The 142,627-nt window shown below is 46.6% G+C and overlaps 2 protein-coding genes and 1 long non-coding RNA gene across 4 annotated transcripts; 2 read left to right on the forward strand and 1 right to left on the reverse strand.

Annotated features, from left to right (window-relative positions):
• Positions 1–40,100: 40,100 nt before the first annotated feature.
• Positions 40,101–56,113, reverse strand: C12H10orf143 (chromosome 12 C10orf143 homolog). 2 transcript variants are annotated; one of them, XM_075107777.1, is made up of 4 exons: positions 55,874–56,113; positions 44,783–44,923; positions 44,587–44,652; positions 40,101–40,885 (listed from the first exon to the last, which is right to left on the reverse strand). In XM_075107777.1, the coding sequence occupies exons 1-4, from the start codon at positions 55,946–55,948 to the stop codon at positions 40,856–40,858; spliced, it is 312 nt and encodes a 103-aa protein (XP_074963878.1). In that variant the 5' UTR covers positions 55,949–56,113; the 3' UTR covers positions 40,101–40,855. The 2 variants fall into 2 exon arrangements, with proteins under 2 accessions (XP_074963878.1, XP_074963877.1); XM_075107776.1 differs by lacking the exon at positions 40,101–40,885 and adding an exon at positions 42,692–42,857 and having other exon boundaries at positions 55,874–56,025.
• Positions 56,114–65,001: 8,888 nt separating this feature from the next.
• Positions 65,002–89,132, forward strand: GLRX3 (glutaredoxin 3). Its single transcript, XM_075107806.1, has 11 exons — positions 65,002–65,188; positions 70,439–70,547; positions 73,549–73,623; positions 74,247–74,448; positions 81,036–81,208; positions 81,304–81,365; positions 84,068–84,125; positions 85,963–86,015; positions 87,188–87,227; positions 87,310–87,402; positions 88,855–89,132. The coding sequence occupies exons 1-11, from the start codon at positions 65,118–65,120 to the stop codon at positions 88,903–88,905; spliced, it is 987 nt and encodes a 328-aa protein (XP_074963907.1). The 5' UTR covers positions 65,002–65,117; the 3' UTR covers positions 88,906–89,132.
• Positions 89,133–103,173: 14,041 nt separating this feature from the next.
• Positions 103,174–107,544, forward strand: LOC142063727 (uncharacterized). Its single transcript, XR_012662846.1, has 3 exons — positions 103,174–103,542; positions 104,002–104,152; positions 107,409–107,544. It is a non-coding gene; the product is annotated as an uncharacterized LOC142063727 (long non-coding RNA).
• Positions 107,545–142,627: the final 35,083 nt, after the last annotated feature.

Consider the following 142,627-nt stretch of genomic DNA (forward strand, 5'->3'; position numbering starts at 1 on the left):
ACCGCACTCTCTATCAGCAGTTTTCATTCCTCCTTCTTTAATCTTACCTCCAGCCTTCAGTGTGTTCGAATGGCTCCTTTCAGCGCTGAGGCAGTGAAACTCCCGACTCCAGCTCTGCGGCGGGGATGCTACAGAAGCCAGCAGTGACGTTTCCCCACGGTATAAGCATGTTACCTTTGCAATTTCTCTCCTCCATCAGCCTGGGGCATCTTGTCTGCTCCCAAATCAGGGTATTCCTCACGGCAGCGCGCCTTTGCAGCTCTTTTTCAAGTGGACACGCTGCAGCCGTGTCTCTACACATATAAAGTATGCAATTAAATACCTGCAGCTCACTAAACCTGTCTTATAGGTGGGAGGGTGAGCTCGGGCACCAAAGTTCCCCTGCACTACGTCAGCAATAAGGTTCCCAGTGAAGCGACCACGACGGCGAGTGCACGGCCCCGATCCGTGTGCACCCACACCTCAGAGTAAGTCCCGCTTCACTTTTCCTCCGTGCAAGGGCTCGGCGCGCCACCAGCGTTAGGATGCAAAGGCAAGGCCCACCTTGGAGCGACTTTAGGAAAGCGCATTTCGGGTGCGACCCAACGGCCCTTTATACAAGACCCGGCGCATTAGTGAAGGCATCCCTTTAAAGGGGGATTACTTTCAGCTCATGAGTTATTTTTAACAACCTTGAATAAAGACTCTCGGTTTTTAGCAATCACAAAATTTTCCTTACGCGCTGAAATCTCTCCCGGTTATTTTTTTCATGCTGAAAGGGAAGTAAGTAAAGTGCGGTGATAGAAAAGGTCGTACTCTCCAAACCATAAAAAAAAGTAATGTCATCTCCTCTAGCGCTGGAGGTTAAACACGTTAGCGGGAAGTGTCAGGGATGGACGAGGACACTGACTGAAGCGGCGGCCCCTTCCTTAAGCAACTGTCTTTGTGCACCGCCTCGAATCCCCCAGCTCAGAGCCCTCCTGGAAGCGGGGTCGCGGGGTGGGAGGTCACCGATCGCGCAGCCACGAGTTCAAGAGAGAATGTGGCAGCAGCGCTCACCGGGGACCACGCCAACCAAAACCACGGCGACTTCACCAACGGGCAGGGAGGCCTGTCAGGCATGCAGAAAATGCAGCCGCTTCTCGCCATGTATCAGGAATTCAAACAAAAAACAGCAGCGACAGGGAATGTTTGCCTCCAGGCCTGTTTGCCAGCGCAAAAGTGTTGCGACCTGCTGATGGAGGCAGGTGGAATGAGGGAGGAAAACGTGAGCATTATAAAAAAAAAAACAACGGCAAGGAGAATAGTGAATTTAAATATCGCTAGCAGAGAACTCCACCAGCAGACTCTGCTGGAAATTGTCTTAGACACCACGATGCAAAAATGCTCCCTTTTTGAAAGGAAAATGATCTAATCAAGATGTATGTGCATGGCAATGTACTCACAGGGAGAGTAAGCTGGAGTTATCTGCTTCAATTACGTGCACTTACTGTGTTCCTGTCCTACCAAAGGATGCGAATAATAAATATGAAACAGTTATTTCCCGTCCTAGCTGAGTAACTCAGCTCACATTCTGAGCTGGACACGAAGAATGCAAAAAAGAAGTTACGAGGTAAAAATATTGTGAATATTTCTGAGCAATCTTGTATACAAGATGCTGTCCTGCAGCCAGCAGTAGCTTGATATCCAATGGGATGCTGGGATGTGCCCGTGGGGGAGAATCGTTCACGATCTCTTGGTATGAGAAGGGAAACCGGAGGCGGTGTTCGGGACCCCTGAGCAGGCGAGTTTCGATCCTACCTGTGCCCACCAAAAGCTAATCTAGAAATGACGGGGCTGGCAAAAAGCCATGCGTTTCTCCCCCTTGCCCCTAGCCACGCTCTGCGCCCCGCCATGCCGGTGACGGGCTCGTCGGGGCTGGCACCTCCCGAGGCTCAGACCCCTCGCCGCTTCCCCTGCGAGGAGAACGCGCCGCCTTCAAATTGGCGGCAGGTCAGGGATCGCCGTTTGCAGCCAGAAGCCCGCGGCAGAAAGCGCGCCTGGGCGTACCTTACCATTCGGGTGGCTAGTTGTTCCTGGTCAGACGATGTATTTTCCTAGCATAAATTATGAAAATGGCTGGTATTCCTGTCTGAGCAGCTTTACCAAAAATGAACTTTGGTTGAACGCAAATGGCAGATAAAGCAGGAAACGAGTTAAAAAGTGATGCAGGCCTTCATTTCTTTTAAGGTAAAATGACTGGTCCCAGGTCCCGTCACCTCGTAGACCTGCCTAGATAGGTCTTGAACCCACTAAATAATAGATTTGAGTGTGGTTTTATTTGTCTGCTTTGTTTTGGGTGGAATTATATCTACCATCTGCTTACTTCTGCTGTGTTACCAGTAAAAGTTGTGTTTTGCTGATTGAATCTACTTCACAACCGGATGCTCAATGTTTATTAGGCACAAATGTTTAACTGCTCTTTTATTAATTGAAATTAGAGAAGATATAGGCAAGAGCTCATCTATTGTTTATTGCTTTTATTTTACTCTCATAGCTGAGAAATTTAGACCTGAAGTAAGACACACATTTTTCAAAATAACCCCTCACGCCCTGTTCTAGCATGTCAGCACAGGACTGAAGCCGGCCATCACGACGTCACGGATGTGAGAAAGCAAGAATTTGGGGGGTGATTAAATTAATCCGTTAGTGCACTTTGAGTATTAGCAGCGTCAGAAGGTTTTCGCTACCTGCAGTTCTCCATTCCAGCGCTCTGTTAAAAAAGTAACACTGAAAATATGCTTCCCTCGCTTCTTTTCTTTTTTTAAGTGATAGATTTATCTCCTAATTTTGCTTTTGTTTCACAGTCTTTTATAGGACTCTCGGACAGTTTATAGATGCCAGCTGACACCTGTAAAGTTCACCTGAAGCTGTTCAGCGATTTAAACCGCCACGACGCGATTTATCTAGAACTCTTAATGCACAGAAAAGGGAAAAATTGATTAGAGTTGATGATGAACTCTTCTGTTCTGTCTTTATAATGTGGATGTAAACCTGTCAGGTTTTACAACTGCCCTCACGCTGCTTCATTTAAACATATCTTTTGAGGGGAGACCGTGCGTTTCTCTCCCAGCCTGGGGCCCTGCTGCTCCCAGCCGTGGCGGGGGGTCCAGCGCAGGGATGGGGCGCAGGGCGGCCCCGGCACCAGCACCCTTTCCTGAGAAAGCTACAGGCAGCCCACCTGTGGCTATGCGGTGTTTTTAAATTTTAACTTGATAAATTCAAATTAGTGGAAGAATAATAGAAAAGGGAGGGGGAAAAAAAATCTTATTTTATTACTCCGGGAGCCTTTGCCCCTGCCGGGTCGCCTCGTCAGACCGGAGCCCAGCGGTTTGTCCGGCCCAGGTTTGGGTGATCCAGGCAATGGGGCTTTGATGGCCTCCCCTGACACACGGCTCCACAACACACACTTCTCAGGTTAACTGGGGTGGTTTTTTTTTTGCGTCTTAAAACTTTCTTTGACGAGCTCAGATATGCAAAACAAAGGGACAAAAAATACGACTCGCAAGATGTTCTTTATCTGTCCTGCGGTATTCTTCCTTTAATGCTGGCCTTTTCAAACTCACCTAAATATTCAGGATGGCCTAGTAATTATATATTTATTTCAAATGAAAGCCGAGAGGCTTTTGTAATCAGATGGTTGTAGCATCTGTAAATCTGACTAAAGCACTGAATCTCATGCTAATCCTGCTATTCACAATTATGTCAAGTTTGATCATCTGAAAAAAGCCGCCTTCTTGCTTGGTATTTATCATCTTTCAGACAGTAGCAGACAGTGATCTTTTACTCCCTCATGCAACATTCCAGCAAGCGTTATATATTTCAGAGACATTTCCGTGTATGTATATGCTACGAATTGTATGCAATATTCCAGAATGGTTCCACCAGTAGCGTACAGGGAAACATTATAGTATTAACCACCTCTCACCTCGCCCATTACCATGTTTCTTTTCCTAACATACTGCAGTATAAGAAGCATCTGATTTCCTGTTTAAGTGCCATATAATCACTTGTTACACATAACAGCACACTTCCTTTTAATGCTTAAATCCTGGGAGCTGCGATTTCCAGAGGCCTCGCGACTGCTTCAGCGATCCTCTATGAATCGTTGAGCCCATCAGACCTGATCCCTGGAATAAAACAGCCCACAGGGCTTCACCAAAGTCCTCTTTGGATACTGACACAACATATAATATTGATTAAAAAAGAAGGTGGGTAATCAAGAATCCACAACAGCTCTTGGTAAGCTGTTTCCGGCGATTAATCACTCCTACCGATGCGATTTTCTCCTTATTTTCTACACAAATGTACCAAACCGTCACTGTTAGGCCCTGGGCCTTGTGCTCCTGACTGTCCCGGGCAGCGGGATTTGCTGCTCAGCGACTTCGTCGGGGCTTTCGGATCCGAGCACAGACCAGATGGGCAGCCCAGCGCCCGAGCAGCCCCGGCGATGGCCGAGCGCGGCCGAAGCCGGGAGGCAGTGAGGTGGTCGTGACCCACAGCCGCGCCAGCCGATGAACGGGGCCAAATGTGGGGGTTTGGCCTCGGCTCTGCCCGCAGCTCCGCCGTGCGGAGCCTCCCCGCACATCAACTGTCCTGCTTGCTGCGAACCGCGCCGCCGCCGGGCTGAGCTTGGACAGACGAGGTCCCGACTTGTAAGGAACAGCGATCCAATCGGAAAGTTTAAATTACTATAAGTGGTAATATTTATTCATTTAAGATGACGCCTCATGCGCCCCTTCAGTGCCCCGAGCACAAGGCTGGGACCCAGAGCTCCCGACCGCCCATGTCCCCTCTCCCAGGAGCCACCCACCCAGCCAGGCATCCCCAGCACGGAGAGGGCGGCTGCAGTGCCGATGCCCTGCTCGGCCTCCAACGCCCGCAGCAAAACACAGCTCTCGGGTCACCTCTTTCCCACCAGGCTGGAGCTTGCTGTAGGGGGCATGGGGACGGGTCTATGGTCTCCAGCAGCACATTGCAGAGATGTCCTGGGAATCTTTTAGATGAGACATCAATTATGTGGTTGCCTGGGGTTGTGGGCACCCCGACGTGGTGGCTCCAGCGGTTCCTTCCAGTATTGCCCTTCCATATTTTTCTCTGGGGCTTCCCAGATAAAAGCGAGCGTGTCTATAACGGTGGATGACCCGGGTGTGTTTCAGAGGGGCTGTGCAGGCTCGGCCACGTGCATGCACCGTGAGCCCCGGGCACGGTGGCATCACTGCGTGCCTGCGGGGCGCCTGCACCAGCGCGTTCCCAGCAGCACCGGGGTCACTCCAGCGGCGCAGCGTGGGTGTTTGGTGCATGCAGAACGGTCCTTCGTTTGGGATTTTTAGAGACGAGCTGAGAAAGTAATTCCTCCTTTGTCACTGGATGAAATTTTGCTCTGTAGATTCAGGGAACTCCAGTGGTGCGTGGCCAGTCCTGGAGGAGCTCCCCGGCTTCGGCACTGAGCTCCGCACTGAAGCATCGTGCACAGGAAGGGGCGATGTGTCCCCAGCTCTGCAGCACTTGGAGCTCCCCCAAAACTCGGGCGCTGCTCGGGTGTGGAGGGGTAGATTGGGTAGGAAATAACAGGGTCTTTGGTTTCCTTCACTTTCCCCCATGGGGTGGGGCAGAGGCAGCTGGGGCTGTGCCAGGTGCTGCTGATCACTTCATCGGATGAGAAGGGTTTGCTCAGGTGGCTGCGATAACCCTGGGGAGGATTTATTGGGTGGCTCCCCCAGGCCCAAGGCCTTTTGGGACTGCAGGAGCTAAGGGTTGCTCTTGATGGTTGTTTCTCCTTTGCATGCAAGAAGGGGTATGTGTACGTGAATGATCCGGCCCTGGGGGCAAGAAGACTTTTTATGTTCTGGTGGGATGAATGGGGTTCTCTTGTATTCCTCATGGTAAGTAAACTGAAGGAACAGTGGAACATCGACCTTAGCTGTTTTAAGAGTATGGTAATCTCTAAGCCTTGGGATACTGCATGTGTGCAGGGACCTTGATTTTTGGATTTGTTTGGGGGGGGGGGGGGGGGGGGAGGGAGTCATTTGGCAGAACGGCTTAAACGCACCAGCCTTGGGGTGAAGTCCCCTTGCTGAAGCTGGTGACAGCTCAGCCCTTCCCTGACAAAGGGCAGCCTGAAGCTCTGGGTGCTCAGGGGTGAGGGGCACCCTTCTTTTGGGAGTGGTGGGTGCCTTGCTGTGTGGACCACCTGTGGCCTTATGCGGCAGTTAAGGTGGACAGCTTGCTGTGAGTACCTGGGGGTAAGTGTCAGAGCATGAAAAGCCTCTTGTCCAGCACTAATACTGGGCAGTGGGACTGTGTGTAGGTGCATGTTGCCTGCTTTGAGGAAAACAGCCCATGTGCATACAATGATGTACTGTATTTTAATTAATTTGCTCCAAGTTACTACTTTGAGGATAATACAAAGCTGGGAGGGGGTTGCTAGAAAGCCAAGTGAGGATTTCTGGGTGGCTGGTCCTGGAGGGTGCCCACGAGGTGGAGCAGACCTGCTGTGCGCAGCCAGCCCTCCCCAAGGGGCCACGCAGGAAGGGGGGGGGGGGCGGCGTAAAAACCTGCCTGTGCTGTTGCTCTTACCCATTGCTGAAACTTTGATTGCCCAAATGCAGAGGTGAAATGTAGACTAATGCACATGAAAAGAGTAAGTGGAGTAGGGAAATCAGAAAGCAAATTGCTGCTACTTTTTTCCTGTTCAGTGCAAAAAAGTGTGTGTAATTTTTTTAACAAGGCTTGTCTGTAGGAGCCCAGGCCTGGAGCCGTGCTATGGCGAGAGCATCCCAAACACTTTGGAGTTGCCCATCTAATGGCAGAGCTCTTAATGGTTTTCTTCTACTCTGTGTCCACAAATGCAGATCGGTATCTGCTCGTTACAGATGGAATACCTCAGGGATGTAATCTTAGGGCTGTAATTTTATGGAGATGAGGCCAAAGTCAAGAAATATCTTTTCTGGGCATTGTAAGAAAACCAAACTGCCCATTGTGGGTCTCTTCTGGCAGCGCTCAGGAGCGCAGATACCACAAGCCACTTCGATCGACAGCAGCCTGGAACACCGCTGGTGTCACAGCCCCCACCGCCAGCCCTGGCCAGGCTCTCACGAGCAAACCCCTCCTGCAGAACCTTTGCATGTGCTGGGAAATAGAGGAAAGGAGCTGCTTTGACTCTGAAGTTAGCAACAGTGAAGTAAAATAAATCGCCGCACTACGATGAAATGAGCTGATACCAAAAAATCAACCGTATTGACTTAGAAATAGCATTATAAATGCCACCGAATTCAAAATAAGGTTTCCATAAAGCTCTTAAAATAGGGGACATGTAAAAATATGCTGAGTGAAGCCGCCTGTGGAAGGAAGTCCTGTCCTGAAACTTTCATGAGAAATCCTGGATAGAGGCGTCCGTGTGTGTCCTTGGGTCGCTGCTGGTGTGGGATGGGTCCCTCCCTGTCCGCTCCCTTACGCACAGGAGCATCGCCTGGTGCTGCTCAGCACCGGGTTTGCTCCACTGAGAGTGGGGAGCTCTGATTACTCCTCATGTAAACTGAACTTTTTTTAATTCCTGGTATGTTTAAAAATGGTATTTTGTTTTGCGAGCATTATGGTGGGATCCATACTGCACAGTGCAGAACTGTGAAGATGGTGCATGACTGATTTGGGCAACATGCAGGGTTTATCTTGGGAAAAAATAATGAGAGGAAGGAATAGGATATGTATTTTCCGTGGGGGCTGGAAGCAGGCACTGGGTCATGCTTGTGTCTTTACTATCGAACAAACATGTTGATGGCAATAGTCCTAAATTGACTTGGCTGATGCCTAAAATGAGCTGGATATTGCTGTAGAGAAATTATCTGCACTTTATTAGATGCTCTACTTTATTTGGTTTTGAAAAACAGCTTTGACTTGAATGGATCTTCCTGATCTGGGTTGTTTGGTGCACTAATTGTAATCCTGTAGCCATAACTCTTTAAAATATCTCTACAGATGTACTAATAGATCCTGTTAGGGTAGTTAAAGTATAAAAACATTTGTCTTTAAAATATCATTCTGTCTCTTCCTACTGAAGTAAAATGAACTTGTGCGATCTTATCAGGCTTTGCAGGCCTGCCATCTACTGGTTATTTTTTTGTAAGGTGGTTTGTGGGGCCTGATCTCTCCAGCTCTCCAGAGAAAGGTTTTAAACTTCTTTAACAGAGCTGCTGGCTCCAGGGCTGGGAACGCTGCTGGGGAGAGGGCCTCTAGCCTGTGTGTGTGCCAGGCAGGGCTTGCCCCCAGCACCAAGGGTCGCACCAGCAAGCGGTTGCCTTATTTCTGTGCTTTCCGAACCCCGCCCAGCCGAGATGTTGGATGTACAGCGCACACACGAGGGTCACGACTATTCCAGCCGACTGGGAGAGAAGCCTTGCTCTCGCCCTCCTCTCCCCCGCCCCGGCGGTGCAGGGAACAGTTGTTCTCTCGGACTATTTTTAAACCTGTGCGGACAGTGGGCTTAGCGAGCGCTGCCTCAGATCTGCCGGGCACGGCTGCCTCGCGCTCATGACTGGCCCCGTACAAAATGCAGCGGTGACAGATAATACCCACACGCGGTAGGTCGGAGACAGAGCTGTAAAGGTTATGTTTCCAGCTTGCCGTCAGGAGCTTCTCAGCATGCAGTGTGGCTGGTATTCCCCCTTTTCTGACTTTCATTACTATTTTTCCAGTGATTGGGAATGTCAGCCTTTCCCGCGCTGTTCTACAGGTGCAGCCGCACTAGGATGTGCTGAACTCAGTCGATGCTTTGCGAGAGCAAAGATCCCACCAGGTTGTGATGTGGTTTATCGATAAAGAGCTTTAAGGCAGAGGAAACGGCCCTGTGCTCTGGGGTGAGCGTCTGCATGACGTGCCCAGGTGCACCGTCCCCTCCTCGAGCACTTTCTTGAACATACTCTCTGCTTTTTACGTGTTTCTGCTTAGTCCCAAGTGAGGTATTGTGGTGCTTCAAGGAAGAGCCAGCCCAGCGCACTGAAGTCCTTGCTGAAGGAGGAAGCAATAATTCTTTATTTAAAAGAGATTATAGCTTACTGCTGTAAATTACCGTATCTCTTTATCTGATCATGTAGCTAACGGCTCTGTGAAAGCTTAATGACAACTGGAGCCTTCTGCTGCACCGCGGCGGCTGAGTAGGAGGCTGGGAGCTGCTCGGGGCGGTAGAAGCAGCCGCCGGGGCCGAGCAGGACCCGTGCACGGCACGGTGGGCTCATGGTGCGCTCTTACGAGCACTGGTGTGGGTGCAGGGTTGTTACGCAGAAATTAAGATTTGCAGGTAGGAAGAGGAGCTGGAGCTCAGTGCGGCAGCAGGGGGTGGTCTGATCCTGCAGCTGCCCCTGGGCTGCTGAGCCTCTCATCTGACTCGGCTTCCTTTTCACTCTCTTCTGAAGGCTACGTGTTACTGTGTACTTTGCTTTCCTTATTTCTGATTAGGTAATAAATAATCAAGTAATAGCTGCTACAAGTGAACCCATTTTAATAGCTGTCTCTTCCAGCTGTAGGTGGGTGTTAAACTTCTGGGCACTGAGATCTCTGTGCCTTTTTTCCCAGGCGTTGGCTTGTGGGGAAAATTCCTGGGAGGTCAAAGATAGAGTATGCTTAAAAATGAGCGACGCTTCAGTACCTCACCCCTGTAGTCTCGGCGCTGCTGGGCTTCTCAAGGGAAAGCCTTCCCCAGGAGCTGCTGGCTCCTGCAGTGCTCCCTGTTAACCTGGCTCTTACTGGAACAACTATTTACAACTGAGCGAAACCCTGGTCCTACTGAAATCAATGCTATTGACCTCTCAGCGACTGATGTATTAGTCCTGTTGAATAACAGCTCTCAACTTTTACACTGATCTATGCAATGGAAAAAGCTTTTAGTGGCTACCACAAGCTGAACTCCTGCCCGAGCCCGTTCTTGTTTTGTTGTGCCAGATACGTACCCAAAACCGAGTCAGCTGTTGAGCTGTGAATCTGTACGGCGGAGCAGATCCAAACTGTTTAAGAAGATCAAGCCTGTGTTTGTTAAGGCTTAAAAATAACATCTTGCCAAGCACAAGCTGTAATTTCCTGGGCCTTATGGGCGAGGATGCTCAGCCTTGGGAAGGGCGATGGTGCCACCAGAGCTTGGCCTCGTGTTTGACATGGAGCGCTGCCTGCAAACTGCTTTAAATTGTAAAGGCATCAACCCAAAGGCATCCTGCGCCCTGCGAGGGGCTGTTGGCATCAGCTTGAGCTGGGCCCTGCCCTGGCGCTGGGGCTTTGTAGGGGCCTTACAAGGGGGCTTCCCCCTCTGCTGCTCTTGCTCTCTTGGGTATCTCTGCTGGCAGATAGCAGAGCTGGTGTGTAGTCTTTACTGGCAGATGTTTTGTAACCTGGGAAGGATATATCTACCCAATTTGCCTGTTCTGTGCTCTTTCATAAGAAATTGGGGCTGGTAGGAGAGTGAAAAACACTGTTGGTTGGTGCTAAGAGCTTTCCAAGCAAACAAAAAACCCCACACCAAAATAATGAGTGTCAGTTCAGAAACTTTAGTAGCTTCCAACTTCAAATGTTAAATTTTTTTTGGCTTCAGACACTATTTTCTGCAGAGTCCTCTGTGAAAACTCTGTGCAGACTGGAGCGGTGGGAGCTGGGGTGCATGGGTGGGGGGCTGCCCCGGGGCACAGCATCTCCTGCTGCGGTGGGGTGTCAGTGGGCGTCTTCGCTGCCCCGTGGCAGTCTGGTGGTTGCACCCGTATTTTGTGTCGCTTGCTTCTCGCGAATGCAGGTGCCCTCCTCGCTGTGCCTGGCTCTGCGGTGGGTCCAGCAGCCCCTGGGAAGGCTGGGGGCGCGGGGTGGGCTGTGCCCGTGGGAGCTGCCGTCCCGCCGGAGCGTCTGACCTCCCACGGCGACTCCTGTAAACATCTGTCAATATTAGTCACATATTCTAGGTTTTTAATTGATCATGCTGCCTCCTTGTACATGATGTTTTTTCCAGGGTTTTACCATAATAATGACTTCTAATGAAGCTGATTATGTCTCCCATAAGGAACATTAATAGATGAATGCATTGTTCTTAAGGTACATCTCTTTATTGAATGAGCTGTAATGAGCGCGGCGCGGTGCTCCACAGAGCATGGGGTGCGTGGGGCTATATGCACACCGTGTACCTCAGATTTTTTTAATCTTTTCACTTCTAGGCTGGATCCGTGCTGCAGGAGATGGGGAGGGAGTCGGGTGTCCGCAGCAGCAGAGCTGAGCAGCATCGCTGCAGGATGCCAGGTTTAGGGCACGAAACCAGCCTTTGCACGTGCTGAAACGCAGCTATTGCAGAATTTGTGCTCAATATTGAAGATCTTTCTTCCAAAAGAAGCACTGATGTGCTTCACCTACTGCAAGGTACAAACTGAGACATCAAATGAGGCATATGCAACTCAAAACACAGTGGTTATTTCTACTTCTTCTATAGGTCAAAAAAGGCACAGGCATTGCATTCCTCTCCTCGATTTTCTCTCCCTATGTGTATTACCAAATACTTTTCTTTTGGCTCCAAAAGCATATAATCTTTGGCACGATGGCCTGTGCATGTTCAGACTCTAAATCCTAACGAAGTTGGGCTAATTTTCCTGCTTCAATGTAGTGAGTGTTAACAAAGTATTCTGCCTAAATAGTGCTGTGAAATGCAAATCACCACTTCCGTGGCAGTTTGCTTATTACAAACTCATTAAAATGCGTAACCCAAAAACTCTTTACTCTCATTACGGAGCTCTGTGCTACATCACTCCATACTGTAAAGCAGCTGCATGTTGGCTCTTTGATATTGGAAACCCTATTGTCATTAACCTCATTATGACAATACTTCTTTATGATATTTGAAATGCATGCCTTTCAAGAAGGATGCCATAAGGATGATAATATTTTTCTGTTTTGCATAATACAAAGTGAGGGGAAAACGGGCAGCAGGAGATGAGATGTGGATTATTTATTAGCATCCCCAGGAACAACTGTGGTGCTGTAAGTTTAGACACCAGTAAATGCTTCTGCCTTTGACAGTGATGCTCTTGGCAGATGGAAAAAGTGGCTCGTGTATAGTTTTAACCCTTAAATGCTTCTGTTGCTGTGGATAAGTGACCTGGTACTTGTACGAGTCCCGAAGTGTGTGCTGGGGAGTCTGTAGGGGTGCTAGCCCCAAATGGATTTGCTGAACTTGTTCATGCTTGTCATACTCTCCGTCCTGAAGAAACGTCCCCTGAACTTGTTGACTTGCTCTAACCATGAAAGTTCTTTTGTCTTTATAATTGTTTTAAATTTTTTTGGCTTTTTTAATATTGACTTTGAGACTGGAGGGATCTGGAGTTGCAGGCTGTGCTCAATGGGGTGCACCTTGGATCTACGCAATGGCAGAGTTTTATCTTTTTATTTTTACTTTTCTTGTAATCCTCAACTCTGTTTGCTACTGAGCCGAACTCGTCATAGAATTGCAATGATTTTTTGGTAAATGGTAATAGGTCAGAACTCACGGTTATAATATAAAGTTAGGCCTGTCTTCCCCCTCTTTGTGCGTAACTAAACTACCATTTTCACCAGCCAGTCACTCTGATATTGTGGAATAACTGCCTCCAGCTTCGCAGCTTGGCAGGTTGGCATAGGCAGGTCTGCCTGGGACTCCGTTGGCACCTGCCACCCCCTCCATCTATGCTTTTCTGACCAGTTACTCATGTAGGAACCGCCCTCCCCGTTGGCTGAGCTCAGCCCCTGCCCAGCCGCTGGTGCGGGACCTTCCTGAGCGTCTTTCTCATGCGACAAGACTCTGTCGGTTGGGTCATCCCTGCCTGCACGTGCAGTTGTTCCCTCAGAAAACCGTAGGTTCTTTGTGTTACAGCTTCGTTTCTAGGCCTGGATTTTTGTCTCTGCGTCTCTGGTTAGCGTTAAGGGCCACGTACATACGGTGGTGATGGAGAAAGCGGAAGAATCGCAATATTGGTAGACCAACAGAACCGGCTCCCGTTCTCAAAACATGTTTTTGAGTATTTGCTGCTTCCTTGTCATTCTCACAGTTACCTTCTGATCTGCACCCTGTATTTCAGGACTTTTTTCAGTCTGGCCCTTATATTTGGCAGAACAGATGAGCGCAGACCTCTGGTGTTTCTGTTGGTCCATCTCCCTCGCTATTGCTGCTTCTCATGGACGTTGTATGAGCCGCTGTGGCACTTGCTTTTCCGTGCTGCTCCAGCGATGTGGCACAGGTAGAGAAGGTCTCTGGTTGCTGCTGTGTCGTGGAGAGTGTCTTTAGGTTTCTCCTCAGCCCTCCCCAGTGCTGGCTTGTGTGGAGGTGTGCTGGAGGGGAGATGGAAGGTGGCGGCGTGAAGGTCAGGGTGTACAGCGGAGAGCGGAAGGGTAGCGCTGTGGGTAGCATTGCATCCCTTCTGTTCTGCCTTCCTCAATCAAGGTTCATCAGAAGTTAAATATAACAAGTGACAAAAAGGAGCCGGATTCGCAGCCAGGACCTTCCCTGAGATTGCAGCGGGCAGGGTGGCTGCGGCGTTGAGCTTTGCTCCGGGCGAGGGGACGGGCAGCAAACCCCAACCAAACTGTCGACGTGTACCTTCAGCCTGCACGTGTCGCAGGGAGAGCTCGTGCTGAAACTTCGGTAATGTTTTGTTTACGCTGCATAAGTAATGCTTAATCTGCATGTCTGATGGGGAATACCTTTTTTCATCTGAGTGCACTCCATTTTGGCTGGCGCATCTCTGGGGTGAATAACAAAGAGGATGCCAGTTGTCTGGAGGAGAAGCAGTTTTCTGAATCGCAAAAGAGCACACTTTATCGGAAAATCTAATAATGTGCAACACTTTTGTAAACCAAACCCTGTGTGACCAGCTGGAACTTTGAAAATTTTACAAGAAGCCGTGGGGACAATTAATCATAATGGAGTCAACTTTTATGCAATTTTCTGAAATAGCATGCAATTACATAATTTTTACAAGGGAAAACAGGGTTGGGGGATGGTTTAGGAGTTTGTTTTGTGTACGTAGCAGGGGTATGACCGTGTCCAGCAAGCTGCTGCCCAGGACAGGGAAAAGCAGTGTATTTAGTTCCTGTTAGTAACCTCAGCTCAGGGTAAAGAGAGTAGATTTATCCTTCCCATGTCACCAGCCGGGATGCATCTTCCAGAAAAGGTTGGAGCAAATGTGTGGGACTTTCTCGCAGGAGCTGCTCTGCTCAGCAGCAATAGATCAGTGGTATTTTTCAAAAACGTTATAAATATTGGCATTAATTCTAGTCAAAGCAGACTCTCCTAATGACAACCTTGCCAAATAACCAGCTTCCTTATTTTGCTGGATTAGACATCGCGTACTTAACTGTACAGTGCCTCAGGAGCCTGACACGGTGATGCTTCTCAAAAGGCAGCTGTGGAACTCATTAATTTCTTAATTGGGGTGTTGTAGTATGAAAAGCTCTTTCCTGCATGTTTAAATCTGGTGCTGGTGGGCAGGAGGGACCTGAGGGCAGGACCGATGAGGGGCTCAGCCCTTGGGCTGTCCTGTCCCCATCCCTGCTGATCTCCTTGGGAAACGCAAGTTTTTGTTAATTCTGCCGGTGTCTGACACATCCGGCTCTTGCGTGGCTGCGGATTATTGACAGTATTTCATAAAGGAACCGCTGTCCTAACAGGATATCCAAAAGTGTCCCTCTGCTAATTAATCTAATACAAAATCACTTATTTACATAGGCAATGGTGCTTGTCTTAGTCCTGCCTTCTGCAAACGGGTCTCGTGCTCCTGCTCGCGGGGAAGGGAGGGTCGGCTTCTGCCTGGGGTAGGGCTGAATGCATTTTTAAATTTCCTCCATGAAGGTTAAATTCTAGCATTTCAAGTCTCTGTCTTCTCTTTCCTTTTTAGCAAAATCTGCTTAAATTTTGAAATAGGTTCTTGAACAACTCCAAAGTCCGTCCCCGGTGAATTCCCCCACCATTAAGGCTGCTCTTTACTGATGTTTCCCGTTCATTTTGGTGGAATGAAATGGCAGTCTGTCTCTTACATGATGGGTAAAAGCCGCAGTAAACTGAAACTGAAACAGAAGTACAATTCACAAGGGAAGCACTACTACAGGATTAATGTATTCCCATCAGAAATCACAAAAGTCTTTCAGGGTCTTATGTGTTTATCGTTAAACTTCTACAGCACTTGGATGACTGAGGGCACCTGTATATTTTACTTTTTTGCTGTGGCATGTAGATGTTTCATAAGCAGGTGCTGAAACTGCAAGAACCTCTTTGCTTTTACAAGCTCAGAGCTGGAAATGTTGCTGCTGCTGGGGAGCGACTCTGACATGTTCTTAAATATTTTCAGAGGTTTTGGTATTGATTTCTCGTGGCAGGCTGTAACACTGCGCAGCAAGTGTCTGCTTTCCGAGGATGGGAATAATGCTAAAACAATCTGTGCCATGGTACAAGTGGTTATTTCCTCATGCACACTTCATTACACAAAACAATTATTTATTTCAATCCATGTATCACTTAGAATCTCCTTTCCAGTGACTAAACCGTTAGCGTGTAAGCCGTGGTTTCAGCTCGCTCCGTGCGTAGCATTTGTGGGTGTATCAGCAGTACACACTCCCTGAGAATGCTTTCTGCCTTTTCTTTGAAATACAATTAGAAATGGTTATGTTTGTGTATCCGCCGGGACTCCAAGTTCTCAAATTGCTGGGGAGTTTTCCCGTATTTGACTTTTTTCTTCTCTTCAGCCTTAGAGAATATTTATAAAATAACCAAGTGCTTAACTTTGAACTAGCAGGCAGGAAAACAGCAGACTGTGAAAGAGATGAGTTGGTAATTTAGGCTCGGTATTAAAAGAAGAGTAAGAAATGTCAAAATAAGAGGAAACGGGCAGAATGGTGGCCATGGACACTTGATCAGGTGAGCCAGGGAGGAGGCACAGCTGGTTCCTCCAGCAAATATCACGCAGGAGTTAGGGTGCAGGGTTTCACGTCCGGTACCCTCATCTTGGTACCTTTGCCACAGTTTATCTGTTGTCTTGCACTAAGAATTTGTCACAGAGTCTGCAATGGAAATACTTCTGTAATTGCCCGTATTATATGGATCATTGACCTTCAACAGAGGAACTGCTGAAGCAACTGTCCATTTATCTGGAAAATTACCACATGGCAAGATCACATTAGGCTGTTTTACTCTGCCTCCTCCAGCAAGTGCCAGGGTGTTATTAGCCGCTGGAGCGCAGATCTTTGCTGCACCTTCAGTGACTAAATACAGAAGGAAAAGGAGATAAGACTGCCCACTTTCCATCGCAGTATCTTGGTCTGGTTTCATATAATCAGAGCTAGCAAATACTAGTTTTGACCATCAAAGTTCAATATCACCTTGAAAATATACATGTCAAAGTTATAGATCAATGAAACATCATAAGACATGATGAGGAGCATCCAGGAGCCAGCGCTCCTGCTCAAAGGTGTTGCTTAAAATACAGTATTCATCGAAGCACTGGCATGTACTTGTCAGCCTGCAGCCCTCTGAGTGTTGTGGCACACCAAATTCAATCAGTTATATTTTGGATGAAGTTGCTGGTAGTTTTGAGGTGATCAAAATTCACCATTTCCCCCAAATCCTCTCTAGCTCAGGCACATGAGGTTTGATCACCTCGTGGGCTCCATCGGTGAAATTCTTGTGCTGGAAACAAACAAAATTCTGCACATTCGTGGCATTAAAATTCATGCTTCATCGTAGTTTTGCTCAAAAGCCCGTGTGTGCACAGCCCTGCTTCCCACGGTGCGGTGGCTGCTCTCGGACCGTCGCATGCCTCCTCCAACGGCTCCCTGGCACAAAGGAGCACAGGAGCTGTTTTTGGGGGGACAGACCTGCAGAGCCTGCATTAGGGAATGCTGGTAAGACATCAAGGTACGTGCCCTCACAACGCAGACTACAATAAACCCTCTGAACGGGGTGTTCTCATTCTCCAAGGCAGGATGGGTGTAAGGCTGACGGGAGCAGGTCCAGCCCTGGGACTCTGCCGTGTCTCATGGGACTGGCGCAGGACGATGCCCACGGCCTGGTGGGATGCACAAGCGCTGCTGCGTGCTGAGGATGGAGGACAAGCAGCTCCATGTGCGTGTATTCCAGTGACAGAATGAGCACATTTACAATCCCAGTCATCTTCTGAACCGTAAATGGCTCTGAAATGGGATCAACAACCTGCCCAGGAGCTGGGAGCTTGTTGGCTAAGGTCGGGTGTTGATGCAGTAATTTCCATGTTAGATGGAAGGAATCCACTCTCCAGCTTTTCTAGTTTCTTCTCAGATGTGAAGTGTATCCATAAGCAAGAAAGGAAGCAAAAAAGATGAATTTCAGTACAAACTCTAGATTTTTTTTTTTTTCCCCTGCTGCTGTCTGAACAGGGAAGCCTGGAGTCAAAGTTTAAAAATCCTAGATAGGTGATTTGCATTATGTACTTTTTTTATTTCTATAGTAAATGCCACCATTGTGGCTGTTCTGTTTTGAATCTGAGATCTCTCATAGGAGCCTAAGGTGGCCGCAGTGCTAGTACTAAATGGCTTTTAATGAGTAAAGTAAAAGCCATTTATTGTTTTTTCAGAGAAATATATTTAATAGAAACTTATTTATTTAAAGAAATCCAGGTAAAGAGCAGGAATGAAACCAAACTTTTTCAGTGACAGTTTCATAAAGCTGCTGCAAAATTACTGAAAATTAGTACACTCAGTAGTAAATAATTCCGTTATTTCCTTCCCAAGTGTAGCTACAGCTCTCAGCTGTGACTTTGTAAGTTAATGTTTACCAGGCAAAACAGAGGATAAAATTAGATGCTTGTTAACTTCAGCTATGCTTGCCTTATCTTGTAAATCTCTGAGGGTTTAAAAAAAGACAAATGAACAGCCGGCTCACAGGTGACCAGGGCCACATGCTGTAGATCCTGTGGTTCCTGGGACAGCGCATCCTTCTGCCTTCCCTGCCTCTGTCACCGAAGCCGAATGCTTAAGGGAAAAAAGCTTCCTAATATCAGCTATCTTAAAAATGCGGTTTTACCTCCTACCCCAAACACTGACGACGACTTGAGCTTTAGACCATCATATATAAAAAAAATCCACTTAAAAAGCATTCCCTATTTATCGAGGCTCTTGCACAGTCCCGAAGCAGTTCTTGCTGGGGCTGCCCAGCTAGATTGCTCCTTTGCCGCATCCCGTAATTTGCAGTGCTCTCCCAGAAGCACGGACCCTGTAATAACCCCCCCGAATCTCCTGCGATACTTTGCTCCCGTAAATATTTGCATCTTTACCCATATCCCTTGCTGGTGGGGAAGGTACTGGAGGACTGTGGAGGTGGTGGATGAGACACTTGCCTTGCTTCGTTTCTTCCTTCTGGAAACTTTGACTACTTCCAGTTTTTATTTTCCCAGCTGAAATTTTACATAGAAACTCGGCATTTTAGGCCGGAACACTTTGAAGATTACACCATTCTTCCTGGGCAGGTTAAGACATCTCCTGGGTGTCATGCTGTCCCCCGTGACCCGCGCCCAGCAGCCTCGTCCCCCTCCGGCACCCAGGCACAGCACCCATGGGCTCCCTCAGGCCGAGGGGCTGCTCTGGGGGAAGGAGCAGGGACTCGCCGTGTCTGACCCACAAGCTCCCGGGCAGAGCAGCAGTGACTCTTCTCAACATGTCCGTGTGTCTTTTCTTTAATTCCATATTTAAGCTTTGTGCTCTCTTTCCAGCAGAAGTGCAGCTCTACAAAAAAAAAATCAATCTGTTTTAAAATCTGACTAGCGCTTAAGTGTCGTTTATAGTTAATAGCTTTCAATGAGCTTTCAGAGCTTTTACAGAAAGTTTGGAGACTTTGGAATATTGTAATTGGTTGTAATTTAATCTACCCCCTAAGCAAATGCCTCTAAAAAATCTCTTATTCTCATTTCCCACAATTTTTCTCATCCCTGTGATGTGCCAGGATCAGGTGTGGAGCAACCTCTGAGCAGGGCTATTACTTGCAGGCCCCTTTGCAGCACGCAGCTACTTCCATCGTGCTTTACTGCAACTTTTGATACCTCTACAAATCATCGTATTCTTAATTTTAATGTTCTCCTTAGTACTCTCCTACGTCTCCTCCAGCACAGACTCCCTCCGCTGTGCTCTCCAGTTTGTGTTGGATCCCACATCTGAGGCAGGACACGGAGAACCCCAGGAGAGGTGCGATAGTGGGAGGGACAGACCCTGCGGCTGCTCCAGGGGTTCGTGGTGGTGGGGAGCTGGGATGAGCACAGTCAGGGCTCGGGTACTGTGGCTTAGTGGAAGAAAGAGGGTTGTGATACGGTGTTTGTGTGGAATTTCATGCAGGATTTGGAGCAAAAGGAAAATACCTATTCACGGGATAAAATTGTAGGTGAATGTAGCCGAAAATGCATAAGGTGGGTGCAACGAAGGAAGCTCCCGTTTAGCTGAAAATCAGGGCACAGATTGCTCCAAGCGATAGAAGAGATGGGCCAAATAACAAACAGGGGTCGAGTTCGTTTCAGTGGACAGATAAAGGTGGTGACGTATGGGCACATCTGCTATTTTCAGACTTGCATCAGCATGACCAGGCTCTCTCGCAGCCGATGAAGGTGTCCTCGCCATGACCCGGAGCGTGTCTGGTGCAGCCTGGCCAAGGACTGCAGAAACCAGCAGAGACACTTAAAGCTGCCCGACCTCGCCCTGTCTCGACGTTTTATGGTTGTTAGGCCAAGACTGGTATGACTGGGGGAGCTGTGAAAACACTTTTAAATATGCTTGTGTTTGAGAATTGATGGAAAACTGCAATTTGTATATAACGTGCATCTCTAAATATTTGCATTTTATTCTGTAGCTGTACAGAAACTGGTGAGAGCAGGATCAAGCTGCAGACAGTCTTTGTTTTGTTAGCAAGAGGAGTTTTTAACAAGCTTCATTTTCACTACATAAGCCACTCTGTGATCTTTCTTATGCATCTGTTTTCCCTTGATCTTGCTGCATGAGTGACAGCTGCTTTACACTAGCATTATCTGTCAAAATATTATTTAACTGGAATACCTTCTAGAACAAGTTTTTGTTATTATTAGAAATAAAAATGCAGTGATAATTGAATCCCTTTATATTCCCTGTGTAATGCAAGGAGTAAGACGTATTCGCACCTAAGGGGAAAACATCTGGATTTCCTCTTTGCCCCAAGACCGTGTGCTCTCCCTTACACTGTAACGGCTTTGATTCACTATACCTTAGAGGGAGATGAAAATTGCAGTGTATGCATATCATCTAAGGAAAACAATAGCATACATTTTTTGCTATAGGAATCGCATTAAATAAATATATAGCAAGCTGCAATGTCACAACAAGTAGATGTACAATTATGAAGACAAAATACCCCAAGGAAATCAACACAAGGCTTATTAATATCCAGGCCTGCAGAAGACAACTGTCAGACAATTGGTCAACAAGGTACATGGTATCTGTTAGATACTGACTAACCCATTATGATCTTTATGAAGTGTCCTTTTGGGGGTCTAGATCTTCAAATATGAGTTGGAAGACCCTTTTCTTTTATTAGTTGCTAAGCTCTTTATACTTTTACCATATTGCGGCAGGTTAGAAGTCTGAGCTTTATTGTCTTATGTTATTGAAAATCCAGATTCCCGCAGCCTTCTCCCTCAGGTCAAGATTTGTCTGAGAATACATTCTCATTTCTCCATGTACAAAGGCTGTCTGGAGAGAGGCAGAAAAAGATTATGACTGTAATATACTTAAATCCAATTTATTTGCCTGACTAGAAACTTCCACACTTCACAATTGCTTCCTACAGAAGATTTTGTATTTAATTCCTTCATCGCAGTAAGAAGCAGGAATGATTTTAGTCCTCCAACAGGTATATACTCGACACACCTGAGCCAGCTGAAGCACAGCAGAAGAGATGATGAAAGCAGCAGATGGACACCCTTATTTTGCGTGTTCGCAGTTTATTTCTGTTTGGGAATAATGAGTTTGAAAGGGGTCTTTAAATATCCTTTGCGGAGCTGGCATTAGGGGTCACTGCGTGGGTAAGCGGGCGGTTGTGAGCCTCACCTGCAAGCGCTGCTTGATGCAGACATTTTGCACAGTAACTTCATGCTCATGTTCCTCTGGGTTTGAGACAACTAGTTAAGCTGCTGTGGTCACTAACAACGCAATCATCATGTCACTGCTGCTATTTTAAACCTTCATTTGAGAAGGCTTGAAAAAGATGTGAGGATCTTGTGTCAGGTTTCCTGCACCCTTTCCCTCAGCAGCGGTGGCACCAAACGCTTTCTGCTGCGCTTGCAGTGCTGGCAAAGGGAAACGCGGGCAGTGGGTAACACAGGGGGTGGTTGAAGTCCTCAATATGTTTATTTAGGGGGAGAAAAAAAAGAAATGGATTAAAGGACGCCTTGCAAAATGCAGTGCTTGCCTTGGCGTTGCATTTAGGGGACTGCAGCTGAGACCCTCGACCTTCCGTAGCGCGGTCTGGGAAACTTGCAGACGATTGCTAAACTGTCACTAAGAGCTCAGTAAAGATGTAAGGGGAACAGCTGAAGTATTAAACCTGTAGCATCGCTTCCTGCCTGCCTTGGTTTTTGCACGTGAGCGGTGGCAGCTCATCACTTGGGCATGCCAAAAAAGAGAATTTCTTTGCAGTTACCACGGCCGAGTTTTGGAGCGGTCTGTGAAAACGGGGCATGGCGTAATTTAGCGAGAAGGTCAGATTCGCTTTGGGGTCAGCAGAGCCGGGCTGGGAGCCGGGCTGGAGCGATGAGGGTGGTGGGCTGGGGCGGTGCTCAGCGAGGGTCGTGCAGTGCCTGCCGCAGCCCCCCTGCAGCTCCCGGGGAGCGAGGGCTGGCCCACGTCAGGGTGCAGCTGGGGATGGAGAGCAGATCAGAGGGGCTTGAGCAAAGGTGGATTGGCCAGCGCCCACTGGTGCACTGCGGTGGGACAGGGAGAAGCCAAGTGACCTGAGGGCTGGTGGCCGTGGAGGGGGGATGGTCAGAGAGCGGCCCTGACACTGGATGGCCTTTGAGGTGCCAAATGTCCCAACGGTGGAAAAGGGGAGCTGCCTTGTTCTAGGTTTCCCCGCTACTTCAGGGCATTACATCTCTAGTGTCTGTTCAAAGACCAGAAAACAGCCTAAAAAGATTGTAAATCAACCCTGTGGAGCTGTTTATTTATGAAAATGCTACAGGTGGTTTTGTCTTTTCCAACCTCAGTGATTCTATAATTCTGTTTTGGGAGGGGTGGGTAGATGGGGGTTTTTTTTGGGCATCAAAAAGAAATCTCAGCTCAGTCCTTGGTTTGAGAGATCGACCGTAATTGTCCCAGAAAGCGCCGTGGTGCTGACAACTCAGGGCAGCTGGGCCAAACAAAGCAAACACCAAGCCAGAGGAGGTCCTTCTGCACACCACCTGTGAAACTTTAGTTATTTATTCGGTTCCTCCTGAACTTCTGCCACTTGTAAACTTCAAGCGCGTGGATGCACGGCTTGTGCCTCCCACAGGCGTTGTACCTTCAGCCCGTGAGCTGGAATGATTCAATTCTCTTTCCTGGCACCGTCTCTGCGCAGGCGCTGTGCACAGCCGCCGCGCTGGATTTTTTTCATTTTCCTCCCAACCTTCAGAACAAATTCTCCTTTTCAAAGTCTTCACCCCGTGGGGCTCTAAAATCATAACAATTAATGCTGGAAAAGACTCCTGAAGCCACCTAAGCCGTCCCTCCTGCTAGGGCAGGATTGCTCAAGCATGCAAAGAAATTAATGGGGAGGGAAGGCGCGGGAACTAGGCAGGGACCTGCTCTGAAACTAAAGTTGGGTAAAAAAGTTGAAACTACTTGAAACAGCTGTTTTCGGGGAGGCGGCAGGGCTGCTCTGTTACCTCCGTGTTTGATGGTTGCTCTGGAAGCAGTTGTAACCATGAGTTTGTCCCAGCTTTAACTCCTATTTCAACTCTTGCTTTTTTCCCTTATTTTTACTTCTTCCCGAAGCCTGATTTTGTAGCAACAAGGGGTAATGTAAAAGACTTACCATATCCAGTGTTTATCACCTATTTCAGAGACATTAAGCGGCTATAAATGCATATGAAACATCTTTGGTGGATTCCTTGCCTGTTAAGCAATGTGCTCTTCCTACATTCCTAATTGCTGGCGGGAAAAATAGGAGGAATTTGTTTACCGGCTTCCTGCATAATATTCAGACATCTGGAGCTGCTAGGTCTGGATGGAGTTCCTGGGGGAGAGAAGATACATCAAGGACAATTAGACAACTTGGGAACCGCAGCCTAAAGGGAATATGCCCAAGCATGGCAAGCAGCCCTGTGACGGTGGCTCCGGCACCGACCGAGCCCCGGCGCTCGCCCCGCGCACCCAACCGCCCTCGCTTGGCATCTCTGCCCTTCCTTCTCCACCAGGTGCAGGGTCTTTGTTCCCCCTGCTCCCGTTTATCACCTCCTTAATGAAACCTGTTCGCCGCCGGTGCCTGCCGGGGGGCTCGCGGGGCTGCCCCTACGTGCATGGCTCGGCTGAGGGTCGCGGTCGATGGAGCAGCACGTTGAGCGGGGGAGAGGGGCTCTGGCGGGGGATTTCTGACCTGCCGGTTTTCACTGTCCTCGGGAGCATCGGCCCCATCCCTGTCCCTTATTCATGTGCAAATTTTTCCCAAAGCAGGGGCAGTATCCTCAGAATAAATAATTTTTTGGGAAACACATAATTTATGCCTGTGTCACCTGAGGATGCTTTAGGCTCTATTTAGGGAGCGTAAATATATAATATCTATAAATCTATAAATACAATGTGTCCTGGCTGTGTGAGCGCTTGCTACTCCTTCCTCCCGTAACAGACTTGCAGGTGCAAACTCTTGCATTTCTGTGGCTTCCTCTGGGCTTGTGCCACACCTTCAAAATCTAGGGACCACCACATGAAAAATGGGGAAAAGCAGTCCCGCGGGGATGCTTTCTCATCTGTGACACAGATGGGTTATTGGTGATATTCTCTTTTCTTATTTAACTGCTTGAGATCATTGGAGAGAGATGGTGTGGATTGATTTAAATCAGTGAGTCAAGTAACTGCTTTTAATCATGATTTAAATCAAAAAGTGAGAAACCTTGGTTTAAGTAATTGATTTTTTTAATTTGTTTTGCATTTGTACTTTTTCAATTTCCTAAATAAAGGTCTGTCCCCTCTGGCGACATACTCGAACTAAAACTCGCTTTGTAGCAAATAGGGCGATATTTAATTTTTTGCCAAAGACTACACAGGATCTGCTTATGGTCTTTGCGAATGTACTTTTATTTGAATTTTATTTGTACATAAACCCCATTTCTCTGCTTTATTTTTATTCTTTTTTTTTTTGTTGATGTTGCGCGTGTTTTACACTTCATTGCATCGAGCTACCGCCGGAGAGGTGACCGGGACAGAGCGGCGTTTTTTCTTGGGGATGGTGGTTTGTGTTAGATGTGCACCTGAGAAAAGATGCTAAAATCTGTTTGGCACTAGGGCATAAGGCTGAACTAATCACAGTTAGCTCTGGGGAAGCCTTTTGGGGGTGCTCACGTGCACCCAGCGATGGGCATTCGCGCGGGGGCCGGGGGGGCCCGTGCCGCTCTGCAGCTGCAGGACCCACCACGACCGACCCCCTCGCCCTTTGCTTTGCGGAATTAGTAGATATCACCCCCTCGCACATATACACTTTTCTAAGCAAAGGAAAGAAGCGTTATTTTTAAACTCCAATTCTTTTTTTTCTATTTCAGGGGAACTAGCGAAGCTAAAGAAAACCTTTTTGCGCTTCCAGGCTGTCCAAAATCACAAGTAATTAGTGTTGAGGTTTTCCAGCACAGTGGAGCCGAGCATGTAGATTTGAACACAGGTAACTCCCAGTATTTGCTCTGCTGAGAGCCTGGGAAGGATACGGAGCTGCGGAGGCTGCTGTGGCAAGGAGTGATGCTGCTGTGGCCGGGACGGTCCCCCTGGGTCTGCACGGCGCTGCCCTTTAGTTTTGAGCACCTGAGTTTCCCTGGTACGCCGCAGTACTTCTGTTTCTTGATTTGATAGGTTGGTCCAGGTTAATTGGTTTAATATGTTACAGTGACTTTGAGCCTTAGCCCGGGTATTTGTGCTTCCAGGCGATCCTGGCCAGTCTGTGATGCACATAACGTACATTTTCTAAATTTATTCATCAGCTCTGGAGAAGGAATGCAACCTGAATATAGATGGATTACGTGAATAGTGAGAGGACAGTACCCTGTACCGGCTGCGGGTTAGTGCCAGCAGCTGGAAACCCTTTCGTTACCGGGTGGGAGAGCAGCGATGCTCAGCTCCACCTTTGCCACCAGACCCACCGGGAGGGGAATGTGGCAGATTTTATTCCCTCGCATGTTCTGCTGAATATTTATATGCAGCTTGTTGGAAAAAAAAACCCATTGAATCTCTATGGACCTAATTCCTGGCAAGGATAGGTGCGTGCTGCCACTCCTGACTCGTAATCAGCGGGCTGCTGCTGCCTGGCATCAGACTGAGGAAACACAGGTGGAAAGAAAATCCAGGACAGGCAGAGGTTATGCTGCTGGGGAAGCAGGAGAGCTTCCCCACAAAATGCTCTCTCCATTTGTCAACTATCAAACTCGGACCACTTTCTGGTTGTTTTTCTACTTCAAGTGCTCATCTCCCACATAATCGCGTATCCAGGAGGGGTGCAGTGCCACTGGCCTGGGATTTATTCGTTCCTGCTAATGAGGCACTGACATCAAATTTATGTGCGTTTGCTGCCTTCTTACTGGCTTATTGTATTCAGAAATATCGGCTCTTAAAAAAGAAAGGGTATCTAGGGCGGCTGCAGCGGTGTGATGTCCCCAGGATACAGGACCGGGAGCATGTCACACCTCCGGCCGCTTTTCCTGGTGGCACATGCCCTTATGTTCAAAGCTCTGAATTTAGGGGGTCCGGAGGAGCGGAGATGCTGCCTCGGCCCTGGTGTCTGCTCCCCTGCCTGGGAGGAGCGGAGCCCCTTGACTGGTGCCCACCCTTGCTGGGAACCCCCTTAACAACCCATCCACCTCCTCTCTGCAGGGTTTAGGGCCCCAAGGAGGGCAAAATGGGAGACTGTGAGGGACAGGGAGGGGAAGCCCAGGGGAACCCCTTTGTAGCACCCAGAGATTGTTTATGTATCCATCCAAGTGGTTTACTGCTCTGGTTTTCCACCAAGGCACCTGCGCTCCTGACAGGTTCTTCTGCCGCAGCTGGTGCTGCTATGGGTTTGGGTGGGCATCACCGTTTTTGGAGCAACAATAAAAAGGCTGTGTTGGCTCACCTGGCACCTGGCTTTGGCTCTGCCCCGCCGGGGTGGGGGTCCCGGGCGGGGGGGGGTCCTTTGCACAGAGCCCCAGGAGTGCCGGCGAGGGGGGTGCAGACATTTGCCTTTGAATATTTCCTCTGGCGAGGGGGCAGCTGAGTTACTGGCATGGCCAGTTATAGCTAACTCAAGGGGGTCAGAGCTCCTTCAGACCAAACTGGTGCTGCTGCGCCTTCCCCAGCTGGTCCTCTGCTCCCTCTCCGTGGCAGAGGGGTGGTTCCCACCCAAGAGCGGGCTGGTGCTGAGGATGCAGCTGTGCAGCATCTCGCCAGACGTTGAGGGAGGCCGGCGTCAGGAGCCCTCGCTAGTTTTATGAAGGGCTGATCAATATTTGAGCCTATCTTTTGTTGCAGCTGACAGCACCCGGTAAAGGTTACACTTTGCACTTTCCCTCTAGATAAAACAGAGCATAACGTCTTCTTTGTACTCTTTTCAGAATTGCAAATCGCCCACTCCTGGAAGTGAGATACAGTGAGATACTTGTAGGCAGCTTTGCCAGCATCAGGCAGGGCTGGTTTCCAGCAGAAATAAGACTCATGCAAACCCAGGTTCCTCCCCAGCAGTCCTGAGACGCGGCCCCGTAGCATCCCCTTGCTGGAGCGAAGAGAGGACAGAGCTCAGCGGGAACCCACCGGCTTCCTTGAGGACCCTCAGCTACGGGCAGCGTTTGAACCGCAGAGAGCCGGTGCTCGGGAGAAGAATTAAAACAGAGTAGAGAAAATAGAGCTGTACGTGCGCAGGAGAGCCCAGGTAGCAGGGAGCAGAGCGCGACGCTCCACGAGCGGTGCTTGAGCTCCTTCCTGTGGTGGCAAAGATGAGTTACTTGTCATGTACCACGAGCCTCGCGCTGGGGAGATCAGCCTGAGCGGGCACCCGCCGGGTGATCGACCCTCCGTCTTCTCCAGCCAGACCATCGCAAGGAGCACGGCAACCCTGCCGTGCCGTGGCCCTGCAGTAGGTGGGGAGAGGGGCCGCGCGACCCGCCGGTAGCCGTCTGCGCCGGTAGGCTACGGAGGCTCAGAGTTGAGTTGGGTAGTACCAACCGGTTGCATAGTGGAGAAGCGCTTGGCCGGCTCTATGGTCACTCACGGTATAGTCCTTCTATAACACTACTTTATTACTGCGGTTACATGTGTATTTCGAGCAGGAATGGTCAAATAGCTTGTATTGGGTCTGCAAAAATGGAGCAAGGGGAAGACAAAGCGGCATATGTACCACAGGGGTGCCCGAGCTGGGTACAGGCACCGGCGAGGGGCCCTGGCTGCGGGCAGCCCTGCGGAGACCCTGCCCGGCCCGGGAGACCCTGCCCGGCCCGGGCAGCCCCCGGCAGCAGGAGGCAGAGGGCAGAGCCACCGGCCCTGCCTGCGCTTCTCGCCACACGGAAAGCGGCGGTAATTTGCAAGTTGTGCATGCGGATCTTCAAAAGAACAGAATTTGGCCCTTAATGTTCTTTTGATGTATTTTTTTGTATGCAAATAAGGTTTAATTTCTGAACTTTGAACAGTTTGCAGATTAGTTTATTAGAGTGTTGTATTATTAAGTTGTATACTCCTGGGGTCGGAGCGAGGCATTTGGAAACCTCAGTGAACATTATTTATGTTGTTAAACAAAGTCAAGAACTTCAGACATCTGGTATTCACCGCAAAAGCAGACAATCAAAACAAAGACATATTTGTAATCATACTCAGTAGTCTTTTTATGTGAAGTAATTACTAAAATAATCTAAAGACATGGATCAGATTATTAATGAAAATTATAGCCTGCAAACTACTGTAATATACATCTCTACCTTTCATAAAACAGACGGGAAACTGTATAATGTAATGAATAGCCCTGGGGTTGTGCAATGCCAGAATTCATACTTTGAAATCTGTTGTCTCAGCTGATGAGCTCTAAGGGGAGCATTAGCAGCCCTACTGCTGATTGGGCTGTAGATGGTAATTTTGAACTCTACTCTTTCTATCTGATGTACTGATTTTGCTCTTTTTACACTAAAGAAACCGAGTATGAGTTATTAATGAATTCCTTTTAATATGAGCATTTATATGCATATAGCTGGGTAAAATTCAAAATAAGGTGGAAAACATCCAGGGCTAATTTGCCTGTACTACCACGGGAAGGAGAAGGGTAAGCCGAGCCTGCATAGGCTTCCCCGGCGGTCACGGGTCCGGGCTGTCTCCGTGGCACTCGTGGTGCGGGCTGTGGGTTACATCCACCTGTGGGACGTTGCTCCGTGGAGCACAGTCGTACCTAGACCCAACAGCCAAAACGAACGGAAGCCTGTGCACTGATGCCGACACTCGCCAGGCACGAGTCTGGCCTCTGAGCCCCGCGGGGCTGCGCCCGGGGCCGTGCGTCGCGCTGGGAGCAGAGGGGCGACGGCAAAACTGCGTGGAGGTGGGAGCAGCCCCTTCCCGTGCTCCTGCAACAAGGGCACAACAGCCGAGCGGTGGGAATAAAATGCCACCGGTTTTTTTTGCACTAATGAATATCTTCAGTGCGGAAATAGCTCTGTGCCGATACAGAGTCTGGATTTGCAGCCTCTGTTTAAGTTTCTCTTCTTCTAAAAGTGATGGTGAGGCTCAGTCCTGTCATCCACTTCCTCTTACAACCGCCACCGACTTCAAAGGAAATCCTACTGGCAAAATAGCTACAGAATTGTGTCAGTAGTTTATTTGCTCCCAAGATTAGCTAATTAATGAAGATAGAATATTAAAATTACATTTACATAAAGCTAAGGGTAATCTTAAAGTGCTCTATTATTTTGTAAATGACCCGAAGTTTGTAACGCATTTATAATCATGAATCAGGAGACAAGTCCTTTCAAATAAGGAAGTACAATTTATGATCCCCGTTGCTTTCATTATTTATTCATACCGCTCTTGAATCATCTGGTCTTCAAAACCTGTGAAGCCAAAGAGCTTGCTTTACCTGCCGGCGCTCTTCTACGAGAAAGTTAAACTCAGCTCCGCGTTGGAGTCAGTCCAAATTACGCGACGAGGTGAACTCCAAACACATCGTTTTGCTTGGACCCGTTTATTGTGAAATTCTGCAGGACTTCTGCTGTTCGCCTCTCCCTTCACGTTTAGACACGTGGTACACCCGAATTACTGCCGACTCGGCGATGGCAAAACCAGACGTTCACTATTTTCAGCACAAAACCATGGGAAATATTGATTCCTTTCTACGCTAGCGCCGTATTTGTGGTGGCACCCGGCGTGATTGCTATCAATACGAGCTCATTGCTCTCCTCGTTCCAAAATAAGCGTCTCTCACACATCGGCGTTTTATTTAAAGCCCAGCTGCCCGTTCCCAGGCGCAGCCGTGCTCCCACCCCTACGCCGCTGAGGAGGTATTTCCATCTCGCCGGTGTCGTGCACGCGCGTGGTCCTCGGTGGGCAGCAAGGGCCAGGAGGAGCCACCCGGGTAAATCAGGTCTTTAACCCAAAGCTGGTCCAGGAGCACCCCCCGGCAGCTGCGCCCAAAGCAGTGGCAGCAGGAATCCCAAATTCCTTGTCATAACGGCCGGCACTAAAACCGAATCACCTGGCTGCTCTTCAACATAGATAGCAACATTTTTCTCAAGAAATGGGAGAGAGGAAAACTTTTAGCGCCTTTTCTAAAATAACTGTCACAACCTCTGCGCTGGGAAAGTGATTTGCTGCACATAAAAGAAAAACTGAGCAAGCGTTAGTCTAGAAAGAGCAGGATTTTGTGACTGAACTTTTAACAGAATTGGAATGGCTTCAACATGATCGTCAGCAGAATTGTCAAATGCATGTAAACCTGGCACTTAAAAGTAGACAGAAAAAATTTGGAATATCATTTACTAGCTATTCTGAATTATCTAATCTTCAGTGAAATAGCATCTCTTTACTACATAACTCAAAATAGCTGTTTCCCTTTTCTTACAAACCTTTTTTTTTTTTAACTTGCTCTTCTGAATTCTTTTTCTCCTTGGCTTTTGCTCAGAAGTTAAGATTTTGAAAGCCTTATAGGCTTCCCTTTGCGAGCCACTGAATCACAGACTCTAAACGTCTTTCACTTACTGGGCATTTTTCAGACAGAGGTGTGGAGTCCAGAAAACGTTCTGTTATGAAAAGGCGTCTTATTACGCTGATCAAACCCCACCTTTGCCCAAGACTCGAACAGAGCAGTGCTCGGCAGGGTGCTGGAGGCAGCCCTGGGTGCAGCAAGCGCTGAGGGATTCGGGGTGGGTTCCTGACTCCTCTCCTTGCCCGTGTGAAGGTGAGGGTGGTGGGGGTGAAGGCCGATGCTCAGGGATGGGGTCCGAAGCAGAGGGAGCCTTTTGGTGCCAGCTGGGAGGCACACGAAGGATTTTAGCTGAGCTCTGTCTTGCAGAGAGGCTGTTGCTGTCAGTGGTGTAAAACATAATGCAATACCCACATTCCGCTAAACTCGTGTCTTGCTTTATCCTGGGGCGTGGACAAGCCTGGCTTAGGACGCTAGTGAGAAAGGCAGAGCCACCTCTTTATGAATTAAGGCTGATTTCATAACACGGCGTGTTTAACCAAGCAACTCGGTGGATCCAGATCTCATCCTCGGGAATTAACTTGCTGAATCAGGGGGTTAACGATGACGTTTTGGGTGATCTTTTTTTAACGGTTTCAGTTGCGAGGGTTCTGCTCTCTCACCCAGCTGCCATCCTGTCCTTCCTAGATGTGGAAATCTGAAAGGCAGCCCTGCAGCTTTAATTTTTCTGCTTTGAGCGCTCTCTCCCCCAAACTTTCCATCGGTTTCCTTATTTCCTTGGATTTTATTTGCCGCCGCCCAGCAGCGTGGCTCTGAGCGCTGCTATGTTAATTGGGAAATATGGAAGATTACATATTTTCCTCCTCCTTCCCTTCGTTTGTGCCTGGGACCGCACTGTCCGGCATCACTTTGCTTCACTGCTGCAGCAGCAGAGGAGGAAGCAAGGGGATCTCTGGCGAAGTGCAAGGATACAAGAGGAGAGGGACGATTCACCGTGCAAAGTTTTAGTCGCTCCACATGTGGATGCTGATGTTAACGCAATTAAGGGGTAAGTGTTACTAGCATGGGTTCGAGCCAGGCAGGGTCTCCAGCACGGACAGGCGGGCAGAGCTTGACCAATTTGGAAGAAGAACGTACGATGGGAACCGCGTGCCTCTGTTTTAAGGGTCTGAGATAGACGGTTTTGTTGCGACTGCTCTCAACATTTAAGCGCCGCGCCTCCTTGGAACCATTACTGGCCAGCACTAGGTGGCAACACAGCTGGTGGAGAGACATCCCGCGCTGAACACACGCCTCGGGAAACCCCAGGCTGATTTCGCATCAGGAAGAATCTTCTTGCTTCTATAGGTCTGCATTCCACCTGCAGCCTTCCTGACACTTCACAGGCCTCTCACTGGGCAATTACAGGAGGATTTTAGTCCGATTATACATTAAAAGCTCCCCTCTATAAAGAAATTCAAAGATCAGAGACATTTTCTTTTAAGTGTTACACTGAAATTTGAACGCTCCTGCTGCTTATTACAAAACGTTTCTGCAAGGCGCTGCAGAACTCAGACTTTATATTTTCATTGTTAGAATTTTTTTTCTTTTCTCTATTTAAACATTAAATCCTAGCATTTCACTTCCACCCTTTTTTTTTTTTTTTTTAACTGAAATGTATGTTATGGAAGTTTTAATTCTGAACAGACTGCATAGTCACAAGCCATTGTTATGGACAGCACTAACAGGGCTCAGAGAATCAAAACCAACCAAACAACAAAAAAAGACACTTTTGTCCTTCAGATATGTGAAAATATGAATGCAAATTCTATAGCCTTATTTTTTCTGATCCCCACTACTCTCTAATCTTATCAAATATACATTCCCATATTCTGAGTCAGCCTGATAAAGCAGCTTGCTATAAACAAGTTGCATTAGATTTTGTAGAGCATATTTTCCCAGTAAATCCAATTTCACAATCTTTTCCTGGTGACATATTAGCCGTTCCTTAGTATATAAAATGTTCTTCGAATATTCGAACTACTGCGTTCCACAACACCATGGAGCACAAGGCAGCTGTACCGTACGCTCTCTTTCTTGAGACACCGTTCTTTACTGGAGATGCGGCGGCGTTTTACAGTCCGCTCCTTGTTTAGCCTTTCAAGGCAGAGATAAGTGACGCTCCCCAGCAAACACCTCGCCTACCAGGACCTGCCTTGGTGCGGCGTATCTGCACAGTTAGCTTTTGATATCCCTGTTTGTCTGTGAATGGAGGTGCCTCAAGGTTCATAAATCTGTATGCAGTAGTATGGGTTCTCTAACAGCAATTCATTTTAATTATGTGAGACATAAAAAGACCACCTACAGATGAGACAATACAGCTGTAAGATTCTCAAGGTTACTACGGGGAATACTTCATAACTGAAGTATGTTTTCCCAAAGGAATTATACTACCATTTGATTTAATTTTTAATTTTTACATTTTAATCAAAAATAGATCAAATGGTGGTGTTTTCTCCTGGGAAACATACTTCAGATACGAAGCAGTCCATGTTCCTTTTAAATATGTAAAGCTGCCATTTATGTATAACTCATGAATGACACCCTGTGTCGCAAGCAAATATCACGCGGTGATTTCTATATCGTTCCAGTAACAACGCCGTGATCATACACAAATATCACTGCGCGGGACTCTACAAAGCAAACGGCATTAAGCGGTGCGGATTCCAGGCGCTAACGCAATACGTAGCTAGCGCTAAGTGAGAGCCGCCGCGTCGCGCGGGGCAGCCACGCACCGAGCGGGTCGGAGTTTGGGTTTCTGAAAGCCGCTGCGCGAAAAGCCCAGCTCCAGAAGCACAGCTCGGTACCCGGCAGCGAAGAACAACGCGCGACGGGTGCGATGCTGGGTGCCGCCGTTTCCAGACCTTATGCCTGCGCTGCTGGGGGACGGCCAATGGGGTTTTTTAAAGTCGGTGAGGATGTCTTATTTGAGAGAGGATGAGGTTCGCATCTATTAACCCCTGCTTGATCTTCCTAATGTTTTTCTTTTCCTTTTTGTGTGTGTTTAAAAAGAAAACAAGACGGCCAATGTTTTTCTTGCTCTTTGAGAAAGAGTTGGGAACTCAGGAGGACAGAGCAACGGAGGAGTCTTGGTGCCCCTCGACGTGGGACGCTGCCCACCATACCTGTGGATTTTCTTTGTCCGTAACGGTCATTTCAGTGAATATCTGACCCCCGGCCACGGAAGGGCTTTGTGCTGCTCACAGCAGTAGGGACATTGGTGCCTACGCGGTGTTTACACGTGGTTATCCCGAGTGGACATTTCCTGTGTCATAAAATGTCGAGGTGTAACTCTCAATGTTATCGTTACCGCCAATAATCAAGGCAAAAATAACATTACTAATGGGTGACTATTAACCTGCTAATAGAGGATATCACATTATGTTGTCAGGAACCACCGTACGGGGTTCTCAGGAGAGATGCTGAAGTTTTAATATGCATGCGGTTTTCCCAACTAATTTAGGCATAAACACCATTCATTTAAAATATATTATTTTCAGCATACGTGCTTTATAAATTTCTCATCTTCGTGGCTCGCCATACACAGGCTGCCCTTAAAGCCCACGTGCTAAACCCAAAATTTTGGTTTTCCATCTTTTTTTGGCAGTCAGGGTGACAAGTCAATGCGTAATAATCACCAAATGAATAGCAAAGGGAATGCTAGTACCATGTCTAAAGCAACTAAACCTAGTAAAAGATTTTTACATAACATAGATTATATAATTATAATATACTGTATTTATTATTTTCATCAATATTACATTTATCCTACCCCTTTCACATTTGCCCTTGCGCTTCTGCTACTTCAGGCATCAAAACAGGATTAATTCTTGTCTCGTGCTTACCCAAAATGTACCTGCAGTGCTATCCAGCCAAAACCCTCTTCACCTAAAAGTTACTTTACCCTCAGTACACAAAAGAATAGGTGACAAAAGAAGAAAAAAACCTATGCCGTCGTCCTCCCTCCCCTTGGTGTCAATATTGCTGTTCTGGGGACAGTCGTTCCTTTTCCAGGACCGCTAGTCTGTGCTGCCAGGCTAAGGTTAGACTTTTCCAAGGCAGACAGTTAAAACCTATTTTCTCTGGAAAGGAATAAATGCAAGCAAGCAATTAAGCGCACGTGTTCTCATCAAACAAGTTTCATTTTATTTTTTGAAGATTTTTGCACAAATGGCAAGTTAAGGTAAGGGCTTTAAAGGGCAGCGTGTACCCTGTGTGTGGTTTAACGCCCGCGTTGAGACTGGCAGCTCCTCAGGCGGCCTCACGCAGACCATCGCTTCACCATCGCTCCTCACGAAGCCTTGCAACCACAGGCCTCCCGAGCAGAAGGCAGCGGACTCCCCTGGGACGGGACGGGACGGGGCGAACGGCCGCGCTCAGTGTGCCCCGGCAGTGGGAGCCGGCAGGCGAGCAGCCTACGGCCACAGCTCCTCTCAACGCCCCTACAGCATCCGCAGTCGGGAGGTTTTAGGCCGGACTAAAGTTAGTCACTGCGCTGAGCAGAAGCTGTCTGAGGGAGCAGCCCTCGGTTCAGGCTCCTGTGGGGAAGACAGAACCACAGAATCATGGAATCACAGACTGGTGGGGGTTGGAAGGGCCCCCTGGAGCTCATCCCTTCCCACCCCCTGCGTGAGCAGGCACCCCCAGAGCAGGGGCACAGGGCCGCGTCCAGGCGGGGGGTGAATGTCTCCAGGGAAGGGACCCCACAGCCTCTCTGGGCAGCCTGTGCCCCTGCTCTGGCACCCGCACAGGGAAGGGGTTTGTCCTCATGTTCAGGTGGAACTTCCCGTGTTCCAGCTTGTGCCTGTTGCCCCTTGGCCTGGCGTTGGGCACCACTGGAAAGAGCCCGGCCCCGTCCTCCTGACACCCGCCCTTCAGATATTTATAGGTATTGATGAGATCCCCCCTCAGGCTTCTCTTCTCCAGGCTGAACAAGCCCAGGTCTCTCAGCCTTTCCTCACAAGGGAGATGCTCCAGCCCCTGATCCCCTTGGCAGCTCTGCGCTGGACTTGCTCAAGTTCCACATCCTTCTTAAACTGGGGGGCCCAGAACTGGGCACAGCGCTCCAGAGGTGGTCTCAGAGCCATGACGTGCCGCTGGAGCGGAGGTCCCAGCACAGACTCGTCTTGAAAGAAGCCGTTTCACGTGTGCTGAAACGGCGCTACCGACCACAGCCACGCACGGCAAGGGGCAACGGGCGGGGGATTTGCGTCAAAACCACGCTGCTGCGAAGCAAAATGATGATCAAAATCAAGCAGTAGCCGAAGGAGAGCACAGCTGAGAGTCACGAAGGTATCCAGGCACCTGCATTTCTGCTGAAACCCACAGGAACTCGGGTGCTCCAACCAGGCGAGGAAAAACCAAATCTGGAGACGCAGATGGAGGGGGATCGCTTGGAATATATTAACGTTTAACTCTCTGTTAAACCAAACCTGTCGAGGAACTACTTTGCGTCAAAATGTTGATTGTGCACATCGTTCATCCGCCTGGCCTGTGGGGGGGACCCGGTGGGGGCTATTCCGCACAGCCAAAACCGCACCCGACGGCAACTGCAAACCGGTTTTATTGACCCTTATACCTCAGCGCCTGCAGAACGCAATTCCGGTATTAATGGAGTAACAAACGCACTCAGGTCCATCCTGTAGCCAAAGTGGCGTTTAATGCTTCTGCTTTTGTAACAATTTACAAAATACAGAGTTAAAAATACTAATTATATCCTTTTACACTGAATTAAAAACGGACCGTATACCTCTTTCACTATGTACATGTAAATAAAGTATCGCTCCGGTTATTTTGTGTACAAACCACAGGATTAGGAAATATAAAGAGTTTATAATTTTTATCCACAAAACAAAATTTCATAGATATACAAGGTGAGGAAAAGTCTTACAAAAATAACTTTGTGGTTCTATGGCGGATTTGACACAAATCTGCTTTAAAGATATATTCCCCCACCCCGACCTGTGCGGCGTTCATCTGTACCTGGGGCAACAGCTTTATGATTCTGACTGACAAATCCTGAAACAAATCACAAACACGGTACATCTGTTTTTAAAAAAAACACCACGATTATCAACCTTCAATATATTAAACTACAGTTTGTTTTCATAGCGGCGGATTCACACACGCGTTCCGCGCGCCATCAGCAAGCACGGCGTAAGGAGTCACCGAAAGATTCAGTCTGAGGTTTATCCCGAAGCGTACGCGTTCTCATTTGCGGAAAGCTCAGGAGGGGTGGCGTTTCTAAGTGCCTAAACGTGTTTTTAGCCAGCGGAGAGGTCAGTCGACGCTTTAGGACGAGTAGGACCAGCAGCCGTTCTGCGGGGCCGGAGGGAAGCAGCGAACGCCTGGACGTGAACTCCAGCTCACAGAGTCAGCAACACCACTTATTTAACTTTGGGACGCTTTACAGAGGATGTAACCGCAACGTACGCCTCTCCCGAACACCTTATTTATCAGCAGTAGCATTCCCAGAAGTGTTAGGTAAAAATCTGTTCAAGTCTTTGTCGGGACTTACGGCCGCCCGCAACAAGAACATACGACGCTCATCAAAGGGTCCAGCGCCATTCCCCTTCTGCCTCCTGCCTCGAACTGCAACTCCCGAAGGCGTCTTCGTTGTTTAATATTTAAGCCAACTCAAGGAGGAGGGAGCTGCTGTTTTTGCAAACGCTAGGAAGAGCATCCTAACGCTGAGCAGATGGGGTATGAGTATGCACCCACGCCCAAATGCCGGTCGTGCAGGAACTACTTAAATATTGAAGATACCAGTGCTTAATAAAGACAGCAAAGTCAAGTCCTGACATTCTCCTGATAGCCAGTACATTTTTTATATCAACAAACAATAGCAAAGAAGAAAATACCGTTGGAAACTATTGACGTTTTCATCATTTCTGTGATATTTGATGTTCAAGGCTTAGCTCTGAGGCAAGAAAGGATGCCCTCAACAAAACCGATACAAAATACTGGGTTTGTACTTGTGAAAAGCCTTTCTGTTCCGTATGTGTGCTGCTTGTTGGACCCTCCCCGGGCGCCTGCCTGCCGCATCCACCAGAGCACCCCGGTATTGAACCAGGTGCTCCCATTTGACCCCGTCTGGTGCTTTTGCAGAGAAATAACTGGGGAAGATTATCCTGGACGCTGAAATGTTAGGGACGCAAAAACTAAAGCCCTTATCAACTCTGAAGGAATAGAAAGATAGACGGGTTTTCATAGAGATCTTTGCTAAGGAAGAAAGGCATCACATTTCTACATCAAAACCTTTGGTTTTGGCACTGAATCCTTCATTACAAGTTGTGTTATGGTGCAGCAGAGATGGTAACTGCCAAGTGGTTTTAATTCCTTTCCTACTTTAATGGATTTTATTGACAACAGTGTCACTACATGAAAGTGGTAACTGGGATAGGCTGAAAATGGGGGGAGTTAACCTTCCACTGGCTCATCTATTTCTACACCCCTTTTTTGGAGTTTATTCTCACAACAGATTAAATCGGCAGGGGAACAGAGAGGTTTTTTATTTAAATATTATTATAGAATTGATCCTACATATCCTATATTGTGTTCCTGGAGAACGCAGAAGGCTAGAGTTAAAAACGCAACCAAGAAGAACCCTACTTGTGACCATCGTACTCAAGTTTAGTTCCTGTAGCATAGCATTTAGACGTTCAAAACATACATGCGAATAACGTTACTAACGGGTGAGACTTGATAAAAATGTGACGCTGCATTTTACAACAGCGTAAAGAAAGTACATCAGGCCCATATTCATGCTGCAGAGTGGAAAGTAGGATAAGGTTCTCCTATTTTGCGCAGCTGTAGAGATGCAGCCATCTCCAAGGGCAGGCGTGAGAGTCAGGCGGACGGTGTAGTGACACACCTGCACGTGTACAGTAACAATGGGCAGACTGATATGGAAAAATTACATTAAAATCAAACTCTAGTATGACTTCATCGGCCTCTGTAATGCAGCCACGAACTATGACCAGTCCTGTGGTTTATGTACAGTAACGGTTTTACAAAAAACAAGTACTGGTTACTCTAAAAGGAGAGGAATTAAAACGAACACGGCACAAAACCTACGAGGACCATAAGGAAAACCAGTTGGTTCTCGTTTTTACCGTACTTGTACCAGGTTAAAATACAGTTAAGGTTCCAGCAAACAGAAGAAATACCTGCCCTGCTGTCTGAGACTTCTTAACGTGACCAGCTTTGAGTCATTTCAGTGAAAAGCACCCTTTTGGTTTGATAATCCACAGGCATATCCCTGTGTTTTGAACATGATGGCATACGTCTTTGCTCTAGTGCATTCATTCTAGCAGAAAACTGTTCCAGCGCGGAGTCCAAGTCCAATTTTGATATTCTCTTCTCTGGGTACCCTAAATTTTGACCATACACTGTTCTACTAATCATCACTTGTCATACATTTTACTTGATGAAACAACAGGTTTTGAGCAATTTTGCAGTAATTTGCCTTTTACCTTCAAGCCACTATTTCAGCTGTTACAGCACAGGGCCTGATGCTGAGCCATCTTTTTTTTGGCTGCTGTTATTATCAGGTTTGTTAAAAAACAAGGGTTGGAAAATGTAAAAATGAACTGCCCGCAAAACGTGGTCTAGTTACCTTGGTAACAAGTAGGTAATGTCAGTCGTTAGAAAACATTTTGGATTGTTCTGCATTAGGTGATAAACTCTAGTATCAGTATACAGGAATTTGCTCGTCATGCTGTCGTTTCGAGGGAGGACCTGTTCCTTTCTAGCTTGGATAGATACTATTTCCTGCATCAACCTGTACTGGGAGTGGGGGGATTCAAGAGTTTCAGATCTTCAAGGTAATACGGACAATACACTTTCTAAACCCGCTGTGTTTCTTGGAGATTTGATCTTTTAACGGATTGTACTGTTCTTGTGAGTGAAGAAAATCTTCGAAGTGTCTGAAAAATTTCACACTTTGAGATTTATCTTCTATGTAACTACATTTTATACTGGCTTAGAGGAAACTTATTCTTTCCTGACCAGTCTGTATGCCAATTTAGTGCAGCTCTGCTTTACAGATGTAATTCCTCATCTATTCACTAAATTCAGTGTTTAGATGATATTCTTGTATTTAGGAAGAATATCTCCCTAAGAAGGGTCAACTCAGCCACACCTCCACACACAATATGGGAAGCATTCTAGGACTCTGAAAAACCCTTGCCTAAAGATTTTGCATCCTGATAAACCCCACTGGGAAACTAACCTTTAAAAGCCTGTCACTAGACTTTTGCATCTTTGGAGCTACCACCTGAATTCAAACCGGCTGCTCTCGGAAGAGGAGAGGCCAGACGCTGTCGTGCCTGCCGTATCTGGTTTGGGTTGAATTCTGCCCGAAAGCTGAGCGGCAGCCGGGCACAGCTATAGCTCAGCAGTTCTCTAGACGGTGGAGATCACTTTCTTTGTGAGCTTTGGCAGGTCACAGCAATTTCCCTCCAGCGCAGAGGCTTCATGTCCTGCCACGTGGTCCTGAGCCTGCAGAACCCTTCCGCCCAAAGCAGAGCAGCCAGTGAAGTGTCACACCCAAAGAGCACAACTTGGCTCTCTTAGAGCCTAACAAGCTGAATGCATTTAAAAACAAGCGCCCTATTACTGGCAAAACGTAGACGAAATTATTTGTGACAAGCCAATAAAATCACGTTGGGTGACAAGATCAAGACTTTTTAAACCAATTTGTTCTAATCCCACAACAACTGGAACAACAGAGTCAGGGAGTGTCAGATGGTATCTTAAAAACTTTGAGAGCTCCACAGAGCTGAATTACTATTCACATTTGCTCTACCGAGGGTTGTTCAAGTAATACTGCTTTTTTCTATTAGTTATTTACCCGCCACATTCACAAACTCTGCTTGTATAAACAAACTAGAAGTTTAGCCTGTAGGATACTTGAACTGGATGCATATTTTGGATTTAAACATCCTTCAATAGGATTTTTACTGGCTGTCACAGCTGAATAGTTATCTAAAAATGAAGACATTCCTGTCCTCCCATTTCTGCCTGCATATGTAGGGCTCAGCTGCAGGCCCTGTGCCCATGCAAATGCAAGGACCACTTTCCATCAGTATCATAGAAAGTGCTCAAGAGAGACAGGAAAGATCTCTTGTATCAACATGACCTTCGGTCCAGCCCCAGGTGAAGGCTGGGCCAAAGGCCAGATCAACTTAACTAACACATTAAATCAACTTTTTTTTTTTTTTTAAACATATACTGAGCTACATTAAAAGCAGAAGCACTTTTTCAAGTGTATAAACAATGATATCCGTACTTGTGCACTGAAAGAGTAACACATACAGCAAAGCGCTACATGCCGAAATCCACGCCGCGAGTGAAGGGACAGATACCCAGCTGCACAGGCTTCACAGGTGCATCTCGAGAATTTAAAAAGAAAAGCGGTGTTGCTGATCCGCCGTCTCTCGATTTCTAGAAGCCCAAGATGTGATTGAAGTGTCCCTGAAATGACAATGTTTCGTGTCACCAAAAATCACTTCATCAAAACCCGACGTCTTTTCCTCAGTATATGTTTTCAAACTTTATTTTAGAAGAAACAGATGGTTCCACCAACTGCCTCATGAATGTTCCCTTTTTTTCCTGAAGGACTAGGGGACGACTAAAAAGTCTGGACACTGGTTCAGTGTAATCTGTATAAGCAGCACGACTCTGTTATGATACTGGTTTTGCACATGAAGTTAAAATATACCCGTACAGAATATAGACAATTTACCATCATACTTGTATCTCTAACACCAGATACCTTATTCCATGTAAGCATTAAATGTTTAAAGTGATTGAGGACAGAACAGAAACTTACTTTCTGGTTGGCAACTTTTAAAATAAACTCAAGTCTGTGTTCATTTATAGCACATTGTATTTCTTTAAAGAATTTATTGACGGTAATACTTTTCCGACAAAAAGCATTATCTCCAGTTATCAGGTAACACAGAAAAATCTCAAGGATGATGGCGGTGTTCTCCCTGCCCCGAAATCCCACCTAGCTTCCTTCTAGTTAACACCACTTCTTCCTTTTCTTCCAAGTCCCTGCCTAAATAGCCAGTAACCCGTTAGTCTGAAGAAAGCTTACAAAAAATGCAACTGAAGCAGTACTCTCTTCTCAAATTGTGGTTTCATGCACTTCTTATTCCTTCTGAAATATGTGGTAGTCCTTAAATGTGGAAAAAGAGGTCTAAAAATTATGAGAGCAAACCTAATAGCGATAAGGCCTTTAAATACCTATTGAAGTTCACAGCACTTACGGTAGTGCCACAGAAATAGCTGTGCTGAGGAAAGCTGCTGTCAGTGAAGTTCCTCACATGGCTGATTAGTTCCATCAATATTAGGATTTCTCGATGCAAAATACAGTCCTGGTAAGGCTGCCCACAACGTGGGTAGTTGTGAAAAACTGTCCCAGCCCAACATGCTCTGGGTTTGACCTGCTCCAGTTTGGATGTTCTCATTTATTTGAATTTCCCTACTGTCAGCAGAATAAAGCTTTGGGCAGGATTTTAACATTGATTATGAAAAAAATTACAACTTTTTTTTTTATCTTGCTGGCTGTAGGCTCCTCCCTTCCCTTCATTTCAGCTGTTCTGAAGGATGTCCATGGTGCATGTTAATCACTCTGACAGTCCCTGATTTCCCTGAAGGGAAATCTTAACTGTGAAGAAAGTTATCGGAGCTCTTGCCGGCTACTAGACGTTATACTCTAGTATAATAAGTGTAAGTTTTTTATTGTTTTGGGAACGAAAATAGTTAACTAATATAATTCTCACAAAAATTATTGAGATATGACTGTATTATCTGCTTTGTTACTGGCCACAAATAACCACTTAACAAATCTGTAGGATCAGTTCACTGCCCACAGGTAGAGCGGTCACAGGTGAGTCGTGCTGTGAGGACCAGGACACTCACACAAGCCAGTCGGTATCAGGGTGAGCTCAGCTCAGCACGGCATGAATTCAGCTACACCGGAACACAAGCCTGGCTGTGTGTCCTGCTGTTCTGTGGCATTACGTCCACACCAGCAGAGTCTCCTGAGAGGAACTGGGAGCCAAAGAGCATCCCTCCTCTCTGCAAGAGCAAGCTATCGGTGCAAAAGCCCTCATATTATTCTTTTATCCAGATTGTTCCGGCCCCATGACTCAAATAATGGAGAAGTGAATATATACACTAACTTCATCATTCCATGACCAGGCGTTTTAGGTTACTCCTTAACCTCTAATTTATATGTGACATTTTGTAATACACGTGGGTAAATTTCCGCCCCCCCCCACAGGATATATCATGGAAATCAGAATCATAGTTTAAATCACCCTGCTTCAAGTAAAGTGTTTTCCATTTCAACTCAACAATATGAGGTGAATTTAGCAAGAAGTCCAGCGAGCAGCTCTACAAGGGCTCCAGATTTTCATTACACTGCCTTGAGTTTCTGTCAAGTAGAAAAATTGTTTAGTTTTGAGATTCCAGTTCCCACTGAGTAAAGTTAGCAGGTTGTTTTCCTTGTTTCTTACATCTGTAGCTGGAAACCATTTAAAAGTGAGTAGAACAGGTCATCCATTATAACTAAACTTCAAGACAGAAATGTCTGTAGAGGAGGTGAATGTTACCCCCTCAATTTATCTGGTTTTTACCTCAAGTTCATGACTAGGCCATAGGAAAGAACCATGTCAGGCTAATCTGATTTAAAATAGAAATGGTGTTATTTGGAATTACAGTATTTGTGGTCAAGTTACATAAAACCAGTCATAATTTTCCAAAATTAAGTGGTATAGAAGAATTTTACACATTCTAATGTTGTCACCGTCATTCTGGAATACAACAAAACTGACTTCCTAATGCGCCAGTTTGGGTTTTAATCCGAAAATGTTGTTTTCTTTTTTGGGCTTTAATCCCTGAGGTGCCCTCCATGCCCCCAGAGCCGGTAACACATCGGCAAGTTCAAACTTGGTAACCCACATACGTGGTCGCAGTGGTTTCTCCGTCCCTGAAGTCAGCCCTGGACCTGGTTTCTACTGTATTTTTAAAGATGAGCAGAAATGAGGTAACGCGATGAACACCTTTCCAGGCACAGCTCCTGACCTACGACAGCAACCTCAGGCTCACATCACTCAACAGAAACTTTGCCATTAATTCTGTCAAATGAAAGGTTTTGCTACAGACCTTCCGCCTGCCTGGAGGAATGCCTGGCATCCCCTCACGCCCCTCCTCGCTTCGGGCTCTCTAAGGAATGCTGTGCCATGGTTCAAAAAGACGCAGGGGATGCAAACAGAAGTCAAGGGTAGCTCCCGTGCATTTAAGAAACTTGCTAAACTTCGGTTAGACAATTTGCATGGAAAATTGAACTGCGGGAACACCACAACCCCTTCGGCTACTGCCAGCCCATTATCTCCTGAGGGAGCTGGCCTTCTCACAGGGGAAAAAGAGAGACGTTAAGATCACCGTTGGCTGTCAGCAGGAGATTCTAGTGCTACCGCTGCAGCATTACGGCATGCTACGCGGTGCCAAATCATTTATTTAGGTAGGCTGTAGTCACAGCTATAAGAAAAATATACGTGTTTTAACCAGCTTACTTTGGACACCGAGGAGCCTACTGGAATCAGCTCACAAGTCAGCACCGCTCAGCTCTCCAAATACTGGCACTGCTTTTCCAGAAAAGTCAAGTGGTCTGTGCCGAGCTCTGGTTGCTACTGGTTCTTTAGCCAGCTTGTTTAAAACCAGCTCTGGTACCTCTACAGTGCAGTATTTTCAGGCCACATCTACTCTTTTGAAAAGAAGTATCCAATTAGAGGAAAAAACAGGAGCTAGAATGGGACTCCTGAATATTTTATTATGATGCAGTAAATCAAGGAAGATCTAAAGATGGGGTAGAGGAAGCCGTATGTTACTGTTTGCTTCAGTTACTTCCTAAACTCTGCTTTTTGGAGTGAATTTGAAGAATGCGCTCACAGGCTCCATATTTTCCAACTGCTGCTGGAAACATATTAGTTTGTGCTCTGCTGGTGTACCTCAGACATGCTAAATCAATCTGCCTTCTTTTATTTACATGCTTTATTCCTGAGAAATGTAATTGTGGTTTTTATTAACTTTATATTTTATGGATCTAATACTTAAGACCAAGTCTATCTTTTATGTCACAGAAAGAAGGTTAATATACTTACAGATTCTCCAGCAATACATCTTGGGCAAGGCTGGGCAGTACCTCTGTTTCCATGGTTTTCAAAAATCTAATGAACAAAAACATATACAAAGCCATCAAATAAGAAAAGGGGGGGGCCCCAATTATTTGCAATTTTATTATGAAACGTATTTTAAATGTGTTCTTCTAAAAAATAGCCCTTGACAGCGTAAACGTACCACTGAATTCTGCTTTGCCTTTGCAGCCCAGGGACCAACATCAGTAGAGATTTTCTGTTTCGACTCCAGCTCCATTGCACACTCAGTGAGGCGAGCATCGGCCTCATTTGGAACGGCTTCTAACGGCTTGCACGCTCGCTTCTGAAAGAACCAAAAGCAATACTTACATGTCTTTGCAAGGCATAGGCCACCGAACACAGCTTTTCGGGAATTTATTGTTTATGGCTGATCAGGATCTTGCATTCGTCTGGAAGAACAGTAAGGCAGTAACGGACTACCAGACACCAGGCCAAAACACCAGTATTTTGTATTTAACATTGCACCTTGTGCTGCACAAACGGGGTGTGCTGGTTTTGGCTGAGAAGGGGTTAATTCTCCTCACCGTGGGGGGCGGCTGCCTTTTCAGCTTCCCGCGCTCTGCCGCGTGGCGGGGGGGGGGGGCTGGGAGGGGCGGGGCCATGGTGGGGGCGGCTGACCCCGACTGGCCAATGGCAGGTTCATTCCATACCACGTGACTCCATGACCAGTATATTGAGGGGGGGCAGTGGCAGCGCGCAGGCGGCGCGGCGTCGGGTCGGCGGGCGGCGAGCGGCTGCGGCGCGTGCGGTTTGTTTCGGCGGTTCGTTCCCCCTCTCCCCTCCCTTCCCCCCTCCCCCGGGGCTTTGCGCCTCTCGTTGTTCTCCTTTACATTGCATTTCTACTGTTGTTTCTTTTAATTTTAATTATTAAACTGTTCTTATCCCAACCCACGAGCGTTGCCCTTCTGATTCTCTCCCCCATCTACCGGTGGGGGAGTGAGCGAGCGGCTGTGTGGGGCTGAGCTGCCGCTAAACCACGACAGTCTTTTTGGTGCCCAACGTGGGGCCCGAGGGTTGGAGATAACAACAGCTGCTGGTCCCAGCACCATGTTGTCCTTTTTGCAGTTGGTGTTAAAAATCGGTGTTGGTTGTTTGAGTCTGCTGTGTTCTGCTGTGATTAGTAATGTTTTGCCTACAAGATTTGTTATACAAACACTCGTTTTCAGCTTTATCTGGTATTTGGGGTTTTTGCTGAAACCGTTACTGTACTTCGGATACCACCTTGTTGAGGCAATTAGCAATTATACCTCCTCCTCTGAGAGATTTTATATGGAGGAAATACAGAATAGTACCTTTGCAACTTTGTTCTATGATGTCTGTGCCTTTGTTACAACAGCATTTTTGTATCTTGAACATCCTTGGGTGGTTAAGGTGCACTTATTGTTAGTTTTTGGGCATGTTGTTTTGGTTTTGACTAAGCAACTTAAGAATATCACCCAGAAATCTGCCCCGAGGCTTGATAGTTACGAGTGGCAGGGCATGTGGGATAGCATGGGCAAATCCCTAGGGCAGTGGGCACCCCCAGTGTTTTGGAGTTTCACCCCCGAACAAGTGCAGAATCCTAAAAAACTAGTAGAATATTTGGAGAAAGTATGTTGTTACGCTGGGAACTCCAGAGAGACACAGATAACTGCAACATGCTGGGGTCTGGCCCATGCATACCGAGCCCTGCTCAACAGTATTCAGTGCCCCCAGGGGGAAGAGAAGGTCTCTGGACTGAAATGCAAAGTGACTGGCACTGTAGGCAATCCAGCCCTGACAACAGGCACTGCAGCCACTCAAACCCCCACAACAAGTACCGGAGCTAGCTCAGAAAATAAACCCGTACCAGTATCAGTTGCCCCCATACACAAGACGAAATATTGGAAGCGGACATCAACTCGTTTAGAACGGGATGATGAAGAACCAGGGCCATCGCGGGGAGAGGAGGGAGAAGTAATAAATGAAATAGAGACCACCCGATCCCTGTCCTTAAGCGAGTTGCGAGATATGCGAAAAGATTATAGCCGTCGTTCAGGTGAGCACATTGTCACCCGGCTGCTCCGATGCTGGGATAATGGGGCCAGTAGCCTGGAACTAGAGGGAAAAGAAGCCAAACAATTGGGATCCCTTTCTGGGGAAGGGGGCGTTGACAAAGCAATTGGAAAAAAACCACAAGCCCTCAGCCTCTGGAGGCGACTCCTGTCTGGAGTGAAGGAAAGGTATCCCTTTAAAGAAGATGTTACATATCGTCCAGGAAAATGGACAACTATGGAGAAAGGCATCCAGTATCTCAGGGAATTAGCTGTGTTTGAGGTGATTTATGGTGACCTGGACAATCAACGGTCATCCAAAGATCCAGATGAAGCCGAGTGCACACGACCCATGTGGCGGAAGTTTGTACGGAGCGCACCATCTTCGCATGCAAACTCATTGGCAGTGATGTCCTGGAAAGATGACGAGACACCAACGGTGGCAGAGGTGATAGATAGACTCCGGGATTACGACACAAATATCTCTTCCTCGCTTGTCTCTGCTGTGGAGAAACTATCCCAAGAGGTCCAGCAACTCAAAGATCTGTCCTACTCCCCACCTCGACAGAGCAGTGTCTCAGCTGTTAGGAATAAGCGTCCTTTGGCTCAAAGAAGGGGATACACACCACGGGCCACCCTATGGTTCTACCTGCGTGACCACGGAGAGGACATGATGAGGTGGGATGGCAAGCCTACTTCGACCCTACAGGCACGAGTACATGAACTGCAAGGAAGAACAGGCACTCAGGGAGGCTCTTCCAGGAAAGCTGCTGCTCCAGTTTCCAGCGAGCAAGTCCCCAGACAGAGGAGTAGAAGCGCAGATTTTATTTCTAAGTGTAATAGAGGGACTCCTGATTCACATTTACAGGAAGTGAGTTGTGACTGCCATGATCAGGACTAGAGGGGCCCTGCCTCCAGCCGGGTGGAGGAAAGGGATAACCGGGCTTACTGGACTGTGTGGATCCGATGGCCTGGCACATCCGACCCACAGGAGTATAAAGCTTTAGTGGACACCGGCGCACAGTGCACCTTAATGCCATCAAACTATATAGGGGCAGAACCCATCAGCATTGCTGGAGTGACAGGGGGATCCCAAGAGCTAACTGTATTGGAGGCCGAAGTGAGCCTAACCGGCAATGAGTGGCAGAAGCACCCCATTGTGACTGGCCCAGAGGCTCCGTGCATCCTTGGCATAGACTACCTCAGGAGAGGGTATTTCAAGGACCCAAAAGGTTACAAGTGGGCTTTTGGTGTAGCTGCCTTGGAGACGGAGGAAACTGAACAGCTGTCTACCTTGCCCGGTCTCTCAAAGGACCCTTCTGTGGTGGGGTTGCTGAAGGTCAAAGAACAACAGGTGTGAATCACCACCACAACAGTGCACCAGCGGCAATATCGCACCAACAGAGACTCTCTGATCCCCATCCATAAACTCATTCACCAACTGAGGAGCCAAGGAGTCATCAGTAAGACCCACTCACCCTTTAACAGTCCCATATGGCCAGTCCGGAAGTCTAATGGAGAGTGGAGACTAACAGTAGACTATCGTGGCCTGAATGAAGTCACTCCACCGTTGAGTGCTGCTGTGCCAGACATGCTAGAACTTCAATACGAACTGGAGTCAAAGGCGGCCAAGTGGTATGCCACAATTGATATTGCTAATGCATTCTTCTCAATCCCTCTGGCAGCAGAGTGCAGGCCACAGTTTGCTTTCACATGGAGGGGCGTCCAGTACATCTGGAATCAACTGCCCCAGGGGTGGAAACACAGTCCTACCATTTGCCATGGACTGATTCAGACTGTACTGGAACAGGGAGAAGCTCCAGAACACCTTCAATACATTGATGACATCATTGTGTGGGGCAACACAGCGGAAGAAGTTTTTGAGAAAGGTGAGAAAATAGTCTAAATCCTTCTGAAAGCTGGTTTTGCCATAAAACAAAGTAAGGTGAAGGGACCTGCACGAGAAATCCAGTTCTTAGGAATCAAATGGCAAGATGGTCGTCGTCAGATTCCAATGGATGTGATCAACAAAATAGCAGCCATGTCTCCACCAACTAGCAAAAAGGAAACACAAGCTTTCTTGGGCGTTGTGGGTTTTTGGAGAATGCATATTCCAAATTACAGTCTGATCGTGAGCCCTCTCTATCAAGTGACCCGGAAAAAGAATGATTTCAAATGGGGCCCTGAGCAACGACAAGCCTTTGAACAGATTAAATGAGAAACAGTCCATGCAGTAGCTCTTGGGCCAGTCCGGGCAGGACAAGATGTAAAAAATGTGCTCTACACTGCAGCCAGGGAGAATGGCCCTACCTGGAGCCTCTGGCAGAAAGCACATGGGGAGACCCGAGGTCAACCCCTAGGGTTTTGGAGTCGGGGATACAGAGGGTCTGAAGCCCGCTATACTCCAACTGAAAAAGAGATATTGGCAGCATATGAAGGGGTTCGAGCTGCTTCAGAAGTGGTTGGTACTGAGGCACAGCTGCTCCTGGCACCCCAACTGCCAGTGCTGGGCTGGATGTTCAGAGGGAACCTCCCCTCTACACACCATGCAACTGATGCTACGTGGAGTAAATGGGTTGCACTGATCACCCAGCGGGCTCGAGTAGGAAACCCCAGTCGCCCAGGAATCTTGGAAGTGATTATGGACTGGCCAGAAGGCAAAGATTTTGGATTATCACCAGAGGAGGAGGTGACACGTGCTGAAGAAGCCCCACTGTATAACAAACTGCCAGAAGATGAGAAGCAATATGCCCTGTTCACTGATGGGTCCTGTCGCCTTGTGGGAAAGCACCGGAGACGGAAGGCTGCTGTATGGAGTCCTACACGACAAGTAGCAGAAACTGCTGAAGGAGAAGGTGAATCGAGCCAGTTTGCAGAGGTAAAGGCCATCCACCTAGCCTTAGACATCGCTGAACGGGAAAAGTGGCCAGTGCTCTATCTCTATACTGACTCCTGGATGGTGGCAAATGCCCTGTGGGGCTGGCTGCAGCAATGGAAGCAAAGCAACTGGCAGCGCAGAGGCAAACCCATCTGGGCTGCCACATTGTGGCAAGATATTGCTGCCCGGGTAGAGAACCTGGTTGTAAAGGTACGGCATGTGGATGCTCACATCCCCAAGAGTCGGGCCACTGAAGAACATCGAAACAACCAGCAGGTAGATCAGGCTGCCAAGATTGAAGTGGCTGAGGTGGATCTGGACTGGCAGCAAAAGGGTGAACTATTTCTAGCTCGGTGGGCCCATGACACCTCAGGCCATCAAGGGAGAGATGCAACATACAGGTGGGCTCGTGATCGAGGGGTGGACTTGACCATGGATATTATTGCACAGGTTATCCACGAATGTGACACGTGCGCTGCAATCAAGCAAGCGAAGCGGGTAAAGCCTCTGTGGTGTGGGGGACGATGGCTGAAATATAAATATGGGGAGGCCTGGCACATTGACTATATCACACTCCCACAGACCCGCCAAGGCAAGCGCCATGTGCTTACAATGGTAGAAACAATGACTGGCTGGCTGGAAACATCTCCTGTCCCCCACGCCGCTGCCCGGAACACTATCCTGGGTCTTGAGAAACAAGTCCTGTGGCGACATGGCACCCCAGAGAGAATTGAGTCAGACAACGGGACTCATTTCCGAAATAGCCTCATAGACACCTGGGCCAAAGAGCACGGCACTGAGTGGGTGTATCACATCCCCTATCACGCACCAGCCTCTGGGAAAATTGAACGGTACAATGGACTGTTAAAAACTACACTGAGAGCAATGGGGGGTGGAACATTCAACCACTGGGATACATATTTAGCAAAAGCCACGTGGTTAGTCAACACGAGGGGATCTGCCAACCGAGCTGGCCCTGCCCAGTCAGAAATCCTACATACTGTGGAAGGGGATAGAGTCCCTGTAGTGCACACAAAAAGTATGCTGGGCAAAACAGTCTGGGTTCTTCCTGCCTCCGGCAAAGGCAAACCCATTCGTGGGATTGCTTTTGCTCGAGGACCTGGGTGCACTTGGTGGGTGATGCGGGAGGATGGAGAAATCCGATGTGTGCCTCAAGGGGATTTGATTTTGGGTGAAAACAGTCAATGAACTGAGTGGCACAATGTGAACTGCTATATAATACTGTGTGTCACCTCTGTGTTGTATCAATGATATCAGAGTACGAGCCTCCCAACCCATGGAAGATCAACTATGAAACAAGCCGTGCAGCAGTGATGGAACGATGACTGACTCGGTATGCAGCAACCCAACGCCACACACCATCTCTCCCACCCAGAAAGACTGATACAACAGATGGAGCCCAGAGTCATGGACTGGGTGAACTCAATGGACATTTTAATGGACATTTTACAGGGAAGGTCCATGAACTAAGGGAATGATGTCTGTGTATTATGTTAAAGGATGGGAAGGGGAGGGGTGGTGGTTGGTATGGTTGCATTGCATCTTATGGGACCTGGGCATGGTGTAAATGATACGGAATAAGGGGTGGAGAATGTGCTGGTTTTGGCTGAGAAGGGCTTAATTCTCCTCACTGTGGGGGTCAGCTACCTTTCCAGCTTCCCGCGCTCTGCCGCGTGGCGGGGGGGGGCTGGGAGGGGCAGGACCGTGGTGGGGGCGGCTGACCCCGACTGGCCAATGGCAGGTTCATTCCATACCATGTGACACCATGACCAGTATATTGAGGGGGGGCAGTGGCAGCGGGGAGGCGGCGGGTCGGCGGGCGGCGAGCGGCTGCGGCGCGTGCGGTTTGTTCCAGCAGTTCGTTCCCCCTCTCCCCTCCCTTCCCCCCTCCCCCGGGGCTTTGCGCCTCTCGTTGTTCTCCTTTACATTGCATTTCTACTGTTGTTTCTTTTAATTTTAATTATTAAACTGTTTTTATCCCAACCCACGAGCGTTACCCTTCTGATTCTCTCCCCCATCTACCAGTGGGGAGCGAGCGAGCGGCTGTGTGGGGCTGAGCTGCCGCTAAACCACGACACGGGGGAATCTGCAGATCTCACTAAATGCCTCTCTGTCCCCGCTTCGTAAACCGGGGATTAAACGCCACTGGGAAAAGAGCACACTTCACCCTCCAGTAGCGTAGAATTTAGGATAGCGTTTATCAAAGGAGCAGGATCAGGGGAAGTTGAGTGAAATGACTAATTACATGGAGGAAACGGAAGGAAAACCCCGAAGCCAAGTCAGACAGCTACAAAGACATATTTTGTAATGATTTTTATATCAGTCTCTGAATACCGTCACCTTTTCACAGCTTTCCACTGCCAGATAACCAATTACCCTCCCGCTCTCGAAGCTCTGCCCCGAGCTGTTACCGAGCCCCGAACGCCACTTGGATGTCCTGCGAATCGAAGGCGCCCCACCTCCGGAGGAAGGGCCGGGCTACCCAGGGACGTCCTCCTCCTGGCCCTTAGCATCCCGACGCAGGAGCAGGGGGCCCCAGAAATACTGCTTTACTGCCCTGTGAGCACCACATTGGGAACTGGTACGGTTAAGATGCAAGTCTGTGGAAGGCACCGACTGGAAAGCCTAAGAATATCTATCATCCTTGGCCTGCACCCGCTGCCCCATGCAACGGGAGGAACCCCTAAATCCCAGGGGCTCCTTGACATTGTAACAGCAAATTAACGGAACAACGGGAAATTTCAGAACCGACACAGATGTTTCGGGGTCTGGCTCTGAATTCCAGAGACATACACATGCTTTTGAAATGTTTTCCTGACGCCTTTCTGAACAAACTTTGTTTAAGGAATAACAATATTTGATGTCTTTCGCATGTGATTCCGCAGGCAGAAGACGTGTTGCCACAGAACTAACAGACTATTGAAGCACGGAAACTAAATTTAAGATTGAATTTGAATGCAAAAATAAAACGGATCAATACCACAGGAGCCTCAGCGGAAAAAGAGTTGAAACGAGAACACGATCAAGGAATACAGGATATTTGGACGGAAAGTAAATCAAAAAGTGAAATATATATTGTACTAAGAAAGTGAATAATAGAATAACAAAAAAGTCTGAGAAGGTCCTCTAAAGATAGACCACCTTCCACTGGGAAAACATTCTCTTCCCTTTGCTGCTGCAGAACTCGTCCTTTATTAAAAGGTACGGCATAGCGGTACAGCAGCGTAGCTAAGCAAGGTGTGTGAGATGAAGGAGGAAAAGGAAAAAATTATTTACGGCAATACATCAGAAGAAATTTGGCTTATTAAAAATAAATTCAAGGTATTGGGGTTTTTTGTGGGGGGGTGAAGATACTCAGCATCAGTGACAGGAACTCAGCACACAGACTAGGTGGCTGACAAACACAGACACCACGGCAATCTATGGAAGCTTCCAGCGGCGGCCGGGGAAGACGTCACCCTCTGGAGTTCTCTCTTAGGAGCGAGGCAATCCATCGATCTGTCCTGCCTGCGCACAGAACACGCCCAGTGCAGGACTCAAAAGCGCCTGCGGTGACCAGGGATCAGCGAGCTCACTATTCAAACGGCAAGACAGGATTTCATCAAAATGACTACTTTTGGTAGGGAACGATCATGCTACGTTCAGCTTGGAAACTGAGTTTAAGACAAGCCACAGCAAATCACATACTGTCCTACAACAGGCAGAAACAGGTCTCTCTGCAGAGAAGATATTCTGTAGCTTTCCTTTCCGGCTGGGAAGTCCTGGAAAAAACACATGCATTTTCACTGATGCTGAAAGGAGAAAGGCCTCACAGATGCTGCTTTTCATAAACAGTGAAACTAAACTGGTGCAAAGATGAGCTACAGCAAAATAACCACCCTAAATGCAACGGGAAACATTTTTAAACAAGACTACCACTTGCCTCTTTTTTTTTTTTTAATTTAGCTGTAAGATTTTAAAGATCTATAAATTTAGTATGTTTATCCCAAGCAACTTCTGTTTTGTTTACCACATTTTTAAAAGCCAGGCTAGCACCCGTCGTGTGTTCCATAAACAGCTGTCCTATAGGTATAAAACAGGTCTGCATCCAGCCCCGCTTTACCTAGTTCAGCTCCACAGGATACCTTTACGGAAGGGACAGTGATGGCCGTGTGTGGGGCCCAGCTCCCTGCTGAAAGAGGTGAGGTGCAGGTGGCTCCGTTTGGGAAAGCAGAAGGAATATGAGGCCCGTGCAGGTCCTTGTTCCAGGAAACCTTGCTTGCAGTCCAGCCCAAACCAGACCACGCCACACGAATAGTTCTAGCCTCGAAAAAGTGTTACTCTTTACTGGCTTCTAAATCCAAATGCGTTAAAACCAGGAGAACATCAACGAGCTCCATCCTAAAGCAAGTTGCTGAAAGACATGCAAATAGCTACGTCAAGGTGTGAAAGGCAATCACATGTACATATCTGTAACGTACAGCAGGAGCTAGCGGGGAGCAGGACAGGCTGTAGAGAACCTTCCCCAGTCACAGAGCCGCTAGCACAGGACACCGCAGGGTAGCAGCATCAAGTAAGAGGATGGATAAGACTTCAAAACAGGTGTCTCCCCAAACCCAGGGACCAGCCTTCATTTAGCAGAGCCGAGTTCAGAGTTTCCATCCCTGAGCGGCTGATCCGGCGATAACATCTCTGCAAGGTCAGCTACAGCGTTCATAACGACTTCGAGCCCCAGTGCTGGCAGGGGCTTAGAATGAAACATGACAGAAACCCAAAGAGGAGAGTGACAAATGTTTGGATATTCGACCTAAAACACGCAAACCTCTGTAACTCGTACAGCTGTGACGCTGTACAAAGTAAAGCACCTCACCTGCGTCGCCGATTTTGACGCCAAAATCGAAAATAGGGAACAGTCGTCAATTATTTGGCTGACAAGCTCCTGCCCCATGGCGAGCGGGTACTAGAAGACAGCGAGCACCGTTCGATTAGCATCACCTCAGCAGTCAGAGGTTAAGCGTAGGTGTTTCAGCTCGCAGCTGCGATCGAGCATGCGGCTGCAGCAGCTCAACTGTTCGCTTAAACCCACTACTCTGTGATGACTCACGCTAAACCTGGACCCTAACAACTGCTCTTACAGAAAAAACCAACCTCCGACGTCGTCTAGGTGACGCCACGTAGGAAGTGTTCTGAACTGCAGTAAGAAAAGTTTGCTTTTAAAACTACCTGGCAGAGCTTGGCTCGTGTATCCTGCCATCTACAGAGGCAGGGACAGCAGTTCTGAGCTGCTCTTTGTCATAGGAGTTTCAGAAGAATTTTACCTGGTCTCCAGACAAGTGGCTCCTTAAGGCCATCCTCAGTGGACAAACTGCAATTCAGGAGCCAGAAGAAAGCTATTATTTGCCTCTCTAACCTCAAAACCGGGAGAAATTCCTTCTTTCCTGTGCAACTTTGTCAGTCACAGTCAGCAAGTCCACCGAGCAGACGTTCCTCTTGCTCTCCGAGGATGGTATTTCGGCCAGTAAAGGAGGTCAGCCCCTAACCACACAAGTTTTTGCTCAAGTCACACGTGAGCAGGGACGATCAAGCAACAGCGAGGCGGAGTGGGACCAGCAGGCTCGGCTTTTCTTGGAGCTCCGGGTAACTTTTGCAAAGACACCAGCCTGGCTGCTGCGAGGAAGAGAGCTGCTTACGAGGGGGCGGATGAGAGACACCTTGTCGGAATGAATCCACCCGGAGAAACGCACGCGCGCGAGCTTAGCTGAACCCGGGAGCGACTCCAGAGGCGCGACGTATCAACGCTAAACACGCCTTGTGAGGCGCAGCCTGCAGCCAGGGCAGATGGGAACGGATCGCATTAGGGATGCCACCGGGTGCAGACGGTATCAGCCATAAACAACAAAAAAAGAAGGTTGTTTAGTGAAATTCTGCTTAAAATTACTAGAGCGTGCGCGGAGCCCCTGCCTCCCGGCAGGCCAGACGCCGACCGCTCGGTGGCCCTTGCAGAGCATTGACTTCGGACCGCGCCTAAGGGGCGCTGCTGCCTCCCTCCGCACCCCGGCACCGGCCCGGGGGCAGCGGCCGCGCCGGAGGCCCCTCACGGAGGGCTGGCCGCGGGGCCCGCCACGCCGTCCGCTCCTGTGGGGAAGGCCGGGCCGAGCCGAGCCGTCCCGAGGCGAGCCGAGCCGTGCCGGGCCGTGCCGAGCCGAGCCGTGCCGTGCCGTGCCGAGCCGTGCCGAGCCGAGCCGAGCCGGGCCGGGCCGGGCGGAGCCAAGCGGAGCCGGGCCAAGCGGAGCCGAACCGCCGCCACCCCCCCCCCGACCCCCCCGGCGCGGACGGGACTCACGCGCTCCGGTTCCTCCGGCTCGTGCGCGCGCAGCGCCCCCCGCCGCCCCCGCGCGAGCAGCGGCAGCGCGGCCATGTCGGGCCCCGGGCTGGGCCTAGAGCCGGGCCTAGGGCCGGGCCCCGCGGCCTGGGCGGGCTCCGCCGCCTGACCCGCCCCGTGGCCGGGCCGGGGCGGTGCGGGAGGCCGGCTCTCAGCCCCACCGCCCGGCCCCGCGGCCCGGGATCGGCACCCCCGGTTCGCTCCGTCAGCCCGCCCGCCGCAGCTCCCGCGGCGCGGAGGCGCCGCCCGGGCTCGCCCGGGGCGATGGGGCGCCGCGATCGGTTCCACCGGTTTGCGGTTTATGAGGTTCCGCAGTTTCTTAAATCGGTAACAAATGAATTCAAAGCGGGGCAGCAATTGCAAGCGGTTTTCACATGCCGGTAACCCCTGTGCTCCCCTCAAATCCTGCGCGGGGCAGGAACCACCCTCAGTGCAAGACAGGCTTTATTTTCCCTTCTGGATTTCTTCAGGTTTCGGTCGCATTAAGGACAAGAAAATACCACCCGAGACCTTTGTGCTCATGTGTGCGACTGTATGTTATTTACAGTGTAATTTCTGTGCCTACAGGCTGTAGGAACGCTGGAACACCCAGGAACAAAACCCACGTGGAAGGATGAGGCTGCACTGGTGTGTGGGCTGGAAAAAAGTAGAATTTTAAAGTTGACGTGGTAAATAGGGGGGAAAAAATGGTACTTCTCAGGGAGGAGTGAAAAGGCTGGCTCTGCCGGTGTGTCGCCTAGAGCAAGCGCCAGGAAACCCACCGCCGAACCTGGTCACGTCTGTCAAGCGCGTGCCCGTAACCTTGCTAGGACAGGAGTAACAGTTCATCTGTTCAGGTAACAGGCTTTTGTCATTGGTGAGTGGAGCTAATTTTGTAATTAGATCTTTCCCAAAGAACTAAACCTCCTTGAGAGTCACAGGGAAGCCGTGTGGAAATTACAGCTAGAAAATGAGCCGTGCCCAGCACCGTGCACATTACGGAAGCCAGGGAATAAGTTCACTTCTCAAATACGACCCACTGTGCTGAGGAACCAGGACTGAGCACAGAACCGACAAGAACCCCTTGGCTCCTACTTCTTTTGCACAACTTGCCCTTCTCTAAAAGAAACATTTAAGTCTTGTGTGATGGTGCACCAAGGAACTCCGTATTAGGGAGCAGCTGCTAATCTGAGCAGCCCTGAGTGCAATGATTTCGACTTTTAGGCTCGGGGACCTAAAATCAGGTACCTCAGTCTACATACTGAGACATTTTGGTACGTGGAGGAGGCTGAGGGGAGACCTTGCTGCCCTCTGCAACTACCTGAGAGGGGCTGTAGTGGGGGGGGTTGGTCTCTGCTCCCAAGTCACTAGTGATAGAATGAGAGGGAACGGCCTCAAGCTGCGTCAGGGGAGGTTTAGACTGGATATGGGGGAAAATGTCTTCCCTGCCAGAGCGGTCAGGAACTGGCACAGGCTGCCCAGAGAGGTGGGGGAGTCACCGTCCCAGAGGTATTTAAAAGATGTGTAGATGTGGCACTTCAGGGGGTGTTGGGTTGATGGTTGGACTTGATGATCCTAGAGGTCTTTTCCAACCTTAATGATTCTGTGATTCTATGATTAAGGGACACGCACCAACCTGCTGCCCTCCTACCCTGGCTGCTGCACATTGTTCCGTCACCGCCTAGTACAAGTCACCCCTCCTGTTGGGAGGACAGGTGGTGAGCTGCCCATCACTATTTCAGAAAAGTACCCAAGTTTCAATATAGAAATGTCCAATTTCCAAACAGAATCATTCAGAAGCTTCCAAGGATCATTTGCAAATTCCAACCCCCGACAGCAGGAGACCAAAATCATTCACACAGGTGTAGACCCGAGAGCTGGCCGCTCAAACTGCACGGCAATCCACAATGGGCACATCCTTGTTTCAGATTAACTCTGAAGAGATCAACAGGACATTATTTTCTAGAGGACGAGGCCTTTCTTTAATGAAGCCAAAGTGCCTTCTGCATCCTCTGTCTCCTACCAAAAGGGGAAAAACAAAATGCGAGGGTGGAGGTGTGACTGAGCAGACCTCAACAGTGCTTGTCACGCGCCGGCGCTGTATGTTGCAGATAAAATTGGAGTCCTTCATTTTACTTTTGCTGGGTCTTGAGGCCAGCAAGAGATGATCTCCTCAGTCGGGAGGGTGTAATATACTGCTTGTCTTTTCTGCTCTGCTAAATCAAGCTATTTTGCAGGAGAGAACATGTACTGTCAAGCTATCCCTGGCATTCATTCCTTCCAGAGCTTATTCTTCACCACGGATCCAGTTGTACATACAGTATATGCTGTCACATTCTTTGAGCCTGAGGGCGTATCACAAAAAAATAATCCAGAGATTCTTTTTTTTTTTTTTTTTTAATTTAGCATTCGACATGCCTGATAGAAAAATAACCCTAAATCTGGGTAATCCAGTTTGCAGAACATCTGAAGCATAAGTCATTCCGGAGTTTGAACCAAACCCAAATCCATTCACATCACATCAGATTTATTTAATTATTTCAAAGCCAGCTTCCAATTCCACCCCCAGAGCCTATTTATGTGTCTTGCCAGTATAGCTCACGTTGTGGACTGGCTTCCCGTTTATATTCACACATTTAGAACAACAGGATGCACTATAAAACCCACGCATTTTGCGACACATCCATCTAAATGTGTCGACATGTGGCGGGGGATCCTTTCCTGCAGGTGTGAGGTTTGGAAGTGGCAGTTCCACTAGACAAGTCTCATCTGACGTACGAACTGCGGGGTTAGGTGGTACCTGGGTGAACAGACTGGGTATCAGTTCTCTGAATTTGAGATTTTCTGAATGAGAAGAAGCTCAGCTTCGTAAAGAGCGCGGTAAAGAATATGAAAGCTCACTTCAGTGACTTGTGGAGAATAGTCACGCAAATCCAAAAGGGTGATCTTGGGAGGTGATTAATTGCGCTGTGAAGGCTGCCTGGCCTGAAGTAAAAATGCAAATGTTACAATCTCCAGATCTTAAGAGTTCAGTAACAAAGGCAGAGGATGTATAATTTACAAACCTTTTCAAGGCACCTTCGGAACTAAGAGGCTAAAAACAGAAGACATGCTGACATTTACATGAATTCGCCTCCGAATGCAGTGTCTTATCTTTTCAGTTGGGGATACACCTTGTCTTCTGACCAAAACAAACCCAAACCCTCCAGGGAAGGAATGGGGATTTACTTTGGTGATCAGAGCAAGCTCCCCCCCCCCCCCCCCCCCCCACCGTTGCCATCCACAGACCATCAATTCTATTTGCACTTGCTGAATTCATAGACCCCTTTGCCTCTTGGGACTTCTCTGCCTTTTTACCTGAAGTAGTTTGCACTTTTTTTTGCAGAGAAATTACTTTGTATCGCCCCAAAATCCCATTCTTAGACTTGGTGTTCTTGTATCTGGAGAAACTGTGGACTCACAAGTCTTCTCATTCTTCTCTCATTTTTTTCCATTTCCTCCATGAAGCTTATTTGCTGAATGTTTCTCCGCGCTGTGCTGTTAACTCCGTCATTTCATGGAGAACCAGGTAATTTAAAAGGAGAAGAATTTCACAGAATCATTTGGGTTGGAAGGGGCCTCTTGAGGAGATCTAGCCCACCCCCCTGCTCAAGCCCAGCCTGTGCCTCCAGGGACGGGGCCTCCGCAGCCGCTGTGGGCAGCCTGCTCCAGCGTTTGGCCACCCTCACAGTAAAAATCCCGTCGCCCTGTGTTCGTGTTTACCCTTAGCAAACAGACTGAGCCGTCACAGACCTGTCACACCTTCCGCCCTGTTCATCTCACACCTTGCTGCATGCCGTTAGAGAAACACTCGTGACTGTGGGAACTCCGCAGTTACAGACGGGTTTGCTCACGTCCTCGGTCCAAAGCAAACGGGTATCGTTAGGTCTTCAACCGGGACCCTAATTTTACCATTTTCCTAGATGAAAATGTCAGTATTTCCATGTTTGCTGCATTTGATGTCCTGCTAAATTTCCCCTCATTTTGTTTTATTCTGTGTATACAACTCTTACTGACATTTAATCAAGAAAACCAGTGACCTGTCATAGCCTTTTCCCGCTGCTATTATACTACGACCTGACACGTCTTAAAGTGAATTCCTGTCTTGTTTCAGAATATTTGCTCTTTGTTTTGCAGCGTTCGTACTACACAATCTCTTCACCTCCCAAACCTATACGTTCTTCCAGACTAAAGCATTTTTCATTTTATCTTGTGTCATTCATCCAAAAGTCAAAATAGAACACTGGATCACATTTTTGCTTATCACGAAAGGTTCCTTTCAGAAGCCTATTATGCATTCTCACCACTGTCAGCACCCTCCTCCTGGCTCGTACCCTCTAATTATTATGAGTTTTCTATGCTCATCATCTCAATCTGTCATTTTTCACCCTTTATAATCATCTCACACGTGCTTGTCACAGCCGAGCTTTATTCTCCTCTTGCTCAAGGCTCTCCGAACTCCCCAGAATAAAAGGGCACAGTAAAGCCTCCTTCCCTGAACCAACAAGAGCGGTGCGAACCTGTGGTTGCACACATGTACTGATCTTTGGTTCAGTGAAAGCAGATTGTCGCCCTTGGACATCTCTCGCTACACAGCTCACAATCCTGCCGTGACTGACAGCAGTTTTCTAAGGAGGGAGAGAACCTTACGTGTTAATTGTGTCATCCTGTAGTCACAGTCAAGGCCCCTGGGGAAAAACCCACACTCAAAAATAAAAGAATTTTATCACCAAAAGTAATCTGTTTTAATATAAATTTTAATTTGACTTTGAATACAACCATCTCCTCTAACCAGGGCTTTTTTTCTAGGATCAATCTTAACTTGTACAGTCTAGTAAATCTCACCAGTTCATACGCCCAAGAAGCTGGCTTTGCAAGAATGGACAAAAATGCGCTATTCTTAATCACTCTGTATGAACAGGATGCCGAATGAGTGCGTAATAAGAAGTCTTCTGTAGCAAAGGACAGACTAAATTCCCAAAAGTACAGCTGATGATGTATCAGCAGAGAGGAAGGATGTAACCAGATAAGAAAAGGTGTTGCTTAGGCATAAAGGTATTAGCTTCTATTTTACACTGTACATGTACTAATAAATACTATTTTTGTATCAAAACATAGCTTATATATACCCGAAAACTTAGCAGCTTCCAGCTACATTGATTTCTTCAAGCCAGAATTACATACTCTCTCTACGGTTGTGCCTTTGTCTAAGCACGGCTCAGGAAAATAGTGTTAAGCAGCCATAACTTTTCTGCCACACATAAAGTTGTGGGTTCAGGGACTGGCTAGAACAAGAATTATGTTAAAACACATCAATATTTTACGGGGAATTCCCAGCTTGAATATAATGGAATAGAACCCGTGTCTGTAAGGAATATGCATTTCAGTACTTCAGCACTACAATATGGTAATTAGCAAATGTAAACCAAGACACAATTCTTTTGTAAACTGACTTATTCAGGCAGGGCTGGAAAATACGAGCGGCACTCGGGAGTGACCGCCCACACCACTGCAGCGTGCCGCGCCTTCAGGTTTTCTTTCCTCCCGATTTGGATATCGCCTCTGCAATCCAGTTCTTTGCAACTTGAGGTGAGCAGTAGATCAACTGGGCACTATGGGAGGCTTGCCAGATTAATTTGGCCCGCTGCCTGTTGTTCAATCTGGAGTCATTGAAGCCCGAGGTTTCCCTGGGACCGTGCTGCCAAATACTCCATATGGGATGCCCAGAAATATAGCCTAATGTTAGGGAGATTTAGTTCTCCTGTGTCTCCATGGGCCTATACATTTTTAACAGCAATCCTTGTTTTTACCTTCCAAATGAACCTTGAAAAGTTCTTGTGAACCTTATTAAAGAATGAGGTTTTAAATTATGTGACATAGCTGTAGTTGACATCGGCTACAGGGGAAGACGGTTATTTCCAGAAGTTACATCTGTCCTACAGCTGAAGGAGGGCGAGTCACTCCTAAAGCGTGGTCGTGTCATCGCGCTTTGGCCCACAGACTAGGGAGCACTCACGCCCTCCATCCTGCACCGCGCCGGCCGGGGCAGCGTGTAGGCCACGATCGGCGCCGAGTTCCTTCACAGCAAAAAAGCAGCTCCGATTGTTGAGAAAGGGTCAGGCAATGGGACCAACAATACAGACAGCAAATAATAAACCAAGAGTTAATCAGGCTACGACAGCGTGTCTTCTTACTGCAAAAATGACGGTCTTTTCCACAAACGTAAGACTGGCTTTAATCGAATGGGTGGCTTAGATCAAACAGAATGCGCATTTTGTGTGGCGCTAGGGAACTTAAAAAGCAAAAGAATTTACCATCAGAAAATAGATTTGTTTGCGGAATTACGTATTTTAGTCTTACTAAGGGCACAGTGCTGAGTCCTACACCACTCTATGGTCTAACGCTTTTCATTCATCATGAAAGAGCTGCAGGAGCGGGTTATGTGCTATTTGCTCAATGTTCTAGATTATTTACTATGGGCTTTTTGAATGATCTGAAATGTAAAATAAAATCGGGCAATCTGTGGGACTTTTTATCTAACACAAGAATTTGGAATTTAAGCAAAATAATTTTTTTTGAAACAAGTACTTTATGGGAACAAAATGCCTGTAGTTTTTTCCTTGCTTTGTGACTGAAAGGAGCAGTAATTTCTAAAAGCTCTGAAACTCAGCAAAATATGACATAAAATCCCAAATATGCTTTCTCCAAAGATTTTCTGTTCTTACTAATTTCTGATTATGCCACTGGTTTTCTGTCAGGTTAAAATGCCAGAGAAAATATACAGCATTAGACTTTCTTCCCTCCACTCATCCCAAATCATCTGAGAGATGCAGCAATCAGTGAACAGAGCTGAGGTTCTCATACTTCTTTATCATGGCTGTGAAATCTTTTCGATTTGCTGCTTTTATCACAATACCAGCTAAGACGAACCTGTCACTGTTAAGACGAATAAACCATGGTGATCTCACTTCATGACCGATACACTTTGTTTAGAATCTTGTTAAAATACTTCTAATTTGTTCCAAAAGTTTGGTCCTAAACTACTTTTTCTCTCTGGTAAAGCAGTAAATTAATAAGCACTGAACATGTAGACAATGAAGAAGACTTTACCAAAATTTTCAGCTAGATGAAAATTTCCCTACCTGCTTTCCAAAAGTGGTTGAAAAAACAACCGTATTCACAGAATCACAGAATATGAAGATTTAGGGTGGTCTGAGAACAATCTTAAAGCTGAGTCTGTTTTTAGGTGGCCTGTTACTCTACTGTGGTGTCCCAGGCTGCCTTCGGGCCTTTCCCGTGAGCGGCTGTTTGTGCAACGTGGCAGCAATGCACTTCACGTCAACTAGAATTTGTTTCTACAAGGCATGTATTTTTACATCTTTTTTCTTTTTCTTCAGAAGTCCTTATATGCTTCTGTTTTCTTAAAAATATTCTTTGAGAAAAGACAGTAACTCAATGGGGTTATTAATGCTTTATTTTGGGTTATCTTCTGCTGTGCTTTTTCAGATTTCAGAGAAAATATTGCTGATGATTATGTGTCAGAATTTTGCATTGCATTTCTAAGAACGGTAAACATTCTTCAGGATCCTTTATGACTATCTTTTTAACAACACTGAGGTAAGACAGTATTTTGGATTAATTTTTTTTTCCTGTTTCCGCATCAAAAGGACAGAAGTATTATTAGACAAAATAAAATGAAATATTCACTCTTCTTATCCTGTTCCATTTCTTCACAGTGTGATTCCCCATCACCAGTGGTAATCCTGGTTCCAGTGACGTGAGTTGTAACACCTGCATATTTATGGGCAGCGAGCTTGAAGAGTGAAAATCTAATTTCGGGTTGACATTGTATCCGATTCTTTTCAACAGATATCTTGGCAAATATGAAGGAAAATGGTAATATGTCGGTCCTGAACAGCAGCCTGATCTGAATGGTAAGAACGACAACCAACCTGCCCTATCGTACTTTTTTAAGAGTATACTTTAAATGACCTGCTGTTACTTTATGGTGTGAGCATTCCTGTGTCAAGCTCGTTGGAAAATACTGCCTTGATGCTGCTCTTGAAGCAAAAGATTATGTTGCATGAACAGAGCGCGCGGCCTCCCTGCCTTCCCGCTCCAGACGTGGAATCCATCCTGGAGCGGACCGTGGATGCAAGCCTTTGAGTCCTCTTACATCCAGATTAGGCTTTTTTCCAGCTTTATGTTCTAATACATAAAGTCTTAAAAACTTCTGGGTTTCTTTATTATGTTAATTACATTGGTTTGGGATTTTAAGCCTTGTCTTTGCTAGAAACAGGGGCCACATTATTTTGGTAATCTAAGTGTTAATTATTAATGATTTTTGGATGGTGAAGACAAACCTGAAGTCTTAAATTGGTAGATTCTAGAAAACTAGAAAAATTATTAAAGGTATGGACTTTCTAGGACATTAAAACCTTTTATGGGTATTTTCATTCAGAATTAAAGTGGTCTCAGTTTGGTAATCCTATCATGAACAGGGACCTTTTGAGTATTGGAGTTCTCTCTGTTTTTAGGTAGAGCGCTGGCTCACTGGCTTTTAGATTTTACTTAAAAATAAATTTATGACGTGCAATATACGGGGCTCTTTTCCTCTTTTGCAAACAATAAAGCAGTTCCAGGTTTGACTTTCAGCTGAAAATTCAGTTTCCAGAGATCAGTTCAGAAAATCAGTTACCAGAGGTAGATTATGGCCACGTAGAGCCATTAACAACTGCAGCAGGCGCGGGTAAGGAAACACCAGCCTCGTGGACAGAACAAAACGCCTCCACGACTGTGCGTTATCTTTTATGTTCATGAATCCGCACCGTATTTCTCGGCGGCACGGAAGGCTGCCAAGGGACTGGGAAGCGGCACCCACAAACCGCAGCCCGCAAAATAACCTCATTTCAGAGGGGCAGCTATCAGCGAGATGGAGTAAAACCAAGCCGACAGCCACCTGCTGCCGCCCCCGCCGTGACGGGACCGCCCGGCCCAGGGACACCCCGCCACGGGAGGAAGATGGCGGCCGCCTCCCCCGCCCCGCGGTACCCTGCGCCACCACGGCGCCTGCGCGCGGAGGAGGCGGCGCCTGCGCGGAGGGGCGAATCCGCCGCGGCGCATGCGCGGGGCAGCCCCCACATGACCCGGCGCCTCTCCCCTTTCCCGCGGCGGCGGCGGCAGGGCCATGGCGGCGGGGGTGGTGGTGGCGGCGGGCTCCGCCGAGCAGCTCCAGCAGCTGCTGCAGCAGAAGGACAGGTGAGGCGGGCACGGGGAGCGGCGGGGCGCTGAGGGAGCGGGGCGCGGAGGCAGTGGGGCCCGCCGGCGGAGTGGGGCCCGCTGCCGGAGGCACCCCGCGGCGCGGGCCGCCTGGCTGGACGGGGGGGCTACGGCGGGAACAGGCCCGGCGGGAAAAGCGCGCCCTTAGATCCCTTCCGGTCCCCCTTAAAACGCGGCTCCGCGCCTTTGGGCCGGGCTGTGCCGGGGGCCGGTCTGTGCGGCGGGGGGCGGCCCCGGGGCTGCCTCAGGGCCGAGGAAAACCCTCGGCGGGGTTTGCAAAAACAAACCCCAGACGCCCAGATCGAGGAAGGGTTTCGGGTTTGGTTTTTTTTGGACGGGTTATTATTTAAGCCCCCCTTTGTGCAGGCGCGGAGCCGCCTGCGGGCCGGGGTGCGTGGGCAGGCGGGGAGGAGGATCTGCGAAACAGGGCCTGCGTGCAGCCGAAGAATGTTTTTCGCCCTGATCCATAAGATGCCTGCAAAACAGTTTAATTACTGCGTTTTCAATGAAAGCAGCAGCATTACGGTGAGAAAGTGAAATTGTTAGCCTCTCGTGCAACAGGGCTGGTTTCCCATTAACAGGCGGGTTTGGCTCGCAGCTTTGTTGGCTTGTCTTGCTGAATCAAGGGTGGGGTAGCTGTTGTTATGTTTTTAATCCCCTAGCCGAGCGTGTATTTAACTAGGTCTCATAAGGCGGATGGAAACAAGCTGCTGTGTCAGAAACATTTCCGTGCCATTTAACTGCTGCACTAGCAAGTGGCCCTTAAATGGATAAGGAGGAAAAACTGGTTAAATGAGTGTTTTAGAAAGGATGATGAAAGTACCAGCATCGTGTTTTTAAAGACAGCGTAAGGAAACATGGGCGAGTTTTGGTTATGGGAAGATGAAACTAGATCCTTTGAAACTTGCTGCATGACTTTCAGTTTTCTTCCCTGGATTTATTCTCCAGCTGAACTGTTGCGTGAGGGTGTCCCAGAGGAAAGGCACATTCTCACGCTCACTGGGACGTTGGGATGCAAATGGGTTCAGGGACAAATACAGTATTTTGAAGGTATTTTTAACAAAACCCTCAGTAATTCTCACGTTCTCTTTGCCCACAAAACATGATTCAGTTTTCTCTTTAATGGCCTTGATTATTTTACGCGCATATTTTATTTTTGGTCCTAAGCTTAATTGATAGTAGAGAACTTTTTTCCCTCTGCTTGCTTTAAAAATATTTGGCTTTTTGGTAAGAAACCAAACAAACCTGAACTCATAGAGCATAACAACTACTTCAAATCATTGGTATATTTTTTTGATGATCTCCTTGTTTCAGGATGGCGATAGAACTTTAAAAATATACATTGGCTGAGATAGGGTACCTTCTAGGTTTAGATTATCAAGTGGATTTGAAAATTAGTGGTGTAAAAAAGAGTAGTTTTGAACATTCACTTTTCATAAAGTGGGAAAGGAGAAATTTTCCTCAAGGAAGTATTTTTGCTGTTGAAAGATAAAGCTTAAGAAAAAAGTGCTGAATCTTAAAGGCTAGGCCTAATGCTATTTTACTGCCTTTTTTTTAATGGACTTCTGATTTTTCCAAACTAACAGAATTACCGCTAATCAGCTGCAACTGCCAACATTTCATGTTGACACTTAATTTCATAGGAATTCTTATTTCAGAAAATTAATCTTTCTGACATCAAGTGATTAGTAAGCTTTGTGTAATGGAATCAGCATAAATCTCAAGGTTTAATTTTTTTCAAAATGCATCTAGATTTTACGGTTGCAAAAGATGAATTGAGCCAATGTCTTCAAAATTGTTGAACCACTTCTATTCCTGCTCTGTAATCTATTTTTTAGACTATGTTTTAGAAGAATCAGCTTCTGAAACCAAGTGGCTTGGGCTGCCTGTCAGAAAGATTATTAAATTTTACAGAATACTTGTATCTTGGCCCAAAAGGAGGGTAACCTATGGCGTAATTGTTTTCTAGATATCCTTATCAGAGAATGTCTTGCTGGTTTGGTTCTACAGCCAATAGGCTCTTTGTTTTAAAGGTATACTTTGTGAGTCCGCCTCAATTTTTTTCAGTACACTATAGAAACAAGACTTTGGGCTTTTCGTTTTTCCACAGAAAATGTGTGATATGCCCTTCTGGTTTTCCTTCTGCTACTAAAGTTTTAGAAAAGCTATATTAAAGAAAGTTAATTTTTTGGGGGGCCCTCAGCTTTTCCTCCAAAATGTGAAATATAAAATGATAAAGGAAGAGAAACTTTGGGATTTCTAAGATTTTTATTATAATCATCTTTCATAGATAATAGTAGAGTTTTTAGAAACATCTTGGTTGAATGCAAGAAATACTTTATTTGGAATCACTTGTTTCATTTTGCTAACTCTTTGTTTTCCTCCTTTCTTAATGTTTTGAATTACTCTTCCTATTTTTCAAGTTTCAATTGAAGTGCTCAGATACCAAGAGGGCAGTCTAACTGCAAAATGAGACTTGTTCTGTGTATGAATTGGTCAAAGAAACCCACAAAACCCTTGGTGCAAATAACTGAAGTATGTTCTTAATGAAGATAAAAATCAAGTGGATTGCCGCTATATGTTGATAAGGAAAGAGTAGGTTCTGATGGAATGAGGATTAAATAACCATGTGATTATTCCTCCTCTACTTGTCATGAGCTGACATTCATGTGACCAGACGTGTCCTGCTATGCATACTAAATTGAACGGAGCACTTGTGAAATGTTCTTGGGAGCAGGGGAAGAGCATGCGTTCAGCTAACGGAAGGAGAGTCTGTCCAGTTATCTGTTGGTGCTTTGGCCTGGCGCGCAGCCGCTATACCACTTTTATGTTCTCCTTTCTTCCGCTGTTTGTTCTTAGCCAGTGGGAGTATTCTCTTGTCCTACTTGTAGTGTAACAGATGTGAAAAATCATTTTTCTTAAATGGACAGGCATTGTGCAGTTGCAGTGAGAGCATGACCACTTCCTTCTCTGACTGTAGAAGCTGTAGTAGATCTAAGTAGATTAGACTTTTGTCATAAAACTCGATTAAAAAAAAAACCCTGGTTTTGTTCATCCTTCTTCTGTTTTTAACAACTTCTCTGAGCTCTTAAGTGTCAGTAAACGGTGTGTATGTTAAATATTATATTGGGGGAGGTCTTGAAATTGGTATCTCAAATGAAGGATGTGATGAACAAGTACAGGGAAACCAATCCTGGAGCTCTTGATAATTCTCTGCATCAGAGCTTGGTCTGTCTGCTGAAATACTGAGCTGATGCTGCTTTTCTCATTTTAAAATTTTCTGTCTGTTGTGAGTGGGTATTCTCATATATATAAATGACTCCCCCTCCGTCTCTCAAGCTACCTAATTATTTTCACCTCATTACTTTGTGGCAAAAAAGCTGGTTGCAGCATGATGTGAAGTGCTTGTTCCCATTGGCTCAAAACTCTTAATTAAAACTGTGTCTGTGTGAGCTGAGAGCTGTAGCACTGTTCGGAAGACCCCTCCGCCATGAGGCAGACAGAGCTCTGCACAAGCTACCTGTGCTGCAACCTGCCTCTTCGTTTGCTCGGTAGCTGGGCACCACAAAGAGCGTTGCTGTAAAGGTTTATGTGCTGAAGCAGAGCGTTGCAGTGAAGGTTTTACTCTGAGCAGTGACGTGTGGTCTCGGGTATCTCAAGTTGTCCACATCAAATCCCATTTCTAAATAAGGAGTAGATGGCTTAAATGAGCCTTTCCTGGGGCTGGTGTCAATAGTGAGCAGTGAAACCAGTTCGAAGAAGCGTACAGCTATTTTGTTGTAGTTAAAGAGAGACGGTGTGCCTTTGGGTTGTTGCTGTTGGTGACTTGTGTACAAGCGTTGGAAGAATCTATAGAGGTGACAGCCTGAGAAGATGTCTTGAACTGTTCCTGAGCTCAGGTCTGGATTTGCCAGGCTGGCACTTGTGGAAAAATAGAACTGCCTTGTCGTTCCACAAGTTGTTTTTACTGGCCTGCAAACTTTGCTAGTTTTAATTGGATTTCGGAGCAGAACTATGCTCTGATGGCATGATGAAAAAAACCAAAAGAGGCTATCCTATTATATTCCTACCAAAACTTGCTAGAATTGCTTTGGAAAGTCAAGTTTATGGATTTTAAAGTTCTGTGTCTGAATTGAGTTTAGTGCTGTATTCAGAGCACGTGGTCAGATACCACAGCTGAAAACTCTTCCAACATGAATGTCGTGCTGCCCACATAGCTGTTAACATTTGTAGTGAACTTCCATTATTTAGTAATAAAAGACACTAAATGGCTTCTCTGGTATGGTTGACTTGACTTCTCTGTCTCTAAGTAGATTAAAAGGTGTAAGTTATATGTCTTTAGTTCTTTATCCTCTATTATCTAGTGGTCTTGACTTCAGCAAACCTGGAAAACAGAATTGAAGATTAGATGCAAATATCCTGTCCCTGTTGTCATCGAAGTGTGTTTGTTTAAGCTCGTGAGAACTGCCTGTGGTGCCTGGTTTGATGGGATTTCTGTTCACGCATGTGACTTCTCATCTTTAAATGCTGTATATAATCAATTCCAAATATTTGAGGAATTATTGAAGCTGGAAGAAGAATAAGGAGTTGAAGCTAATAAAAACAGAAAATAACATTTCAGCATAAGAATACTGTATTTTTAGGAAAGGACCAGCAGAGTTGAAAAGGTACCACCTTATTCCTGGATAAGTGGTAAAGAGGCAATAGTGGCACTGGGAGGAGAGGAGCAATGGTGCAGCCTCTGGCATGAAGCTGCTGAGCTTTGCAGCTCCCGGAGCCTCTAAAGATAGCAGGGATGCCTGGGAGGAGATGCGGGATGCCTGGGAGGAGATGCGGGATGCCTGGGAGCGATTCTCAGTGTTTGGCCTACAGGTGCTTCAGAATCTGTGTCCTGTAGTGTTTCTGCTTGTTCTTCTTCCTGTCTGATGTTCATATGGAATGATCTTTGACTATCAAAATACAGGATGATGATTTTCTTTGTATTGCATTACATTGACAGTGCTGGTTGGGTTTTGGAATGTCTCCTCAAAAAGCAATGATGTCTGTGCAAGTTGATGGAAAATGATCCTGGTTGCACTTACTTGGTGCTCTTTTTTTGTTCCTCAGGAAGTTGGTGTGGATGGTGGTTTTTTTGTTTGTTTGATATGCCATGACAAAAAAAAAACCCCACAAACTTCTATATTGCACGAGTCCTTCTAAAAAATAAATGTTGTTACTCTTTTTTTATAGGTCCCTTGTAGTTGTCCACTTCTGGGCACCATGGGCTCCTCAGTGTGCTCAAATGAACGAGGTTATGGCAGCGCTAGCAAAGGAACACACACAGGTTACGTTTGTGAAGGTGAGTCAGGCAGCTGAGCTTGTTTTAAACAGGAGAGCACCATTGTTACGAGTAAAGTATTATGAAATATGGGTGAAGTTGTGTTTTGACATTCCTTTATGGCTTCATGTTTAAAGGTGTGAGTTGAACATAGGCAAGAGATGCATCAAAAGTCTGTGGGATGAAAGTTCTAACTTCATCTTTACAAACTTAATATTGCAAACTTCAACAACACCTTCATTTTATTGAGCTATTTAAAGGGTAAAAAAACCCAACCTAAAAATCAGACTACTACGATACGGTGATGGATTTTTTCACTAGCTACTCCATCTAACAAATAGGCTTTTGAATTTCTCTGTGCCTGCAATGTCTCAGTCCTTCAGTTCTGTAGACAGCAGTATTTTTAAAGCATGATTTTATCGCTGGATTTGAGATTAGTTTGGCAACACTGTTCTTTTGTAGTGTGCTGGAGATTTCATTTGTTCCCGTGGTGGTATTGGTTAGCTAAATAGGTCTCAGAACTCATAGAGATTTTCTGTCTGATACTAAAGATGAACAGTAATCTTCACAAAGTTTTTAAAGGAAGATAAATTTAAGTCTGTGCAACACTGTCACTCTAAGATGACAGTTTATACTGCTGGATAAACACAAATGAGATGCTATATTTTTGTGAGATCATCTGCACATCCTACTAAAAGAACCAGGGTGGAGGGAAAAATGAATGCACTTCATCAACATGCCGTTCATTTTAAAACAACTTTCTCTTGTTAATGAGACACTTCTGTGATTAGGAGGGTAGGGTGTAATGGAGCAGCCAGCTGTGTGTGTGTGTTTTAATTTGATTTCTTACAGCCTTTAGGTTTTGTGGGTTTTTGTAATGATTCCTCTCTCAGTTGGTATTTCTTCCTGTAAAACAGAAAGACAGAACTATTTTAATGGTGGTATTTTATTACTTAGAGCTTTAAAAGACTAATTTTCAATGTTTTGAAAACTCAAGATGCTTAAATTTATAGAGTTGCCGTACCTTTTAGTAGGCCCAAGAAAACCCTCAGTTGCCTCTTTGTTATTCATATTCATATGTCGTTTATAAATAACCCTTATTCAGCTGTGGTTTGGTTTTGGTTTTTTTTTTTAAACAAGGCGATTTTACTTTCTTAAAAGCAAGGTTCTAAAGTGGTCAAGTGTTGTAAAACTAAGATAACGGCACCTCCTTCCCCCCAGTATTACTAGTGTACTTGTTTAGAGAAAACAAGCTACTGAAAGACTTGGGTGACTTCTCTTGATACATTTTATGGGGTGAGGGGGAGCTCCTCATGGGGAATATACTTGGAAGTTCTTTGTGGGATTTTGGTCGGTATTCCAGAATAACCAGTCTGCCTTTCCATTGGGAAGAACCTCTTAAATCATCAGATGGTTACAGTTGACTGACCAAGACTAGTGTACTGCCTTGCAAATCACAGTTACGTTCTAGAGTAGAGCAAAGTAATAATGAAATGAGCTTCAAAGCTGTCAATAAATCTTAGTCTTTCTAAACGCAGTTCCTCATTTTAGTTGTTGCATGCTCTAACCCTAAGATCCTTGGCTTGGTTAAAAAATGAAAGTCTGCCTATATCCAGAAATAGAAACACTGTTTTGGAAAGTTGTACCAGTAAGGGCAAGTTCCTGAAATATGAAATTACATCTGTCTGCATGTGTGAACCTCACCAGAGTGGAACATAAGTATCTGAGTAGGAAGAAAATTTACTAGAAAAGAAAATTAATGTTAAAAGTAGAAGTCATTTAATCATTTGCCACTTGAAAGAGAATAGGTAATTGGAGTCTATTTACAGCTCTCAATTTATAGCTTTAGAGTCTCAGTTGATCCTGTTGGAGCATTGATTTACAGAAACAGAGGTGGTGCTTGGGCTCTCAGTTTTGACTTACTGTGCTGACTTGCTTCTCTATTTAGTGAGTTCATTAAGAGCCTGTGTAGTTGGAGCAAATCAAAGCACACTGTGATACTAAAATATTCAGAGCTTCGCTACGTTTTGGTTAGTAGTGAGAACAATCACAGTATTTTCTAACATACATTGGGGTGGACAGAGGCAGGCAGGAGAAACTGTTCAGTAGCTCTCGACGCTTGTTCATACGCTGTGTGGTTTGTGGAATAAGAATTTGAAATGCTTTTTCTTCTGTACACTGGATTGCAGGTTTCTGTTTGAAAGATTTAGATCTATTACCACTTTTTTAACCGTTAACTCTGCAGTTGTTACAGGGCTAGTGTCTTAAACAACCTTGTACTTGATACTTGATCTTCTGTCACTTGAGTAAGCTTTTAGCCTATGAACAGAAAATCACAAGTTTGAGTTAATGAGAGTATATATTTTCTTGGCAAGCTACTATATTATATAATTTCAAGGTGTGCATTTGAATGCTGAATAAAGTTAGAACCAATAATCTCAACAAGCTTGCCACTCCATACTCGGTAGCCTTGCAGGAGTTAAAAACAAAATTTAGTAGACATCAATAGCTTATTGAAGAAACACTCCTTTTTTCTCCATAATTTGCAGAAGGCTGCAAATGTCAGTCATGATGTACTGCCCCTTGAAATTAGTCAATAGAGCAAACAGCAAGAATTGCTGTGGGCAGAAAATAAGCACTGTAATCATGACATAACTGGGGTCAATGATTTATGGATTTCAATATAGTAGTAGCTGCATATGATTGAAAATTTACTAGGTCACTAGTGCACCAAAAATTTTATTCGTGGCCTCTGGGCATCTTTTGAAATGTGCAACAAAATAAAAACCTCTGAACCTGTATTGACACTGTGTAGGCTCAGTGGATGACACACCAACCCGGTGAGTCTCATTTAAATGCAGATGTGTCACAAACTTCGGCATCAAACCCTTCTTAAATGTATAAAATGCCTAGAAGAGCACTCTAGACAGGATTGACAGCTGCAGCCAAACTTTAAAGAGGATTATGAGAATAATCTTTTTCTCTGTGTTTTTGTTTTGGTTTGGGTATTTTTGTTTTTTAGCTGGAAGCTGAAGCTGTGCCTGAAGTATCTGAAAAATATGGAATTAGTTCTGTTCCAACGTTCTTGTTCTTTAAGGTAAGAGAAAATAGATTTAAGATAAAATGTATTCCATGTGGACTGTTAATATGTATGCTTTTTTAATACTACTAGCAGAGGAGCAGAACCTTAAGAACTTCCTCAGTGCGGAAATACATATGCATCTGATTTAAGTCTATCCAGTGGAACCTTAGAAAGTAGGTGAAATGATTCTTACACGTTATCGGCAATATATCAGCGCTTCCCTAATTGCATTGGGATTCTTACATAGTTCTTATTTTAGTTGTCATACCTTGTATTGGGTCAGAAAATTTTCAGTAATGTTTCCTTGTCTAGCTATAGTTCTACAGCATGGCAGAACCCCAAGTAAATAATCTTTTGGTAGAAAGGACAAGTCTGTCTGGGTCACGTTTGCCTGTGATAATAAAATTCAAAGTATTTTCTTTAATAAATTCTTCTAATAGCAAATCCGCTAGCATTAACAGTAGCCTGCCAACAGAATCGTGTGAGTCTTGGAACTGAAGACTGGCTTAAAGATCAATACACTAATCCACCCTGCATCTGAAAATCTATACTTTATATGGTGGTTTTGCTATTGTTTTATTACAGTACAAATTCTGAATTTAATCCTTTAACAGGAGCCTGTATTTTGGTTTCCTTAGAATTCTCAGAAGGTTGACAGATTAGATGGTGCACATGCCCCAGAGCTGACCAAAAAAGTGCAGCGCCACGCATCCAGCAGTTCCGTTTCTGTTGGCTCTAACGACAGTGCAAAAGACGACCTTAATGTGCGTCTAAAGAAACTCATCAATGCTGCCCCTTGCATGCTGTTCATGAAAGGCTCTCCAAAAGAACCTCGCTGTGGTAAGGATTTAAGGATTTTCTGAAGTTTGTGTTCAATGTGACAGCATTTGCTTTGGGCCAGTTGTCAGATTTGCTGTTTTGGGGAGATGCATCCCAACAGTGTCTTATGTACCTAGAAGCATTAATGAAAGCATTCTCACATTGCTTATGTGCAGCTAGAGAATTGCTATTCCATTGGTTAAATTTTGGAAATGGAATCACAGAGATTAGGGGCTTTCCGCAGAATATGTGGTGTGTGATGCTATCCTTGAGCTAGGACACCATTCCTGAGGTAGCTCAAGTGTTTATTCATGACATATTTTGTGCATCAAGTTACACATGTTGAAAATGTAAACTAGGCTGAAGAGAATGTTTCTGTTCAGGGAATAAGAGGAATAGGCTAACACCCAGGATTCCTGTTGCCATTTGGAAAAAAGAAAATAAAACCATCCTAGCCGGTAAAATTGAAAGACCGGTAGCATCTGTTTCTGCTACAGTGGGAATGCCTTTTCTTAAACCTAGCGCTCTTAACACTTGCTCACTGTTTAGAGCATGTGGTTCCTAGCTAACTTGAAGTGTTGATCTGTATGGAAAGCACAGGAACAAATGTTGAAACCCCAGATTTTTCAGGGCTATGAAGCTGCAGTCCTTTTGCTTGTGCAGTCGCAGGAAGTTGCATCGCAGGCCCTACTGATTTTGTAGGGCTTTCTGTGGGGAGCTGCAGGAGGTAAACAGAAGAGTAACGCTGGTGTAGGATGGAGATTGCTTGACCAAACAGCATTCTTGGCAGCTCTTGTTTGGTTATGGTTCCCTCATGTGCCAGTGTCGTTCTGGAATTGGCACCGACGCTTTCCGGGTTGTCTGCTTTGAGTGTAATCCTTGCCTGTCTTTGCTGAAGTTTATCTTCAGTTGTCAGTCTGCTTCTAACCCACCAGTCTTTTTCGACTTCTTGCAAAAGTGAACATTTAGCCTCTAGTTTCTGTGCTGTTATTCTCATACACGTTTGTTACCTAAGGCCCGTATTCCATCCTGAAAAACACAAGGAGCGAAACAGAGTGTGGAAAAACAACCATTCCTCATCTCCAGAGCTTCAGTTGGAATGGGAAAGCTGAAAAGGCCCCATTCTGGGGACAGTGGTGATGAGATATAAAATTCTAAAATTGAAGAGGGGGGAAAGGCAATGGGGAGAAAAGTTGCATTGATTTCTTTTACCTCCTTTCTTCCCCGGTTTGTTCTAGAGATGGAATGTTGCATCTTCTACAGTTACTTAACTGCAGCAGGTGACACCACGATGACTATGGTTGGCTTCCTTTGCTTAATGCACTGCTAATGTTCCAGCCGTGGAAGATCTCATCCTGGTTTTAAGTATTAAATTCAGTTAACAGTTTCAAGCGCAGACATCCCCATGTAGCTACTTCTTGTGCTTTCTGTTGGTGTGTCTCCAGGAAGTTTCCAAAAGAAACTGAGTGGAGAGCTATGGAAAGGGAAATGGATGAAATACTATAAAAGGACCTTAAAGAAAATTATTTTACATGTTCTGTCCATTTATCTTACTCTGGAAGGATTCCAGTTGTTGCATTGCCATGTACTGTTAAAAGGGGGGAAAGGGAAGGATAATGATACGGGATGCATGGACTTGGTGATGTGATAATAGTGCAGGTTTGTGATACATGACCTGCCAAACAGCCTCTGTTTCGCATTGCATCTGTGAAGGCATGCTATTACAGGAGAGCTATTTATGTTGTTCCGTATAGTTCTAGTTATTGAAACTGAGGCTTGGGTCCATAGAGCAAATAAGAGTCTTTTCATTAACTTTGGGTAGTTTTGGGTCAGGACGAGGGCTTGGCAGATGAGGGCTCTGAGCGGAGCGGTGCTGCGGTGCAGCTGCTGGGTGGGCCTGTCTGGGCTGAACTACAAAGAGAAGCTTTGGACTGATACAGTGCGTGTTGGGCCGGAGAGGAGGAGAGTCTGGCTGCCAAGCGCCATTAATTGGAGGGAGTTTAGTGTAGCGCGTGCTGCCCTTTGCGAGAAGGAGGGCTTATACGTAAAAGTCATGAAACAAGATTTGAAGGAGAAGCAGGGATTAAAGCGTATCAAACATTTGTGTCAGCCTGGGCCACGTGTTGTACAGGGTAATCCTGTCCTGGCAGGGTGAGAGGAGTCTTGCAGCTCGCTCCAGGCTGCTTCAGGTTGACAAAGCACTTGCTTATGTCTTGTGTGCAGCTTTTCCTGTTGTCTCTGCCCTCTGTACCCAAGTATACTTTCGGCTGCTTTTAAAATAGTTGCATGCCATCTTACAGTCTGTTTTTTTTTTTCAGGTGTTGCTGTAAAAGGGTTATAGAAATGAGGGGAAATGCAGGGTCCTGTATGTACTGACGCCCAACAGAGCTTGGGACGCCTCGACTGTGTTGATATCCGCGCACACTATTTTTCTTCCTTTTCCCTTTCTAATTTCAAGGTTGCTGCTTCATTTCAATGCACTAATAGGTCCCAGAATCACTTCAGTGGAAATACTTTCAGAAATAATAGCAGATTTCAGAGTGTTGACGTTCGTTGTGCTGTTGTGTATCAGCTTGGGATTCTAGCAGTTTGTGCATAGGCATTTGCTCCTGTGAGGAGCTGATGAAGGCCCATCTGTTTACGCATAGATAATTCTGTGTGTGTGTTATGCAACAGTACAATTATAGGTGTGTGAAAGCTATGTATCGTCATAGGAATTTAAAGATAACTTTGTAGGAATGAAAATCTTGGCTTAGTCTGAAGCAGACTCGTGAAGTCTACCTGTAACGGAGCACTGCTCTGATCTCCTAATACAAGTACATTTGGGGTGTCCACAACTGAGGTTATTCAGATGTATGTGCTTTAAGTTTAGCTGCATTGGACGCCAGTGTGGCACTGCTGTTAGTGACCCTACCGTGCTGGCGCTGTGCGGTGTTTGGCAGGTATGTGGCAAGCTATAAGAGTAGAGCATGGTTCTTGCTGTGTCCGTGGGGAGCTCAAAGGTGTTGTGCAGGCAGTGGTGTCTCCTCTGGATTGCTTGTGTGCCCAGGGTCTCCGGAACGCCAGAGTCAGCCTCTGCCTCGGTGTGATCAGTTGACGGCACAGGCACACCGTTTCTCCTTCGGATTTCTGTGGGTGCTTGGTAGAGGGCTGGCTTTCTAAAGGGTGTCGAGCAGAATGCCGGGACGATTCTAAAGTTAAGTAGAGAAAAGACCCTTTACTGTTTCTCATGTGTTTGAATTTTTGATGGGAGAGAATTGGGAGGCTATTTAAAAAAAAAGAAAAAAGAAAACCCCAAAACACAAACCAAAGAAGAGGTTGAGGATAATTAGGTATTTCATCATCAACTCAATATGGAAAGCAATTTAAGAGTATAACACAGATTCATTTGCATGTCTTAATGTGATAAAGCAGATATTCCTTCAAGCTTTCAGTTCTTACGGTTGATCCCTGCTACCCCATGCAAAGTGCACGGGAGGTACTTGCCTAAATAGAGGTATGTGTTAAAATCAGAAGTACTAAAATGCAGTGCAACACATGAAATCGTCTGAACTTACAGCTCTTAATTTTGCGGTTAAATACGCTGCCCGCTTTAGCCTGCTGTGACGGTTTCTGGCAGTAGTTGGGAGATGTTAGTAAGTTGGGTCCGTTAAAGTTCCTAGAATAGACAAAGCCTTCCTCAAGGTGAGGGTGATTTAACATTTTGTCAAAGATGATATGGATCTGTTACAATGGTAGTAGGAGTGATAAAAATAGAGTTCAGTAAAAGGAGCCATGCTTGTTTAAAGGTGAAGATATTTTTGAATTGCATCTATTTTGATCCAAATGATAGACTTGCAGTCGAGCCTTTAGTGCAGTTGGCGAGTAGAGGGAACCCTATCCAGCAGTGTATTTTGGGATGATCTTGTAGTTGGTAATTTCTTCACTGGAAAAGCCAGCTAAGCATAGTGTAAAGTAAGGTATGTCCCCTCGGCTATGTGTTTACTGGCAGTTGTATGTGGTTGCTGTGTATGTTGTATTATTTCAGCAAATTTGGACTGTGGTAGTGCTTGTTTATTTGCTTCATCAATACCGTAATTTATTTCAGGTGTTTTTATTGGTGTGGAATCTGGAGTGGCATTTGTGATTGTCTAGATAACAGCTTAAAACATTTTGTTAGCAGTTTAATTATTCCTTGTAATGCATGTATGGCGTTTCTTCAGAAATTCAACCTAAATCTTTCGTTATTAAAGTAAAGCTTTTCTGGCGCTTTATCCCTCAGCATAACACCTCCAGACTGCTACCATAACCCTTGAAAACGAAACACAACCAATCAATCTTTCTAGTTTGCATGTAACTGCCTACAGCTAAAATAAAGCGTGTTTTTTTTACCCAGTTCCTTACAGTAGAAATGAGTTAATATATTGGCGATGGAATAACCATCAGCAATCAGCCTTTAGCTGTTTACTAATGAACTCCCAGATGTATGAAAAATTTCAGAATCTGTGTTTTACTTCAGGCTGTACATGAACTTAACACTTCGGTTGTAGAAAGAAAAGCAGCTTGGATGCCATACATATAAATACTGCTACTTCATATCTCAATAAATTGCAGATAGTGAAAACTGCAGAAAGCTGTAGTGAAAATCCATATTTCAAAAGCTAATAGGTGGTCTTGCAAGCTGAAACCAAAGGTTATCCTTCTATGGCACTTTGATTCTTTTTCCCATTTAAAGCTGCTTTATTTTTTTTATTCCTTTATTAAAGCCTTTAAGCATTGTCTCTCCTTTTTTTTTAAAATATTTTTATAGAGGTTTTCATTTGTCTGCACGGCATTTGTTGGAATTCTTTGAGGCAGTTGGTGGGATTGCAAGGGCATTTGAATCCAAAACAGCAAAGATACAAACCACACGTTATTATCACATTGATTTATGGACAAATTCTCATGGATCCTTTTTGCAAACCATATGATAGTGTCGTCTAGGAGGCTTCTACTTCCTTAGAAGGGATGTGCATACAAGCAACGGTGGTAGGTGCTGAAATACTTTAGGATAAAGACCATGTGTTAGAAATGAAGCAAAAATCCAAAATCTTTCAATGTGGTGTGATGTACTTGGTGTTTTTTTTTTTTTCCTGATTAGCATAATTTTCATAGCAGAGCAAGTAGGTTGTGGAGTAGCAAATCAAGGTTTGATCATCAGTCCTACAGATGAAGTTGTTGGCTTCCGTGTGTTGTAAAGTACAGCAGACCTCTTCTCTTTTGTTCTCTTACGGAGTAAATGTCTGCAGTACGCTGTGAAACATCCAGCAGGCTGATGTTTTCTCTGGAGGACGACGGTTTGTGCTTCTGCGTCAGGGTTGGGTGGAACGTCAGTCTTAAGTTTCCTTTCAGGTTACCCCATCAGAACGGACCTGGTGGCTTAAAGGACACAGCCTAGGTGTGGGTGGTGCGCGTGTGTTTTTTAAAGTGATTTTGAAGTGTTTCTGTAGAGACTGATGATGTAAAAACTGATTTGTCTTTTTTAAAAAAATCAATGTCTCATCTTAATGAGAATGGTGAATTTAAAATAGAGTAGAAGGAGAATTGCTTGAAAGTGGAATTTTTTGTGGTTTCCTTCTAGTGTAAGAAGATTTAGGTGATTATAGGCTGTAAATTCTATAATACTAAAGTTTTCATACATAAACTTTTTACAAATAATGCGATGATTCTCTTAGGGAAAAGATGCTTTGTTACAGAAGGGAGAAACTTTTCTTCTCAGGGTGGCCACATATTAAACTGAAAATCTGGATGTTTGCATTGTAACACTCAGTGCTTAATATCCTGCTGGGAGAGCGTTGTCAGAGTAGAATGTAATGAAGATCTGCCATAAAGGAAAACAAAATATGGTATGAAAGTGTCACAAGGGTAGTGAAATAGTAAGTATTTGTGTGAACATAGAGAGTTTGAAAAAATAAAAAGGAATCTGCCTTTTACAATTAAGCAGGAAAGGACATGCTCTTAAAGGAAGAAGGAACTTCTTAAAAAAGAAATGACCACTCAAAAGTGGCAGAATATATTATAAAAGCCAAGTTTCGAAGGTAAACTAGTGACACAGGAGTGGGTTTAAATCCTGGTTCCCACTTTGTGGGTCGGCTTCATCCATATTTGGTGTAGAAGTTCAGTAGTCGTGGCAGGGTAGAGGAAGTGATGTGCAATTAGAGGAATAAAAAGGTGGCTACTGAAGATGCTGTTCTGGTCATTGAGGAGCTTTTATTCTTTGAATGCTCAGCAGAGAAGGGCTGGAACAGACGGAATAAGGGAACGTGTTTAACTTTGCTTTAATTGTATGTTGGAACAACAGATGCTTGTGTGAAGGTTACTTATTACGTGGCCCTCTAAACAGAGAAGCACCAGGTTACCAGGCTGTCCAAATACTTTGGTTTTGTAATCCCAGTAACAAGGTTTTTGCTCCTTTATAATATTTTATGATATTGAGAGAGCAACGAATAACACACTAGCGCTGTTTTGAACTTGCTATGTAGAATTACATTTTTAAATTAATAAGGTTTAGTAAAGACATGGAAGGTTTAGTACAGACATGGGAACGCTTTGCTTAAAATTATATGTAATCCATCTTTTTGTGTTTGCAGGTTTCAGCAAGCAAATGGTGGAGATACTGAACAAACATGGTATTTCATTTAGCAGTTTTGATATTTTTTCTGATGAAGAAGTTCGTCAGGGGCTGAAAACATATTCTAATTGGCCAACTTATCCCCAGTTATATGTAGCTGGAGAGCTTATAGGTGGACTTGATATTGTCAAGGTTAGAAGCTGAGAAATTCTTAATCTTGTTAGTTGTCAGAAGCATGTTTGTTCCTGCATTTTACATCTGATTTTTCTTCTCCCCCATCTCCCTAGGAACTTGAGGCATCTGGAGAACTGGACACAGTCTGTCCGAAGACACAGAAGTTGGAGGACAGGTGTGATGTATTATGTCATTGTTTTAAGGGTGTTTATTTTTGACGGTTCCTGTATGTTTGTTTATATAAAGGGAAATCCCCTGTGTAAATTCCTGTTCTTTGACTTTATCAGAAGTGGGTCAAGATTTTCTTCAGTTACAGAACTCTTGCAGTCGTTTAATATGTTCTGTTTTCTATATAGCAAACATCACTTAATACAAAGCTATATTGTTCTCTATGTGTTAATCTATACTGTTCCAGTAGGCTTTAGTTACTATATTTGTAGTTTGTTAAATTTTAATGATAGCAGGAATATATAGATTCCTTCTTGTCTCTCTTTTAAGAATTTATTCTTTAAAGATAACTGGGAAGATAATCTTTTAAACGTTAGTAGCTGTTGTCAGCTTCATCTGGCACATGCTTCATAACTATGATGTCACTGCAGAAAATATCTTGGCTTGTCTCCTCATTTTTCTCGATTACTCATGTCCTTCAGTTCCTGTTCTCTTTCACCTTGGCAATGTGAATATATGCCGCAGCAGTAGGAAGCGCGTTGCTTCCTGAATCAGATGTAATATCTAGAAACCAATTTGCCCTCCTTTAACCTTCCCATTTGAAGATTCGCTCTTGTTTGAAATTCTGACTTGCCCCAGGCAGTCAAGCTCCAGATATCTGACAAGTCATTCTCTTTGAGAAGTTGCTAGTAGATGTGGCTTTTTTCCCCCCCTTACTTCTTCTGTGAATAGTACCATTAAGACATGCAAAGGGAGGCTGGTTTACTGAGAAGGTGGCCTGTACCTTAAAGGCAAATATGTTAGCATAGATTCCCTCTCGCTGTCTGAGGATGGTAAGGGCAAGTTTTACAGTGCTCAAGATATGACTGGTTGTGGCTCTGTTGCCTTCTCCGCACAGCGGAGAAATAATTTAATGCAGGCCATTTTGATATGAAGATCAAGTGCACTTTTACAGCAGGGTATTTATTAATTCCTTTTTAATTTGTTCTGTGGCTGAGGTTTACCTTTTGTTACACTAGGAGGGTGACTTGGAAATTGTTTCACCAAGGCCACAAAAAACAATCACTGCCTTTTGCAGCTTGAGATTAAATTACAGATAAAGATGAGATTGTCTCAGTATGGCCTTTTAAAAACTTATTTTAGAAAGTTTGCTTTAGTCCCTTCCTTTTTGCAAACTTGCATAAGCTGCAACTTTATTGAATTTATACAGTTTTTTTGCTTTCTGTAATCTTTTGGGGGAAATGTCCTCCGCCTACCTAATGTGTTTCACTTGATTAAAATTGTTGGGACAGCTAAATGTCAATAGTTAAAGGAGCAGCAGCAACATCTTTCAAACAGTTGTGTGAAGTTTTTATCAATTTTATCAAATTTTGATGTCGAAGTGGCCTGAAGGCAAACTGGCCTTTGCCAGCCAAGTGACAAGTAGCTTCTCGTTACCTAGTATGTTCTTCATCTTTCAGTAGGTGTTTGTTTCTTGGCTTAACATGTGGCATTTAGCTGAAGTCTGCCTTCTGTTTTCGGGTGACAACTGGGGAGTTCTACCATGACACAGACTAGTTTTTCTTTGTAGCTATCTCATACTTAACTTCTGAGCCACTGGCATCTCTTTCAAACTATTCACTCTGAGTCACTCGTAAGAAAAACCCTATAAGATAGTTACTCAAACACGCTAAGGCATAATAAAATGAAGGAATATCAGTAGTATAATCTATTTAATACTTAATTATGATACTTTACTCAATGTTTGATCTCTTCTCATCAATTAACTGCGTCGTCTTCTCTTGAAACTACCCTTGAAAATGGACTTTGGAAATTGGCAGCTGGGGAACCAGCTCAGATTACTGTAGCTCACCCTTGCTGTAGCCATTAGTTTTGCTGCTGCTTTTTAACCTAGAGACAACTTGGTTGGAAAAATTCTTTTGAGGTTTACGTGTGCAAAAGGCTGCACGTAGGTTGCCAACGAAACTTCATTTAGTTTTATTTTGTAAAGACCCCAGGGTCTTCAGGTCTAGAATCGTTTCGCATTGTAGGAGTCATGCAAAGCGACCTCTTACAGAAAGTGATCACCTGTTATGCGTTTTTTAGAGTGTAGTTTGCCCTTAGCAGGAAACTGCTGGACTGGAGTCCTTGCTAACGTTTTCTGTTGTCACAGAAAGCCTTTCCTAAAAGGAGAGGGGAAGAAGGCAGGGTGTCAGGGTTGTGTGGGTAGACCAGAGTGGACAGGGCACAATGGGGCGAAACAGACCTATTCCTGAATTTGAGTAGTGCTCACTCCGAAAGTCCACGGGTCCTGTGACTGACGGACAATAGATGTGGCTCTTACTCTGCAAAAGATGTTCTCATGTGGAGAATGAGAAAGGCCAAGTATTCTCTTTGGTATGTGAAAAAGCAATATGTCACTAAATATAGACATTGGATTTAAAATAGCCTAAAATAATGTTTCTCCTTACACTTATTTCTGCTCGATACTTAGAGGTCTATCTGGAAAAGTAAATTGTTCCTCTAAAAGTAACAGGGTGGTTCAGATTCATTCATTAGAGTTACTGTAAGCAATTTAAATGGATAGAGTTGCTTATAATAATGCTTTAATGCATTTGGTAAAGCTGCAAGTTCCTGTCTTTCCACTCTTGCATTTTGTTTTCCTGACAAAACAAAGCTTGGGATAATAACCAAGCTGTTTCATGTCTCTCTTTTTTGTACCTTCTGTAGGCTTAAAATTTTGATAAACAAAGCACCTGTGATGCTTTTTATGAAGGGAAGCAAACAGGTAAGATTAAGTGTTGCAGAATATATTGTATTAAAACAGTTTTTTAACCAGTGACTTACGTTTTTTCCTTGCTTTCCATGAAAATTAATGGTGCTGGGAAGTTAGTTACTTGTTTTTTTTATTTGGGGCTTCTATAAGCCATAGACGAGCAGTCCCCATTTTACCTGATGGATATATAGTGCTAAAACGCTGATAGCTGTGTTACAGTAAAATGGGGGAATTTGATGCCCTGCAGCGACGCGTGTCAAGTGATCCCCAATTCAGGAGTGAATGGAAGAACTGTGCGTGTCCTTCTGGTCTTAGTTATTGATTGTCTTTACAGATAATGGATTTTCTTCCGACGTTCTGAGTGCTTGCCCCTCATGGCTGTCCTACTTGAGGCTCATGCTTTGAGTGTTGCCCAAAACTTTATCTCTGGATGCACGTTTCTTAGTTTCCCTCCTTTTTAACTTCTCTGACTTTATTATGCCTTCACAACTGCATTTAAAAAAAGCTGCTAGATGTTTTAAAGGCTAAAGCATAATGCCACATACCGTAAATGATCCACTCGCTTTTTCCCTCACGTGCATGGAATGGTCTATGCCCGGTGTCTTTAAGCTGCACTTAATTATCTTGCTTACTGAAATAAAGGTAGTGACTGAAGACGGACAACTGCTAACAGTTAAGATTAAAATAATAACAAATGACTAAACCAAAAGGTCAGTCTGTTGCTTTGTGTCGCATACGCAGAGTAACCAGGGGATAAATTATTCCCTTTTGAACAGCAGGGCACTGCAATTCTTCTTGTCAAAATTACTTGAACGGCACCTAACTCAGGCTCTCCGTGGGAGTGGCGTACCCTGAGCAATAATTGTAGTTAGCGGTGCATGGTATGAGAGTCATTTATACAGTATTTTTTCAGAAGGGTACAGAGGTGGGGACTAAGCTCGTTCATGTGACTCGTCTTTCCATTTCATTTTCTCATTTGTTCCCTCGGCCTTCTCGGGATATTAACAACAGATACTTCTGGGACTGTTACAGGCTGTTTTTCTAAGCCATTTCATAGGCACTGGAACCCTGTGGGTTGTGCTGACTCACTGAAGCAGTGGCGATGAGCTAGTTGGGCTTAGGTCTTCCAAACAGATGCTCTTCTATCTCCTTTAAAACCTGTGTCTTGGCTACGGAAAGCAAGAGTTTGGGCAGGTTGCTTGACATGTTTTCATTTTGCTTGAGCTACTGGTGGAGTGAAATCACTAATAAAAAGGGGTAGCCTGGATTCAATGTTCACTGTCTGAAAAATGGTGGGTGTGCTATGTCCTTACACTGTCAGCATGAAGAGTTTGCAGTAGATGCTTTCAATTATTAATTTCAGTTGGGAGTTGCTGTACTGCAACCCATTTATCAGTTGACCCTAGGTTGCCTCTCTGCAGAACGGGAAGTAGAGGGTCTCAAAATAAAACACATGTATTGTACAAATGCATATAAGCTTTTTATACCCAACATACTCATAGCGTTGGCTCTTTGAATGTTCAGAAAATAATCAAGCCTAACTAGTTTTCAAGATAGTGTTGCCAAAGCTGGGAAACAGATTCACCTTGTATTGTTTCACACTGCAACTGGAGGAAGTGTTTGATGTTCTCAGTGTTTTCATTTATTTCAGCAGTGTATGCAGAGAGAGAGACATTCAGTACAGTTCAAAGAATATAAAGAAAGAAGGGGGATTAGCAGTATTGCTCATCCAGTAAGGTCATCACTAGCAGTAAATTGGCGATAGCTTTAGTGTAGCTTGGGGACTCGGAATTTTGTGGATCAGATGTCGCAGATGTATGTTTTAACGTTCATGTGTTTTGCATTCTAGACGGCAAAGTGTGGATTCAGCAAGCAAATTCTAGAAATCCTAAATAATACTGGGTATGTAAATGTGTGTGTCTTATAGAATTTGGGGAGCCAGTTGTGTGTTAAAAACTACACTTTATAAATAATGAGTGTGGAAATTATTAGTGGAAGACTTCCCCAAACGTGATTTTTCTTTCGTTTAAGAGTATTTTAAAGTGTCCTTATGTAAAAGCCCATGGTGTAAATCACTACTATGCTCATCTGATACCAAGTCAAATTGGTGTGTCAGATATTACACTGCTTTAGTGCTTCTACATAGTAATTGTCGTGCTCGGGTTGAGGAGTTTATTGCAACAGTGAATTTTTTTGGATCTCTTTTCTGTGATTGTTGACATGAAAGAAATCCTACTGCTCTGGTAAGCAGCTCATCTTAGAGAGCTCCGTCTTGATCTGTTTCCTTAATTTTGGAGCCTCTCATGCCATCTAGCCTCAGTTTTCCTCTTCAAAGCAGTTCTTTCTGTAGTGAGAGAGATTAGTATCATCCTCCTTTGAATAAACTGTTTCATTCGTGCTGCTAGTTAGAGGTTAAGGAGCTGTCTTGATTGCTGCGTGTTAGAAAGGGCTTTTTGAGATAACAGATAACTATATATCAATCTACAACTCGGAAATAAGTAGCAGTTACTCAGCTCGTTGTTCCTTGTCACTGGCCCTAGTCCACTTGCAGGAATCTACATACTTGCTGGTTATCGAGGAGTGCCAGGTCTTAGAATACCAGGAGTTGTGTACCAAAACTTGTACGTGCATCAACCAGAAATCAAATTTACACCGGCATTTTATTTTTGTGTTTTTACTCAAGTAGTATATGACGATAGTGAAATAGCTGCAGCTGGCTGATTCTGTAATAAAACCCTCCAAAGTATATGGGGGATGTGTGTCTTTTTTTTTAGGTAAAAGCGCACAGAATTACTTCGAGTGTTTTTTTGGCCAATTAGAGCCGAAGCTACGTGGCTTAATTTTTTAGTGCGTTGTACTGTCCTCTGTGCACTATGAGGAGTTTCCCAGGAAACCAGACAGTGTTTACATTATAGTTCTTGGTGCATGAGGCGCTGACTTTTTTCCTCCTGTTACCTGCTAATTCGGGGTGGTTTCAAAGCTAGTTTGTAAATGTACCCATCCTGAATTTTTGAAGGTCTTACGTTGCAAAACTCCACAGTAGATGATTTTGTTTCTTCTTTTTTTTTTCCTAGCATTGATTATGAGACATTTGACATACTGGAAGACGAAGAGGTAACTAAGCTTCTCCATCACTGAGGATTTCATTATTGCTTTTACTGAAGTTGAAGTTTACATGTAAGATTATTTTTCTTAGGTGCGGCAAGGACTAAAAACCTATTCAAACTGGCCAACGTATCCTCAGTTGTACGTGAAAGGTGAACTTGTTGGAGGGCTGGATATTGTTAAGGTAGGAATGGGAGAATCTTGCTTGGGATGTAAATTGAGTGTTTAAAACTGCAGAAGTGTTTTCTGCCCATAACGTACAGAGGCTGGTGTGTAGCAGCCCTAGACCTTGAAACTGAATGACTTGGTTGCTTTTACTGTGACTTCTATTAGCTCAACCTGCAGTTGAAAGGAGCCCTAAATCTCTGGCGTTCTCATATGCCAAGATTTAGCAGTGAAATGTATTTTCTTGACAGCAGTCAGTTACTGTTACTGTAAAGACCATTTTTACCCCGTGGGTGCATTTTTACAGGTTTCTCTTCCTAGTTTTACTTCTGACATTGCTTTTCTCAAATAAGGTGGGCGAGACTTTTTTTTCCCTAGCAAACAGTCTCATTCCTGGAAGAAAGTAAGGTTTATTGTAGTTGTTTGAACAGACCCTGAAGCAACAAAAATAGATCTGCATCTCTTACTGTGGTTTTTTATTTTTGTAACAGAGCAGGCACAGTGTTCTAAACCCCAAATACTCTTGAGCCCATTCTTGTCTGAATGTTTTATAGCCAATTCCTCAGACATTGTAACTCCTGGGAAGGTACAATCAATAAATCTCATTTAGTTCTAAAAATACTGGTATTACTTAAATTATATAGATTACTTTAATTTTATTTATTTAACAAGTGTGTGGGTTATTTCAGTGATCAGTAAGTGCAGTCTCGGGCATTGCAGAGATGCCAGCAAAATACTTTTCGCTGGTATTTACATGTCATTTGTCTGTTTGTGTTGTTGGACTGTAGTCAGTTCACGCAGACTGACTTGTGTGCGTAGATGAATGCTGTCAGTATTTTAAAGTACATTCTGTAATGTAGCATAATATGCGATAAAATTGAGACAGTTGTTTCTCTTGAGATGTAGGAAAAGAATATATACTCCACAAGACGATTTAAAATCTATTTCCTGGTGTTATCTGCCTCGCTACGAAGTTAGCAGCCTTATAATTTGAATTTAAATCATCAAGATACTATGGGCAAGCACCTTTTGGAACTCTTACAGATCTCTTGCTGTCTTGTTTGTTTTAATGTGTGCTAGTAACAAAATCTATTATTGATGGTGGCTTTATTTTTGCGGGAGGCATTTTGGATGTAAAATTTTGTGTATGCCTCAAGTATATCTTGAATTACTCCTAGAACAAGATATACCAGGGGAGTTACCTGGTAAAGGTGGTATCAGCCAGCTCTTCTGAAGGTGTATCTTTTCACTAAACTGGTTTTCTGTCTTACTAAATACACGCAAAATAGAATTTAAACACAGCATGATGAACTTCCGTGCCTCGGCCAAGGGGGACCTCTAGTGGGTCACCTGCTGCACTCCCGCAACAGCCCGGGAATCGACGTCCTTATCCCAGCTGCCCCGTTGGAATCTTGTTGGCACGATCACAAAGCGTACCGAGAGAATAACTGCTGTGTATGTTTCTTTTCAGGAACTAAAGGAAAGTGGTGAGTTGTTGCCTGTCCTTAAGGGAGAGAATTAATGGAAGAGGACATCGATGGGATCAGAAGTACTTTGAACGATTATTCATTTGTAGATTATATTTGAGCAATATACGACTTAGCCTTGTGGAACCCAACAGGAGGAAATAAAGACAGCTTATGTCCTCTGTGTCATTCCCAAGACCATGCCGCATATGAAAATGTGTTTCCACTGAAGACACAAAAATGTCAAGACCTTCAAATTCAATTAAAATATAATGCTAAAGAACTTTGGGTTTGTTACTACACTCTTTCTGTGTATTCATTGCAGTTAGAAGTTTAAGAATTGAGTAATGGCACCGCTATCCATTGCAGTACTATATGGGACTTAAATGGGATCTCTTTTTTGGGGGGGCTCAGCTCTCATTAGGATAATATTAATGGGTGTACCTCTGGTGTGGAGCATAATAATTTTCTGTCCCTGTTAATAATTGTTTTCATGTCTAGTGAGCAAGAAAAATACTATTGAAACCTTAATCCAGAGTGCCGTTAGGAAGTTGTTATTAACGAGTTTCAACTGTGTACTATGCATCTTCATTATCCACGCAGGTACAGTAATTGTTCATTTCAGATGTTCAACCAATTTTAACGTAGCTTTTCGGACATATTTAAATTACGGTGGAAATGAGCCAATAGACACGGTGATTAGGCCAGTCTTTTGGTGTATTGTCACTGCTCCTTCAGTTAGATGGAAAGGCTTACCTTCTGGGCTGTGACTGGCAATTTAAACTATCGTGTTAATATATGAATCCTTCACTTCTGTATTCGGAGAATTTAATTTGGTTTTAATCCTCTTTCAATACCTGTTAATGCTCTGAAATATAATGGGCTCTAATAAGGACCATCAGAGCTGCTACAGCACAGGTGTGCTTGCAAGGGTGTGCAGGAGGGTATTTCTCTTCAAGAGAAACAGTTTTTGCTTTCAGGTCTTTTGAGTTCTTAGCGTCTGTACGGAGACTAATGAGGTTTTGACTTTGGAAGGTGTTTGTGTCAGTGAAATAACTGAAATATTTCCGTGTAATTACTTGCGGACTGCGTGTGTGGCAGCAATATCAGCTGCTGCTGACTTCTAGCTGTGAAATTCTGCTTAAACTGTTCTGAGTGCGCTGGCTGTACGCCGTAAAGAGGACAAGGATGCTCTTGGAGAGGTTTAGAACCTGAAGAAGAGCAAGCTCCCTTTATGAAGCCCAGAAAATGAAGTGCAAGTGAGCAGAAAAATGCCTGAACCTCAGCAGTTAATACATTTGAGCAGAGAGGTATTGCTGAAAGGCTTTTCCTCGCTGGTTTTTGTGCCGGTTGTGCTTGCAGAGGAACGCCTGTGTCTGCTTGAGATTCACAGCCAGACACTCTTCTGAGGAGTCCCTCCCTTGTTAGGAGGGGTCAGGACTGACCTTGTGCTCTTCAAAATGTGCCTGGGAGAAGATGCCCCGTGACTTAGGTGGTGCGAGGTTTTAGACAGCGGCTGAAAAGTAAGGTTTTGGGAGCAAGCCTGGGGCTTTGTTGCTTAAATTCTAAATATACTCTAAATACACTGGAACCTGAAGCGAGGCTGTTATTGGACTTAGTCCCGAACTAGTAAAGGTTGACTGCAGAGAAAAAGGTACCTGTAGATGTTACAGGATTTTTAGTGATTGGTATTTAATTCAGGTATTAATTTTCTAGGAATAATTCTAGTAACGACTATAAAATAACATACGTTGTAACTTTAAAACCAATTGTAATCCCTATAAAAATCTTGTCCCTCTCATGAAAACAAGCCTTAATTAATTCAAAGTGATTTGCAGATGCACCCAGGCAATTGTCAGTAGTAATTGTAACCTACTTCATATTAAAAAAAAAAAAAAAAGCCACCCAAAAATACCGTCCCTGTGGTCAAATTAGGAATTAGAAGCTTTAATTAAAACCGGGTTAAATACAAAATGCTATTTCTTTTGCAATAGTTTTCCTTCAAAGCTCACTGTAGTGGAATTTAACTCCTCGAGGTTTAGAGTCCTGCTAATGTATATATAGAAGTGCAAAAGACCACCGGTGAATAACAGTTGTTATTCTGACAATTTATGTTTTTACATTCCATAAATTCCAGTGCTACGCTTCGTACACCAGTGCGGGATTTATCCTTGAAGTGAAAGTGCTGTGCTGCGGTTCGTGTTCGGTGACTTCTCTTAACGTCTCGTGGTGCTCAACCTGAGGGTCTCCAGCTCCGGTAACAAGCAACATGTGGTACATTACTCGTTCTTGGGTCAGCGTTTGTTGTAAACCCGCTCTGGATTAGTTAAAACGGCACTGTGGTGTTCTTCGGACAAAACCAGCCTCTCTGGAAACAAGTGGTTTGTCTGCAGGTCACTTTTCTGACCCGTTGTGCCTCTGGCTGCACGCGGGGCTGGCATCGGGGTGCTTGGGGGGTGCCCAGCGCTGCCGGGGAGCACGGCGTGGGGAGGCCCCTCCACGCCTGGGTGTTTGATGTGGCCGCTTGGGACATCAACCTCCAGCTGTTTAACGGTGGCAGTGGGCGTCACATGCGAATTCCACAAATTCCACGCTGGTGCTAGTAAAATGCTTTTGGAAGTGGCGTGTTTCTGCCCAGGGCTCGCGCTGCCACGTGGGGTAGGCACAGCCCTGCAGCCGTGTAATCTCAGAATTTGTACGGAGTCTGTATATGGGCTTTACTCTCCCAGAGCTGCAGTTTTGGTTAGGGTGTCCTTGTGTCTGAGGAGCTGCAGAACTGCGAGCTCCGAGCTGCCTCGGCAAAGGGAAGGATGCGTGGGTGGAGGCTGCCTCTCCGTGGCAGGAGAGCGTACATGGCACGAGCGCGGCTGGCCCGCATGCAGTCCCCTCCCGGCACAGCGAGAGAGCGCTGGGAAACCTGCAGCTGCATCAGGTGTGCTTGGAAACAGTTTCAGTCATATGGCCAAATCCTTCCTTCAAGGGACTGCAGGGAGCGTGGTGCGTATGCTGTTGCTGCCTCCCAGGGATAACTCTCACCCTTCCCCAGGAGTACGTGATCCCTCCGCCTCTGGAATAGACCGCTGCTGCTGGGGGGGAGGGGGGGCGGGAAAGTCTGGTTTTACATGGAATGGAAGAGAGGGTGGGTGTGTGGTTTGTCAGCACCCATCATGAGGTGAGGGTGAGGTAGATAAATCCATCAAGGGGTGAAGTAGCCACGGGATGGTGGAAGTCACGGGCTGGATGCCTGTAACCGGTGTAGGCGCCGGTTCGTATGTCAGCTCTCTGCGTGCGCGCTCATGCACACACGGTGCCTTCTACACATGTTTCCCGGTTCTCTTCCCAGAGTCGCTCCTCTGACTGACTGACAGGCAAGTACAGACTGAATCCTTACCTTTTCCTCCAAATCAGAGTGATTTGGGCAGTGCTGCTGGGTGACGTTGCCAGGTCTCTGAAGGCAACGTGAGGAGGCCGGGGGTCGCCGTGCTGGGGGACGGCCAAGGGAAAATGTGGGTTTTGTACCGGAGGGGAGAAAGGCCGTGAAGTGTTGGAGCTACCGTCTGCCAGGTGGAGAGGGAAGGGAGGGCTTGAGCTCATACGGCTGCTGGAGATGGCATGTTGCTTTGTACCCATGGAGAAGTGTTTGACGTTGGTGTTTGGGTGCAGTTAACGTAATGTAACTTATATTCTGCTTAGTTCTCTTTTGCTTTATTTTCCTTGCTTGTCCCAAGATTTCAGTTAGATTCTTTTTTTCCCTGTACTTCAATATTAGGGTATAAGGAGAAAAAAGTTAGCCGTGAGGATGGTCAAGTGGGAACACGTTGCTTCGAGAGGTTGGGGCTCTCCATCCCCGGAGGTGCTCAGGGCTCAACTAAGTTAATCTCGGAGAAACCTGATCTGCTCTGCTTTTAGCAACAGGTTGGACTAGACAACACGCAGCGGTCCCTGCCTGAATTAGTCTCTGCTTTTAACTGACACAGTAGGGAATGTTGGTGGAGAGTGAGAAGTGGTAGCGAACGAGGGCTGAACAGCAGCGGTGGCTCCCTTCGGCCGCAGCGAGAGTCCTGCTGCTGGTGTTCACTGCATTTAATGCCTTTCCCTAACCAGGGAACCGCCAGCCCCTGCCCCCTCTGAGCTTCAGATACTTCAAAAACACTATGAAGTATTCAGGTTTTTTTAAAGCCAAGGGCGGCAGAGCTGAGGTAGGTAATCCAGTATCATTTTTCAAATTAAAAATTAATCTGGCAAGAGGTGAATGTTGGTTACAGGCTTCTGACAGTCTGAGGAGAAATTGGATGCAGTCGACGGCTGTAATTCGGGGAGTCTCTCAGAAAGTCATCAGGAAGAGAGAGTGCCTCATTTCACAATGAGTGCGGGTTTAAAGAGCCTGGTTTTGGCTCACGCCTGACCGTGACTTCCCTCACCTTCCAAAGAGCAGCGTGACTTTCGTCCAGCTTTGCTCGGGGGAAGTCGCTGCCTTCTCTTCTCCTGGCCGCATTTGTCCGCTCTGTGCTGGTGCTGCGGTCGGGTGGCAGCGTCCTCTCCCAGGCTAGGGAAACGCGTGGAGGTGCGCTAATCAAATCCAGGGGAGAGGAGACAGAGTTGTTGGTCCAGTCCTTGCCTCCTTCTTTGTAGCAAAACTTGCATCCCGCTGTTAATTCAGGGTCTGTAAGTCCTTTGGCCGTGTGGTAAGTGTTTACTGTTCTCTGTCACAGTGTAGTTACGATCTGGGGGTGTGAGAACTATTTCTCCTTGTACAGGAGCTATTCATGCCCAGCCACGCCTGGAGCTGTACTGGTAATTCTACTGATGTTATTGCTTGTGTACAGAAATGTTTAAAAACTTGAATAAAGGGATTCCTGGTATGTGCTGGAGAAAAAGACCTTCCTGCATCTGCTGGAGACCTTGGGTGTACCAGGACTGATGCTTTGGTGGGGCACTGAGCTCCAGCTGGGTTTCTAGGATAGGCTGGGAGAGCTGGGTTTGTTCAGCCTTGAGAAAAGGAGGCTCAGAGGGGATCTCATCACCACGTACCAGTAGCTACAAAGAAGATGGAGACTCCCTTCTTACAAGGAGTCCCACGGAGAGGACAAGGGGGAATGGACACAAGTTGCTCTTGGGGAGATTCCGATCGGACACCAGAGGGACATTTTTCACAGTGAGGACAGTCACTCTTGGAATAATCTCCCCAGGGAAGGGGTTGCCTCGACCACATTGGACACCTTCAAGAGTCGGCTGGACAGGGTGCTGGGCCGTCTTGTCTAGGGTGGGCTCTTCCTAGAAAGGTTGGACTGGATGATCCCTGAGGTCCCTTCCCACCTGGGATTCTGTGATTCTAGTTTCCCAAAAGCCTAAGCAGGGAGGGGTGGCATATGAAATGTTGCCTTGGGCTTACATGAAGGGATGGCACGTGAAAATCTGCCTTGGGCTTACGGAAAGAAATTGGCATGGGCACAGGTTGCCCAGAGAGGTGGGGGAGTCACCATCCCTGGAGGCATTTAAAAGACATACAGATGTGGCACTTCAGGGCATGGTTTAGGAGACGTGGTAGTGTTGGGCTGATGGTTAACTTGATGATCCTACAGGTCTTTTCCAACCTTAGTGATTCTATGAAATACTGGCAGTGCCCGGTCATGTTGGGTCCCATTGGACGCTGTCCCTGTGAGAGCCCCGAGCGCCCTGCGCCTCGTGAGCGTGCTGGCCAGCCCGGGTTCGGGCGGACTCCCGGGCCTCGGCACGCGTGGCCGAGGTGCAGGACCAGCTTTGGCTGGTTGCTCCGCTCACAGTAGCCTCAGGCAAGAGCGAGGGGTGCGGGCAATGCTAGTGCCCTTGGTCTGAGATGAGCGGAGGCTGGTGGACCACGGCTCATGTCCATCAGAGCAGATAAGCAGGTTGCTGTGCTTCATAGCCATTTACTCTCAAAATGCTTCCCCTGCTGACCTGTTTCCCATCTGATTTCCTATCTTAAATTGAGATCTGTTTAAGGTCCGGTCTTCCTTGGAAGATGGGGAGGGAGGGGGAAGGATGGATCGCAGATGGTTGCAGCCTTTTCTCTTCAAATCTACAAAGGCATCCTGTAAAAGTGGAAGAGGAAGGTGCAGCCTGAGCTGACATGGTGGAAGGCTGCAGGTTGACCAGTGCTGACCGCTTAGGTTCTCCTGCGTGAGAAAAATGTGTTTGCAAGGGAAGATGCCTGCTCCACATCCTGCACGAACACTGAACGTCAGGTGAGGCAGCGGCGGGTCTGGTTGTGTGGTCAGCCTTCCCCAGCCCCGAGGGTGGGCTACGGATGTGCCCCTGGCGTGCGGTGGCACGAGTGCTAACGCTGACCCCAGCAGGGTGAGCGGAGAGGCTGTGTGCTGGGCCTGGGGCGGGCAGAGCCGTGTGCCCCGCGGCGCCCTGGGGGGCTGCTGGCGCCCTGGGGGGCTGCGGCTCATCACCATCGCCTCTGCACCGCGCTCTTCCCACGTGCTGCTGCGTCCATGGGAAATGCAGTAACTTCTCCAGGCACTAGAGTGTTTCTTGAGACAGGTTCTCAAAAAAGCCACAAACTTTTTTACCTCTTCCAAGTTATTTCATTGAGCAGAGACTGTGGTCGTACAGTGCCTTCCCCTGCCAGCGCTGTGCCTCGTTTAGAATGACTTCACGGTATTATTGTTCTCAATAGTCACGATTTACCTCAAAGACAAAATCTTTAGAAGCAACTGCCGCACGTTGCTGGTTCTGTGACCCGCTGGCGCGTCCGCCTTCAGTCGGCACGTTCGCCAGCAAAACCGTCTGGAGGTGAACAGCCAAAACTAGCACAACGGTGAATATAGATGTGATTCAGACCTTGACGTGCTTCCTTGGTGCTCCAGAAGGAAAGCTGCTTTCTCTGTGTCTGATAAGACCGCTTTAGTGGAGGTGAATCGTTGGCTGAGGCTGGCAGCCTGGCCAGTGCACGGGAGGGCATGCATTTGGGGTAAAAAACAAACAAACAAAACCAAAAAACCCTCAAAAACCAACTAAACCCAAAACAGAAACCCCCAAACCAACCCCAAACGACCCCGTCTGTAGGTGTTCTCCTCCCCGAGTGCCGGCAGCAGTGCCCGCGGCTGCCCGCGGGGTGGCGGTGCGCACTGCGGTGCGGGGGGGACAGCGGAGCGCTCCGGGATGCGGGGCGGGGGGGGACAGCGGAGCGCTCCGGGATGCGGGGCGGGGGGGGACAGCGGAGGGCTCCGGGATGCGGGGCGGGGGGGGACAGCGGAGCGCTCCGGGATGCGGGGCGGGGGAGGATAGCGGAGCGCTCCGGGATGCGGTGCGGTGGGGACAGCGGAGTGCTCCGGGATGCGGTGCGGGGGGGACAGCGGAGTGCTCCGGGATGCGGGGCGGTGCGGGGGGGACAGCGGAGTGCTCCGGGATGCGGGGCGGTGCGGGGGGGACAGCGGAGTGCTCCGGGATGCGGGGCGGTGCGGGGGGGACAGCGGAGTGCTCCGGGATGCGGGGCGGGGCGGGGGGGGACAGCGGAGGGCTCCGGGATGCGGGGCGGTGCGGGGGGGGACAGCGGAGTGCTCCGGGATGCGGGGCGGTGCGGGGGGGACAGCGGAGTGCTCCGGGATGCGGGGCGGTGCGGGGGGGGACAGCGGAGGGCTCCGGGATGCGGGGCGGTGCAGGGGGGACAGCGGAGGGCTCCGGGATGCGGGGCGGGGGGGGGGGACAGCGGAGCGCTCCGGGATGCGGGGCGGGGGGGGACAGCGGAGGGCTCCGGGATGCGGGGCGGGGGGGGACAGCGGAGCGCTCCGGGATGCGGGGCGGGGGGGCGGGTGTTGTGGTTGCAGGGGCTGGCGGGGGGGATGATGGAATGCTCTGTGATGTGGTTGTGGGGGCTGATGGTGCGGGGGGGCGGCAGCTGGCTCAGGACTCTCAGTTCCCCGGGTACCTGGTGCGTCTGCCAGGGTCGCAGCCAGCTCTCCCATGTGCTGCTGTATTGGGGTTTTTCAGGCTTAAAGCTAAACCCAAGGGCAGGCTTGGAGGCTTCAGCTTGTCTTAAGCTGCCGTGCTGGGCTGCAATAACACTAACAGCTGCCCGCGGTTACTGGTAAATCCCCCAAACGGCTGTTCTCGGGGAGCACCGCACAGTGCCCGGTTGTATTGGAAATCAAGATGTAAATGATTAATTAGACAGTCCTTGCGGGGTGGCGGCAGACGTGGCAGCGCTGCGCGGTGGGGTACGGAGAGATGCGAGCTGGAGGAAGGGGGCACCCGCAGGGGAGGCAGGCTGAGCGGGCCAGGGAGCCGACGCGGTGGGGAGCAGGGTGGGGGGGTGAGACTGGGGGCCTCCACTGGGCCTCCCGGGGAGGGCTGTCCTCGACCCCGAGCGTGGCCTGGGTGAGGGGTGGCACCAGCCCCAGCTCATCCAGCGGCTCTGAAAGCCCGGTGGTGTTGCGTGTGCCGCTGCAGGGAGAACAGGCCAGTGAGGTTTTCTTGCAACTTGGAAGATTTGGTTGAAATTAAGAATCCCAGTATTAAGCTGACTGAAGCGGTCGTGAAGACTGGAACTCTTAAATAAGCCAAGGGATGTTCGGGCTCCCAGCAGAATCAGTCTGGCATTTCTGCCCGCTCAGCGCCTGGGATAATCCTTCAGCTGGGCTGGCTTCACCCCAGCCTGTGGTTTTTGGGATGCCAGACTGCCTGCCCAGCACTGTGCTCCGAGAACTTGGGCTTGTACAGAAACCTACTGTATTCAAAGCCACTGCTGGTTACAGTGCAGCGTTCAGTGTAATTAAGCGATGGCACCGGAATTAATGGCATTATGTGCGAGCCAGGATGGAAGGTCTGGCCCTCAGCTGGTTTGGTTTGGGCTGGAGATGCTGTGTGGTGTTTTATCCACCACGTGACTTCCACTTTCAAGGTACAGTATCCACTGCCAGCCATCTCGGGATGGAGACCTGTGATCCTTTACCTCCCCTGCGGCCACTGGGCAAAGGGGGAACTCCTAATATGCCATGATGGAGAGCAGCGGCAGCATGACCGTTGTTCTAAAACCGGGTGAAAATCCAGTTCCTGGCGCCATTCCCACTTGGTGTAAATTCTAGCCCCTTTCATGTTATTATATTATTAAATGCACTTGTTCGTATACGCGTGAGGGGTTTAGGCAGGGGACCGAAGAGCTCTGCATAGTAAAGTCTGCTCCGTGTTCTTGCTTGGTCTCGTTGCTTTTCGGTCTGGACTCAGCCTCCAGGTGGACAGCGAAGCAAGCACGGGAAAGCAGGGGCCAGAAAGTCCAGCTATTTTGCTAGGACAACATAAAAATCTGTAGCAATTGTTATCAACTGGCCTTTTTCCTCCCCTTTTCCCTGGGATTGTACGTGTGAAACACTAGATGGAGCCTTCTGTGCGCTGGAGGAGCAGAGGAGTGTGCCAAGTTCAGAGCAGCTTTGCTTCCAGCAGCGTCTTGTAAAACGTGTTACCGCACGTTCCGCTGGCAAGGAGGATGCCGCTGAACGGGAAAGCCGTGGTGGGAAGTTCTTTCTTACACCTGCAGAGGGCAAAAATCATGTGGCGTTTCCCTTCGCATGAAAAATACATCAGAACTAAGAATTGGAATGGTTATAGCGTTGACGATTATGTACGCGTCGTTTTTTTAAAGTAGTTTTTGAAGTCTGTGTGGAGGAAGGGTTAAGTTGTGGCTTTGAGAGCACATGCCTTCATCTAGATACGCGTAGAATTGATTCTGACCTTCAAACATCTGGCTTTCCCACAACCATTTGCAGTTATCTTTCTCAGGAAAATTATTTAAAACACATTGAGCTTTGACATTTTCTTAATAAGCTGATTTTGATTTTGTGTTGCGGCTTCAGTGGTGGCGCTCCAGCGCGCCGGGGCCGCTGGCCTGGCTTCATGACGCAGCGGCGGCGGTGGTTGCGTTGGGGAGCTCTTTCCCCTGTTGTTGTTTCAGAAGCAGAGCGGCGTCAGCATTCTGTGCACACACACAGCGCAGCCTCTGAAAGCACCCAGGAAAGCAGATTACAGAACACTAGTTTCCAAGAAGACGAAATTGCAACGTCGTTATGAAATGAACAATGTCATCTTAATTATGCTTTGCAAATTTTAGACTGCGTATAAACAACTAGTACATCTTGCTGATGTCCAGAATGACTATAGGATACCGAGAAAATGCAAATATAAACCAAACTGTGGGCTAATTACATATGTTTGTACAGAGAATGATAACTGAAAGAGAAGTTCTTGTAGAAAACTCTCACGGAGGCGCGCACGATGCCACGCAGAGGATAGATCCTCTGAACCAAGAGAGTGCCAACGGTTTTCCAACCTTGCAGAAAGGGATCCTTGGTGGGTTAATGACCTGGTTCAGCAAATACTTATGCATACTGCTTTACTCTTGTGCTCAGCTGAATAGATCCCAAGGAATTGACTAAGAATCACTTCGTTATAGCCTCTTTAGTGGAAAAATGGGAGGATAATTAAACCTTGCCTACTCCTACATGTAAGGATATGCTTTTAAAATTCTTATGTTTAAGCAAATAAGTATATGCTTTTTAGTATTTTAGAAACAGAGGAATTTAGATGTGTTCAGAATTAAAGCTCTTTCCTACCATCATATGCCTTGCTCGCGCACTGCGTAGGGCACTACTTCAGTTGCATGAAGGGACGGAAGAGGGGAGGATGCGTTGCCTTTCCAACCAGTCTATGAAATGGGCTGATAGTCTCTTTTCAGTGAGAAATAATCACCGCCTATAATCCCTCTGCTCACCAACCAACCGAAAAAGGCTTTATAAGGTTTCGGTTGGTGGATTCAATCTAGTGAAGTCACACAGATGAGTTGAAAACAACAAAATAATCATCCGTGGCGTAGTATTTTGTCTTCTAAATTAAAGGTGGTACCAACAGGATGTTAAATTCTCAGTGAACTTCTACAAATATTTCAGAATAATGATATTTTTCCTAAACCACCCGAATTATCCCGCAGCTTTCTCAGTTTGCGTTGCGTGGTATAAGCCATCAGAGACGCAGGCCCCTTTTATTAAGTAGCTTTCCCATAATTTTTAGGTGAACAGGAATTTCTTACACAGCTCAGAGTTTGTCAGTGGCCTTTTAAGATTACCCCAACCCATTGCAAGAGTAATCTGTCAAAGCTGACGTTCATCCTCTCCCCTAAATTGCTATCGCTTTCTAGTTCGGCCGCCGATGGGCGTGCTGTGCGGCAAAGTAGGTGCTAGCGGGGCCAGCTCGCGAAGCTTATCTTTGTATTAAGAACACTGTTGCGGTGATTCTGGTAGCGATATGGGGCATGTTGTTAATAATGGAGCTGTTGCTGTCTCCGTCTTGATAAAGCTCTGATGCGCCGTGCGGGGAGAGCAAGGGAATAGTCGTAGAGCTGATATTTGGCCGTTCTCACCCGGGGTGGCAGCGAGAGCAGTTTCAAGCCATCTACAAGCTGCAGATGGGGTGTTTGTTGAGGCATCTTAATTGGTCATTTTGGGGATATTTGCTTGAAAGCCCTCGTTGTCCGGGGGAGCAGGCTGTCAGCCCAAGGCGGCGCTCAGCCGGCTGCAGGGTAGCCGTCACTTACTGTCGCTGCAGGGCACAGGGATGTGCGGCGGGATGCGGGTAATCCCAGCCAGGGCGCTGGCAAAATGGAGCAGCGCTAAGGGTAAAGCACAGATCTGCCTACCTGACCCCCAGTACCCTGTTCTGGCTTATTCACAACCTGCCCGGACACCGCCATAAAGCACTGAACTGTGAGCTGGGTGGTTTTTAACTCCTGCATGTATTTGGGTATCTGACTCCTTTCTTTAGGCACCTTCTTCCCAACAAAATCCATGGCATGCTCTTATCTGCCATGATCAAGTTTTCTTCCTCCTACGTGTACTGAGGTACTCTGGTAATATTTCAAAGGCGAGTATGCAAGTGTTTTGAAGAGATCAGCCACCCTATGGCTGTTAATAACAATAGTTTGTTGGTCCGGCCGTGTGCGTGCATGCTTTCTTGCAGCGTTTGCTTAGGAATGAAGATATACTGAGGATGAACTGACCTCCTCTGCCCCCAACACCTAAGAGGCTCTTGCTGCAAATTACCTCCTTGGGTGAATACCTATTCTTGCACTAATTGCTACTAGTTTCTTGGGGTATTTTTGTTCCCACCTGGGAGGTGGCTTCTTCCCTTCGTCTAAGGCTTGGTGAGCCACAATGAATCTCAGGTCAAACGACAGTATTTTGTCATCAGATGTTCCTTGCACTTGCTAAGCCTATGAATAATGTTCTGCCTTTGTTTAATCGAAGTGATGCCGCTAGTGCAGATAAAGGTGCAAATGCTATGAGCTCTAAATGCTGGAAATGTTGATTTCCGAGGATGACTTTTGGATACGCTGTAAGACGCTTGTAGGGACCAGAGAGCACCACCCGGGCCAAAAGGTCAGAGAGTCTGTTCTAAATTTTGTGATATTTCAAAATAGTTTTGTTTCTGCTAGCTTTATTTTGCCATCTTAATTTAAAAAATCTTAATGGTAATAGGCTGGGGGAGATGTTTTGTCCAAGATTTTTGTGCCTCCAGAGTTTTTTCTTTACACTCTCCATTTTGATTATTCCTGGGCCTTAGCAGATCATAGAAGCACAGAATCATTAAGGTTGGAAAAGACTTCTTGGATCATCAAGTCCAACAGTCAACCCAACACCCCCAGGCCTCCTAAACCATGCCCTGACGTACCGTGTCTACATGTCTTAATTATCCCCAGGGATGGTGAGTCCCCCACCTCTCTGGGCAGCCTATATGTGGCATTATATCAGATATAGCATTAGGTGACTTCTTACAGGACTGTTGGCTACTCTTCTTGTGTATTTACAGCTACCTGGCCATACCAGGCGCTCTGGCGTCTCCATGCCGTCTTCCTACCGCTGCGTTCGGGGAGCAGAGCCCGGGTTGCTCAGTGTGTGTTCATGCACTGGTGGTGGCTCCTTCCCAGCCTCCCCTCCTTACGACTGACCCGAAACCATTCTGTCAGGCGCTCTTGCTGCCTTGCTGTTCACCACCTCTTGCAGGCTGTTAATGAATATATTGAAAAACACCAGCCCGAAGACTGATCCCTAGGGCACTACGCTATTAACCTTTCTCCACGCTGAGAATTGGCCATTTATTTCAATTCTCTTTCCTACCTCTTAACTTGTTTTAATCCGTGACAAGCCTTTATCGTTCACCCGGTGGTAACCGTGTTTCCTCTACAGCCTCTAGCTAGGTAGGAACTTTATCAAATGCCTTTGCAGTACATGAACAGGTCATACCTCCCAGTCCTCCCTTAGATTGCTTCTCTTTTGCCCTGTGAAAGGCTCCCAACAAGCAAAGGAGACGCAGATCCCCTTCGTTACTGTTTTGGGGGATCATTTGAGAATTCTACATTCTGGGAGTACCAGCAAGGTACTTTTTTTTTTTTTTTAGAGCATTGCCTGGAAATTTGTGTATATGAAGATACCGTGTGATCCTAAAAGTCAGCTTCTCACTTGTTCTCGTTCTGAATGTCCGTATTTAAAAGTATCTCATGGTTTCTGATGGTCTTGATTTTAAGCGGAGGAGACAGAGTAACCCTATGGGAACGAGGAGCTTTCTGTCGCTGGGTCTCATGGCCGTGGTTGTGGGTGGGGGTGCCTGTTGTGGCAAGCACAGGACAAAGGGACCCCGCAGCTCATCTCAGCCTTCGCTGAGCCTGTCTCGGCAAAGCAAGAAACCAAAGTCAAACCAGAGTCAGCCCTTCGTGTTCTACCCGTAAACCAACGTGTTATCAGAGTGGCCAAGACCATGGTCTTTCCTACCTTTTATTCACTAAGAAGGCACCCGTGTGCTCCATGCAGCCTGTCTCCTAGGCTTTCCTTCTTGTGTGAGCTTGGGCTGCAAGGAGGTAAAAGGGATTACAAGCTGGCGGCGATCTTCTTGTGTCTGAAACCTCATCTGTGGTGTCAGCTGCGTTCATGGGATGAAGTCCTGTGTATGGCTTACTTCTGCCTAGGGCGTCGCGTTATACTGTTTTCTTGGCTGGGTTAAGTTAAATGTGTAGAATTTCGGAGAGTGTTCTCCTGCCTTTTAAAAATGTGTTCTTTAATTTCCAGCTTTTCATGTGTTCTACCAGCTTGTGTTGTTTGTCCGGGGTTTCTGCTTAGTGCTGATATCGTATAAAATCATGCTAATTTGTGAAGGATGCAGAGGAACTGAAGAAATCATGTCCATTAATCGGTTTATATCTCTTGTGATTAAAAATACATGGGTTTTCCTGGAATTGCGAGTCGTCTGTGTTGGGGCAACAATGGGTGTGGAGATCCCTTACAAGAAAACCTGTGAAGGGGGAAGTGACTTAGAATAAAGCTGGGAAACGAGGGCTGCTGTTTGCTGTTAAAATGCCTTGGAAGTGGAAACATAGAAAGCCTTTTCGTGCCATGATGGATACAGGGAAAGGAAAAGAGGAGCGAGTGTGTGCGTGTGTCCTGATTTACCTTAGTCGTGATGAGCATGACAAAGCCCTGCTGAAATCACTGAAGATTACAAACTGGTAGATCATTATTTGCTTTCAAATATCCGACATATTTGATAATAAAGTTCCCTCTTATTTTTATAAAATGCCTTATTTTGATTGTTTCAGGACTTTGAAGTACAACAAAAGAAGTTGGCTTGTGGACAGGGAAGGATTACTGTGATGTCTCTTAGTTCCACAGGTGAGTTACTTCCCCATGTGAAAGAAGTCATAAGTGTGGAGTGTGACCAAGGCCCCTTTGGTGCTTAGCAAGGTTGTGAGCGGCAGTGCCTTGGGAAGTCCCGTCCCAAACTCCTGAAACATGGAAGGTGGCTGGCAGAACGGAGTAGAGATTTTGGCAAGGTTCCTGGGTTTGAACCGTGCAGGAATTGTCTAAAACTAACACGTAGCTGTAGCTGGTGTGCCGGCACTGTGCCCACCTACCCGAGGGTGGGCGCACGAACGTGTCATGCATTTTTTTTGGCCTTTGGAGTGGTTCAAAGGTGCCGATACAAACCAAAGCTTTAGCATTGTGTGCAGGGGGTTGTGTTTCCCTTTCTCAGAGGGAACAGCTTGCAATGGTTGATGTGCCATTAGGATAAATATCTGGTACGACAAACATCTACCAGCTTTTTGACATCTTTTTTTTTTTTGTCCTCAGCTTGCTGCGATAACGTAGCTGTTCAGGGAAGATGGTGCGAAGACGGAATTTTGTGAATAAGCTGTTGGTTTCGTTCCAGAGGACAGCCAAATAACGGAGCAGACCTCACTAGTTTCAGATCGAGTGCAACACAATTTCATCCCCTGAAACGGTAATTTTCAAAAAATGTTGTGTCTTAAATAGTGGTTTTTATTTTTTCCCTCGCTTTTATCCGGAATTCATTTCCAGTTACTCTGACAACAAGCGCTAAAATTTCTGTCTGTCAGGAAATGTTTTCGAACTCTTTAGCTAAAAACTATTTGAAAAATCTAATTTGGATCTGTAAACAGGTTCGCCTGCCCCAGATGACTTTTGCCAAATGAAAGTTCTTCACCCGAAAAGTTTTTTCGCAGCTCCGGGGAAGAACCGGGTCCGCGCGTTGAAGCATCCGACGAGCGGCGCGCTGCAGGCTGCGAGCGCGCGCCTGTGAGCTGTGGGACGTGGCTTTCTGAAGTCGAACTGGGGAAGAGAAAACCCACCCCACGGGAGGGGAAAATGTGGTTTCCTGTTAGCGAAACCTTCACCTTAATCTTTAAAACACAAACAAAACACAGTAGGCATTTGGGAGAAGCAAAACGTGAAATAGAATTATCAGGTTTAACCAGAGAATATCACTGTCGTGTTCTTCCGAAGTCTCAGATTAAATCATGGTTTTTCTATTTGTGCATAGAGTATCTCTAATGAGACACTTAGGTGCTAGACACCCTAACGGGCAACGGTAATTTCTGTATTACCTTAGGTTTTTTTAGTGCTTTTAGTTGGAAAACTGGTATTTTATGACCTTGATAACTCAAGTGAAAAAGGCATTGCTCCGTACTGTTTGGTTTTCCTCAAAGGAATAGAGATCCGGATTTCACTCACCCACAGCTGCACTTGCGGATCTGTACAGCGCTGCAGCCATAGCTGGGACTTTCAGACAAAGCACAGGAATCAATTCAGATTTTGAATTATTTGGAACACTTATTAAAAAAAAACAATTTTGATGCACTTTCACCAAACTAATTGTGATCTAATGACAGTGCTGGAGCCCGTGTCGCTGCCCGGCTGACGCATTGGCAGGGAGAGTCTCTGCATTTGGGTAGTGGATATCGGTGCTTTGGCCAACCACAAAACCAAAATAGCAGATGACAACAAAAATCCCCTTCTGCGCTGTGTTCAGAAAGTTCAGGAAATTACTGGCTTAAGGAAATACAATTTCAGTCTTCAGAGCTCTCTTCTGGCAATGCGTATTTCCTGTAAATAGAAAGTTATTTCTGCTAGGGGCAGAATTTTTCTCTTTTTGATGCTAAAAGCTCATTAAAATCTGATGTTAAACAATTAATGTTCCTAAGGACGAATTGTTTCATGTACTAGGACTTTCTCTACCCAGAGGAAAATACGATATCCCAGAAAATTACAGGGCCTGTAATAAACTTCATGCTTGCAAAATGCTCACTGACGTTCACCTCAAGCCCCAGTATTTTTACGGAATCTGTCGGAGTCGTTTGCAGATGGATGGGCGTGGAGAACGGCGTGTCTTCTCGTAGTTGACTCTGATCTTTGGACGAAGAATTAGGAGTTAAGCGCGTTTATCCACAGAAATTGTATTAAAATGTGATATTCGGTAACCTTAACATTTGTTATGGAAATAGGCTCCTTCAAGGTCTGGGGACACGTTGCCCCGCTCTTTGCCCTGGGTGCTGCCCACCACCTTCCCGCCGTGATTTACAGCGTGGAGCGGAGCAGCGTGTCACCGGTGCCAACTGAGGACAGAGCCCAAAGGTGTCTCAGTATCTTCTGGGGTCATCAGAGCCCTTTGAGCTTATACATTAGATATGCCAGGGAAATAAATGAAAAAAGATTGTTCTCCTTGGTGTTCAGCAGGAAACCTATTACAAGAAGTTGGAGATAAGACACTGCGTGTTGCCTCTGCTTGGTGGGGCCCTACAAATCCTGCTTCATTCCTATACAGGAACGCTGGAGGCAACGGGGTTTTTACGTGTAGTCCGTGAGGAAGGACTTTTACTCCTTTCCTCGAGAGCTGGGAGTCGGCTTCACCCTCTCGTGCTGTTCGTTGTGCCAGAACAGACAGGGAAGAAGCAAAGGATGCTTTGCTTGCATTTTTTGAAACCCAGCATTGTTCGTTAAGCAAAGTCAAAGTCTTATTTCCTTGCTAGTTAGAAGACTTTATGAAAATATGTTAACTTAAATATGTTAAGTGTAGAAAGTGAAGCCCAGCTCACGGGCAGTGTGCCCCCTGCATCTCGCGTGAGGGTGGTGTCCGCCGTCTGTCCCTCCACCGCGGCCTTTGCGGTTTCGCTCTTCCCTGAATTCACACCCAGCCAGAACAGAATTGTGTGGCGGCAGCTTTTATCTTTTCATCTGAAAGCAAAATATAGAGATTTCTCTGGAATCCATGAAAGTGTATTTAATGGCTTTAGACAAGACCAAAAAAACGCTCTTTGCTGGCGTCTTGCTGAATTTAGTCCTAAACACTAAAAAGAACTGAACCAGGGAATTTAATGAAAATCCTATTTTAGACTGAATTATATTTTTCTCAGTACATCTTAATAAAAACAATAAGAATAATAAGACAATTACTTGGGCAAAACCCTGTTCCCTAGTTCTTGCATTTGGCATCATCGTTACCTTCAATTTGTGGGTAAGGACATTTTTCATGCGAAACCCCAAGCCTTTTACTACCTCACCTTACGCTCCTAAGGACTGCTCCTCATCTGAAGGCAGTTTACTGCTTTGGGGTTTTATGTGTTTGTTTTTGACACAAACCATTGCTATGAAACTTGCAATGCCACGGGGCAATGAAACTCCTGTTTCACTGAATATTCTGTGCTCTAACAAATATCCCCGGTGATGGGAGCTGACGCGACACGCACCAGAGCAGTTCTCCCTTTTAATTCAATCTCTAAATTTCAGGAGAGACACCGTTGATATTTTTTTCCCTTCAAGTTTTTACGATCTCTGTGCATCAGAATGAAAATATATCACATTTGGTTTCCCTAACTCAGCTAACTTTGTTTCTTTGCGAGGCACGACGAGCTTCTCAGTAGCACAAAGTGGCCTGGCGTTGGAGGCTGGCTTTGGGGGTGGCACAAGTAGCGCTTGGCTCCCGGCAGGGACCTCCTGATGGGTTGCTTCCGCGGGGGCAGGTTTCCTGCAGCGAGAGGAAGGGTTGGGAAGCTCTGGGGAATTTTCAGGCTAAAGAGCCTTAAGTGGCTGGGAGCGGGGAGCAGCTGCTGGGCACGCGGCCGAAAGATTCCTGGTCTCTCAAGTGCGCTACCCTAACTATTTTGGGAAACTGTCTTTTATAAGTACTATGTAAAGGCCTGATTTTTCAATAAATGAATATATATATTTTTTTCACCCCCCAGGTGTTATCTTACCAAGGACGCGTAGAAGGACCAAAACGGGACCGTGAGGCTCTATGTCCCGCCCTGCTGCACCAGACCCCTGGGCCCTTTATCCTTCCCCCAGCAGCAGCCATTGCCAGGTGTTTCAGAGGGAAACGTAAGTAACTTCTGGACTCGTCCTTGCTCGCTTTTTCCAGAATTCATTACATGTTCCGAGAGCAAAAGTTGTTTATTACACCCAACTTTTTATTTACTTACTTTCCTCAGAAGGGCAAACTGTAATTAGGATGTATCCTTATGTTACAAAAGGCTTCTTTTCCCCCCTCTTATGAGCAGTACTTTAAGTTACAGCATCTACCAGCCTTTTTCTTCCCAAGAGCTTTGCAAAATCCTGGTCATTATCTCTGTAATAAGATTTCTGGCCCTTTAGTCATCCACAATGGGATGTGACAAAATCAAGTTGTCAGTCTGGACTGATCTTGGTGGTGTGAAGAAAATATCACTTTTAGACCTGAGGGTTTCTTTATGTCTCTTGTGGTCTACAAAGATAAAGACACTTTATAGGGCTGCGTGAATAAATTGGTAGAGTAACCCCCTCTGTCCTTCTGTGCTGTATTCGACCCCGTTCTTCCTTTTCTTTGGAAAATGCTCAACGGGAAGGAGTTAAATGAGAGAGTATCTCTAATCCTAGGTAGCCAACGTTGCCTCATGTCATGGTTTAACCCCAGCCGGCAGCTCAGCCCCCCCAGCCCCTCGCTCACTGCCCCCGGTGGGATGGGGGAGAGAATCGGGAGGGCAAAAGTGAGAAAACTCGTGGGTTGAGATAAAGACAGTTTAAAAGCAAAAGGAAGAGCGACGCATGCAAACAAAGCAAACCAAGGCATCCATTCGCTCCTTCCCGCGGGCTCCCACCCCCTCCCCGCTCCCTGCGCACCCCCAGCCCACTCGCTGGGGGGGTGGGAGAGGCAGAACTCGGTGTCAGCCCTGCTCAGCAGGAGCGAAAGCATCCCTCTGTTATCGGCACCAGCGCAAACCCAAACCACAGCTCCACGCTAGCTTCTACAATGAAAATTAACTCTTTCCCAGCCAAAACCAGCACAGCTCATCTTCCGTGTCTTTTGAGGTCCCACAGTCCAAGAGGTCTCTTGTGCTGCTTACATTAACGGCAATGCCTTCAGACAGTCCTCGTCTTCTGGGTTTCTACAGGTTTTTAAGTGATAAGTTTATTCGAGATTATAAAGTGTTACTGGGCTGTTCACAGCAGAGTCTACGGGAGGGATTTTTAACGTGCATCTCCTTCAGCGAATTGGTCTGAAACAGCCTGAGCGCAAGCTCAGCTAATGGCTGCCTCACTGAGGCTTTGTCTCCTGAGATGTTTGTCTTGTCTCCTGGAGCTCCTGGTGTCAGCTCGTGCAGGTTTTGTGCCCATGTTGGGCAGGGTGTCTTCATCAGGTGTTGGCACTTACTGGATCTGACTTGCTTCTGCTCTGTGCTCCGAAGAAATAACACGTGGTGGTTCTCATACTTCTCTGGATTTCATTTCACACTTGTTAGTTCTTACAACGCTCCTGAAGCTGATGTTTTTGGGAGCCCTAGACCTCCTCAGTTGAGATCTGTGTTGTGTTTTGACTACGGCTGGATGCGGTGTACTCCTCCAGCATCACTGCCTTGTTGCACAACAGGCACGGCCAGGCTTCCATGCTGGTATGTTCCTCTGAAATGAGGGTTTCTTCCTCAGGGAAGGATTATTTGCTGGTGTTCTCTCCGTTATCTTTCTGATTCGCGTTAATATTTAGGGTTTTTTTCACCCCTCTGCCCGGATGCGAAGATTCGGGCAGCCTGTGGGTGGTCTGGGCTCGGTGTGCTTCAGGATGGGGAAAGGCCCACTTGGAGCATTTAGTGGGTGTTGAGTCCCATCTCAGTTTTGTTTGGCTCGTGTTAGAGAGCTCCTGACAAGTGATGAGACCTAAAGGAAACTCTATACCTGAGTGAGGAACCTGGGTTAAAATGGCATTAACTCTGCAAGGGATGGGCCTAGTCATTTTTTTCACTGATGCAGCCTGGCTTCCCCTCTGTCTCAACTGAAAGGTGATTTTTTTTTTTTCTTTATTCCTAAGCCCCACAAAAAAAAAAAAGAAAAGCAGATGTATAGTAGAGCAGATTGCTTAGGAGGAACAATCACTAGCCAGAGAGGCTTGTGTCACTGGCACCTCAGGCTGGGGGAGCTCTCTCTTTGAGTTTTGGGTTTGGAGTTGTGTCTTGGGGCTTGGAGTTTCTTCACTGAGCATACGGGGAGGTCTGCGTATACATGCATATAGTACACAGCACACTATACAGCCCACAGCATATACACAGAGTGGATATAACGTGAAGCAGACACTAACTTGGACAAAAGCAATTGCCATTGGTTATAATGGCAATTGAGCACGTTATATTAATTATATGTAATTCCAAATTTGGTATTAAAACCATGAGGCTTATTTTTCCTGCTTGGTTTGATAGTAAATGCTGTTAAACTAAAGCAGTTTGGCTTAACACCCTCTTCCCCCACTGCAAAAGGAACAGTAAATAGTGATCCATGATCATCTGTGAATCAGGTCTCTGTCACTTCTGCTTCTCTTTAAGATTGCTGAGGGCCTCCTACACCTGGCTCACCTACAGACAAGCCTTACACTATTATTACTATTTTTAAGCCTATGCAAAAAAGTTGTGACCGCTCTCCTTTTCACAGCAGCCTGCAGGGCAAAACAGCGGTGTAAAGTGTGGGAAACCCATCTCCACCTGTGCTACAGCTTGCTTGCTTATAGCAGCCCGGGGTTTCCTCATCCTGCAGCAGTCCAGGTGTAGCAGAAGTTCCAGAGTGAGCCACCACAGCTAAGTATTTCACTTTTGGTGTTCAGCTATTCAGGTGTTTATGTATTGAAGCCAGTCAGTGCTGAGGCATTGGAGCGCCGCGAGGAGGTGACTGAGACGTGATGCTCGTTAATGATCTAAAGCCGGGATGAAGGGCTAGACCATCAGTTAAAATTGAATCCTACTAAATTCTGGCATAAAATCAATAGTCAACAGAAATAAACAGCGGCGTGGGAAAGGGAGGTTGTGAGGTCGCGTTTGCCAGGACTGCACGTGAGCGCAGCCCTGCTCCCGAGCGTGCCGCGGAGCTGCCCCCGTGCCGGGCGTCTGAGCGAGCCCCCCCCGGCTGCAGCAGTCACCGGCAGCGCGGGGGACCGCTGGCCGCCAGCGCAGCCTCGCTGGGGCTCCCTGGGGCTGGGTGTCACTCGGGCGCCACCGCCCAGCCCCTGCGCTCGGGGTGCTGAGCATGCAGGCAGCGAGAGCGCGTCCCCCGCCGCGCCTGAAGCGGAGCTGAGCAGTTTCAGACGACCGAAAAATGCATAATTGCAGTAATTAGCTCATTATTTGCAAAACTGTTGTAAACACGTTAATAATTAAGCAGTATCTGCATCGTATAGTGTGCCAGTGGTTAACGTGGCGGCGGTTATTAAAATGCATTGATGATTCCGAGAAGGTTCATGTAGACACTACAAAACCTTTTTCCAAGTATAGTGTATTTTTGGTGTGTTCACAGCAACCGCCTGTTTTACAGAAAAGCGTACAAAGCTAATTTAAACATTTTTTTAATGTGTCGCTTACTGTGCATTTTCTTAAAATCATTTTGTGTGGGACTAAAGACGTCTGGTAGCAAAATTATTTGTTATCAGACTCTACGCTATGAAAAGTCTGTTTAGACCTGCAGGTAATAAAATGAAAAATAAAATATTTAAAGCTCACTCTAACAAAATAGTCTGTTTCTGTAAATGATCTTTGTGGGATGTCTACAGTAAAAAAAAAAAAAATAATTGGGAGGACAGTTTAAATATATTTTTACTTTTCCCAGTGGTACGAAGAATAAAATCCAAAAATATATCACTACGTTATGGCTGTGTATGCTAAAATCCTGCAAACAGCTGTGCATATTTTAAGCTATGTTCATCTAAACAAGTGAACATAGTACAAATTTAATTTGGACTTCTCACAAGTATGTCAGAACACTGTGGAAAGATGCATAGGAAGAGGTTTATTCGCTTCAAATAATTTAGGACTTAAGACTGTGACCCTGGAAACTCCTATTCAGACGTGTAAGTTTGTGCTGAGGAATAACCACGCAAATCAACAGAGGTGCTTATTTGACTGAAGGTGCACACGTGCTTCAAAATGGGCATAATTAGATCAAAATTCAGATGAGGGAAGGCGTAAGGCAGGTACAGCCGGGTCTCGGCTGCGGTTCGGCAGCCACGCGTCCTCGAGCGCGCCAGCTGCCCTCTGAGTTCTGCGGGACCGTTGGTGTCCGGGGGCAGTTTATGGCCAGACCTCGGCGGTGGGAAGACGATGCTTTGATCTGTGCCTGAACCTTTTTTCCGTTCCTTTAGGATTTAGTCGCAGTTTATATTTGTTTTCTTCTCGTGTTTATTAATTCCCAGTGCGTGCCACTTTCTGGAGGGCACGGCGTGCTGGTGAACAACGCGGCTAAGCTTCCCCGTTTGCTGTGGATTTGTTTTAGCCCTGGTTATTTATGTGATTTATTTGCCTGAGTGCAAACACTTGTTTATGGATACCGCCCAGCTCTTAGCAAGTCTCGCTTGGTAAGTGATTTGCCCTGGCAGAGACAAACCTGGTTTCTTACCACCTGAGCAAAATAAAGCTGTATTTGCTCCCTTTGCCCCCAGAAGGATAGGGCAGTAGCAGCCGCAGCAGCGTAACCTACAGGCTGCGTTTGTAGTCAGGGAGGTGGCCAGAGTCACCAGATCCTCAGGGTTTTGCTTGTGAACCATCGACATCTTCAGGCATGGGGATTTCACAGGGTGTTGCAAGGGGGGATCTGGTCCAGGGCTTACCGAACCTCGCTGCAGTTTTTTCCCCCTTCTGTCTCTGCCTCGTGGCACCTTGGCGTTGCCACCGCCTGCTCTTTCACTGGGCACCTTTGGATGAGTTTTCTCTTATAGGCAGCTTTAGATCCCTCCTTCACCTCCTTTTGTCCAGGCTGTTTTGAAAGTGCTGATGAAATTGAAGTGAATGACATCCTTGCTTTTCCCTTGCCCATAGATCCAGTCACCTGTCATGGTGTTAGCTGGGGTAGAGTGAATTTCCTGCCCCGCAGCGGGCCCGGTGCCGGGCTCGGGGCCGAGTAGGAACACAACGCCGGTAACACACCGAGGTTTGGCCGCTGCTGGGCAGCGCTTGTACTGGTCAGGGCTTTTCCAGCTCCCCAGGCTCCGCCGGGGGCACGAGGAGCCGGGAGGGGAGGGGGCACGGCCAGGAGAGCGGGTTCACACTGGCCGGAGGGATATTCCATATCATGTCACGCCATGCCCAGTGTGTTACTGGGAGGGGCTGGCGGGGGGAGGGAGGCAGCGATCGCGGCTCGGGGACGGGCAGCGTCGGTCGGCGGGTGGTGAGCGGCTGTGTCGTTTGTGTTTCTGGGTTTTTTTCCCCATTTCCACTTTATTATATTATCATTATTGTTGTTGTTATCATAATAATAATTATAATTATTATTTTAATTGTAATTATTAAACTGTGCTTATCTCAACCCACAAGTTCTTTTGTTCTTCCGAGTCTCTCCCCTGTCCCTCAGCGGTGGGGGCAGTGAGCGAGCGGCTGCAGGGTGTTTAGTTGCTGACTTGGGGGTGAACCACGAGGCATCTCTCCCCAGCAGCTGGTGAGCATCGGGCACACCTTGTACACGGTAAGGTGATCCCAGTTCCCTTCTTGCCTTTCACAGGTGCCATTTCCAGGCACATGGAGCTCTGAAGATCCACGGTCTTCCTAGAGGCCGGGCTGGGGTTTGCCCTCTTTGGGGACCAAGAAGTGTCCGCCTTTTTCCAGCCCCGGGTCTCTCCCCTGGTCTCCGTGAGCCTGGAGACTGCTGAGAGCAGCCTCATGGTGGTACCTCCTGGGGCCATCAGCGTCCTCGAGTCCTCCTGTCCCCCGGTCCCATAGCAGGGATAAGTCCCCCCTGGACAACAGTGAGTGCAGCTGGTGATAAATGAACATACGTGATTTCTACTTGCAAAGGATGATCTTTTGTTGTGTCCTCTCCCCTTCCAGCTCACAGCCTGCTGGTGTGCGCGGCTGGGCTCTGGGCTCCGGCCGGTGCCTTTCCCTCCTGGGCATTCGCCTGTCCCCAAAGCCCGGCGTGTTTCCCACGAGCAGTGCAGACGTGCTGGCACACGGTCCCTTTTGTTTCAGGGGTGGGCTGAGAAGGCGAATGTGTAGTTCTTGCCTTTGTCTTTGACCACGGACACTGTTGGTTGGACTGCTGTTCAGGACAGGAGCCCCAGATGTTTGTTTTCAAGCAGAATCAAAGCGGACACTTGCTCTTCTGGCCTGGATGTGGGAGAGACTGAGGAAGTGGTGTTTTTCTGTCCTCGGGGAATAGGCTGCATGAGGTTTTTTTGCGATACAGAGCAGCCTTATCTGTTAGTATCGGATCCCGACCCATAAACCAGCCTTCCCATCCTTTGGCTTGCTGAAATTTCATAAGGCTTAAACCGTAACCCCCCGATCACTTAATAAGAGGATTATTATGAAGTACACAAGTAGTATAATTAAATATATGTCATAATACCTGATTAGACTATGGATTTAGAGATGGAACAGCATTATGCAAAGATACAATGTAACTGGGTTAATAACAATCAACTGATTAATGTAGTACATCTCATTCGAGCCTAAAGGAGAATAGGCTGAGATGATTAGCGCAGTTGCAAATATGCAGAAGCGCACAAAGCCGAATGTATGCGACATGACTGAATAAACGAAGGGGATTTTTATCAGTGTACCCAAATATAAAGATGTTTAAAAGAGAAACAGCGTTGTTAGGCGACTCACTGAAACCAGCCTGGAGGATGCAGTGAGTCTCGGCATATTTGTGTTACTGCGTATTCGCGGTTGCAGTGAGCTAATATTCATAATGGAAGTAAACAGAAGATATTGTGCTGAGATAATATTGGGCATTCGGGGTTTCTCTTTATCTGCAGAAGGAAACTGAACTGAGTGGGTACCCTGTTCTTAACGCTTGCCGAGGTAAAATTCCTACTGAAAAGCAAAATCCAGCAGAAGCCTTTAAAGGCTGCGAGCGCTTGGCTTGGCGAGTCACGGGTGAGGTGCGCAGGGAGGAGCTGTGAGCCTTCCTAAAGGCCAGCGTTAACCCGTTTTCCATCTGCAGGGCTGGGTGCCTCTCAGATGCACTAGGACCCTAGAAGAAGTTATGGTCTTAAGTTTGAGCGGACTGGGGGGGTTTAGCCTGGAGAAGAGGGGGCTGAGGGGAGCCCTTCTCGCTCTCTGCAGCTGCCTGAGAGGGGCTGGAGTGAGGGGGGGGTTGGTCTCTGCTCCCAAGTCACCAGTGACAGGACGAGAGGGAACGGCCTCAAGCTGCGTCAGGGCAGGTTTAGGTTGGATATTAGGGAAAATGCCTTCCCTGCCAGAGCGGTCAGGCCCTGGCACAGGCTGCCCAGAGAGGTGGGGGAGTCACCGTCCCTGGGGGGGTTCAAAAACCGTGTAGACGTGGCCCTTGGGGATGTGGTTTATGAGGCCTGGGGATGTTGGGTTGGCGGTTGGACTTGATGATCCTACAGGTCTTTTCCGACCTTAATGACTCTAAGTTTCATGCAGCATTCAAGTTATTTTTAAAATGTTTTTACTAAGTTCTAGACGTTCTATTGAAATCAGTGAAGAAGCATTGATGGCAACAGGATCAACAGAAAGCTTTTTTTCAGTTGTCAAGAACTACCTCCAAGATTTAATGTTCTTATTTTGATAAACTCTTCCAAGAAACAAAGCCAGTCGCCTACCATTTGAATAACCAAGACACAAAATCTCCCTACAAATGAGATAGGAGCGATAAGATGCCCCGTGCAAGCTTGCTGTGTGTTTTGTGTTTCGCAGAGATGCATGATTCCCTTCTCCTTTCAGCCCCGAGCAGTGAGGGTCGTGGTGGGATTAGCTGCAGGGCTCTGGATCTGGTAATTGTTGAGATCAGGCCGCAGGGAACTGAGTCTGAATGTACCGAGTATTGAACGTTATTCAGTGAATGAACATATCGAACAGTACTTTTGGAAAAACAGAGATAATTATAAGCAGGTTCCCCCCCTCCCCGAAATGTAGAGGGAGCTGGAGTCAGACGGAACATTTGGGACTATGGAGAGCATTTCTGAGCTTGTTTTACTCTTTTTGGACGACTGCTGTCAAACCCTTAGTTGGGCAGTTCCTACGTAGGTCACCTCCTTGAGAAAGAGCCGTTTTATTTGCGGCTGTTCCAGCTGGCAGGAATTAACTGTCACTGTGTGGGGACTGAAGGTGGGCTACCAAAGGGGGTTTGTGGTGTTCCCGGAAGCAGAATTCTCTTCCGCGGTTCAATGATTTGTTTTACTGGCATGAAAATTGACATATTGCGAGGCCGTGCTCTAGAGATGAGCAATGCATAAACAGCTGGAGTTCTCCCTGATCTTCCTAGTGATAAAACCCTGCATTGATGCAGGGCAAGGATTATGGCATCCGCTATAAACCATTTACCTCCGGGACTCCCCAGCACACCTGCGTCGTGGCATAAAGAAGGATCTGTCGTCTTGTGTGATGCCATTCTGCAAATGGAGCTGGAGTTGCTGTGGGACTTATCCCAAATTCTGGACTTTGATATACAGAAGACTGCCCATCCACGGTCCATTTGTTATGAAAGACATTTGAGGAAGCTCTCCAAAACATGGGGGGGGGGGGGGATGTTATTAGTTACAATGACATAATCATAACTTTAAAAAATAGATAAATATAGGATGTATATGAGAAGGCTTAACTTGCAAAAATAGGTGAACGACAAAGCACAGTCAATGAAAGGAAGGAGATGGTCCAAAGAAGTGTGTAGGTTTTTAAACTATGCTTAAGATGTTAAATGGCCACAGCAAGCATAGCTCCAGTCACCTGCGGGGCACATGTAAAGAAAAGCCAGCGTGTGCCTGGACTTGGGGGCAGAGGGAGGGAAATGATCAGTGTGCAGATGCAGCCCAGTACTGGAAGTGTTATTATAAGGGAAAGGGAAAATACATGGTCACCTGAGATGTAGCAGAAAACTTTACTGTGAAGCTGTTCTTTGGACTAGGTGATCTCCACGGGTCCTTTCCAACCTCATCTGCTCCGTGGTTTGAGCACAGGCAGCCTGATTTCTCATTTCTGCTGTCACTTCCTATCTTTAAAGGCATTATGAAGAAATTGAGGAAGCTATTTTTAGCCAGGCTTGAAAGCCACCTATTTTTTCCCATTCCACACTCTATGTATAACCAGTTCAGGCCAGACTCTTGAGGGGCAGCTTTGATTCTGTTTCCTTTTATTTTTTTGCTCTTAATTGTTGTTCCCTTGAAATGCAGCCTTACTTTGACCAATAACATCCTGCTCATGCCTTCCCCCGTGCAGAGGGACCCTTGCCTCGGCATGGACCCCTGCTGCTATTTGCAGTTTCATGCACAGATGGGATTCAAATGTATTTTTTACCTTGCAGGAGCAGGCTTAGGCAATAGTTTGTTTTCAGCTGCAAGCAGAATGGTGGAACAAAGGACAAGCTATAGCAAAAAAGAAGGAAAAATCTAAAAAGAATCCTAATCACATGATTTCTGGACATAGTACAAATGTTGGAATAGTTACTTAAATGAGTAGTTTTACCTCTGGCTTCTGAAGGGCCATGAGTTCACCACCTTCGGTTGGATTCGTGCTGTGTAGGTGGGTGAATAAAGGCATCTGGGGATGTGAGTGCCAGCCTTGCTCTGTGCTTGTACTGGTACCACTAGTTGAACTGGGTGTGCCTGATGGGGCCCGTGATCTCTTATCACTGAGTGCTTGACCCCAGTGCCTTTGGATTTCATCTCTCTCTCTGTTTTGCATTTCCTTCCCATCTTTTTTTTTCTTAGATGGAGGAACATGTCATCTATATCAAAGACTATTTAGGTATTCCCAATCATTAGAAGACAGGAAAATTAAATTAAATGTATCCTAGCTAGATGTGTCTTCATTTCAAGGCTTAACTTTTTCCTTGCACTTGTATAATTTTATAAATCATGAAGTCCCACTATAATTCTTTTCAACTTAGCGAACCTACTCCACGCGTTCTTTGGTTACATATGGCTCTGTTCATTTCACATCTCCCGGGGCTTTTGTAATAGGATACAAGACACCATTAGGAGTAATCTGTCTTCTTTCTCCAATACGGAGAGAAAGGAGATCTGATTTTAGAGGTAGACTGATGAACAGTTTCTTATTTAGAAGAAAGATGTATTGTGGGAATGAAACAGATTATCTGCGGTAGCTCTGATTCATAAAGCTGACAAATGTATAATTTCTCATTTGGGTTGAAAACATGAGATTAGGCCTCATGGCAGGGTACAGAAGTCTTAGGAATATCGCGAGCTGGACCTAACCAGCCTAACTGCCCGGCTTCCCCTCTCCATTGCTTCAGGTTCGTTCTGAGCAGCGGGGACTTCGCATCGGGCATGCAAGGTGTGCTGCTGCATCTGACAGTACTTGATGAAAGGCCGGAGAAGCTGACAGCAGAGAAAGAAACGTCACTTGTCTAATAGTCTGAGAGATTTAATTTGAGTTGTATTTATTCTTCATTTCTGCTCAGAGGGACTACGCCCTCTAACTTCAAGAAAACACAAAAATATCTCATGCTCTGCTGTCCCTTTAATTGATTTTAATTTTTAGTGCAGGGTTACGTGGCTTCTGTGCTGAGGGAAATGACATGGGGAGCTACTGCGATTCCTGACATCCGTGCATGTTTGTGTTTAATTCCTGATCCAAGACTTGGAATAGATACGTGAAGGAGCTGAGAGTCAGGTGCGAATGATGAAAAAATCATGCAGCGGTGAGTTCAGGGCTCTTTGGTATTCGTCCCCCGCTCCATTTATTACTGCTCCGTGTGTCTCCCTTGGAGACTTCTGAAGATCTCCAGGGGCTTTAGGAATATTTTACTTACCTGGGTGGAGAAGGGCAGGATAACAAGAAACACGGTTGTCCTCACCTGTACGTACGTCCTCATCCCTCTCACCGGGGAGCTCAGAAAGGGCTGTAGGAGGAGAGCTTGTCCGTGGGACCAGGCAGGAGGGTCTGGGGGCTTGTCAGAGGGGTCTGACTCCTCTCCATCTGTTCGGCTCAGAAACACCCAGCAAAGAGCCGATGGGAACGTATGTGCGGGGAAATACCTGCTGGACTGTAAATACTTGGATGAGAGCTGAGTAGCTCTTGGGCAAGAGCGATGTTATGGAGCTGTGTCAGACCCGTAGCGGTTCAACGCCTTGGGACGGCGCCGGCAATGCGGAGGCAATATTCCTCCTGTCAGCTTGAGATGTGGGGCTCTCCAGTGGCCTGTGATGTGCTGCACAGCAGCGGGAAAGGCTCAGGGAAAAAAAGGGAAACGGGAGAGAAATGGAAACAGAAACAGGGGGAGGGTCCTGAGAAACCACCATGAAAAAGTGTTATCAGATCGAGTTAATTGGCAAGGTGCGTGTTAGGATGTAAACAAGGTGGGACTTCGATGAACAGTCGCTAACTGTCCTTCAAGAAGCCAACATTTTGGTGACGTGCGTGCCCTTTTCCCCCCCACAATTAGATTTTATGAGCTTTAGAGGAGTTAAATTATTACTGCTGAAGCAAGAAAACAGGAAAGAGAGCTGAACTGATTTATGTGCATTTCAAAGGGCCGCAGGAAGACACGGTGGGTGTAGTGTAAATCATGCCACATGCACCAATTTCTAGAAAAAAAAAAAATGCTGCATGCGAGGAGGAGGTTCAGTGCTCGTTGGTTATGATGGGTGGAGAGAGAGCTTGCTTTGGAGCAGCGTGTGTAATTAGGTTTCCTACAGAGCACAGAGTGAATTGCTAATGGCATGATTTTTTCTGTAGTCTCTCTGAAGGGTAGGTTGATCAGAAGTGCGGATAGTCTGGTTGATCCTTTATGCAACACTGGTTTTTTTTGTTTTTTTTTTTTTTTCTTCCTAAAACTACCACAAAGGAAATCGGATCAGCCACTTCCTTCTGTTTCTCTCTCATGTGGCCTTCACTCTTCTGTCACCTCTTCTTTTAGCTCTCTAACTGATTTTTCTTTACTTTTTCTGTTGGTGGGGTTTTTTTTGGTGATTTGCTGTTTGTTATTTTGTGCTTTTTGTGTTCTTTTTTTCTTTCAAATACTTACTACATGCTGACCAGAGATTAGAGCATCGAAGGAGAAAGGCAATAGGAAAGCAGGACAAAAAAGTCTTATTATTTTCTGTGGGTTTTTTTTTTTTTTTTTTTCAATTATCTGCAAGTTTTTCAGTGTCGTCCAGAACCCCAATATTGCCCCAAACCGGAGGACCTGCTTTTCCTGCATGTTGTATCTTGGTACTCACGCCGTGTCGTAGCTGACAGTAGACTTACCCTCATCAAAGAGCTTTGCAAGTCATTTCCTGATTTGGCATATGTACCTAATATTAAATTTCCTGCTTTGTTAACATACATAGTAATTTTGGAAAATACCATAATAATAATAAAGCCAGCTTTGACCGTGTTGCTCCCATCAAAATATCCAGCATGTGATATGTTTTTTTTGCCGTAGTGCTGATTAGAAAGTCGTCTGAACAAAACTCGCCTCCTTTAGCACTGTCGTGTCCTAGGAATACTCTGATGTACATTAAAAAAGCTGCAAAGATGAAAAATGAGTCATTTCCTATCAGTTATTTACCTCTCTCAGGGCCTGGAATACACTGCATCATGCAGATGCTGAAGTGCTTGTACAGTAATACAGTCTCCAACAAGATCACTTTATATTGGTAGTTAATATAGTGGAATAATTCCTGAGCACATAATAAATCTAGCTTTGCCTATGTCAGATTCTGTAGTGTGGGAGGCCATGAAGTAATAAACTGAAAGGCATCTGTTTGTTTTCAGAAAAAAGCTAATTATACTTGATTCATAGGTCTACGGAGAGGGTCAGGATGTGTGCAGCACAAAGCCGTGGTAAGTAACACTGCTAGGAAAGGCAGATGAGATTTGGCATCGGTGTTAGTTTATAAATGGGGTTTACATATTTCTTTAAAAACATGTCAAAGGGTTATTTAAAAACAAAAAAAGTGCCCATAGGAAAGCTGATAGAGAGGAGTGTGGTCCTCGCCAGCTGGGGCCTGACAGAGCTTAGGGTCCTCAGATTGAAAGGGGAGTGTGTGAAGCTGCGGCGGTTGGGGTCGGGCGCTTTTCCATGTGCTGTCATTCTAAGGCATCAGGAATATTAACATGACCCACGCCTGCAGGTCTTGCTGCCGCTGAGCCTGCTTGCAGAAAAGAGATGACACTACTACTGAGCAGTGTGGCCCCTCAGTGGGAACAGGGCAAACTCTGCATCTCGCGCTGTTTCACCCCAATCCTTATTTTATGTTACTGAATTCTGCATGGCCGTAGTCTCCTGGTTCTTTTCATGATTATCTGCGCAGGCAGGCGTAAGGCGTAACCATCCTCAGATGTTACACAGAGTACGTGCCTGCTGACAGCCGATCTTTTTTATTGTTCCTACTGTAAAAAAGTTGGGAAAGATGCACCGTTCAGCTGGACAGATTTACTCAAAAAGGAAAGTTTGAACTGAGAAGTGTTTGGTTTGAATTGCCAGTGCTTCTGACCAGCAGCTTCACTTGAATCTCTGGGGTGAAAAAAACTATCTGTCGAGAAAGCAGCAATTAAATACGTTTGCTAAAAAGTAGAGGACTGTGACTGAGGAACCCTTCTCCCAGCAGATGTGGGCAAGGGGCTGAAATCGGGTTGCTAGTGCTGTACTGCTGGGGACGTCTTCAGCCACCACTGCTGCCATGTTGGCCAGCGCTTAACGGTGGCCTTGGTAGGGTTGATTGGGCACTTTGAGGTGTCTGTGGTTCACAATCAGGTTGTCTAGAGTCTCTTTGTAATGGCTTGGTTTTACCTTAGAGAACTGAAAGGCTGTTTATGTGCAGAATAGATCTTGTTGCTCAGCGCACAGGAGGTCAACAGGACAAGTGTAATGGTCAGGAGTAATTGTCAGCAACGTGAGTAAGTCACCGAGAGAATTAAGGATTTTAATGAGGAGTTTGTGCAAAAAGGAGATACATGTGATCCCTTCTGTGGGAAGTTTACACTGTGAAGGGGAGGAACGTGTCAGGCTGTAGGCGGTAACGGCCCGTATTGATATACCAGAACTGTCCCTTGTTGACTCAACGACAGAAGTTTGGAACTTGGTCCTCGCCTAAAAGAAGGCGAGGTGACTTTGGGGAATTTCTTCTGGGCAGTTTTCACCTTTAAAAGGCAAGCAAGAATATTTTTTTTTAAAAATCTACTCTTAGTAGCTGATTCTGCAGTTCTTCCCAAACTGGGTAATACTTAGGCAAGTATCCAGCTTATGATCGTTGTTTCATAATTGCCAAGAAGGTTTACCAAAGGGCTGTCTGAATACTGTAGTACTTAAGTCTTTAACATAGGCTTCTTTAAAACCAAGCCATGCATCACAGGGAGTTGCAATAACGCAGATGGTATGACAAAAAGGAAGAAAAAAGTACAAAAGACGAGGAGGAGGGTAAAAACGCCCCACTGAATGAATAGCCCTAGAAGATGCCGCTTTGGATCATTGTGTGCTCCGTTATTGCAGCAGTAATTAAATGTGTGTTTTCCCTGTCCGCTCCATTTCACATGATGCTCTTTCTTCCTTTGTATCTCCTTAAATGTTTTATAGCTAGTCATTTTGAACATTTTCCTGCATACCATTTCAAAAACATATAATTTCATAAAGGCATTTAAGTGGCACCGTTTCTCGTGTCGTGGCCTTTTATTTTCAGCGGTGCCTCGGCTGCCTCTCGGATGTCTGTCTGTCTTGTTCCCCGCAAAACCAGGTTTTGGAACGTGCTGTTGATTGATGAAAAAAGCTCACTGGTGGCCTTCTGACGTTTTGCTTTTTCTAACGTTGGCCTTCAGCATCGAGTTTCATGGAAGTGCATTGCATCGTGAGCGTTTTAAGGCTGGGAAGGTGCGGGATGAAAAGACCTGCTTCAGGCAGCGATTGGTGGATCATGATGTTGACCTAGCTGTGTCCTCGTAGACTGCAGCAGGAGTGAAAGGGAAAGTAAGTTTTCAGGTAGTGCAGAAAGTTAGCATCTTTGAGGTTATTTCGTTAGTGTTCCGTAACGGAGGTGTGCAAGGGTAGACCTCTGCCCTTCCCCAGAACCAAGGAGATAATACATAATGAGTCTGAGGGGCAGGTCGTCAGGCGTTGCGAGCTGCCAGTGATACGGGTATGAATCCAGAGAACCTCAGAAGAAGTCACAGACTCAGGGCCAGCCAAAGTATTACGAGAAGGCTTGTCCTGCCCATCCTCCTTTAACTCGTGGCACCTTTCTTCACTGCAGCTAACGGTGCCTGGATGACTTGGGTCTCCTTTGTACGGCTCCAGCTTGGACTTTGGGGTTCCGAGAGAGCTTAAGTTATTAAAAATACTGTCAATAGTGGCTCTCTTTGCTTGTAGGCGAAGGTGCTTAGGGAATGCTTAGTTTTGAACAAGTATTTGGAAAGTGGATAAGATGACAGTATTAAGAAACTTGCTTTCAGTCTTCTATTAGTGCTTTTGGAGAAGAGCATTTACTTGAGCCAAGGAAAGCTGTAAGATAGAGAATGCTGGGAGTAAGGAAGCAATGGCCTTGCCACTCATGCCTTGAAATGCAAGGCAATTTGTCGCTTCTCTTGTGCGCTTCTAAGATATTCAGCAAAGAATGTAGTCTTAGTTGTTCCACGTTGTTGATCTGGCCTTTTCAGCTCGCAAGTGCTGCTCTGCCTTTTTGTGGAATCAACCACCACAGCGTAATTGTTCCCAGTGAGTAGCTTCCCTTCTGAGGCCTGGTTTTATTAACATTTACAAGAAAATCAGCTCCACCCTTCACGCTATTTCTCCAAGTGCTTGCCTTTCTCTGAAGTCAGGGGTGATGTGAGCAGGAATTTATTTCAGACTGCTGAGGGGTAGTCTCTCTATCAGCTGGCATTTGTGCTATTTAATTCTGTAAATACCTCCTTCTTTCTTTATATTCTGCGAGGGCTGGAAACGTTCCATCACAAAGGAATTAGTTCTTCCCAGCATAGCCCATGAAAAAGTAACGTTGCCTTTATGTTCCTGTTGGCCTCTTTGGAGAACTGACTTCGTGCAACGCTCTCCGAGTCTGTTTAAAAAATAATGATGCATTGGATATCAAGAAAAAGCTGTGGCTGTTCTCTGACGGAACATGCTAACTATAGTCCGGGTTCAAAAGTTGAAGGCAAATTTAGATCATGTTGCACTGCTAGCATTTATCTTGACTGGTTCTATTAAGCAGCAAGGTGAGAACCAATGCGGGGGAAGGCAATGAAATACAGCGAGAAGGTGACCATGACAGGAGGCCTCTAACGAAGACACGGTGAGCTGAGGGTTGGGGACAGCAGGAGAACGGACAGCGGTTCCCACGATGAAGGCGGCTCTTTGCCTTATGTGACAGGGCTCAAGAAGAGGGACGGCAACTGATAATTTTTCTGTGTTGCAATGCCGTAAGTGTACTCAAGAAATAAGAGTACGGGGCCTTTATTGCCAGTCTGAATTTAAAACAAAAATATTTATAAACTCTTTGATGGTTTAAAAAAAAAAAAAAAGGAAAATGTGAAACACAACATCTTAACATGTCCAGTTCTGAAAAGTGGTAACATGAGGTCACACCAAATTAAAGAGCTTCTAGTCTGGTATGCTGCTTACATTTAAAAAGTGCTGTTGGGTAGCTATGGGCGAAGCAGAGTTGCTCAAAGGGGTCAGCGCAGCTCTGGACTCTCACTGTCCACTTGAAATTCTGTATCTCGTATTTATTCAAGTCAAGCATATAAAAATACCTAATGAAGCACTCTGAGCAGCGAGCGGAGCATTCTGAACAGTCAGCCGCGTCTTTTTCTCTTGGTTGCAAACTTAAATTGCTGTTATTGGTTTTTCTGTTTCTGGTTAACATACTAAAGTACAATTCATTTTTAACCATATATATATTTTATCACAGCGTGCCCTTTGAGAGACTTTTCTACATAATACTGAAATGCTTTCCTTCTGGTCAAGTAGCGTATTTTATATTAACGCCTCTGTTGTTTTCCCCGACTGAGATGCCGGGGTTGCTAGAGAATGAAAATATTAATTTCCAGAGTAGCAGTGATTTTCTCCTTATTGACACTGGAACGATATTGGAGCGCTAAAAATATCTAATTTCATTCTCTCTGTTTTGGAAGGTTTCGATGTAGATTAAGAAAATAAATTACTACTGATATTTCTTCCTCTGATGGCAGCGATAACCGAGAGGTTAGCTCGGAAGGAGCTGCAGCACAGGGTGACCTAACCTCTGTCCTGCCCCGTGGTGAGAGGTGTTACGTGGCAGCGAATGGGGCTATAACGTCTGGGGAGCACCGAAGCAATAAAGGCTAAAATCCCTCCAGTGACTCTCTACCTGGAATTACTCTGTAGATTATTTGACCATTTGATTAGGAAGGTACACAGGTAATAATTATTACTTGGCGTAGAGCGACCTGGGAAAACCAAAACAAATTTGAGAAATACATCAATATTCTAAACAATAGTTTCTTCTAATTTAAAAACAAATTACCAGGGCGTAGGGAATCTCTAGCACCAGTAAGAACAAGTACTGGTTTCTCGCTTTGAGGCTTGAATTATCAGCTGCCAGGGCAAGTTGCCTGTTATCCAAAGCAGCACAATCGCAGCAAATGGGGCTGGAAGGACGGTGTGTGCTGTTTGAAGTCGATCCGGCTTCTGTAGCAACTCTTAGCGAACAGCTGACGCAGTCTCAGCCAGAATACGCTCACTGAAAGGTTTGGCTATACCGCAGGAATTTGGAAACCTTGCTGAAAGCCTGAGATGGAAGGGTCTCATGGACCTCCTCCTGCGACGGAGGAGTCCGGGAGACGCGGGACAGGGAAGACCAGGCTTTTTGGCTTTCTGCCCTCTCCCGTGGGCTTTTCACGTTATTTCTTAGCAGAGGCTGCTCACCTACGGGACAAACTGGCCGAAGAAATTAGTTTGAACCAAAATCAGATTAAATGGGTTTGGCCATTAAATATTTGTGTTTTAAACTATGCACTAGTACCAGCATAGTCCTCGGAGGTCCCCAGCAGGGTGGGTGGGTCCCACGAGGCGGGAACCCCAAACCTGGGGTCTCCTTATCGGCCGCCCAGGATAACCCTGCAGATGACGTGGCCTCCAGATGAGGGTTCGGCTCCCTTGCGTCTGCAAAGATTCCTGGTATATCCTGAGTGCAGATAGTGAGATGTAAAGCTAAATGGTTGTTTTATGTTACTTGATGCTTCCGCTGGCCTGTGCTGTTCTAATGACTCACTTATGAACAAGTATTTTTTCATTAACGGAGCCCTTCCTAGCAGTTTCTCTTTCCGTAGCATACTAATTTTTATGTGCTAAACGTTGCCGTTGTGATGCTGTCTTGGTCCTTTTTATTCATTAAATTTACTGTGTCCAATTAAATGCTGAGACTGATCTGCAATTTCAGTCCCGCCGGTTTGCTTCCATACAGCATATAAATACATTTTGCGCCGTGTAATTGTAGCCTGCAAAAATGTTGACACAAATTATAATTTGCATTCTAACCGTCCTGATGATAGAATAGAAAATTGAGGAAATGCTTTGCCATCGGGGGCGAATTTTGATTATTTTTTTTTTTTTTCCCCGTGTTGAAGGCCAGCGGTTTATGCTTATTACTGCAGCGTACTGTGCCTGGAAAAGCAACTGCGGTGGTGTCCTGGTGTCAGCTGTGATAGACTTAATTTTCTTCGTAGTAGCTAGCAGAGGTGGGATGGGACCCAGCGCCCTGTGATGGGGTTGGCTATGATCAAAGTAACGTTTAGGAGTACCAAATAATTATTTAAAGTGGATAAAAGGTGTCGTTCTCTGCAGGAATTATTTTGAGGAAATTTATTTCATACAGCCAAGGAGCTGGGTCGGACCAGATGACCTCCAGTGATCCCTTCCAACCTGTGGCTCTGCGAAAAGCGATGATCCCTCGTTGCTCACGCTGGCTGCTGCGTTCCCAGGTGGGAACTTGGCCATGTGGATGATGCTTTCCCGGTAAGCCTTGTTAGAGGGAGGAGAGAAACCGACTCCACTGTGGTTGGGCGTTTATAAAGCTGAAAGCTAGTGGCAAGCAATTCCCTCAGCCCAGATTATGTGAAAACCTGAAATCCTAAATCAGAAAAGGGTTTTTCAAGAGGTTTGCCTGTCTCACCTCCGGTTGCAGCTGGAATGAGGTGAGATGGGACTTTCTACCCAGCCTTTTGTTCCCAAAGCTCAGGAAATTAAAACTGGAATGATTGCAACATCTTGAAGAGAAAACAGAACTGAGATATGAACTGGAGAGGAGCTTGCCTGGGGCCGCCCTTCCCAGAGGCACCTTCTCTTCAGGATACAGAGGGAAATGTTTATCATAGGGTTTGATTTATCTTTTCTTTTGATCTGTTGGACAAACTCCTCCATGTTTTCAAGCAGCTTTGCCATGGAGCCGCCCGTCCCGCCACCCCAGCCCGGGAGCTTGCGTGGGTCCCGCAGAGCACTCGTAGAGCAACCACTGAAGCGTCTGAGATGCTTCCAGATTTTGCTCTTTGCAGAGGGACCTGAGAGCTTGCCTCCTTCCTCAAGCCTGGGTGCTGGGAAGGAGGGAGAAATATGGGCTGAACTTGCTGTCAACTCTCGTAAAAGCTTTTTATTGTAGCTAAAATGTGTGATAATGGTACCCAGAACTATCATTACAGTTAATTAAAGGTCTGTTTCTTTTTATAATGTGAAGCTTTTATTTTCTGCAGTTGATAACGTGGCAATAAAACCTTACTTTAGGCAAAACCTTGATATTCAAGGTCACAATTTAGAAGTAATTTTAAAATTGAAGGGACAACCCCAAACCAGGATATGGTTGCCGTTATTTCTGAGTTGTGGAAGTGCAGGAAGAATGATTTAGATTTAAAAGAAATTAAAAAAAAAAAAAGAAAGGAACACCAGCACCTGTGCCCTGATGAAATGTTCAGTATCAGTCACCGAAAGAGGTGCACAGAGGACGGACAGGTTGGGGTGAGCATCTCCCGGCCCGGGGAGCTTGTGAAATCTTGATTTAGTTTGGGTTGAAAATGCAGAGCCCGGTTCCCGGGACACGACGAAGTCCGGATGTAGGCCCAGGAATGGCAGGATTTTGCTGCTATTTCTAAAAATGGAGATCTCCAATCTATAGGAATGGAGCTTAAGGCGCTGCCGATGTGGGAGCGGGACATCCTGGGGCACGACATCCCGCCATTTGCTGTTTAGGCACCGGTGATTTCTTTGAGGATCTTCAGATCTTGAAAGGGGGATGACTGAGAGGCTGCAGCATCTCCATCCCTGGAGATGCTCAAACCCTCCTGGCCGCCGGGTCCCTGAGCGACCGGCTGCGGGGACCTGCCGGGAGCGGGCTGGGACAGAGACCCCCAGCCCCCGCCAGCCCCCGGCGTCTGTGCTTTGATCCACTGCTTTGCTAAAACTCTTGGGGATTCATGTCATAATGCTGACAGGAGAGGGAAAATAAAACTCTAAAATAAAACTCTAAAATATCACTGAAGTGCTATAGTCAGGGTAGCGTTGCTGATCGTGACTGTTTTGTAATCACAATTTGGAAATTGTGATTGCTGTTTTTATAATTCTGCTGAAAATATTTTTTAAATATTACTAAATCGGAAAACTACGATCTCTCAGTAAACAATTAACATAGATTATAGTTTATTTATTATTTATAATTTAAATTATATTTTTTCACCTTCATTATAGGACAATCTGATAAGACAACAGGTGCTACAGTGGTCGGAAAAGACATTTCCCGGGTAAGAGATGTAAAATAAGTGCCAGCATTAAGATATTAAATTGCTGCAAATCTGTTGAGTAAAAGTTGAGCTTTTTGTCATCAGAACTCTGTTGAGTTGGCATGGGGTGCTGTTGGCTTTAAAGAATAAATTAAAAATGGAAGAATATTTAAGTTGTAATGTGTTTGGGCGCTGCCACGCCATCTGCTTTGAAGCACGTACAGTGTATGTGATGGGTACCCCCGTCCCCTGGGAAAAATGCTGTGTGTGGTTGGGAGGGGGGCGTAGTTAGCCAAATATCCTTGTACCCTCCTGCCTCCGTGCATCAGGGTCCAGAGCTTGTAGACGTGGAGGGGGCACCTCTCCCGTGCAGCCTTTCGTCGGCCCGGTGGCCTCCCCGCCCGAGGGACCGGTGGTGGGTGGGGGGCGCGTCCAGGCTTCTCACCAGCCGCTCTCTGGTTTAGGTGCTTCCAGGTTTTAGCAAATTTAGTGGTGAATATGTTAATCAGTGCTTCAGGTGTTCTGTTACTCCTATTTTCCGCTGCTGGTATGGAGCACTAACGTACCTCACCCCAAAATTAGAAGCACTGAAGGAGAAGTAATATTACAGTGAGCTTATTTTACATTAAAGTTGATGTTCTTAAAAACCAGCATGAGATGGGAATTTCCATTTAGCTGACGGGCTGTCTGAAGGGCAGGGGTAGATTTGGGGATGGAGAAGTGAAGAACAAGAGGTGGGAAGAGTTTGTCGTGGTGGCCCACAGCGGTGGAAGGGCTGAGAGCCATGGGCTGGTGCTGCGCTGGTGCAAGGGGCACCCGCGGTGCACCCCGAAATGTGTGATACGGCGCTGCCACTGTGAATGCAATGAGAACCTAATCCTGGAAAAGACCGATGAAAATAAAGAAAAAGCATAGAAATGTGTGGCCTCTGGTGATAGCTTTCTATCTGGGGGTAGAAAAAAAAATGTGATAGCAGTTAATAGTGAATGGTATTAAAATTTCAAATGGCTTTTTGAATTTATAAAGCAAAGGTAAACAAAAATATGCGCAAATCCCCAGGCTATAGTCCTTACATGCAGAGCACTGCACCTGTATGAGATGTTGCTGTTAAGCGTGGACCCTGGGCCAGGACTGAAAAACAAATTCCCCACGTGCCTTCTGCAGAGCGGGGTGCTGTAAAAGCTTCCTCTGCGCCGCTGATGAACCTCTCCAGACCATGTCTGTATGGCTTTGAATGAAAAGCAAAATTGAATTATCTTCAAAGAAAATAGGTGTATATAAATAAGATAATCTTCTGGCATACTGGCTTAGTTACTGGGTTGTTTAGCCTGGAGAAGAGGGGGCTGAGGGGAGCCCTTCTCGCTCTCTGCAGCTGCCTGAGAGGGGCTGGAGTGGGGGGGGGGCTGGTCTCTGCTCCCAAGTCACCAGTGACAGGACGAGAGGGAACGGCCTCAAGCTGCGTCAGGGGAGGTTTAGGTTGGATGTGAGGGAAATGCCTTCCCTGCCAGAGGGGTCAGGCCCTGGCACAGGCTGCCCAGAGAGGTGGGGGAGTCACCGTCCCTGGGGGGGTTCAAAAAATGCGTAGACATGGCATTTCAGGGCTTGGTTTATGAGGCCTGGGGGTGTTGGGTTGGCGGTTGGATGTGATGGTCCTACAGGTCTCTTCCAACCCTAATGATTCTATGATTAGTTGTCTGTCTTTGAGCAGGTGTTGATAAACGCAGATGAATATCCTAGTTCACCGGAGATGTATTGAATGGTAGTGGTAGAGACTTTGCTGCCTCTGAAATCTGGGGCGTTGGGGGCTGCTGGCACCACTTACCATCCCTGGCTGGTCCGTGCAATGCACAGCAGCTCGTCTGGGATGCTGCAGACGCCCTCACCCTGCCCTGTGGCAGCAGGTCCGGGGGCTCTGGGTGGGACCCTGGCACAAACGTCCCCAAGGCCTCTGCTGGGGACGCCCCTTCTGCTCTGCAAACAGCCAGGGCTCTCCGGCAGCTTGGGCGGCTCTAGCAACGGGGGCTTGATGAAAGCAACGCAAGAGTGACCTGGAAAAAGAGAGGGCTTCGTTCTGTGTCTGTGCGCTCTACGCTGACCCCCTCTGCTGTGGGAAGCACGGACTGGCTTTGTCTCTTATCTGCAGTGTTGTGCTCGCAGTGATTCCTAAAGCTGCGCTAATTAATGAGCTAGCGTAGGGCAGAGTCTTGGAAGTACAAGGAAAAGTTCTCCTTGTGGAAATGCAAGTCCTTAGCTATGTATTCCTAATCACTGGCGGCTGCAAAAGTGAGGAAAACCCTTTCAGGGCGATCTTTTCCAAAGAAATGCAGCTGAGTCAAATAAGGATCACAGTGGCTAAAGGAATAATTCTTTTGTTACATGTGTACTGTCTTTTATATTTAAATCTGAGTTATAGGTCAAAAAAAAAAGGACCCCATGTCATGGGGACCACTTGCTCTCTCCCTCCTCTGGCCACCGTGGCACTTGGGGATACTCTGGAATTGCTAATGTCAGGCTTGAAAGATGGGGCAGGATTCACGTTAAAAAATCAAAAGTAACCCTGATATTGCCGTCTGCAGAAAAACCCCACCCCCCTCTCAAAATTTCTATTGCGAGACCTTTCCTGCTAAAATTCCGTGTCTGTCCTGCAGCCATATCAACCCTGAATGGAGCGACCATCGCTGTTTGATATAGAGGTTCATAAGAGTGTAAGATGTACAGGTAATTGTATAAGTTTCTGACCTTCGGGGAGGTTTTAAAATGTAGGAGTTCTAGGACTGTATGGCTGGCTTAATGTGATATTTATCTCCCTTAGAGAAGTTTTTGATAGAAACCTTGAAGTTATAATAGCCTGCGATAATAAGATTGCTCCCCTATCCATGAAAAGATGAAGTACGTATTTTTTTCGCTTACTTTTTCTACAAAGGCATCTGTTTACTAGGGCAGAACGTTCCTAATTTCAGGAAAACTTGTGGAAAAAAGTGATTATCTTTCCAACAACAGCAGTCCAGTTCAAGCCCGTCCTTGCCGTGCCGTCCGGCGCAGTCCCTGCCAGGCCAGCCGCGGTGACGTCCCCCCGTGGCACCCGCACCTGGGGTGTGCCCGCAGTGGCCCTGCTCGGCCGGTGTCCGGGAATTTTGGTGTGAGACCAGAGATTTCCGCAGCCTGATGCAGGGTCTCTGTCTCGAAGCTTGTGTTTAGGTGGAAGGCCCAAGGGAGCTGAAGGGTGCCCAGTGCGGGAGTAGCCATCCCACTGGAGCAGCCTTGTCCTTGGATGTGTTGAAGAGCGGCTGGGTCACACCGTGGACTGTGAGTGTTCAAACTCCTTGAAAAACATAGGGGATTATTTGGTTTTTCTTCTATTTTTACCCCCTCCTGTAATTATTATTTTTCCAACCCAGCAGGCTAATTCATTTTCCTGGTTGTACCTTCTGCTCACGCTGGGTGTCCTCCCAAGGGCAACGGTACAGCCAGAGCAGGGGAGGTTGCAAGGGGTGTACGTGCACTCTCGCGTGTCTCAGCTGCTTCCTTGGGCCAGGCTCAACTCACCCCCCCGGGGCTGACATCAGTGACGTTGTGCTCCCAGCACGGTGCTGTGGCTCCGGAGGGGCAGATTCTAACCCAAACCCTCTGCCAACCGCAGAGGAAGGTTGTCTTGTGGCTGTGTGTCATTGATGCTGATAAAGGTCAGCCGTGGATCTGCAGATGTGGCACAGGACGCCGTTCTTCCACAGAAATTTGCATTTTTTAGAACTTTTTTTTTTTAACGAGAACAAGCCCAACATTTTACTCTGATGTCCCTCGGCTTCGAAGATGTCATTAGAATTGACACTGTTGACAGAAAATTTTGCAATTTGTTTGCATGACGAGATAATAGCATTTATATTCCTCCTCCTCCAGGTGTGAGATTTATTTTTAATAAACTGCCACTCAGCACTTTCACAGCAGTGGCTCTTCCCGCTGTGCCGGCAGAGGAGGGCTGCTGGTTTCTCAGGGCTGACTTACCCAGAATAATGTGCTGTGTAGCAAAATATGTTACAAACCCGCATAATTCTTAGTGTTTGCTGCTTTTTGAGCCACAAACAGAGAATATCCAGAAGAAATCTGGCAGTGCCTTCCCACCGAAGTGCTGCAGCCAGCGGAGCGTCAGTGCTGATGGGCTTGCATGCGGTTGCTTTAGAGGAGGAATTAATCTTGACTTTCTGACAAGCAACGAAACTATGTGAACATCTGCATTAATCTGCCTAGTAAAAACACGGCACAAGTAGCCCGCATTAGGGTCACAACAACACTTTTGGTTTTTTGGAACTGAAAAAAAAACTCTGGGAACTTCAGTAGTGACACTAAAAAAACGTTACGGCAAGGATTTTCTTTCTGTCTTAAGCCCCTCTGCTCTGGAGGGTGCTGTGAGAATGTCAGGCGTTTAAACTGAGTTATCTCTGGTTTACGTAAGGTGAGACAAGTGGTCGTTTAAATTCAGAGATCATTGCATGAAACGCAACTGGTCTTAAACGGGATACAGAGTACGTCAGGAGATGCGAGTGGGAAATAAAATTGCTCTCTGGGAAAGGTAGAGTCTGAGCTTACGGGAAAGATTTCCTGGGCCAGGGTTAGCTGTTTGGGCGGTAACCGGCATGCAGAAGACAAAAAGATGATGTCTGGAAGTCAGTTGGGAAAACTGAAGAGGGGGAGAGCTCATTTTAACCCAAGGTTTATATTAGAGAAACCTCTGTTTTCGTAGCCCTTGTGCTGCAGAGCTGTGTCACGGCCCAAAATCGCTTTGCTGCCAAGAAAGCTGCTACGCCTGGGCACGTCCGAGGGCAGAGGTCTGGAAGCTGCCGTGAAGAGCTGCGCAGCTGCCCACCCGGCATCTTCTTTCTAGCAAAGAAACCTGAGCAGGAGCCGAGAATCGGTGAAGGGCTGCTGGGGGTGCCGGTTATTCGTGTTTCCACTGACCCCAGTAAGAAGATCCCCGCCAGGAGAAGGGTCTGGAGATCAGTGGATCCCTCTGTGTTGGGCAGGCAGCGCTTCCCAGGGTCTCAGGTTTAGTGGCAGTCCTAAATGTTTTGCTGCCCTGAAAAAAGGTGGGAAAAAAAGGGCTCTGTGTTTCCTGTGGTATATGTATAATTGATAAAATGCAGGAAAAGAATCAGTATTTAACAAAGGTATTTTCAAGGATGCAGAGTTCGGTGGGTTTGGGATTTGGAAGGACTACTTATTTGTTGAAAACTTCTTAGTTCTCACAAAATCATATTAATGACCCCCAAAATAGTTCTGCCACAAACCAAAATACGCTTCCCCCCTCCTATGGAATATCTTTTTCTTGAAGTAAATAATCTTTTGATGATATTCTTTATCTTTGTAACACTCAAAGCCGTCACAGATAATATAGCTACTACTAGTGCCTATCGCATGTACGGTGCGGCACATCCGACCTGCGGCAGGCTGGGCGTGTGTGCGGCTCTCCTGTATCGCTTCAAAACCAACAGATGTTCACATCGATGCCCCCCTGCGGCACGTCACGGGCGCGGTGGGGGAGGTTCGCCGGCTTCCTCGGTGCACAAGCAGTGGAAAGGCGGCAGCAAAGATGACCCCCCCCTATGAAGCGAGGTGAAAAAGGCGTCAGAGGTAGCGCAAGATCTGCACAACTTGTCTGGAGTGGCTGAGAAAGGCGGGGTTGTCGAGTAGCAAGCAAAATGATCCATTTTTGTGTTTTCATAAGAAAAACGTAACTGAAGCGGAGAGTCTCTTCGTTGCTTGCCTGTTTGTTTCCCTCTGTAAGGGATTTCCAGCACGGCAAGGATAAGCATCTTTCAGAAGTGGTCTAAGTGTAGGAACCATCTGGTCCATCCTTCCACGCTCCACAAGTCGGTGGTTCCTGTGGCTGTATCGGCAGCAGGGAGCACGTCGGGTGGTGATGGAATTCCCCAGAAGCTTCACAATTCAGAGATTTTTGTCGTGAATTTAAGAAGTGGGAGTAAACAGGAAAAAAAAGAGACTTATGGGAGGAAGAGACCTCTCCCCACTTGTACCATAAAATGCTGCAGCCTGGATTGTAGAGGGGCCTCAAAGCCTATTTTTGGCCAGAGGCTTTTGGCTTTCTGCACATGAAACATTTAATAGCTGCGGGGGTGTGTGGAATAATCCCTCAGCACTTGTTTCGGTGTTGCTTCCGTGTGCTGCTGCTTCCCCCTCCACGGACCGGGGCGAAGGCTTGGCTGTTCTCGCTCTTGCCCGTCGGACGGGAGCGGGTGGCTGGAGCCGCCCCTCGGCCCCCGCCCCGCGGTGGCACTGGGCACCCGGGGCTGCTCCGCCTGAGCCGCGAGGGTCAGGCGCTGGTTGTTTCCAGTAGGCAGAAACCAGCCTCGTGCTGGACACGAGTTATTCAGGTAACCCGGGCCTGACAAGGCGGAGCTGTAGCTTGCTTGGATGCTGCCCCTGCGCAGCTGCTGGTGGACCGAGAACTTCAGTCTCTGCCCCAGAAACTCCGTTAGGAAACGCAAAGTTCAGATATAAAAAAAAAAGGGACAGTTTTTCCTTGATAAAATCCTCACTGCCTGTGAGTTCTGTGTGTATATACCCATGTATATACTCACACCGAGCGTGTATGTGTAAGTACCCGTATATATACTCACACCGAGTGTGTATGTGTATGTACCCGTATATATACTCACACACAGTGTGTATGTGTATGTACCCGTATATATACTCACACCCAGTGTGTATGTGTATGTACCCGTATATATACTCACACCGAGTGTGTATGTGTATGTACCCGTATATATACTCACACCGAGTGTGTATGTACGCATATATATATTCACACAGTGTGTGTATACCTATATATATATTCACACAGTGTGTATCCCCATATATATACTTGCACCCAATGTATATATATGTATGTACCCATATACATCCTCACGCACAGTGGATGTTTAACCACAGTATTTTAAGCAACTGTGAACTCCCCGGGATGCAGGCAATAGGCGGCAGGTGCGGAACGGTGAGAGGGCGGGGGCGCGGGTCCAGCCCCCTGGGCGCGCAGGCACACGCCTGGCCCGCGTGGCGGGGCGCCCCAGCGGGAGGCGGCGGCGCCGGCCGAGCAGGGTCCGCGCCCCGAAAGCGCCCGTGCTAGAGCCGCCCGAGGTGCCAGCGCGGGGTGCGGGGGGCTGGTGCCCACTAAGTACGACTCCTGTGAGGGAATTCGAGGCGCAAAATCAGCTGGCAACAACCAAAAGGGCAACAGCTGTTTTTCCAGGGCTGGTTAATGCTCTGGAGGGAGGAAAGTGTGGGGGGGTGGGTGTGTCTGTATGTATATGTAGTGTGTGTGTATATATGCAGTGTTGTCTGTGTGTATATATGTAGTGTGTGTGTATATATGCAGTGTGTCTGTGTGTATATATGTAGTGTGTGTGTATATATGTAGTGTGTCTGTGTGTATATATGTAGTGTGTGTGTATATATGCAGTGTGTCTGTGTGTATATATGTAGTGTGTGTGTATATATGTAGTGTGTCTGTGTGTATATATGTAGTGTGTGTGTATATATGCAGTGTTGTCTGTGTGTATATATGTAGTGTGTGTGTATATATGTAGTGTGTGTGTATATATGCAGTGTGTCTGTGTGTATATATGTAGTGTGTGTGTATATGCAGTGTGTGTGTGTGTATGTAGTGTGTCTGTATATATATATAGTGTGTGTATATATATAGTGTGTGTGTGTGTGTATATATGTAGTGTGTGTGTATATATGCAGTGTGTGTATATATATAGTGTGTGTGTGTATATGTAGTGTGTGTGTATATATGTAGTGTGTCTGTATATATATATAGTGTGTGTATATATATAGTGTGTGTGTGTATATGTAGTGTGTCTGTATATATATATAGTGTGTGTGTGTATATGTAGTGTGTCTGTATATATATGTAGTGTGTGTGTGTATATATGTAGTGTGTGTGTATATATGCAGTGTGTGTATATATAGTGTGTGTGTGTATATATGCAGTGTGTGTATATATAGTGTGTGTGTATATATAGTGTGTATATATGCAGTGTGTGTATTTATATAGTGTGTGTGTATTTATATAGTGTGTGTGTGTATATATGTAGAGTGTGTGTATATATGTAGTGTGTGTGTGTATATATGTAGGGTGTCTGTGTATATATGTAGTGTGTGTGTATATATATATAGTGTGTGTGTGTATATATGTAGGGTGTCTGTGTATATATGTAGTGTGTGTGTGTATATGTAGTGTGTCTGTTTATATATATATAGTGTGTGTGTGTGTATATATGTAGGGTGTCTGTGTATATATGTAGGGTGTCTGTGTATATATGTAGGGTGTGTGTGTATATGTAGTGTGTCTGTATATATATGTAGGGTGTGTGTATATATGTAGTGTGTGTGTATATATGTAGGGTGTCTGTATATATATATGTAGTGTGTGTGTATATATGTAGGGTGTGTATGTAGTGCGTGTGTATAGTGTGTGTATTTATATATATAGTGTGTGTATATATGTAGTGTAGGTATATATGTAGTGCGTGTATGTATGTAGTGTGTGTATGTATATATAGTGTGTGTTTATATATGTAGTGTGTGTAGTGTGTGTATGTATATATAGTGCGTGTATGTATGTAGTGTGTGTTTATATATAGTGTGTGTATAGTGCGTGTGTATATATTAAAGAAATATGCTAATTTGTGCTAAAAGCTCATAGCCGTTTCTCAGCATCAGCACATACGCTTTGAGGGCTCTGTTAAAACGCTTACGGCACCCCGAATTCCGCGTACGAGCCAAGGCCTGCGTTGGCGGGGAGCTGCAGGGCGCCCCAGTGAGAGCCGGGCGTGCCGCAGCGGGGCACCTGCAGGAGGGCGGAGGAGCAGGCGTGAGCGCTCATGCTCGAAGGAGGAACGAAGCTCTTTGGTGGCAGGGATGACGTTCGCCATCTGCTGTTTGAGCCGTCGCTGGCCGGAGGGTGCCGAGGACCGATGGCGGCGCCTCGCCTGCCCTGTCGAGCTTTGCTGGGACCAGGGCGCGGTGCCGTGCTGCGGCAAAGCGGCGGCGCGCCCTCGCCCCCAGCGCCGCACGGCTCGCAGCCCGCCCTGCAGCTGGGCTCCAGCACCGAACCCGAGAGCTGACGGTTGTAGCGCGGTGGCGGGAGGGGCAGCAAAGCCCTGATGGTGTGGCGGAGCCTGCGGATGGCTCAGCCAGGCGTCCCTGGTGAGGCACAGCATCCACCCCCAGCCTCCATTGCTTTGCAGGTTATTGAAAACAAGCCGTGGCGGGGATGCAGAGAGGACAGGAATAAGGGAATCGGTGTAAACCGGCAGCCCCAAAGCAGTCGCTGCCCTCCTGACCCAAGCCAGTCACCGCTGTCACACCTTCATCCCGCGTTCCCACGGCGTCTGCAGTATGAGCAGCCGCCAGCTCCTTCCCCTGCTGACGGCTGGACTGGATGCACAGGTGCGAACCAACAGCAGTTGCGGTGCTTTGTAACCCGATCGACTGTTTTGCCCCAGTCATTCAAGTGTCTCCTCTGGACTTTAGGCTTTTGCATTATTACTAAGAACTATATTTCAGGGCGTTAGGGGCCCGAAAGGTGCAGGAGGCACACTTGTCTGGAAAGCAACCTGTGCACTGTTTATGCTGTGTGCATCCTTGATCCGCCGGCATCCGCCGGGGGCGTTGGGGCTCCAGCGGGTAAGGCAGGCTCTTTCTCCCAGAGGAATTAATTTCTTAAGGAACAGGTTCACCTTTAGCAGGTACCATTCGTTCATAAAATGCACACCTCTACCTGAAATTATACGCGCGTATATGTACATGCCACCATAGTTATTAAGTTACGTTGGTTGCTGCTTAAGGTAATATGCTCAAACCAGAACGATAACTTGTAAATCAGAGAGCGATTTATCGAAACCAGGACTCAAGAATAACAGCATTCTTAGAAAGACATCAAAAGCAGTTGTTTTGTCAGGGTCGTTTAGTCTCTGATCACAGAGATGATAGAAAGCGGGTCTCGGTTTAAGTGATAGATGAGAGTCATTAATACAATCAGAGACTTTCCAGGATTGTTTGTAGTCAGGATTAAAAGGGAAACTTTAACAGTCTGGGATGTTTTTGAAGCCTAGAGTGTAGATGAGTTTTCTGGTAGGCTTGGTTTGAAGTACAGCCTCTTACATTTATGAACTTCAGTATTATTTGTGCGGGGTACTTCTGGGAAGAAAATCCCCTCCTACCTCCGCTGTTCAGCGCGACCGCCTCTTTGCTGCTTCAAGGGCTGTTTGAAAAAAACCTGAAATAACTTCCTGACAACCTAAAAATCACTTCTATCTCTCTGGTACTCCTGCGTTTGACTGTTTTGTGGAGTAACAAGCCCCACTACAAAATGCACAAATCCTTTGTTTCCATGAAGCTCTTGCTTCTGCGGAATCCTGGATGTCCAGGGGCAGGGCACTGCTACGCCCACGGAAGCGGCTGTGCCGAGGGCTTACCTCTGAAATTGACAGCGGAGGAGCCGTCGTCTGACGCTCCGCCGCTGGATTAGGGCTGACACGCAGCCGGCCCGGGCCGCTGGAAACGGTGGCGACGGCCGCGGCAGCTCCGCGGGCAGCGGGGCGCACCTGCTGCGCGTGGGGAGGGGTCGCGCGGCGCGCCCTGCAGATCAGAAACGGGGAGGAAGGGGCTGCGAAGGTGCGCAATCTACCGCGAGGTTTTCGTGGTGAAAGGGTTGCCGTTGATTATATTTTGGCAGATGGTATTTTTCTGGTTTGGTGCCAGCTGCCGATCCTGCCTCCTTGCTTATGCGGTAATACGTGTATTATAGGTATTGCTGTAGAGATACAGATATGAACACACTGTCAATAATATATTATTGTTATAAACCTAATATAATAATACAGTAACACATTAATTATGGCAGTAATATATTATTAGTAGTAATACGTCTTATATATTATATTTTCATGTCGTCTTCTCCAGTTTCATGTGTGTTGGGTTTTTTTTCCTGTTCTTTTTTCTCCCCCCTCGGCACCGACGCCTCCCCCGGCGTTTTGCCCGTCAGGAGGTGAGCGCAGTGCGTTTATCGGGTGGCTGGTGGCAGCTCGCTGCGGTGCACGGCACAGGGAGCATCCCCCGCCAGGGACCCGCACGGTGCGGAGGGAAAACCTCTGCAGCCTCCGGGAGGTACGAGCGCGGGAACGGTTTGTGCCTGGACGTGCGTGAGCGGATGGGAGTGAATTTGGGAATGGCCGGTGGTGGCCTGACACCTCCCTGGCATTGCTTTGCTTTTTGTTCGAAATGCTTTTTTTGTTCCTCTTAGATACAGTGTGACTTCCCTCTCTGTATTTATCACTTAACATGAAAACAAGCGTCTCCAGCTCAAAGTGCTTTTTGGATAATCTACAGAGTATTTATATCTGCTCTGCAAAGCTCCGCTCAGCCATTACTGCACGTGCAAATCTGTTTCTGTAGGAATAATGAAAATAATTCAATAGTACATTTGTATAATTCAACAAGTTTTCATTAAGAGGCTATTGCAACTTAAATCCTGAGGTCAGAACTTCCGATCGAGTTGCTCGTTGATGTGCCATGTGTGAACGTCAGCTGCTGCACCCACACCGGTGCTAACCCTCTGGAAGAAAAATCAGTGGTTTTAACACGGAAATCTTAGTCCAAATGCTTTCAACGTGATGTGAAAGAGCGTTAATGTTTCCATGCTAGAAGGATGATAAAACAGTTTGTTTTGCTTTAAAAGCTTTGGAATATCCTGTCACCGAGCTGAGCAATATTTATTACAAAATGCAAAAAGAAGTGGCGAAGCTGAGAAACCAGGAAGTTTGGGGAACTGGTTTTGCCGGTTAGAAGTGGAAGTACCTATAGGCATTACATTTTCGCTGTCCTGATATACATATGCCATTACTATGGTATGTTCTGTTAGTCTGTGATGGAGACCAGCACCAGTCGGTATGGAAATGACCTGTGTTTTTTAGCCTGTGCGGTGTTAATGAAGTCTTGCCGTCGGTGAAGTCTTTAGGAAAATGAAAGGTACGTTCAGCCACGAGGAAATCCTTCCCTTGGTTTCGCTGCAGTCTAAATGGAGGGCATGGCTTTGGGGAGAAGGAAGAATTATTTCCCCCCTGCTGCCATCTCTGTCCTGAGGTTTGTCCTCTCCCCGTTGACAAGGGTTCTCATTTCACATAAAATCTAAGAAAAGATTTTGGAAAGAGGCATAATTAATCAGATGTAACAGGAAGGGAAAATACACGACAAGACATATGTTAATGCCTTGGCTTCCCGCTGAGAATGAGAGTGATATTTAATCCGAAGTTAAATACCATGTGGCTGTGACCTATTGCTAATGAGCTGATGTTTGGTTGAAGGTTGAAAAGCTTCTCGGGAGAAGTTTTAAACCAAAGTGCGTGTGTGTTTTTGCTGCTTACCGTGGACGTGTGCCGTTTACCCGGGCCGTGGCTGTGGGCTGAGGACACGTCCCTCTCCCGTCGGTCACCCTGTTCTGGTGACTAAGCCGAAGGGCAGCTCCGCTTGGGCTTGCAGCTTGTTTTGCTTGCAGTGCAGCTTCGCTCTCAGATTGCATTTGCAGACAGTCGCATCGAAGCCCCCGTTCAAACGTACAAGCCCTGAGCGAGTTCTCTTTCCGCTTTCTCACGGCTACGTACATGGCACAAACCTACGTTTTGCTTGTTTTCAGCGTCGCAGCAGCTGTGCTTCGGCTGTTAGATCTGCGAAGTTACGGACCGGGGCTTTTGGAGGCGATGCCCCATGTCCTCAGCGGGGCCAGGCACAGGTAAACCAGGCTGGATGTGAATCGCGAGGAGTAATCGTCGTCCTCCCCACAGAGGGGGTCTGGAAGTCCTGTAGGCGCTAGTCTGGGCACGAGGGTTTTGATGAACTGAGGACGTACAGATCTAAAACGCAGATGGCAAATTCCAATGGCAAGTATTTGAAATGACTGTCAAATAAACATCAAGGCCCTGCCTAAGTGAGTCAGAGCTAAAATGGGATCTACCCGGGCCTCGCTGACATCTAGCACTTCCATTTGGCCACGTGTAAAATGTGCCCGACGAGCCGTGCGTATCACTTAAAAGTGATTTTGCTGGAGGAAACCAACCAGCCTCTACAACAGATATTACCCGTTCCTCAGCTACCAGGCTGTGTTTCGTACGGACAGAAAGAAAAAGGCCTGTTGTGCCTTTCCTGTGAGCGCGGAAGCACAGAAGTGAGATCTGAGAGCTTTCTTGGCGTCTGCGATGGGAAGGCTCTTGCAGCGCTCCCTCCTTCACCTGCCCCGGCAGCCTGAAGCTGCAGGGATTGGGGTGCGGCACAAGGAAAGGCCGGTGCTGGTTCGCATTGCTGGAGCAGCTTTTGTCTCTACTATCAGGTAATGCACATCTCGACGGTACTTGTCTGGGAGGGGGGAAAAAGGGAACAAATAAACAATACAGGAAAAAAAAAAATCTCTTTTTCTGTTAGGTTGATACAGGTCAGGCATAAGTTTTCTGGAAAAAAGTAAAGAAAAAGGGGAAAAAAAAGGCATATTATTATTAAGTTTTATGTGTTGTTGCAAGGAATTTAAGTCATTTAAGAAAGCTCATGAAAACCACTGGTATACGTGTGTACTACGTAGCGCGGTAAGGGCGTTTGGTGCGTGTGTTGCCGACACAGCAGCCTTCCTGGAGCCGCCGAGCATGGGCAGCGCGTGTTCGCTGTCGCGTCCCCGTGGCACCGGCTCGGCAGAACAGCTTCCCTCGCTGCCCACGGGCACGGCTGGTGCCCGCCGCGGGGGGCCGCGTCGTTACTTCTGCCTCCTGAAACCAGGCGGAAGAGCTGGAGGCGGCGGGAGGATGCCCCGAGGAGGTGGTGATGCTGGGCTGTGTCCAGACGCGACGCAAGCATCTGCTGTGCAGGTCTGGGAAGCTCTGCCGAGCTGAGGGCAAGAACGGCGTCGCCCCTCCTAAAGCCCGGGGCAGCGGGTGAAGAAGCGCTCCAGCTGCTGGTGGAGTTCGTTCAGGTTCCTTCGTCATAATTTCTAGAGACTTCACTTTGTTACCTCCTTCTGATCGCTTACACAGAGGTCCTTTCTGTTCCTCCAGTTCCTCTTGCGTTTGCTTTGTGGGGGTCCAGTTCTCACGGGGTTTCGCCTCTGCTCCGGGGCGTCGGGTGCCCCCCGGCCGTACCTCTGCATAGCTCCCACGTACTGCTCGTCATTAACAAACCTGGTGCAAACATGCCACATCGGTGGTGTTTTCTCCCGACTCAGTAGTGCTTGTGCCTGTCATTTCCTGAACATCCTCTAG

The sequence above is a fragment of the Phalacrocorax aristotelis genome, chromosome 12, assembly GCF_949628215.1.
Source record: "Phalacrocorax aristotelis chromosome 12, bGulAri2.1, whole genome shotgun sequence".
Lineage (NCBI taxonomy): Eukaryota > Metazoa > Chordata > Aves > Suliformes > Phalacrocoracidae > Phalacrocorax > Phalacrocorax aristotelis.

What these genes read in the sequence shown, in the direction of transcription:
- GLRX3 (XM_075107806.1), top strand. Translation starts at nt 65,118, where the DNA reads ATGGCGGCGGGGGTGGTGGTGGCGGCGGGCTCCGCCGAGCAGCTCCAG. An exon ending in GAAATCCTAAATAATACTGG is followed by an intron (nt 86,016 to 87,187) that starts GTATGTAAATGT and finishes TTTTTTTCCTAG; the next exon opens with CATTGATTATGAGACATTTG. An exon ending in ACATACTGGAAGACGAAGAG is followed by an intron (nt 87,228 to 87,309) that starts GTAACTAAGCTT and finishes TATTTTTCTTAG; the next exon opens with GTGCGGCAAGGACTAAAAAC.
- C12H10orf143 (XM_075107777.1), bottom strand. Translation starts at nt 55,948, where the DNA reads ATGGCCGCGCTGCCGCTGCTCGCGCGGGGGCGGCGGGGGGCGCTGCGC. An exon ending in AGGCAAAGCAGAATTCAGTG is followed by an intron (nt 44,653 to 44,782) that starts GTACGTTTACGC and finishes TTTGTTCATTAG; the next exon opens with ATTTTTGAAAACCATGGAAA. An exon ending in GATGTATTGCTGGAGAATCT is followed by an intron (nt 40,886 to 44,586) that starts GTAAGTATATTA and finishes TTGTCATTTCAG; the next exon opens with GGACACTTCAATCACATCTT.